At 37.7% G+C, this 142,883-nt stretch overlaps 1 protein-coding gene across 1 annotated transcript; it reads right to left on the reverse strand.

Moving 5' to 3' along the window:
* Window positions 1-8,196: 8,196 nt before the first annotated feature.
* Window positions 8,197-117,341, reverse strand: BICC1 (BicC family RNA binding protein 1; the record flags this gene model as incomplete). Its single annotated transcript, XM_080621588.1, has 21 exons — window positions 117,125-117,341; window positions 80,865-80,911; window positions 63,417-63,486; window positions 34,072-34,151; window positions 32,734-32,892; window positions 31,748-31,801; window positions 30,689-30,883; window positions 29,446-29,697; window positions 26,010-26,141; window positions 24,771-24,954; window positions 22,613-22,771; window positions 22,026-22,222; window positions 21,600-21,741; window positions 20,383-20,539; window positions 18,820-18,985; window positions 17,358-17,397; window positions 16,463-16,617; window positions 14,404-14,560; window positions 11,719-11,879; window positions 9,760-9,859; window positions 8,197-8,327 (listed from the first exon to the last, which is right to left on the reverse strand). The coding sequence occupies exons 1-21, from the start codon at window positions 117,324-117,326 to the stop codon at window positions 8,197-8,199; spliced, it is 2,940 nt and encodes a 979-aa protein (XP_080477714.1). The 5' UTR covers window positions 117,327-117,341.
* Between the last annotated feature and the right edge of the window lie 25,542 nt (window positions 117,342-142,883).

Below are 142,883 nucleotides of genomic sequence, written 5' to 3' on the forward strand. Positions count from 1 at the left end.
GAGGAAGGAAGTACTGCTCTACCATGGATTACTTTTCTGTGCTTAAACACAAAACAATTGCAAAAGGAAAAGCTGACCTGGTAAAGAATTAAAGGTCAAGCAGGAAAGCTTTCAAGACCTCTTTCATATTTCTGCACACCTCCCATGTTGAATAGCATATGAAAAACACACCAGAATGTTTATCAGAAAACTATTTGCCTTCAGGAACCATAAAAAACTTGATTTGTCTCCTGCCAAATTTTGTGCACTTGGAAAATCTCAATTTGATAAAAAAAAATTAAAAATGATGTTAAGATGAAACACTAACTGTTATCTGGTATTGGGAAAGGGGGTGGAAAGGACAGAATCTCAGTGATTCTTTGTCATAACTTTCTGGGGTTTTATGTACGCACACAAATTCTGAGATGTCTGTAAAATTCCACTTAAACCCAAAATAGACCAAGGATACAAAGCCTCTCCAAAATTCAGTTCCTAATACAACCTTGAAAATACAATGCATTTTCATGTATTGACGTATCTGATTTAATGCCTGTTTTATCATAAACGGTATAATCACAAAACCTATACACTTGAAAGGGATTTGACAAACAAAACCAGAAGTAAAACATCTTGAAGCTTAGAAATTCATCACATAATGATTAAACAGGGAGAGGACTTGAAAATACCGAGTTTCAAAGTTTTCAGCAGACCAACACGTCCGTTCAGCCCACAGATTCTCTCATAGCTCCTGATATGAGAGTTAGAATATATTTACACAGCAAGAAGATGCACTAGGAATGAGATCATAAGCAATTCTGGTTTTGGGTTTTCATTATCTTGTCTCTGCAGCAGCTCCAGGGCAGAGAATAACCACATATTAATATGCAACTGAAGGCCACAGATCATTGGCCTCCAGAGAAGTATCACAGACAGATGGGAAGTAAGGAGTTCTGTTGTACTCCAATAACTAATGTTGAAAAGAAAGTGGGTGGACATTAAAGAGTCTGTCTATGAATAATTATATATTTATTACTGGTTACAGGAAGTGCCCTGGAGTCACTTTGTATAATAATTTTAACTGTAATAAGAACACCATGAAAAAGGACAGATGCATCCTTACAGATGCTCCTTTATATATACACACACATCATACACATGAATGTACATATTTAAAAAAAAACCAAAGTAAATAAATTATTCCTTTTCTTGTTCTTCATAAACAACTGCCCATGTGAAAAAATTATGCCCTCATCTAAACCAGCCTTGTAATCACAATGTACTCTTTATGTTGTGCTTAAAAATTTCATTCCTCAGTGGCCAAGGATGATCATTAGCATCTGTACGTTCACTGCCATAGTTTTTAAGTCCAACACAAAAAGCAAAGTCTGCCTGTAAATATAAAATGCTTCAAAACTTCCCAACAGTACTTGTTTGAAACTTCTCACCAGAAAAGAGCAGAAACTCAAGCCAAGTATGGGAAAGCCAAGATCTAGGAGAGGTGCGCAGACACCACCAGCAGCCAAGAAAAGCAGCTGTGCCAGAAGTGTCATTTCCAGTCTTCAGTCATGACTTTGAAATCCTTATTAAAAAAAAAAAAAAAGAATCTTCAAAGCTCTCATCCACACTTATGGTTCTGGATACTCTCCACATTGACTCCTGAAAAAAGAAGTGAACATTGTGCCTGTGCAAGCAAAAAGCTCATGAAACTGCATGTAGAATTTGAAAGTTAGCCCTTTCTAGCATTTGGAGTCCAAAAGTATAATGGAAGGAAAGCACTGAGTCAACTGTGGAGCATCTGCAACCACTTTCAGGGAAGATGGAAGATAAACCAGTGCTGGAGGCATGCTCAGGAGAAGCCCTTCTACATGACAGATACATTCAGCATTCCAATTTGCTGGCTATTGACACCACTTGGTGCAAGGAGAAACACTGCCGGGACAGCAATTTTAACACAACAATAATCTCTCTTGGCCGGTAGGGATTAACTAGTTAGCTAGTTGTCTACCATCAAGTTTCCAAGCAAAATTCAAACGTAGCAATTTCTCCTCGCTTACCGTGTTAGCTTTGTACTGATTTCTAGATGCTGGATTACACCAAAAACATGTTACAGTACTAAAAGAACCAGTATTTTTATTACTGAATTGTCGTTGCTAAGCATCCAGTGCTGCACTCATGCTGTTTCAGAGTAAGGATCTTGCTGGTACCATGCAATAGCATCTTCACACTTTCATGATTTGGCATGAAAGTAGAGGCTTACTCTTGAGATTCGGCTTCATGGTGGAAAGACTCCTGCTAGAGGAAGAGGCTGTGAATATTTTGTTATATCTTTTAAAAGATACTTTTTTTTTTTTTTTTTTTTTTTTTTTGCTTTAAAATGAATTAATTCTTGGGTTCCGTTCTCCTTTTCTACAAGTACATTCACATGGACCATACAGCAAGTTTTACTGTCTACTAAAGGTCTCTTATGTTATCCTTAACCCCCAAATCTTAGATCTTTTCCACTTCTCTTCTACATGGTTGATATACACAGTATGAGATTGCATTTTCCATGCGTGGTTTTAATTTTGGGAACCATAAAACTTAGTGCCATGTGCATTTTAGGCCTCTTCAAATCTTCTGTATTTCACAGATGACAAACTGTGATTTTTATAACAGCAAAAGAGTGTAACAACATCCACATCAATTCATGGTCCTAGGGTTATTAGTGGCAACATTATTTCTTAAAATATTCATCACTCATTGTTATAGAAGTGACAAATTTTTTCTTCATTATATAATCCGTTCTTTTTTCTCATATTATGTTTTGCTTTTTCCATCTGTTAGTTACTATGAAGTTGCAACACGGTTTTGGCACAAACTAGTTAATTCCCATTGCAATGTATTTATCTTCATATTTTCATCAAACATCTGGAATCATTCTGCATTTCTCAGTAGAGCAAATATTGCCCAAATCTTACTCCTTAGAAGAATGGAGAAACTTGACACTAGATGATGCTTTGACTAGTGCACAAGATTCTGTATCTTCATAACTATCCTCATTTTCCAACATAATTTATATTTACTCTGACTCAATTCCATGCCAGAAGAATTTCATAGAATACTTCTCGTAATTACAGCTGAAAATATTCTAAAGACTACTAGGAATAACAAAACAATACCCTGTCAATATACATCTATATAATTCCAAGAATTTCAGAAAAAGTTTTCTGGACTATTCAAAAAAACAAACAAACTTGAGAATTTGTGACTTTTTTTCCTTCGAGGTTGAAAACTTGCTTTTTGATGAGAAGTTATGAGTTGTTTCTGCTTTTCCTTATCACTCATTTGCTGTTAAACCTTATTAGACTAAGTTAACATTTGAGTCTGTTCCTTAGTATGCTTTATTCAAAGTGATGGGAAAAAATCCTCTTAATTAACCATCAGCTCTTCTTAACAGCAGTGTCAGTATTCAAAAATGGCAAAAATGACTGTTCTACAGCTTTATTTTGATTTATAAAATTTGTTTTGTTGATTCATGACATCATGTAACACATTAAAACTGGTTACTCTATAAAAAGCCCCTTCCGTGTAACACAGGAAACAAAGATAAAACACAAATTTTCTTTAATACAATGAAATCATCATCTGCAAAAAAGGGCATTTTATGCTTTTCAGGTTACAATATATTCCTTGCTCACAACTACCCCGACTCAAAATAAGAGCTCATTTATCTTTTAACCATTTGAAGCATTCTGTAAACATTCTCCCTAGCTGCCTGCATGTCCCTACAGATCTCCACTTTCAAAAAAGCTGCCAAACACCAACAATGCATACTGCAAAATTTTCTAGTTTATTTGTTTTTCTGTCTTCTCAAGTCCTCCCAAATGCAGCAACTCCAAACAAAAGCCAGACTTCTCTTTTACTCAGATGTGTGACACAAAGCAAGCTGGTTCTTCAAGGATAAAGGGTAACTCCAGCAGTGTCCAGACTTGTCTGGAATCAAATACTTCTTAGCTTACCTCACAGTACAAGTACAGATTTCTGAACATCGTTGCCTACAACACCTTTCCTGACAAGCAACAGTACTCATATACCTTTTGTAACCACGGTTTCCACAGGTTTGGAAAAATAAGTCTCCTCCACCAAGCATTTGATTGGTGTGGGGTCAAACAGTAAGGACAAATGTCTCACTTCTAACCTTTACACAGCTGGAAGAATCCATCTGTTTTGGGTATTGACAACACTTCTTCATAGACACCTTCCTCTTCAGACTGGAAATCACCAGTTTTGTTCTTCTGACTGGTAGCAGAGAGAGGTGATGAGTATCTGAATGGTGAAACATCTTTGCCCAGAGAGCAAGCCCATTCATGCTGTGCCATGCTAGCTGCTCAGAACACTGCTCGCTCCACAAGGAGAGTGGCTATCTAGCTCTGACACTCCATCACCGTTGCTCCTCTTTTCCACACCATCTTTTTCACTCTGCTGACTGAAGACACAAGGTGGAAGCAGCAGTCTCAAAACAGGCCACAAAGGAAAGTATCTTTTTTCAGACCTCTCTAGTTCACTCACTATTGCTCAGCCACCAGAAACACTATGCAGTTTGCAAGTCTACCTGCCTGTGCAATTTCCACTTATTTTATGCCAACGCCTTGTAAGTTGGTACTCAGCACCACACCCTTCAATTGCCCTCAACAGAAGAGTATGGTGATTTGTTCCCTTCCTAGACTTGTTCCTGCATCTGTAGTTCTCAGTAGGTATTCTGAAAAATAACACAGATTTTTAAAAGGTCCGTAAGCCACGAATACTGTAATTTAAAGTGGAGACCTGTGTGTATAACATAGTTAACAAAGACACATGGAATAATGAAATGCCTGAATTCACTGAATGAGGTAGTAAGTAATATTAAACTTGATCACTGCATGTCAAGGAAACAGATATGACTAAAGTAACATAATGTACATATTACCTCAGTGTGAAAGCCTTGTATCCCACTAAATTCTGACTGGTCACATGGCCAGCATCCCAAATAAAGAATCCCTGTTGGTGTTTTTTCTCACTTCCACACTGGCAGTGATAGGATAATGACAATCATGACAGAACACATAACTGTTCTGCTAACTAGAACAAAATATATAGTAATTAAAATGGGAAGACCAAAGAACGAATAATACTCATGTAAGCCAAACCATTAAAACCTGCTATGAATTGAACCTGAGATACTTTAGGCTCCTTTCATGCTAATTTTTCAGATGCATCTCAAAAAAGCATTCTTATTTAAAAACCAAACACACTGTATGTGATATATGAAGAACAGTAAAACACACAGAGCTTTAGCACGTGAAAGAAACATGTTGCAGTTATGTCAAATACTGCTTTTTATATTTTATTAACAAAGCAAGCATCCCTGGAACTGGGTCTATATAAAAAGTATTTCATTGACCAATCAGAATACAAGGGAGTTATATAAATTTATTTTATGCAACATCAATTAGTTTTGAAAATTCCCAATTTTAATGTTTTAATTTCGTCTTTTATTAAAAAAAAAAAAAATCACTAAAAGGACACAACCCACAAAAATACAATCTGTATCTGCTCTATATTTACAGATAACTGGTCACTATTAAGGCACAGATTTAAAACTAACATTTTTATGTAGCAAGTCAAATATTTGTGCATAATATAACACTAACAATACGGTACACTGTACTGTCATGTTCCCTTTGTGGAATCAAAATAAGTGAGAAATTTTATTCTTCCAGTGTGCTCTTCTCTTTTGTGAAGCCCTATTGAAAAATAATGTTGTTAATGGGAAATTCTTCACGTTGGTGTAGATGATATAAGCACTGCTCAGCAAAAGACCACATCAACTTAATACTGTAATAAAATCATTTTCTGAGTATAGTACTGTCTGGATACATAGTATGTACTTATAAAAGACTAAAAAAAAAAAATAAATCTAAGAGTGCAAAGGGGTTTTGATGCTTTTAAGTTTAGGCAAAATAATCAAGAAGGGGTTGCAGAAAATTCTCTACAAAGTGTTGCTGAATATTTATTTCATTATTATGAAATTATTAAAAATATTTTATAAAAATAACATGACAATATAATTCAATTTGCAAACACTGGTCTTGCAAATGCAAACATTTAAATGACAGCTTATCTGTAAGCACATAAGTAGGCCATCTGAATGGAACTACCTACATGCTTAGGAATAAGCACAAGTGTAAATAGTTTTAGAATCAGAAGTTGTGGCTTCCACGAGGGTTTCCATGAAGTTGCTCTTACCCGTGTAACACACATACACACAAATATTTCAGAGATATGTGGATACTGACTTTTGGCATTTGAGCAGAGTAACTTTGCTGTGAACAACTGTGTGCACAGAAGATGCAGCTTTATCCATTCAGATCTGTAGTACAACTTTAGAGGAAGCTAACTGCTACTTGCTCTACAGGGAAAGTCACCCAGTTATATACCATTAAGTAGATATGGCTGAAGTGAGTACTGAGCAGTTATTTTTTGCTAATCACAACAAGACTTTACATTATTGCTTGATCATCTATGCCCTCAAGTAATAGTTCCTTTAAATTCCCTTTCTGTGTGCAAATTTCTCTAGACATCATTTTGTATTCTCACCTTACAAGAAAGAATAATCCATGGAAAGTGTCAAAATTAGTTCTCACACCATTTTTGTGTAAAATCCAACTACTGTAATTGTTACTCTAATGCCTTCTGTTAAGAGCACTTGACAGTGGTTTATGTCCATCTCAAAAGGCTTGTACACTGAACATAAATAATACATTACAGTAGAGGTAATTCACAATATTTGTCATGGGAATGCTTTTCAACAAATTAATGCTTGGAAACTTCATATTGCATTGCAGAAAGAGGCACTTTATGAATTCCTTCATTATATCAGAATCCTTCATAAATTCATAACAAGACACTTGTAAAGACAGAGGAATAATATTGCCAAATTATTTGGACTTTCACAGTATAAGAATGCAATACTTAGCTCTAGCCACTTATAATATGGACTCTTTCTGTTGAACATAACTTGTTTCAGAAATAGTTCATCTCTAGGGTTTCAAACACTTCTGCAGCTGACAATTACAAATCTAGATTGAACAAAACAGATGCTATTACACCTATTTTATGTAGGTCACTTAATTGCTGCATGCATAGTCATGTAAGTAATATGTGTCATTTATTAAATGGCAACAGTGCTGTCTTGTCAAATTAGATTAGTTGTCCATTTAATCAAACTGACAGCCCAGAGCTCTAGTTTGATGAATGCCTTTCATTCTCTACCATAAATCTGCAGTAGATCAGTTTAATCTGTTATGTACTGTAGATGTATAGAATCTAAAAATAAAAGTCTGATATAAATAAGCGTCCTTTAGTGGCAGGGTACTAAAAATAGCCCTTTTCTTTGAGACAACCATTAAAAACAGTTTTTAGCATAACAGGTAGCAGTTAAATATGATGACTACAAAGGGTTAATATTGCAAAGTCCATTTTGGTCTTTCATTGCATCTCTTACAGTGAGTATTATTGCAAGCAGCATTACACTGCTTCGTAACAGCATAATAGGACTGGTCCGCTACCAAGTGGTTTGATTTTGGAACGATCTCTTCAGATAACTACTGGGAGACAGAGAGGGAGGGGAAACGTCTGCAGAAGAACCAGTTTCTAGTACCATTATAGTGAGATGTGACTTAATGTAGGAACACCTGAAAGAAATTTGATTAGTGCCAATATAAAAATTGGTATGGAAATGAAAGAAATAGATTTCCACAGGACAAGAAATCAGAACATGTAAAGTGCAGAAAGACCTCAATAATTATTTTAAGCAGTACCAGAAAAATCCATCTTGATAAAACCAAAATCTATGCTCTCTGGCATCCCAGCTCTTCATTCTTCCTTCATTCAACAAGGTAAAAATTCAGTGCATACATTATAGTTATAGGTAATAAAACACTAAACAAAGAACCCTATATTATTATTATTGCAAATTCTGTCCAATCTACATGAGTAACAAGCAACCCACATTTGGTGTTTGAAAGACAACAGACAAAATGTGTTTTCTCTGTTCTTTTGGCACAGAATTGTGCAGACAAAATGCTTTGGTCCTTGACACCCAAACTCCCAAAGTGCAGAGGTGGTGTGCAGTGAAGGCTGTCCACAGGATTGCCATGTCCGTCTTTACGGCTGACTTTCTGAGCCACAACTTAACTGCTACCAGCGACCACTGACACTAGCAATGTCCGAATGATACTGACGTGGCAGTCTTCCACTAGCTCCACCTTCCAGGAACGAGGCACGTATATTTGATGGGTCAAAGAGCTTTCTTCGGTTTTTATTCAGTTCTATAAAGGTCACATACACACAAAAAGCTCTCATCAGAAGTGAATTTTAATATTTTGACCTAAGCCAAACCCAAAACTTCTGTTTAAACAAGATATTTCAGACAGAACAGTATGAACTGAAGATGTCTGAAGTCCTCGTTCAATTTAATGAGTTCAACAGCATAGCAAGAATGCCAGCTTGAGACTCACAGAAGCTGCTTGGGATGCAACCTCTATTTGGTGCAATTTTCATTTGGCACTGATAAAGTGTGGAATAGATAATATTTTGCAATATTGCTTTAGATCAAATTGATCTGACTAAAACACTTTCAAAAGGTTCTGTTATAGTACTCAAGGCTGCAATCCTCCTGAAGAGGCACACATTATGGCTGCAGCACAACCATGTGATGTAAACTGAGGTGACAGAAAAGCTTTTTGGCATCTTGTTTATTTCACAGAGCACAATTCTTTATTTTAACAACACTAGAAAAATGTTTTAATAAGGACTGCTAGAAAAAAAAACAGATGCTCACCTCTCACTCAGACATGCACTCTAAGCTTGTATTAGCAATTGTTCATCCAAAACGTTTTACCTTTCCCCACTTTTCTATTTTTGTAAACAAGCTCCATGATAGATATAAATCACTGAAAGATTACATAGATTTTCATGATTGCTATTGAACTACATACTTTGTATTTTAAGCTCTTTATGCCACTATTTTAAACTTATTAAAAGTCTTCACTAACAGCATCAGCAGGAGACGCAATTGGGAGAAAAATGATCTAGTGTTACAATGAAGTATCTGTGGAAAATTCTTCCTCTGCTACAGATTCACTGCCTAGACAATGACGGAGCACTTCTACGTAATATGAATCTCAATCCTATCTATTATAACTGGGAAAAAGGTCTAGTTATGCATTGCTTAAATTTGAAAAACCAAGCAAAAAAATCAACCCCCCCAAAAAAACCTAAAACCAAAACCAAAGACACCACCCAATCAGGCAGTTTTTCCCAGTAAGATGATTACTCTGGTAATCAATAAAGCTTAAAAATGCCAGTCCTGACTGGTATCAAGTGCCACTGAGATTCTGCAGAGCCTGTAATCCCAGAGCTTCTGTGACCCCTAGTTTTGGGACATAAAATAAAGTTCACAATCTGCTGTGAAACAAAATTTCTATCAAGGTCTAACTTTACGAGGGGACATAGGACTATGCAACTGAAATATTTCTGAAATCTTATCATTCTTACTGAAAGTTTATTATTGGTAATGTGAAAGCTCTACGTAACCTGGTTTTAAGCACCTTCTGATGAGGGTCAAGCCAAAATTACCTCTGCGCACTAGACTCTTATTTTTCAGTCTTTTCAAAATCCTGTGCCAGCTATAAACACACAACTCAAGTGAAAAGAATACAAGCAATGCTTAAAATCAATGAAAGATAACATGTTATTTACCAGAGATTGCAAGCAGCATTTTTCTTCTGGCACCAAAAGTGGTAATTCCCAACTCTTTCAAATCTTGGTCAGTAAGAGTAAGGAATGTCTGCAGATCAATCTACAGTAAAAAGAAATATGTAAATGATGCAAAACAAGTCTCTCCCCAAAAGTAGTAAGCCATAAATGTGGTTCAGAATACTTTGGTTTTTTTCCTATTGCATTTTACAGTTACTTTGCCAACCTTTTCTTTGCATGTAAACTGCAATCATTGCTTTCTAGTGGCTTCTTCATATAGTTACTCAATTTGCTACTCCACACTTCTGGCAGATAAGAAGAAACTAAAAAGTGAGCATTTTAAGAAAAGCACTGAAGATCAATTAATGTTTTTCCTCTGTGACTTGAGATTTCAAGTGTTTACAATTGCTACAATGTACCTGGGAACAGCCAGGTATATGTGTCTGTAGATATGGTAGATGCTTCAGGCTACAGTAGGTTAGCAGAGGATGATTGCTCAACTACTGATGACACAGTTGAATTACAGCACCAAGCATTCCAAAGTGCATGCAACCATGTCTGTTTAGGGTTTTTTTTCCTCCCAATACAATTCAGAAACATAATAGAAAATTCAGTCTGGCCAAACTACTTGACTCATCTCACACGTAATCAGCAACTCTTGTGGTGAGAGAAACCAAACCAAAAACCCACCTATCAAACAAAAGCCATCATGTGTTAGAAACCAACAGACATCTCACCTTTTTACAACAGTGGCTAAGATGACAGGAAAGGATTAATGACTGGACAATATGGGTATTATGGAACATGCAAGGGTGTAAGAAGATAAACCTGATGAATCATACACAGAATTGAGACATGGCTGGATTTGTTCAGATTGAAAATTGACCCCACAGCACTTAAGCAGCATGATTAGAGACAGGAAATGCTAACAGGAAACTGCCCTTATGCTGAGACAGCAGCAATACACTTGAGTGTACTCAGGACAGTTCTGTGAGGGCGTATACGTAAGTGACTTAGTGTGCAGGAGAAGGTACAAGCTTGCTTCATGTCTATCCCTGAAATAGCGTAGTACACACTTGAATGTGCCCCAGTGTGCAGACTTTTTGTCTCATGGAAGCAAATCTGAAGCTAAATATTGACACACCAAAGCAACTGGAGCAATATGAATAGAAGATCGTCTTGGAGTTTGCATTTCATGAACATGTTCATTGTTCTCAATGACATGTCAATCTGTGCAAAAACCCACTTTGTGCGGTCTGTTAGGAAAAAACATACAGGTGAAAACATGAGACCAGCAACTGGTGCAGACCCCACTGCTGATAAAGGTGCAAAAAGCAGACATATGGGTCCGGAACACAGGAATATGCCAAATCTAACTATGGTCCTCCCCCTGTACCACGTGAGATACTGACATAACCCACACGGACCTCTGCTTTGCTCCTTAGTAGACCCCATTCTAGCAGTGTGACACATACACTTCCCATGTACAACAGCGCTTTCAGAACGAGCTCAGGGACTCTACACATCTAAGCCTGCAAGTCTTGTGGCTGGGCTTTCTGTACTTTTGTGACACAGTTGAATTTGTCACTGGCATAAATTATCTGCAGATAATCAATTTGACTCTAGCTATATAGTATTCTGCAGATACGAAATACTATCACTTGGACTAAACTGAAATTAGTTGGCGCAGAAGAGGAAATCACACAGGTGACTGACCATATATCTAAGTTGGGAGTGGAAGTCAACTGTGGAAGTCAAAGTCAGTCAACTGGCACACAGGGAAAGTTTATAGTATTCATGTCCAGGCTGGCTGTCTGGAAATTGAAAGATGTATGATACAGCTTTGAAAGAACAGCTCATGAAAATCCTGTCACAAAGCAGACTTCTTAGTGTCTTTGGTCAAGAGAATACTGCCGGAAAACATGCTACAAACACAAAGGTGTCTTTTGAATGAACACTAACCTCTTGCTGTTGGAATACGTCTGTGTATTTGCCCAAGCCAAGTTTGCTGAACAGCTCAGGCAGATCAGATCCCTTGAACAAACTGTTCAGGTTACAGCCATTGCTTCCTGTCAGTGAGGAAATGCAGTCCATGTAATTACTGCTACTGAGATAGTGTTCAGCTGAAAGAGAAGAAGTGCACTTTTTAGACAAATCACAGAAGTGCACAATTTTCTGTCATACCAATATTGTATTCAGTTAGAACTTTAAATGGACAAAACATTTAAATGCTTATTATTCAGAAACAAAAAGCTTCTCAGTGGTCTGAGAGAACAAACAGCATAAAGCAAAGTTTTTGTTTTCTATGAAAAGATAATCAGGTAAGTCTTTTAAGAAATAAAATCACATTATTAAAATGTCACATGGATACAAGTCAGGAACCCATACAGGGGAAAGAACTGCAAGAGATACTGTTGCTTTTTCTTCTTTCAAGGCCTCTCTTCTTTTCTGGTAAATATTTTGGAAAACATCATTGCACACAAATGTAACCAGCCCTTTTTGGTCTGGATGAAGAGAAAACCATGCCGGCGCAATTCCTGGTAAAGGAACTACATAGCAGCTACATGATTTGGCTAGCATTTTAGAATAGTACAGACAAAAATAATAAATGTAATAGTTTTATAAAAGACTAAAACTAGAAATGGGATCACCATACAATCTTAAATTGCATGTCTAAAAGGTACATCTTGAAAAAAAAAAAAGTTCCTTCAAAAACCCCAAGACACCTGGTTTAGCAGTGCAATCCCTTTCCTAGGTGTGTACATACTGATGGTACACAAAAACACAGTTCTTAATTATTTTTCCTCATGCTGTAAGAAAAGGATAGCTGCCAGGGAGCGTATCAGGCATTTGTGCAAATGAAGCTGCTGTGACTGCTCCCTCTGTCATTACAGACACAAGAAAGAACAACAGTGGATACATAAGAGGCTTGCAGGAGGCAGAGGATACTTTCTCAGGTGAGTAAAATTAAGACCGCTCCAGAGACTTCTGCTATGGCTTTCACTATCAACCACCAACAGGATGCGAAAACAACCACTTTTTCACAACTGGTTATGCTACATTTCTTATTTTCTGGGCACAAACTGGATAGAAGCATTTGGGATAAGATTTACAGAGTTTGGAGAATTTCTATCTACCTTAGTTCCATTTTGGAAAAAGTTTTAAAATACAGTTAGCCATTCACTGTTGAAAACGTGAACATTAAGTTTGACAAATGAAGCAACAACTAAAATGATTTTTTTAGACTTTAAACAGCAGTGTTTCATTTTTTCTGCTATCACGTTAAGATAATAACAAAAGAGGCTGAACAGAAATTCAGGGCAGATGATACAAGGTCATGTATTGAAAATCGAATATTAAGAACTACTTACTGGTGCACTCAGGAAGCTTTATTTTAAAACAAAGACATTCAACATTACTATGCAACTGTGGCAATGAAGACTTACATTTTAGTACCCTGGCACCTATACATTAAAGGTAAATACATTTGTACAAGAAACTCACAGCTATTTCTTTTGTCCCTCCTCCATGCATTTCATACTCTGGGAAAGCTACAGCTGCTATAGAACAGCTTCCCCTACAGCCAATGTATTCACTTTTCTGATTTTCTTCTAATGCATATGTAATTACATTTTTAATCCTTATTTATTTTGATTAACCTAGAGCTTCTATTTTTTGTCCAATTAATCTGGAAGCCCCAGTGGCTCAGTTTCAAAGAAACTTTTTATCTCTTTTGTTCTATGGTATGCAGAATATGGTACGCAGCCATTCACAGCTGAACTAACATGTAATTATTCCTGATTTTAAAAAGCAAATATATTAACCATGAATATTTTCTCTAATTGAAGCTATCTTTTCTTTGGATGTCCACCTTATACTATCTGTGTACTTTGCAGCTAATCTCACCTTTAGGTTTAATTCACATTTGTAAGAAAAGTAATACAAAAAAAAAAAGTAAAAACAGCCATAGTCATTATTTCCCCATAGTGCACTCAGTATAGCCCAATATTCTCTACCTCCATTTCTCTCTTTCAGAAAGGTATATATTAAGTTGTTTAAAAAAAAAAAGTTTCAAAAAAGTCAACTGAAGTAAAATTTTAATTTTTAATTTTCAATTATTTAAAAAGTAATTATAAAATTTATAGCATATGTCCACAGAAACCAGTGTTTAAAATCATGTGCTAGGCCATGCCAAACATATAGATAGTCTTTTTTTATCACCATAAAGAGAATTATGCTTTAAAATTCAGTGTCAGCACAGATTACGACTTCACCAGTGAGCAGCAAATAGCCCAACAAAGACCTGGCTGTTGTATTGGTAGCAGAACAGAACAATGATAGTCTAGAAATAAGCTTTTATATAGGTTTGTTTTCAGTAAACTCTGAAAATTCCTTTCCAAGACAGCACAGAGCTTTCAACAAGCATGTCTTAACATTTAAAGGATTTCCTTATAAGTTTTCCTTTTGGATCATTATTTGTATATCATGTTATACAATCCTGCATATGCTTTCACTTTTCAATTTGTAAAAGTAGTTTACTTCATAGTTGTTGGTAATTTAAATCCCTAGTGATGCCAAGAAACATTCAAATAAATATTCATTGATATCAATATGATTTTTTTTTAAATAAGATGTTAAGAAATTAACCTGATTTATTTTGTTTTCGCTTGGGGCTGCCAATTGAAGAGACAAATTCATTATGAGCTGTGGGTCCAAGCCCATTACGGTCTCTCCAGTTATCAGATTCACTGCCATTTCCCAGGTGCTCCCGACTGTTGGACCGAGAGAGAGACATTGATGAACCCTGCAATTCACAAAAAGAGAATTTGGACAGTAAACAAAAGTTTCATTGTGACTCAGATGTTTTCTTTGAAGCAGCTTAGTTAAAAAACCCCAGCCTTTAATGCTAGCAAACATTCTTTTGGCAGTTGATCAATAGCCAAATAATCACAAACTGGACACAAAACCAGCAGGTGTGCTTAAAACATTTGCAGTTTACAGATTTTGAGCAGAAGTTATTTAAAGAACATGCTTCAAAATAATTTGCTCAGTGTTTCCAAGTTTGTTTCCAAAACATTCCATCCTATCAAATTCCCACACGAATTCTAGACAAAGCAGTCTACCAACTACACCCCTTCAGAGGGAAGAGAACATAACAGAATATCTATCTGAAGACAACTGGATAAAGTACACAATACTTGACAACACTGCTGTACACAGTACAACAACAATAATTCCACACTGGTTTGTGAATTCAGGTTATTTTTTTTTCTAAACACATTTTAATATAAAGTACTAATAATCAGTTCTGAGTGTTCCAAAATAAGGGAATGGTATTCCCTGACAGCAGCAGTTAACTATGGAATTGGGTGGGAATGTACCCGAAAGGAGATTAACATTATTGATACCACACACTTACATGAATAAAAGTTGTGTAACCAAATGAGCAAGTTATTATTATTATTATTATACACTTGCATCAGATTCCAATTAAAAAAAAAAGCACAACTTAGGAGGCAGCAAACTTCTCTGCTATTCAGGAAAATTGACACCACTGAAGTAAGAAGGCAAAAGCTCCTTATCATTGCCAAAACCTGACGATGTGAGCTATATTTTTTACAACTCAACAAATGAAGAAAAGCAGGAATTGACTACCAATCTTACAGAAGAATATCACAGTCTGGGGGAAATCCCCACCCCAAGTCAGTCTGTATAGAAAAGCATGTAAAAAAAAAACCCAGAAAACCCCACAACGATTCACTGATTTTTGTGGTAGCCTTTTCTTTCCTCCTAGTTACTCCTGAAACCTCATTATGTGTATTTAAATAATTTGCATATATTATGTGTATTCAAACCTATTACATATAGTTGAATGACACAAAATTTCAGATGTCAAGTGAGGAACACCAAGGCATATTGTTAATATGGTTGAATATTTCTTTTGCATTAAAAGTTATATACATCCTAGAGAAGAGTTGTATGAAGTCCCATTCCTGAAGAAACATACTATTTACATTTTATGTAAGTAGGACAGAAGAAAAAGGTGTCTCTATGGAACCTGGGAAAGATTGCGGCAAGTAAAAGCACCATAAAGCAATTCAGAGCACCTCTGAAAAAGAAAGTAACAAATTCCCTGCAAGATTCCTATGGTGGGACTCTAGAGAGACTTGCTGGAGCTGTGGCTGCCCTCTCCCTATGAAATTTTTCTGGGCCCAGTGAATAGTGCAAATAGAGAAAACTCTCCCACTTCTACAGCTTTATCAACAGAAGATACGATGAGCTACACCCATTTCTTATTCTAACATTCTGCTCCATCATGCGGTGGTTCACATTATATAGTTTATCTATATATACGCAATGTTTTAATTAAGTTACAAAATTTCTACCACTTGTCTACAATGATTGAGACATTTGGTCCTATATGTTGTTTTAAGATTCTTTAAACAAATATATTATCAGGAGCAGACTCCTGATAAAGCTAGTGTAAGACTTAAAAAGCAGACATAATTGTGTGTTGAGCTGAATGTGTTCAATATGCCTTAATATTTACATAACAAACATTTTTCACCTACAAAATATTTAGGACCCAAAGAAGAAAGCTAAAAATCCTATCTGCAAGACCTATTTTTAGAAAAGTTAAATGTCTCTCAAGAGGAACAACTGGATCATTCATATGAAGTAAATTATGAAGTATAGTTTTTTATACCTCATACGTAGTTGTCATAGATGGCTTGTAAGATACATGATTCGCTCTTCTTAGTTCCTTGATAGTTTCTGCAGGCATAGATTTAGAGAACCCCAAACCACTCCACGTATTTGTTGGAGTCCTCACTTCCGTTACAACTGGCTTCTTCAACATAGCTAAAAAAAATAGGGACAAATTAGTAAATGTTAACCTTAATAAAGGTACTGAGATGATCATCCCAGAGTCATGTATGTAAATGGACTTCAATCCACCAAAGAGTAAATCCTAAAAACTTCCACCTGCTACACAGCCTGAATCCTATCCTTAAGGCAATTTACTCTATGAGAGGATAGTTAAACCCCATAGGGCTGCAAGGAAGCCAAATGAATTTATCTGTTTCAAAAAGGGGAGTTTCCAGTTTTATTTTGGACCAAAGCTGTGGTTAAGTCGCTTACCAATTTTGTAACTTAATTTATCCCTGACATAAGGAGCAACTTTGGCAATGTGACAAACATCTGAAAATTTAATTTGCATCCAAATAAAATCAAGTATTACAGCTATGAGGTTTCCGAAAAAAAAAAAAAAAAAAAAAGAAAAAAAACCCACAACACACCAAAAAAATTAAACAAAAAAACCCCACCACCCACACAAAGAAACCCCAACAAAAGCAAAAAAAATCCAACCCCAACATAGATCATTTCCATAGGGATACACTTGCACAGAGAACATTCCATCCACAAGTTGTTTTTACTGTATTTTATACTATGTTAGTATTAAGAAACTTTTGAAACGTGAAAACTACATAATACAAACGTAAGCTTTAGATTTGCTTAATAATCTATTGCAAAACTGAAGCTACATAAAATTCTTGCAGCCATGTACTAAACTTTTCAGAAGTCACTGTTTATCCACATACCTTTGGTTGCTAGTAGCTTCTTCTGTTCATAGTCAAATGCCTAGAAAGTAAACATGCAGAAGATAACACAATTGCCATTCTGAATAAATGTCATTCCAGTACTCAGCTCTTGTAAAAACAAAGGTTTTGAAAGTGGCCAATGAATATATCTAGGAGAAATCTGAAGTACTACACACTAATTTGACAGTAGTCCAGTAGAGCCTTAGTAAAAGTGTTCACTCGACAATAGATAACAAACTATCTAATATCCATCTGAGTGAGGCTGCAGCAATATTTACAAACTTTTTAGGCAGAATTTTGCTTTGATTTTTTTTTTTACTAAGACATTTTCCAAGCGTATTTCCCCTTCCTTGATCATCTGTTCTTAGCATTTAAACATTCCTCAAAAGTATGTAATATATACTATCTTAAACAGCAAATCTAGTCACCAGTTATGTTTAATAATCTTTCAAGTCTAGTTCCCCATGCAGTCATCTTCTGAAAGAAAAAGAATTTCAGTTTTGAGAGAATTAAAATCCCTTATTATTTGCACTACCTATAAAAATAAAAAGATTTGAAGTTTAATTATCCCTGGTTAAAAAACTTACACTTCTTTAAATGACAGACTAACAAAGCCTAAACAAACACAACACTACAAAAAGCAGTATTTAGCCTGAAGCGTAGCCTAAATTTAATTCAGTACTTGAAACAACTAGATGAATAACTAAGGAAAAAGGCTGCAAAACACTAACCTTAATCTTGGTTCCACTACTCCACGCAGTCTAGTTAGCCCACACACTGATAGATCTATATTGAAAACTACTCTGATCCTACTGCTTGCAAACAAATGGGTCTCCCTAGGGGACATATGCAATAACATGGACTCAGTCTATAGGAGGCTGTAGTTAGAGTAGGACCAGTACAAGAAAAAAAAAAAAGAATATATAGAACCATAGAATAGTTAGGGTTGGAAAGGATCCTAGTCACCTAGTTTCAACTCCCCTGCCACAGGCAGGGACACAAATATGTAGAAATCCATATATGTAAAGCAAAACCAATGTAGTTACTCAAGTAATCCCCCCCGTATATGAACCTGAAGCTATTGGAAAAAAATTGTTGACACTGTTTATGAAAAGTTAAAAAAAGTCTTCTGTAGATCTAATTTGCTGTTCTCAAAACAATGATATAAGTGTTTTTTTTTTTTTTTGCATATAAATTATGCTTGTGTTGACTGATATAGGTATCCAATTTATTCTGTACTTTTATTTTTCTTATTCAACACAAACATATAAAGGCTTTTTTGTCTTCTTCAAGACTTTTAGTCTTTTCAGTTGGAAGTGTTAAAAACTTTACTGGGAAATGCTGTTACTGAAACGGTAATGCCAAGTCAGTCTACTAGTCAGTCACCTTTGCATTCTGTGGTAATTTCACTTTGCATTTATCAAGTTTTGCTCTAGATTTGGCTTTATTCAGGGAAGCGTACCTGCATGTTTACATATGATGGCTGTGGAGCTAGGCGTGCTCTTTCAGAGTTCTGCTGGGCAGCTGCTGCTCGCTCTGCTGCCCGTTCACTTCCCGGAGCCTTTTTATCAGCCATGGGACTTTCAGAAGCACTTAACTCTGCATCTGACAGCAGCCTCTCTGCAGTACTGGGGGAGCAAAGTCAGTGTTAACTCCAGCTTTCTTTCTCATGAAGCAGTGAACATTCAATGCCATTTTGAAAATCAGGCGCTATCCTGAGAAGTTTGGCAGCAAATTTCAAGAAATGCCAGTACACAAACATCTCAGTGTTTTTAGCAGTATTTCCAAAGCGTCAGCTTTACCTGTTTTTCCGCCAATGAAACAAAGCATGTATTGCTGCTTCCTATATTACCAAGTATAAGGCATATAGATTTAGATTTGGGCTGTCTGGTATGTGGAATCACCACAAGCAATCCCTACAGAGTGACTTCATACTGTTTAGCTTTGCTCAGGCCAGCAGTTCATCAGTTCTAACCAGACTGATAGTAGCAGGATAAAGAGAAATGCATAATGGGGACTAAAAGTTAACATGGGTTCTTAAAGGCTTTTAAAGCTTCAATAATTGCAGTGTTACATGCCAAAGTACATCTTAATGTAATCTTTTCTTTCAAAATAAGAAAAAAAAAAAAATCAGCCACATTTTATGCGTACTGTACAACTACAGTATAAGCTCTTAGTTCAAAGCAAAGTGATCATGTTTTGATGATGCACAGTAACCCAGAAAAATGCTCTAAGGAAACTTTGAGCACTACAGCCTCAACAAAAAGAGCAAGACATACAAACAACTGACTGACATATAAACAACTGAGTCTGGTTAGCAGGAATCCTTGGATTTCTAAACAATGAGAGCAGAGTTAATGAGAGAGATATCACAGTTTTAACAGTGTAAATGAGGTAAGAGAAAATATGCATCTCAAATGAGTGACAATAAACAGTTCCCAAAAGGAATAATGAAAACACTGCTTAAAGTAGATCAGAGAAAACATTGCATTGAGCTCAAAACCTGTGTTGCCAAGACATATTATGACTCAAAAGAGCCTTTCCCAATGCTGGCTCATTAAAAAAAAGTCCAAAACAAACAAGCAAAAATCATTGAGACAAGTTTTTGAGAACATTCTGTTATGTCCTGAATATCATTTTTCTAAGAAGAAAACAGCCTCAGGTACACATATAAGGGAAAAGGCTGTCAGTCAGGAATTGTTCTTAAAGCAATCAATAAGAAGAGTGCAAATATGTATCCTTTAGAAATAGGTAATGAAAGTGCATCTGAAAAAACATCTCTACTCTTTCATGGAAGAGGAAAGGCATTTATTTTTTTTAAATCGAAGAAAAATACACAAAAAGCATTCAAAATTTGCAATTATCAGACAAACTGGAGGAAGCATATTGATGCCTAATATGATTAAGAATCAAGCCCAATTTAAATCAGTTCTTTATCTTATGTCTGAACCAGCCCTTCTACCTACAAAACAGTGTTGAGTATATTTCCATGGCAAAAGGTCTCTTATTTGTACATTTAACTTACTGTAAGTGAGAGTTTTTGGTGCCTTGCAGTAATTCAACTGTTTGTCTCTTAGCACAGGCCTGTTTGGAAGAGCTCATCATCTGCTTCAGATCACTGGTATTTGCTGAATGAGATGGACTTCTTGGCATGCCCACTTCTACAAAAGCATCATTGCAACCTACAAGACCAATAAAGAGAACAGTTAAACAAAAACCTAGTGAACTTGCTGAAAGAATGACAACTAAAGAACAAAACGTGCTCTTTCTCCTTATAGAATTATTGTGGTCATTTGGCATAACAACTTGGTCAAGGTTAAGTCATTAGAAATGTAAGTTCAAATGCATAAAAAATGTGTTAGTGTTCATAAACATAGCAGACACACTAAGTATTTTCCTTTTCTGAAGACTGACAATCAGAAGTGACTAAGTATTTTGAACAAGTTTGATTTTATATCTAGTTTTAATAAACTGTGCCACGTGCTCAGATAACTTTTGATGGAATAAAAGCTCCCCAATTAATATTCAAATATCTATTCAGTATGTTTTTAAAAAATATTTGTCACCTTAATTGGGAAATATGCTTTTTATTCAAATCAGCATTTCAAATGACCACAATCCTTAATAAAAGAGCTTCTCCTTGTTGAACAGAATTTGAAGGCAACAAGACCTTTGATCAGGTTTGAAGGGGACCCTCGCTTTCCCTCCCTCCAAGAATGACAGAGACAATTTGTTAGTTCCTTTAGCTTCTAAAATGCAACATAACTTAAATGCTGTTATAAAACATGCAAATACATTCCATCTGCCAACATCATCCAAGTTTGATCTACACAATTTTTTGCACAACCTTTTCAAAGGCATTCTTTACTTTCATTAAAAAAAAAATAAAAAATAGTTACAACATTGTTTGAATCAGTAAAGACTGTTTTAAACAATGAAGTTAAGCTGCTGTAAAACATATTAAAGTTCTCTCTCTGCTTTTAGGGAATTACAAAAAAAAAAAAAAACAACCCAACAAACAAATGCTACAGGTGCAGTTACATTTATTTAAGGTGTTTATATTAACAGTACAGCTAAGCTACTACAACTTCTGTTTACTTCTTTGACAACAAATCTGGTAGATCCAGTGATATTTTCCTACAACATGGCTGCAAAACGAATGTACAAGCAATATATTTACATTTGTTTCATGAACTCTACACAGACTCCACAAACATAAAGAATAAAATGTCAAAATCTTACCTTCTGCACTATTTGACTTGGACGCTACTTGTTCTGAGGCACCATGAGTACTTTTTTGTCTTACTGGATCACTGTGGTTTGTGCTCAACACATTCTCTCCTAGCGATGTGGCAGACAGTGCAGCATACTTGATATTTGAGGTCTGAAATGATTGTCAAAAATTACTAATGTGATTATTTTGCTTAAGAAAATATTGAAAGAATTTCCCTTTTCTATCTGAGCAGGAAAAGAAGAAATTCATTCCCAACAGAGGAGAACAATATGTTTGAATGTCCAATTTGTCCATCTTTAAGTCCTATTTTGACAACATAACTGTTTATTTCTAAACTTAGCAGGTTTAAGAATCTGCTAATATAGCTGGTTTTCTCTGAGATTTTTTTAGTAGAGTACTAACAAATCTGGTTCTCCAGAGATAATACCACTTACCTTCACATGACCATTTAAAGAAGGTGAGCCTTTTTTACTCTCTGATTGCATGCCATTAACATGGACTTCAACAGGAGTCAAGCCTGGCGGTGGAGATGGAGTATTTTGACTATAATTAGGTACTCCAGACAACAGAATACTTGTTAAGGTTGCTTGGGCAGTGGATGGTATCATTAGGTGTGGAACAGCAGAAAAACCTGTAACAAAATTTGATCATGTACTGATTAAGTTTCTCATTTAACTTTCTCAGGCATTATAGTACTTTATATAAAATCTCTATCTTTATGTAGCCTTGATACAACACTAAAGTTTCCATTAGAACTGCTGAAACCATAGTGCTTTATCTAACCATTACTTTGTAGGGTTAACAGTTTTCTATATTATATAAGATGAAAGCATTGCATGTGACAGCATGTTGTAAGTTTATATTAAGTTATAACTTAAATATAAATATTTATTCATCTGTTTTAAGATAAATTTTGGAATTATTATTGTTCTAAAGAATGAACGATACCAAACTTTTCAATTGTCATTCTAATGACTTAGTGTTGACCAGTTCCTTTAATTCACATTTAACATCTACTAACCTGTGGTACTTGTGTTAGCAAGAGATGTTGCCCATAATGTTGGACTAGGTGTGCCTGAACTTGGACTTTGCAAGGGACTCACAGAGCTATTAAGGGCATTCAACAGGGAGTTCGGAGCAGTTGATGTGTTGACTGACAGGGCTGTTGGACCTAGAAGTCCTGCAAAAAATTGTGCAAATCAAAGTTTAGCTGAAACTTAAAGAACATATTTCACAAAAGTACCAATTAAAACCAAACAAAACCCCACTAAATTGCACCAGCATGTATTTTACAAACAAATTTTAACATTAAACCTGCTGTTAACTTGGTGCACAAAGCACATTAAGAATGCTTATTCTTAAACTAGGAATTACATATCCAAGGAGAACTGGAACATCTTTTATGTCCTTCTACTGTACTCTAAATATTGTCATAACAGAGCCTGCACCAGCTGCTTCTCAGCTTCACCATCTTTTTGTATCCCCTCAATTACTTCTCTCAATTTATTTCAGAAGAAGCATCAGAGAAAAGAAAGCAACTGCACTACAGAACCTTACTTTTATTTCAGACAACGATCTTTTTCTCAGAAGCTGTCCTGAGTTCAGCAGTAGCAGTCATTTTTTCTCCTTCTTAGTAGCTGGTGCAGTGCTGTGTTTTTGACTTTCAGCCTGGGAGCAGAGCTGATAACATTGATGTTTGGTCTGACCAAGGACTTTGTGAGTCTCATGCTCTGCCAGGGAGGAGGAGAAGCTGGGAGGAAGCAGAGACAGGGCACCTGACCCAAACTAGCCAAAGAGATATTCCATACCACAGCACGTCATGCCCAGGATTGTAACTGGAGAGTTACCCAGAAGGGCAGGCACACTGCTGGGTGGGGGCAAGGTACCGGTCGGTGAGGTGTTGTATTCTCTTCCCTTATTATTTCCTTTATCATTATTATTGGTGGTAGCAGTAGTGATTTGTATTATACTTTAGTTATTAAACTGTTCTTATCTCAACCCCTGGGCGTTGCATTCTTTCGATTCTCCTTCCCATCCCTCCAGGAGCGGAGGCAAGAAAGGGTGAGGGGAAGTAGACTGTGCGGTTCTAATTTACAGCCTGGGCTTAAACCATGACAAAAGCTCATACAAATGAAACAGTACTTCCATACTAAGGACTATTAAATTCCTTTTTGCATCTTCAAAATTACTGCAAATCATCCCTCAAATGCATTGCTTATTCCCAAAGCACTTCCTCAAACCAGCTCTTCATGTGGGAGCATTCATAAGGCAGTTCAGCACCCATACTTTGAAGAGGTTAAGAAAACAACTCCAAAGTGCAGGCATGACAAGAACATTCACAAAAGCAGCATTAAAAACCACAGTCAAATGGCACAAACACTTGCTCCGTTTGACTCCCAAGAAAGCATGTGACATGGAATTACACAGCACTCCTGGATGGCAGGTCATAAAGGAGCACAGTGGTTACATGAGAATTCTGAGTTACATGGAGAACCAGTGTCAAGATTTGTGACTGAGCTCTTCTGGGACTGCTTGGTTCTCTATACATTTTTGGCAATAGGGTACTTCCAGAGCTTGAAATTGAAAGTCTAATTCCAAGTCTGGACTATACATTTCTTCTATAAAATTACATTAAGATAGAAAGCTTACACATTTCTGTCCTAAATTTCATACTGGTAAGTAAGGTCTATACTACTGGCATGCGCATGTCGCAGTTACAGCAAGATACTGCCAGAACTGAAATGTCCACTAGCCATGTTAACTTTCATAGTACTGTTGACAGGCTTAAGTACCTACCCAAATTCAGGACAGTCTGAGACATCACAATGTTAATGAAGACATATATTTAATTTGAAAATGATGCTTCCCAAAGTTGTAAAAGCAAAATCCTACTCCACCTGTACTTTCCTCTCCCCCTCACTTTTAGCTGAGCTCTTCACAAGCTTTTATAGGATTTTCCAGAGATGAGTCACACACCTGATGACAAAAGTCTTGGAGGAAGTTTTACAGCAACAAGCCCTTGAAAGACCAGATGCTTTTGGAATTCTCCAATACTTTAACACAATTCCTTATGCAAAACACACATCTGGTCCTTTTTTCTAGTACAACCGAACTGAGTTTCAAACAAGATTAAAAAAAAATAAACAGATATATATATAGAGAGAGACTATAATGCATACCAAGCCCAGTGAGTCCTAGTCCTGCTGAGGACAAGATATCCAAGCCAGGACAAGACAGACCAACAGGGCATGAGACAGAGGGATTTGATGCTATGGTGACTCCACTACTTTCAAGTCCCAGGAGACATTTCCGTGCCTCGTACATATTTAAGGCATTTCGTTCAACACTTTTTACAATCACAGACTGTAGGGAAAGAAAAAAAAAATCAAAAACAACAAAACAACAAAAAATTAAAACCAATGAGTAACAACTATATGACATGGATCTGCAACACAAAACTCTCCTTCATACTCCCTTCATAGCTATTGGTAATATGAGACAGCATGAGATAATGTCCATTAGCTGGCTTTGATAGTTGGTTTAAGGATTTTGTATGCACCTTACTGAGAATGATGAAAGACCTTTCTGTGTAAGAAAAGTAATTACTGCACCTTGGTGCTATCTGATATACTAAATTGTAAATGCACCAAGATCTAGAGAAGTGAATCATCATTTAAAATCTTATCTTCTCTTTTATCTGAAGTCTATACCTCAAAGTGGGCAAAAAGCTGTTCATATTAAATTCAGCTACGAAATTCATAGCTATCAGAAAAAACGCTCGCAAAATTAAATTAGAAAAACCATTATTTCCTTCTTATACGTTCTCTACACAATGTTTCTTTGTATCGATTTCATATATCCTTACACACAGAAGCTTACTTATTGACAGAATGGAATACTCATTTAGTATTTTGAACTTTGTCTGTTACAGCATTACATAAAACCATTACATGGTTCTTTTCAACATCTTGCATAGAACAGAGTCAGGCTTCTCAGTCACATTATTTAGGGTTTTTCTTCTGTTTTGGGTTTTTCGGGGCTTTGTTTTTTTGTGTGTTTAATTCTGACTGCTAAAGAACAGTGCAGTTACATGGCAAGCTGCAATTTAAGACTAATTTCTTTACAAAGAAATCAAAAGTAGTTCTAATCAGATACAGTTTATACCCTCATGATTTCTTTCTTTTATCAGTATATTCTATATAACAGCTAATATCTGTATTGTCAGATATATAATGAAAGTCAAATTGCCATTAAGGAGAGCTGTTGTAGCATTTAAACTGACCTTTCAAGCAGAAAATATATACCTTTTCCAAATTTATGATCCATTAAAGTAGGGAGGAGGATCACACGTGTCAAACTCACCAGCTCTGAAAAGTTGACATGAAAGCCTAAAAAGAATATATTAGCTTTTCACCAACCTTGCTTGGTTGCTTTGGCTTTGGCTTAATGCTTATGAAGACGTCTAACTGCTCCATTAGCTGTGTTATAAACTGTGGCTCTACTTCAATTTCTTCCTTCATATCAAACATGAGCACAAGTGGAAGGCAACCCTGAAAAGGTACCCAAAAAAAAAAAAAAAAAATCATAAAACTTGTAATCTGCCCATTTCCCATGAAAATGCTAGCAGTAAGGTGAAACAGGTTATAACACAATACATCATAATACTGTAAGTTCTGAAAAAATATCAAAGATGAAATTTTAAGTACAGCCATTTCCTTGTATGCAAGAACACAGGTGTATATTTCTACCCTAGGATTCTGAACACATGGTTTGACGGTATAAGGGCAAAATGATTTGTTGAACATTTGACATTCCAATCAGTCTATATGCACTCTGCATTAGCTATTTATACAGACTCAGAGAGTCCACACGGTTCAAATTCAGAAACCACTATTGTCTATTAAATCTGAACAAAACAGTGTCAGGAATTGACGCAGGACTCTCATATACTCCAATGGCTCACTTTAAACTATGGCTGAGATAAGGAAACACACTTATGAGAAAATGTCTCTGTAAGTCACCATTGCTCAAGTCTTCTACCTTTCTCTTCCCCAGTCCTAGATCAGCTAGATAAGTATTTTCCAGTGATATGGATGACATCTCTGAAATGCTTGAAATATTGAAACTAAAAGTAATACAAAAGAGTCCCTAAAAAAAAGCCCCAACCCAAGAAAAAACTAAAACTCAATGGTCACAGGATATCAAGAAATTAGTAAGTTGCTACTTCTAGTAAAACAACAAAAATAGAGGGTACAGTCAGCGAATAATAAATCCTACTTTTTGTGATTTTAGATTCACAATGAAGTAAACAGTATTGTACGTATTATGGGAAAAAAAACCACAGTAAGATACATTCATGAAAGTGGTCTTGTTTAATCAGTTGCCTGCTTTTGCTTAAGAATAAAAAGCAACAAATGGAAGTATTTATTCTTCAGATCACTAGTTCACTATTATTTTATATTTAAATAGGACTTCTCAACAGTACCACCTCCAGCTACACAGAACTTCCCAAATTTAAATATAATTTTAAATTAAGGAAAATCAGAGCAAGGCACCTCCACAGAATCATAGAATGGTTTGGTTTGGAAGGGACCTGAAAGATCATCTGGTTCCAAACCCCTGATATGGCAGGGACACTAGACCAGGTTGCCCAAAGCCTCATCCAACCTGGCCTTAGATATAGAACAAGAACATTAGATATAGAACAAGAACATTTTCAACATGACTCCAAACCCCTATTGCTTAAATAAGTATTTAATTTTAAATCACTATGTAGTCTTTCTTTCTTTTACAACTTGCTCTCATCACTGCTACGAGTATCGCCTTAATCACAACATTGAATATACTCCTGCAAGCAATATTCTGATGATTAGAAGCAGAGACTTGCAATGATGATCAGCCATAAGGGCTATTCACAGTTCATACATCATAGAATTCATACCTTACTCAGGGAAATTAGTTACTGGTTAATATTAAAAGTTTCCATTTAGACATACTGCTAAGCAACTTTTGAAGACAGCACTAAAACATCACTTGTCCTACTGTAAGGTATCTATGCACTGCATTGTATTCTCTGTTAACATTGTAAACTCTGGCTCAGATTTAGCCTTTTATGAGAATTACAATCACAACAATTTAGAAGTTCAGAAAAAACATTATTTCTTTCCTTGGTATGGATGTTCAGATGCTTCTAGATGGCTATTTCTAAGAGCTTTGCAGAGATGAAATCACCATTTTTAAAACCCCTCTCCAGTTTCATAGAACACTTGTGTTACCTAGCTGTGAAACAGCATCAGCTATTATTCTGACTGCATCAGAATAGTTGGCAGAAAGCAATAACAATGGTGACCATGGCAAGAAGGGCAGTATATAGAGTCCCACCTTGCAGTAAATCACTCCAGAACACAAAAAAAATCTCATTCCCCTGAACAATGCCCAAGAATTAAAAAGTGAAATTAACTTAAAAACCAGCTGACAATGCCTGCAGCATGTAGGTATTGGCATGAGTGGCATATCTTTTCTTTATCTGAAGCTGAAAAATACTGCTTTTTTACTAAGTTGGAAATTTAAAGTAAGTTCTTATCAGTCACTTCTTCCCTCAGGTTTTCAAATTTTTATGATTTAAAAATATATATTCCCTCTTTGCAAAATTTGCTTTTAATACTTGTTTTACAAACAAAGCTGGAAACAGCTTCAAGACATGTAAAGTCTGTAAGTTGAAACAGACAGTCTCCTGGTCAATATAGTTTCTTAAAGGTGATACAGTGGATGTGATACTAAGTGGATGTGGGATACTAAGTTGTACTGATGTGTTTGGGATTAAATCAAGCTTCAACATTAAAAAAACCCAGCCCTTGTATAATTCTAAGCTTCTAGAGTAAAGGTGTACTTAGATGTTCATATGATAGCTTGTTTGCATTTCCTTCTACTTCATGACCCTCCAGAAAAATGCTATTTAAACCTCACCAAGGAAATGCATAGAGTAAGGACCTCTCTTACCATTTTCAGACAATAGTATTCGAGAAAATAATAATAATGAATATAACTGTATAAACACTATGCCTTTGTTTTCCAGTCTAAGCACGGCACAGCGCAATGTAAGAGATACGGACTTCTGGATTTTAAGGGTATTGTGGTTTATCCTGATACCAGCTTTGAATTAGATTTGAGTCCAATCCGCTCATGTGTTATTTGTAAATATCCATATATATAAAAATCCATGTACAAACATTAGTACTACAACAATGCCTAAAGACTCCTGTGAAGCCTAATGACCAATAGAAGAAAAATCTGTACTAATAACATTTATCACCAGAGCTATTTTTATAACAGGTCTTGTAATACTGAGACTATGGTACTAGTAAGAATTTAAGACTACAGAATGAGTAATTATTTACTATGATTCCCCAGTTTCCTTGAAAACTCACCTACATAAGAACTAAGAAATTCCTGCTACTTCCTCCCAAAAGAAACCTACTTATCTGACAAACATGGAAAGGCATATTGGCAAAGCAAAGTAAACAACCCACTACCCAACAACAAAACCCTCTAAAAATCTGCCTTTCACTCAGAGACATATTGTTATTGTAGATGTGAATTACTTATGTTGTATTTATTTTACCAAAGTCACTTTCAAGTCATGACACCAGAGATTAGAAATATTTTAGCTAGCTAAAAATATTCACAAGTCACTAACAAAAATAGAGCACTCTGCTGAATCAGCTTTTTGCAATGTGAGTAGTGATGCTTCCTCTCTAAGCATCTAACTTACATTTGACCCATAAATAAGTGCAGAATGAGCACATTTGCTATAATGTGGCATTTTTTCAAGCAAGTTTCACTGAAAGCATTTACCATAAGATATTGCCTAGCAAGACACACAGATTCAATTGTGCCCTGGAGGTAGACAGTAGATTTCTTCTGTGGGTTACTAGGGTCAGGGAAGTGGATCTGAGCACCAGTCCTCTGCATGATATGTTTGATGTTACTGCCATTTCGACCCATCATAAAGAGATGATGCTGTGCTGCAATGTCAAGTTGTGTGCTCACAGGGATCGCAGAGGCCAGACTCCCAGCTAGGTGTTCTAAAAGCATGGCTGTTCCTTCCTGTGGAAGGGGAAATGCAAGAAAGTGGTGAAACAACGGTTACAGGCATACAAACCAACATTACAGAATGTTTCCACATTTCTCCTACATTCCACATTCAAGACAAATAAAACTATTTTGTTTAAAAATCTAATTGATTTGGTAAAGGTAACAGATGGACTAAACTCTACCTGCTATTCCTATTTCGTGACCAAATGCAGCATTTAATTACTACTGTAAGCAATAAGACAATGTCAAATGGTTTGACCCCAATAGACCTTCTGTGCCCACATACTGCAATAAGAAAGGAGACTGAGATTTGGGTAGATATACTTGCAAAATGTGTCTTTTAATTTTTGTCCAAGATGTTCTTACTGGCTTGAGATACACCCATCCAAGACTGTATCAATCTGTTACACTGCCAGTTCTTAACAAAGAAAATACCTTATTTTATTAAGGTAAATAGGCTCATGGCAGTTCCTTTCCTCAACTGTCAAATTTGTATCTCCCAATCCTGGTTTCACAAGACAAGTTTTATTGAATGTTAGGGCAATTTTCAAGGTTATATACGTGAGTGCACATTGAGAAGATCAAAGCATGAGGAATTCATGGTGTGGGTGGGCTTGTTTTGTGGTAGTTTATTTTTGTTGCCATTTTTGTTTGGTTTTTTATTTTTTTTTTATTAAAAGATGGGTAAGATCCAGATCTTTTGAGTCAATTTTGTACAACCTGAACAGGTGTGCAGGAGATGAAAAACAGACTGAAGGCTTAGCACAAATAATGCTAAATCCTAAACTTAAAACTATTTTCTATGCATTTTTAGATGCATAAATAACCTACAGCAGTTATTTAAAAAACCCAAAAAACCCAAACCCCAAACCCTCAGGCTTCCAAAGTGACCATACAATAACATGTACTGATGAGGCAGGATATAACATCAATATAGTTTCTAAGTATCTAAACTATGGAGCTGTTTATGACATGCAGAAACCTACTTAAGACGACACATTACCTTCACAGCACTAGTGTTGTTCTGTGACCCTCTGACAATGACGGTAGCACCATACATTCGAGAGCGTTGTTTAAAGGAAACTGAAATATTATACGTCTGACATATATGCTGAATTGTGGGAGAATTAGGATCTGGGATTGGTTGGAGAATTCCAGCAATAGGCAATTCAAACATGAGTACCAATGGAAGAAGCTCCTACAACAACGATGAGCAAACATTGAAAACCAGGTCATACTCACTAAAACTACAACAATTTTATTACTGAATTATAATGTATCAGTAAGTGATGATTACTCTGACATAACACATCTTCTGTTCAGGGTTCATTGATAAAAATATTATCATGTATTGAGTTGGAAAAAGGCACCAATTCTTACAGGGAAAAGAGTTTTTTGGCTTGTACAGGCTGTTCTCCTGCACAGGTTGGCTTCTTGTGTTCCCCTTCGCCCATCCTGAAGTCAACCACAAAGCTACATAAACATCACATTGGCTTTAATACCTGTCAAGACCAGGGTTTTGCAAGTGACATACCTGACTACAACAACTGCAAGTTTTAATGATTAGCTTTATAATTATCCATGGCAGAATACACATACATGTCAAAACTAGAAGATAAAGATAAAAAAAGTGCTACAAGTAGAAAATGGAACTAAATTCTACCAAATTATTTACACAAATTATACATAAAAATAGTTAAATTTAAAAGACAGTAACTGCCTTTTTCAAGTCATAAATCCACACAGAATGCCTGAGTGTCTACAGGCCATCTGTGGAGGCTAAATTAAAATGCAATTTTAAACACTGTGTGGGATGCTTTATTATATCTTGTTTATACTGTAGACTTCATGTTCAAGGTCCACCTTGGGCTAGTTACGTTTGGCCAGTATGCAAATCACTGCTTTTATAATGCCCTTTACATATTACTCATACAGATACTTGCATGTTACCCTATTACTGCTGTCATAAGACAGAGCCACAAAACCATAGGTTTCTCAAAACTATATTTTTTTCCCCTTTCAGGTGTTTTCAAGGAAACACTATACAGAAATAGACTATTACCCGAATTCTAACTCTTGCGGACTCCACTCCAGCTGGCTGTCCTGCAATAGACACCTGGAAGAGCAAGAATATAGAAATATAGCATCACATTTTCAAATGAGGCACTGGAAATGTTATTCAGGTATCTGTGTTCTCTTAAAAAATAAAAATAAGATTAAAAAAAACCAGCACTTATTTTACATCCAGTGACGTCTTAAGTGTTCTCTAAACAGTAGCTGAAAACCAAAATCAGTTTAAAAAGTAATCAATTAATATTATAGCATATTAGGTTACATAGGCTTAAATAACTAGAAAAAAAATACAGCAAACAAAACAGTAGTTTGGATCAAATCAAGAATTACTACTGTGTATACATGTGCTCAGTGCTAATATTCAACAACAGTAGGTTTTCTTGAATGTTTTGAAATTGCTGCCTTTTGCTCAGCACACACTCAGATGCACAAGAGGAAATTCCAAATACAGTGATGAAAGATTTGAATATTCCAGTAGTATCAGCATTACAAAAAAATGTAAAATCCTGGTGCAATGGCTTATTCTAAGAAAGTTGAACTCTTATAATAGGGCATCCAATTTTGCTGGCTATCCGCCAAGATCAGTTTTTCAACTAAGTTACATCATAAAGCAAAAGCACCAAAATAATCAATATTCTAAATAAGTCAGGTGTTGAACAGGCAAAACATTTGCAAAACCAGTGATTTTCATACCACTTCTCTACCATTTGCACTAAGTTGTTGACTTCCATATGCTCAACATAAAGTTAATTTCAAAAAATTAAAATGATTCATGAGCCTTCACAAATTGTTTCCATCTGTTTTCAAAGATTTGCTCACTTTGGAAGTCCCGTGCTTTCCACAGAGTGTAAACACCAAAAATCTATTTCCCTGCCAAAAAGCCCAAATTGACGAAAGCAGTAGTACTTAGAGATTTTTTTTTTTATACTTTCAGAAATTACAGTAAAAATGAGTTAAATAGTAAACAATACTTACTTGGTTGCTTTTCTCTGCTTGATTATTCCTATTTGAGTCTGGAAAATGGATATGGCATCCTGTTTCCTCCATCACCTTTTTAATATTATTGCCACCTTTACCTATCACATGAGAATGTTCTGTATGCGAAACATCCATCTTCAAGGTTACCCGATTGCTCTGGAAATCAAGTACCCATGATTAGATTTGTTCGCAGCAGAACCTGAGTATTTTAGAGTAATGTAACTTCAAGGATGACATTCAAAATTGTATTTCCAAGGTATTTTTTGCTATGGCTTAGCTTCTACTCAAGTAAGATATTCTTAATATAGATCTTAGTCAGATGCTAAACCATTCACATTTTCTTTCCAGTGAGAAAATAACAAAAATATATACCCCAAAATATATCTTCAAAAAAAATGTCTAAGGCTTTTAAAACATATACTCGCTTTTATCAACTGAGGTTTACATGTCCTTTGGCAATCCGTTCTAATTTTTTTTAATTCTATGTTCTTTCAATTGCAGTCACACACCTGCATCTGATCTATCACAGGATCATATGATGCAGACTGGCAAATCAAAGCCATAGGACCTAAAATAACAGGGTTTTCTCCTTTAACAAACATACCAGATTTTACTGGTACATCAGTTTTTAAAATACACAAACACTGCCAACAGCTGTTATTAGAAACCGTGTTGTTAACAGTCCATAAAAACGTTGTTAACAGCTGTTAAAAAAAAAAAAAAAAAATGGTGCTTATCACTGAAGAGTTCCTTTTGGCAATCTGTTCAGAGAAACAAAAAGTTGGCATACAACTATGCAGAAGCCATACACACTGCCCCAAAAGTCTTGCTATTTGATGAAAATCTGATGAACATATGAAACCCCTGAACAAAATCTAAATATTTTAGAAATTCTGGTCCTAATGTTTCAGAGGATAAAAATGCAGTAACAGTTAGAACTGCATAAATGCGCCTGAAATTGAACTTCAAACAGAAATGAAATTTTAGGTTTGCTGAAGTCGCTGCATTATCTACTGTTCGCAATGAAACTGTATTTCAGATTCTGAAGTAAAAATCCCAATCCAATGATGAAACTGTGCATGCTTTTAGTCATATGGCTGGAAATATTATTTCTATATAGCTCAGACCTGGAAAAAATGCATTAAGCAAGTATTCTGTTGCAGCATGTTTAAATATGTGTGTATACATCAAATATCAACATCCAGGAAGAACATACTGGAGACTTAGTTTCATAACATCCATAAGTAACTTCTGTTTAAATGAGCCCATTTAAAGAGGTCAATGTCATTACAAAATGGGAGGATACGGTGTCATTCTAAAGAAGTTCTTTCTTACTTTTGTGTCCAAGACAGACATGATTTTCTCTTTTGCTTCTTTAACATTTTCCTTTTTTCCAGAGACTTTAATATGAGGATCTATAAAAGACAGACAGACATGTAGGGAAAATAAAGAAAAATATCTAAAAATCTTCCTAATTGCTTAAATAACTTTGAATGCATTATTTATAGCTCAGTGATAAACTCATCTGGTAATCCTAATCGTGGGGCTGAAGGGAGGGAGCAATACATTTGGTGCTGAATCCCAAAGATTGGCGGCACAGTTTATCAAACATGATAACCAACTTAAAATAAAAAGAAATCAAATGCTAAATGTACATCACAGTATTATAAATGCTCTCTGCAATGAAATTATGTACCTAAGCCATCATGTCTTTCAAACAAATATTAACAGAAGACAACTGAAAGCTTTTTGATGGCCTCACTCAAGATTAACAAGAACAATTTCTACGAAAAAAATGCAAACTCAAATCCACCCTCATCATCATTTCATTATATTTAGCCTCTGGAACTTTGCAATTTTAACCTCGCAACAAAGGTGGCTCCACTAGAAGTCTTCTGACTGAAGTTACTAAATCAAATTTAAATGACACTTTAATAAATGAAATTTCTGAACTGTCAAGTTCATAAATTAAGATTTGCTACTAAGCTATATACCAGGAGGAACACCGGCTGATAGCAGTTTTTGCACAGCCAGATCCAAAATATTGATTCTACAACATATTTCAGTTTACATTGTAATTTTCAGACCACTGTCCTTAAACAGTACGTGGTAGTGTGCTGAGCTATCAGGTACAGTTCTGCATCCTGGAACATAGCCCTGGTTGGATAGTACAGAACTGACTCTGGAATTAGATTAAGCATCAGTTACTCAAAAAGTGTGAAAATTACACATGAGATAGTTTAGCAGCACCATCTGGTGTCCAGAAGCATAAAGCACCACAATACAAAATTACTGTCAAAACATTAGATATAGATTCAATTAAAGCCAGCAAAAAAGTATTTGAGTATTAGAATCAAGGGTATGATTTTGCAGGTAATGCCAATTTCTTTCTCCAGTTCTTGAGTCCTCTGCCCTTTTTCATTGTAACAGTGCTTCTGCTCCTGTGGTGGGATAAACAGCTCTCAAAAACCTCCATAAAATTCTAAAACCTATTCTAGCTAATGAATTCATTTAATTCATTATGCTAGGCAGATACATACATGTCAGGGTATGTGAAAATAAATATACTCTCAATAGCTGCAACGCAATGTATCTGCCTTTCCCATCATCTCAATGATTGAAAAATCACTTAACTACTAAAGAAATGCCAAAAAAGACAGCTTTAGATTGCAAGCCTGTTGTACTCAATTGAAAATTGAAACTGTTTAAGCCATGTCTGAATATTCTTTTTGTTCCAACAAGAAAAAAAAAAAAATCTCTAGTCTTTACCACTGGGAAGTTCTGAGCACATTAGGCTGAAGATACAGAAACACTGAAGGAACACAGGATTCTCTGCCAAGTTTCATAAAAGTCAAGAAAAGTGCAGCATTTTGAGTTCTGAGAAACATATATTTCATTTTAAAAAACTGAACAACTGTAGTTGCAAAAGCATGGTATGCACACTGAATCTACAGAAGCTCCAAAAATCTGCTGCTTCAGCCTTTACACAATGTAGCAAAGTAAAAAAAAAAAAAAAAAAAAGCCCAAAATCAACAACAACAACAACAAAAACCCAATCCCAAACCAAAATAGTCTTAAGGGCAATTATTTGCTTTTTTAAGTTGACAGTGAGCCATGTGGTTCTAATACGTTTAAGCTGTGAATTATATTTGAAGTGGATGTCACAGGCAGAAATTCCCAGAAGCAGATTCTAGCACACTATGTATGCCCCAAGCTCTTTTTTGAAGCAACCAGGAAAACCACCACTTTGGGGTTGATTTTTCACATATTTGTGAACATTATATTTTAATACACGTTTGGTTACAAGTATGAAAAATATCTGAAACCAAACCTGTCATCTTCTTAGTACCAAAGATGATAATTACCATTCCATAATACTATTTGTTTAGCCATGGATGAAAAGACTTTTTAGAATATTTATTTTGTCTATTTCTCATCTCAGTAGGATTTGTTTTTTGCTGACACTGACAGCTTCAGCAAAAAACCCTCTGCATTTCTACATTTAACCTTTCTTTGTTCTTTTTGGAGGAAAAAAGCTCAAAACAAAAGTAAAGCAGCAGCTACTAAGTAAAAAAGAATCCACTGATGCCAGTGACAATTCTGAAATATACTACAAAATCTTTCAAAATTGGTCTAAAGTACCCTCTCCTTACTTGATAACTTCTCAATGACACAGTGGTTGGTACTGGATATGAGGCAACTCATTTTTAAGTTAAGCACTCTTCTTTTGAGACTTGCTCACTCTTCAAGGAAACAAAATTTAGATATGACATCTGCTCAAACTTCTGCATGAGAAGAGTTACTTGCAGCTAACAGATTTTGAACTCTTTGAACTGGCTTTGCAGGAGTTGAAAGTGCATTGAAATTATGTAGGGTCTGCAGGAAAACCAACAATACCTAAATAACACTAAAACACTGAAAAAAAATAGATCACTTTAGGAATTTGTTAAAAATATATAGAGGCAATTAGATTGTGTAACCTGATTTTCTGTACATTACAGACCTTTAAATTTCTTAAATATACCTCTCTGTGGAATCAATTACTTTGCTTGCATAGTTTCCTCTAGAAAGCATGGAAAAGCAGAGAACTGTCTGCTCTAATGGTTCCTCCATTTCAGCCTCACAGATATGTGCCTGCTTTCTGACACTTAGGATCGCTGGCTCTTGTTCTACCTTTTTTTCCCTCCCTGAGATTAAATAACTCTTAGTTTCAACAGTGTCTTCCAGTGAAGGTCTGGTAAGATACACTTATCAAATCACCTATCACTATATAAACTCTCTTTTTGATCACAACTCCAAACACTCTCTCATTGGACCAATCATTAAGAAAAATGAGCTAGAGAAGCTGCCTGTTTTGGGGGTTTTTTGGTTGGGTTTTTGTTTGTTTGTTTTTTGTTGGGTTTTTTTTTTGTGTTGTTGTTGTTGTTGTTGTTTTTTCTTTGTTTGTTTTTTTTTGTTTTCCCTGGCTTAGTTATTTTCAAAGTACAGGACTTTCTGTTTTTAAAACACTATGCCACAAGCACATTTACCAGGAGATAAAAGGCAAGTTTCTCCCAAGCTTCTTGCAAGCCCAATGCAGATCAGGCTGCATTTGACCTCAAACAACTGTCTGTTAAATACAGAAAATCTATTACTAATGGAATCAGCATTTACCTTCAGTTTCAGCTTTCTGGTTATAATCCAAAGTATTTTGTGGAAAAGTCCGAAACTGGGCACTATCTGAAACCTTTTTTGAATTCCTATCTGAATTTTTGAATTCCTATCTGAAACTTGTTTTTAGAATTCCTACCCAAGTAGGGATGAAACAAACATGTAAGGTCTTTGAGCATCAATACATGGGAGTAATGAAAAGAGTTGACTTAGCTGTTGCCACCAATAAGGAGCCAAATACATTCAAAATTATTCCAGACAATTTATTACTTCTTGGAACCACAAACTTAGGGTGTTCAGTACTTGCATATGACAAGTGATCTATGTTTGCTCTTGTATTTAGATTAGATGCGGCTGAACATAAAACTTCTCCCTGCCACCTATTTTACTGGTGGAACTATTTTTTCCATGGATTAACAGCTATACTTTTTTTTTTTTTTTATTTAGAAACAAGAAATATCACCTTGCCTTAGTATTAAGAAAAAAATATTTGTTGGACAAAGCTCTACATATATTTGAAGCACCCATAGACTGCAACTGTTGCAATGCATTCTCAGTGAAGTCCAAAACAAGATAAATGGCACTATTAAAAGTATGACAAGGATTGTCAGACTTAAAGGTATAGCAGGTGTAATATGTATGTATAGTACTGTCAGTACAGATAAGCATAAAGTCACCCTCCAAGTCAGTATCTGAACAGACCACAGCACCTGCACATAGCCTTAACTGGCATGAGACCACCCATTGAACAAGATCAACCAGTTCCCACAGAAATGGCTCTTGCTGCAACTCAGGCCATAACAATGCCAGTTTTGTCCAGGTGACAACTGTATCTGATCATCAAGATGTTGTGCCATACTTCATCTCTAAGGAACACTGGGTTTGGTATCTATTTTTACTGACGGTTGGGGAGAAAATCCCATTTCCCTGCCCACCCTTTCTCCTCTCCCCCTCCCCTTTATTTTTAAGGTTTTGAATACAGCTGGAAATATACTGTAAATAAAACTAGAGCTACAGCAAAGCACAGATGCCTACCATGAATGAAGAAATAAGACACCAAAGCTTTAGAAACTATGTATAAACACAGAACAAAGGCTTCAGAAGAGGTCTGAGTGTTAAAAGCATATAAGGCTCTAGTGCTTTAAACAGAAGTGTAGTATCAGAAACTGGAAAATATTTTGATTCATAAGAAACAACATAATTAGTGTCTTGCAAAATATAAAAACCATGCCATTGCACAGTAACCTATCTTTTAATGACATTGATGGGAAGTATCGTTTTCCCTAAGAATGGAACAGATAAAACTAATTTTAACAGATCTCACCCCCTTCTCAAGAATGAGGGAATATTTACATAAAATAGAAAACTCAAGTTACACAACAGAAACTGATGGAAATTTTTCTCAACAGTCTTCATTTGGCAGACTCCTGCCTTCAAGTCATCTTTTATTGCTCATATCCTCAAATTCCTCACTCTGCACTTTGGCAGAGTTTTCACCTCCTCTGTCTTTGTCCACAGCTATACAAGCAAGCCTCCAACTTTTTTGCTACTATTGTGTGCAAAATTTCAGTAAAAAAAACCCAAAACTCCTCCAAGCAAAGATATGTTTGTGCCAGTGCAAATGCATCTACACTGATTTTTTGCCAGGCAAAAAGTATTTAAAATAATTAAACCATTTAACTGTGTAGGCCTCTCCTGCAATTCAGACATCACATTTAACATCTGGGCAAGCTCTTCAGACCACAGCTATGCATCTAGCTTGTTTACAGGATGAACAGGCTTTACTTAAGTTACAGAAATAACAATATCCTAAAAATAGCTAGACAACTGGGCAACACTAGAGCAGATGACAGTCATTCTTAATAAGAAGCTGATTAGGATCTGAATAGCCCATGAGTATTACTGAACTTGCACAGCTCAAATTAAAATAAAGACACAAACAGGCCTAACATTTTTAAGGACAAACTACGAAAATACCCCAAAATTACTAGCAAAACCACACTAAACTTTACGAGAAGTTAAAAAAAAAAAAAAAAAAAAAAAAAAAAAGAGAAAGTCAAAAGAACACACTAAGTTCTAAAATTAAAATGTGAGTTCATCATTCATCCTACCACAAGATGAAACATAGGTCTATAAAACAAGTGAGTTAATCAAAAAGGTCAAGGACTTCTTATTAATATGGAAAAATGGATAACTGAATTGAATCAATTTAATATTTTAAAATAAATTAGGAAATACTACATGTACAGCTGTTAGAGTGGATACTCATTGACCAAACTAGATTCATGATAGCCAAGACAGTCTTGAAACAGACTCAATTCATTCCCATGGAGAAGAAATATTAAAGCTAAAAGCATGCAACGAATGCTCATGATTAAAGGAATATGCAAAGTAACTCAACTGAATAAAAAAGGAGATTTGTCACTCGGACACTTCTTGCTGTTGGCTTATCAGTTTAAAGGACTTCTCACCTTCTGTCCAATGCAGCTCAGTGTACTTCCTTCACCTCCTGGTATCCAAACCACAAGAAAAAAAAGCTACTTGTGTACTAAAGCAGAATGCTGTGGGCCATTTACTACTGCTGACTCCTTGTGTATCCTCAGACATATTCAGCAACATAGGTGGTGGTTTTGGTATGTGGGGTTTTTTTGTTGTTGTTGTTTTGTCATTTAAATTAGACTGCAGCATCATCATCTCTGAATGAGATTTCAGCTAGTTAACATAGGCATGATCAAAAGCCTACTCAAAGCATCACAAAACTCAACATGGGCTGCAAGCAATTAAAGGTGTCCTCAGAGGAGACATATCCTGAGGCTCTGGGCATTCTAGGGGATTTGTTTGTTGTGGACAAACGGCTGATTACAAAACATCCTTGAGAAGAGCTAGAATCACTGCCTATATCTGCACACATATTTGAAAGACTGTCTTCTCAGAACTTTAGCTCAACTTTCCACTTCACTAGCATCTAACTTCAAACCATTTCTAGAAGAATTTCTGTTCTATTCAGAATATGACAAGGAGGGCTGAGAAAGAGTAGATATTTGTTGCACTGCTTCTGCCACAGCACCAGGGAAAGCAGTTTACACGTAACCCTTTGCTCTTTTTAGATTTTTGCTGCTGTTACATAGTCATCTGAGGAGCAGTAAATATAGGATCACAAAGGTTTGGGCTGGAAATGACCTTAAAGACCATCTAGTTCCAAACCCTGTGCCATGGGCAGGGACATCTCCCACTAGACTAGCTTGATCCAAGCCCCATCCGACCTGGCCTTGAACACTGCTAGGGATGGAGCCACAGTTTCTCTGGGCAACCTGTACTAGTGCCTCACCATCCTCATAGTGAAGAGCTTCCCAATGTCTAACCTAAATCTCCCCTCTTTCAGTTTAAAGCTATTCCTGTTTGTCCTGCCACTACATGCCCTTGAAAAAAGTCCCATTCCAGCTTTATTGTGGGCCCCCTTTAGGCACTGAAAGCTGCTCTAAGGCCTTCCTGGAGCCTTGACCCCTCCAGGCTGAATAAGCCCAACTCTCTCAGTCTGTCTTCTTAGCAGAGGTGCTCCAGCCCCCTGATCATCTTCATGGTCCTCCTCTGGACTCACTCCAACAGGTCCACATAACTCTTGTGTTGGGGGTCCCAAAGCTGTGTGCAGTACTTGAGGTCTCACGGGAGTAGAGGGGCAGAATCACTTCCCTTGACCTGTTGGTCACACTTCTTTCAATGCAACCCAGTGTACTGTCGGCTTTCTGAGCTGCAAGTGCATACTGCCAGGTCATGTTGAGCTTCTCATCAACCACCACACTCAAGCCCTTCTCGTCAGGACTGCTCTCACCCCTTCTCTGCCCAGCCTGTAGCTGCGCTTGGGATTGCCCTAATCCATGTGAAGGAAGTGGCACTTGACCTTGAATGTCATTAATGTCACATCATTTTTTCCCATTGCATCGACCCCACCACACAGGTTGGTGTCATCACCAAACTTCTTGAGGGTGCACTCAATCCCACTGTCCATGTCGCTGACACATCAAAGCATTGCTTTTCAATTCTGCACTGTAGCAACTGCAGGACAGTGAAGCCTACAATCTCCTCTTTACTTCTTTGCACCATTTATAAAAATGTATGTGTATACATATATACAGACACACACACAGATATTCTTAAAACAGAGACTGGGTAGAACACCAACCTTACACACACAAAACTGAAGAAATGCTGTTCAACATCTGATAGAGCAAAAAATCTTGTTTCTCAAAGATCTGAGTATAGTTCAAAAGAAAACTAAAAACTGTAACAGGCTACTTGTAGTAAAATGGCTATTTAAAGTGGAATATCTGTTTCATGTAGCCTCACAAATGAAAAGAAATAAGATGACGTGTACTTGTACATCAAATCATAGCTGAATCCCACATTTGGGTCTCTCAGTAGCCTTGAAACATGCCAGCAGAGCAGTGAAAATTAATGTTCAGAATGCCCAGAATTAAGTGAAAATTAGCCAGAAGCATCAGATAAGCTTTAGAAAAATAGATTACCTGTACAACTTACTAGCTTTGGAGAAATAAGCTATTGATGACTGCATTTTGGACCCAGTGACAGAGGAAATGAAGTTGAAAAGACTTCTTAAGTCATAAGCAAAGAGGTAAGGTGAGGAAGAAGTAACAGAACATATGCAACTTAAACAGGAAAAATAACCAGATTTGAAAGGAGAAGGGGAAGGCCAAGGTGGAGAAGAAGAAAACCTGAAAAGAAGAAACAAGAATTAATTAATTGTAGTCAGAGACTCCATTTTAGTTACAAAATTTCAGTTTCTTACCACCATAATCAACTTAAATTCCTAATTTCAGTTTTTCTAAAAAAGGTCATTAGGGACATTATATAAGTGCATTCAGACACTAAAAGACATGTAATGCTGCAATTCTGCTACTTCTTGGGCAGTTGTTCTTCAGCCTTCAGCCTAAGCAACCACCCAACGCAAGGCAATCTCTCAGCAGGACTCAAAGTCTGTTATGTCTTATTTGTTCAGCATGGAACCAATGAATTCACAGTTCATTACTTAAATGTCTGTTACCATTGTACCTCAAAGCACAAACACAGAACCACAATGTCTAGGAAAGAAAGTAAGAAATAAAGTGAAGAAAAAAGCTATAGTCTTGTAAGATCAACTCAGTAGAAGACTTAAAACAACCCACAACATTCCTATAAATAATAATACCATCTTCACCACACACAGAGTCATATTCAAGATTACAGTTTTGATGCATAAGCCTCAAGGTAATTTTAGTTTCATACACATTTGTAAAAAAATCACTGCGGCTGTGTTTTGCTAAATAAGAAACATCACAACACCCGACTCATGAGCCTAAATGAGAGAAGGTTCATGTCTCAGGCTGAACCTTCTTTGCAAATTCTCCCACATCCAAAACCAACTTACTTCACACCTTCACGTTTCCCGATTACTGCTGCACATTTTAATCTGATTGCTCTAACTGACTGCATTCCAATATGTGAGCTGATTTTTATACAGCTATGGGAAAGTATTCATTCTGTAGTTGGAACAGGAGGATGCAGCTAGTCTCTAGCAAAGACTACTGTACTAGGTACACCTGAGTGAACAGGGCGAAACTGTCCTCTTGAGAACTGGTATGAAATGAAATGTTCTCAGAAAGATAGAAATAACTGGTTTCTGATAGGACATCACACCTGGTGACTAAAGCCAAAGACAGCTAGATTTGGTAATTTTGGTTATGATTACAAGTACCTCTATTACATTCTCTGCTTTAGTATCACATTTTTACAGAGCGAAATGGATTATTATGTTTTCAGAGATTCTTATTTGAACTGTATTCTTGATGAACATGGTGAATGTGGTTATTTGGTGGGTATTTTTTTAAAGAGAAAAACTGAAAGTCCAATAATAGAAAAAGCATTTGTTTTCTTGAGAGCTAACCATGTAGCAACAGTACATGAAGTACATAAAAATTATTCTTATTTAAAATTATAGCAAGGCATAGTCAGATCACGCATTGTGAGTCTATCTGCCTTTCAGAGAGCACTTTCAAGCTTCCCACCCCAACCCAAATACAGGAGATACAAACACACAACATTAAGCATATAATCAGATGCAAAGTAAAGATCTTGAGTGCAATGAACACAGGGAAAAGATGCAACATCCCACAGAGAACCAGACCATCCCAGAGAAGAGATCTCCATCAGCAAACAGCCTCTGCAAGAACAGATTACAGGCAGGTCTCAAGGAGCTAATATTGGAGGCAGAGCAACAAGTAGCTCAAAAGCTGAAACAGGAGGTTAGTGAGCCAAGGCAAAACACAGACTGGTGCCTGCTGAGGTCAGAAGCCCAGCAGCAGCAATAGTTGCCACCGGAAAACATAAATGGTTTTGGGCAAATATTGAAAACATCGAGCATAAAAAGCCCCATTAGGTGGTTTACTATTTGCATTATAGTGAACTATTGCTAAAGACTGAGTGTAGAGCTCTTAACAGAACACACATTAACTTTTACTACTTAATTTTTCTTAAGTACTTACTTTTTCTTACTTCTAATAAAAATAAGATCTGAGTATTTAGAAAATTCATCAGCTTATTGTTCATAAAACCTAGTGCATGACATCTGCATCAGCTACTCTGTGTAGTGCTGGTACACAGAGCATGCAAACAAAAGACTCATAAGGGCACAATACAGGGGTTTTCTTATACTAGTGACAATCCAGTAAAACTTTAGTCTGATGGTCCATAGTCTAACACTAAGTTAATGGCTTATTAGTTTCTTACGAAAGAGAACTCAAGTGGAAGCAAATCACATTCACTGCCTGTTTTGTCTTTCCATGTACCTCATACAAACAACGTTGCCTACAATAGGTAGAAACTAAGGAAGAAAAACATCTAAATCTTTTTTGAGGCTATTAGAAGGCAGCCATTTTCTGATACAGAAAGTTAGATCATTGTCACATACACAACATTTCTACATCTTGGGCTTGAAATATCAATACATATTTTAATGTTATGATAAATAAGCATATGAAATTTGACTCTAAAATTGTTATGATTATTATAAACCAGTTTCTGCCATTCACTGAACAAAACTATTTCTTTTCATACTTTGTAAGAGCAAAAGTGCATGGTTGGTTGTTTTGGGTTTTTTTTTAAGCCAGCATGGCAATGTTATAGCTTTTTCCATGCATCACTGCTGTGCAAGCTGTAGTCTCCAGGACGCTAATAGGCAAATAAAAGAAGTGATATTTCACCTTCCTTCTAAGTCCATGTGTGACGCACCTAATAAAGAAAAGAATTACTCACCTAGTGGTAATTATTTACGATGATTAAAAACTTCAAGATGCTTTTATGCAGCATCTTGGTTTTTATGTGAATTTTTGATGTGAATACTGAATTACACATTTTAATAAACATTGCTTGGCTGTTAGCATATGGCACTGTAGCACTTGTATATTTTACATTGAAAGTTTATTCTTAATCACAGTTATTAAATGATTTTCTCCAGAGTGACAGGTACTTTGCAGCTTACCTGGGAAATGAACTTCCTCTCCTGAAGGCCAGTAACCTACTTAAAGCTTCCGCTTTTCTTTTTAGGGAGGGGTTCATAGCAAGTGAACAAAACACTGCCCATACTGCTCCTCTGCAGGGAAACTGATTTGTGATATGCTTAAAAAAATACCTGATAGATGTCAAGTATTGGCTTTTAAAGAAAAAAAAAAAACAAACAACAAAACAAAAGTCATCCTTGAGCTGTTTCCAGATTAATTTTCTCTACATCAATTCTTTCCATCTGTCTCTCTCCAGTACTAGACCAACAGCAAAACTTACCTCTGGAAAATTAATTGCCTCTTAAACATCTGTGCGATGCAAATTTCAGCACTCATCCTGATAAAACATTTTTTTGTATGCCCCAAACTTGAGTTTAAACAGAAGGATGGGAGTCTGAGTGGAACACTACATCAGTCTCCAGTTTACATGTAAATACAATATGGGGGACATTGCAAGGTGTCTACTAATAGATAAAAGCTTCTAAAAATCCAAAGGCAATACATCAGCTAATTCCAATTTTCACTGAAAAAATTTGTACTCACAAGTAATTTAAATTACAATGATAAAAGTTTATTTTATTACATTCCAGGGCCCAAAATGTCAGTTTTTACTACAGTTACTGCCAAGCACGCTAACTGGATGTTGAGCCCCTTTCTAATTCCCTTCATATTACAGCTGCTTTTGTATTTTGGCTCTTCACTATCTGCCTGAGTATAAGTAAATCACTGTTCTTTACAGAAAGCATGGCAAGCCCTAATCAAAAACACAAAAGCTCCAACCTTTGTTCCTACTCTTCTTACGGGAATGAACAGTTTCACTCTTATGTAAATTTAGAGTACCATGCTCATCTGCTGGCTTCCTTTGCTACCTACAATTTGTTTCCTAAAATCATTCACAAATGTGACCACAGATATATTGTACCTTTCTCTGAGCCAATATAAATGAATGATTTTACATTTTTGTGTAGGGCTGGCATTCATTGCTCTAGGCCCACACACACACACAAAGCACAGAAGACTCTACAAACTAACTGCAAACAAGAGAAAAGGCTCAAGCAAATGTTACTTCCTTTAAAAGCCTTCTCAGTTGTCACCTACACTGCACACAAAAAGGAAAGAATTGATCTGCCTGGTTTCTGAAATGGTAGCAGTCTGGAGGCTTGTACAAATAATTCCAGTAAATGAAGCATTTGCTGCTAGCTGCTGACACACAGGATGCTGTGGATTTGTGCGTGTCTAGCTGCTCAGATCGAAGAGAATTAACATGAACCCCTGTGGCCAAGTTTCGATTGGCCTGGGACAGTCTTTTCTGTTCATTTACTTATTGCAAAACAGGGAGGAGTCATCTATGCTTGAGTCAGCTCCTCCAGAAACAAAAGAAATAAACGAACTTGTGATCTAAAGACAACAGTTCTTCAATTTTTAAAGTACACTATTACAAGTTTGGGGACTTTTTCTTCAGAGTATGAGAAACAGTATGCACTGACAGTTGCTCATTTACAGCGAAAAGATCACTAAAATCAGATGTAGCACATAATACAACAACTGCAATACATACTGTAATTTATCTGGCTTTCCAAACAGTAAACACAATGTCAGCAAGATACTTGCTTTAAATCTTTAAGTCAATTATGTATTGGTTGCCTTAGCGACATGGTACAGAAGATATTTACCATTTACAAATTGTGTTAAGATAAGCAATAGTTAAAATATTGCAACAGGTAGTCTCTAGGTTAATTATGAAGTTTAGCAGTGAGTACCTAAGGTGAATATGTGGGGAACTATTAAAACAACAAAGATTCTTTTCCTTGACATATTCACAAGTCAAACATCATAAACAAAGAACACAGTTCTTCCTGCTTTATCTCTCAACCTGAGGAGAGCAGCAACTCACAAAGAGAGACTGGATATTTCAGACTGCTAGATATGCAAATGTCAGCAATCTCGCCAAAGCATACCAAAACTGGACTAGAACACAGTGAAGTATGGAAAACTTGGGCCTTAGAAAGAATGGTGGCAGTGGCATTTGCTCTGAGAGGCTGAGAAACCAAAAGGAAGTCATCTTTATTTCAAGTTCTATATTCAGTTTAAACTAAAAGAAAAATCCCTGTGTTAAGTTTTTCTGTGGACAAACAAGATAGGACAGCTGTAAATTATCCCTATAGTTTAGCTGTCTAAATATTTGTGAGTGAAGATACATTTTCCATTAAGTAAAAATAGATAATTCAATACTAAATTTATACCATATAAAAAAAAGTTCCTTCAAACTCAGATTTTACTCTGACAAATTTCAGCCAAAATTAAACAAATAATTATGCTAATGCTTGCTTTTGTTTACTGCTACTGCGAGGTGTGAGAGTCACTCCAAAAATTACCTCCAAACACAAGATTTACAAAACAAAGACACCACTTGAGGGAAACTAAAATATATAACTTTGCACTGCCTGCATGCTACCATGCCAGCTTAACTCCTGAATGCCTATGCTGGGAGTAAGATTATGTCAATGCCTTAATTAGTGGCTTTACCTTACATACCTCACTGTCTAGATAACTGTTAGCCTGTCCATGCCAAGAAAAAAAAAAAAACAAACAACCAGAAAAAGAAAAAGCTGTCATTAAGGTTAAAGGATAAAGCCAGTGGCAACTGAAGAAGGTCAGCAAGCGAGGAGAATAAGTTCATTTTAATACAGGAAGCGGAAGTCTGTATTATTTTCAGAACAATACTCTTCAGGGGCACAAGCACAAACCCTCTGTCTCCCAAAAGACCCAATTTACCCATCCATGGTGAAGCATGGACGTACAGAGCTGTCATATGCCCCTCTATAACCACTCACTGGCCTACTCTAAATATTTGCTCTGTACCTGATGGGCTTTTCTTCATCTACTAACACAATGAAGGGCCAGGGGAGGTGTGGCTGAGCTGCTGCACATAATCTTGATTCAAAAGACAAAAAAAACCTGGGGCCCTTGCCATCCGGGAGAAAAACTGGCTGGGACAGCACAATATTCACCAGTCGGCTTTAAATACCTAAGCACTGCTAATGACAAAATACTGGTTGTGAAATACCATCACTATGCACGGTTGAGGCTGTGCAGGAATTAAACAGAAAGAAAAGCCAAAGACTTCTACTTCTCACCCATTCAGGAATGCCCCCTCCTACCCCCAGCATCAATCCCTGCCCTACCTTTGTGCTCACATCCTTTCCCTACCAGCCAACAAGGACAGAACAGTACCCAGCACCACCTGCAGATACAGATTTAGGAACATAAATTTAGGCACTCAAATATAATCTACCAGATGTTCATTTTCAGCTGCTGCTGAAGTCGGCTATGACTGTGGTTTAAGTTTTACTTATGAAAAATAATTAAAAAAAAAAAAGAGGAAGCAAAAAAAAAAAAAGGCAAAAAGATGTCCCATTGTATATTCTGTATATTGGGGGGATGGGGAGAAAGTTAATTTTCAAGAGTCTCTTACTTATAAAATGTTTCCTTTGTGCTGATATGCTATTTATGCTGCTATTTTTTAATATAAATACCCCCTCACACTGTGGAACAAACCTCATCTTTACTTACAGAACCTAACAGTCTGCTCCCCTCCTTGCACACTGTCATGTCTTTTACATGGATTTATTCTTGCACCATTCTTCAACATGAAATTTTCTTTAAATTCTTCCCAATTCTTGCTATGAAATATCTCCTTTTCCTTTCCCCAGATTTTCTCAAGATTGTCCAAACTCTGAAGATCAGCACAGGTGAAACCTCAGCAGTACTAGGTTGCACAAAATAAGGACTCATTTACAAACCATGAGCCTCAATATAGATCCCAGTTTGCTTTATTCTGGGGCACAGCATCACACTACTGCACCTATCTAATCTGTCATGCACAAGGACATTTAAACCTCTTCAGTGCTGTGCACCTGATCTTTCTCCCCCAAGAAGACTGTGTTACCATTCATGAGTTGGTACTAATTTTGCATTGTTTCTCTATTTTGTTTTGAGTGTAAATTCTGTTCTGCCAGCTTGCTGCCACTTGCAAATTATATAAATACATACTATCCCATCAATTAATGCTCAATGAAAACACTGTCCAGTCTGGAGCACTGTATCAGACTAAAAGAAGGAAAGATGCTACATTTCAATCATTTTAAAGATGGGAAGCCACACGACCTCCTTAGGTTTCAGGCAAATTGCCTGAAAGCAGTAGAGAAAACAACGAACACTGCACCCAAATAGTCATGTTTTCCCCCTTTCCTCCCCCAGAAAGTATATGCTCATTCTGAAAGTTTAGGTTTTCTTTGAAGTGACAAAATGTGTATCTATAAGAAAGTCTATTCATATTTTTCACTCTCTCCAGGCAGAAAAGCTAACAAGCTTAACATCCCACTGCACTCCATTACAATAGAAAGAGGAGATGAGAAATATACACAGGAACGTATTTTGCACATGTATAGCTTAGTATAAGCCTGCAAATTTATTGCTAAAGGTCTTGGTATGAACTTTTTGGCATTGCAATATTTCAAGCAAGTTCCACAGAACAGCTTGCATTTTCTTCAAATCCAGTATTTTCTCAGCTTACTTTCTTGACTACCACTCTCCTCTGACATTGTGAAACCAAGCAGTTTACATTATTTGACATTGCACTGGACACAAATCTAATTAGCTGGATGACAGCTGCACTCAAATGTAATCCTCTTTATTGCCATTTTGGTTTACTTGCACACATACTAATTGTTTTGTGATTTTTAGTAGAAAGTGCCAATATCCTCAACTCCCATGGACTACAAATGTTTTGTGTTCTCAGTACTTTAAATCATACATATGTTTTGATGCAAGACAAGACATCTGTTAAATGTTTAACAAATTGAAATTGCAGTCATCTAAACTTCATCTTTATGGAAGTAGCACAAAGACATTAGAGATGAGAATGGTGACATGTTAGATAACTAATCACTGCGCAAGGACAGTAATGAAAGTCTGCATCAATACAATGGTGTAGACCAGCTTTTCCCCCATGATATTCACAAGTAGGAACCTCAATTGTGTCTAATCTCATTTCCAAGACGAGGGTAAATACTGGAAATCTAGACACTTATGAACACTGGTCTGTAATCCTCCTCTCCACTTTTTGACATACACATTTTCACACAGTATTTACGACCAGATCTTCCTCTTTCCACCTTCCATCTGTTTTTCCATTATCTTTATACCATCTTTGTCACTTGCTCTTTATTATTCTACTCTTTCAAAAGCCTAATTTCTTTAAGACTCCCACCCTAATGACATGTGAATGACATGGCTGAATGACATCTACCTCTTCTCAACTGCCTTCATTCTCTTCATCAGTCGCTTTCACTTCCTTTCTGTGTGTCTCACTTCATTCCACTTCATTCCCAATTTGTCCTTTCCCACAGCTTTCCTCCCATTAACAAGAGATCATTTGCCTTCCTCTTTCACAGAAGTTAATACAGGGAGTATATGTTGCCAACAGTCCTCAGTGATTAGGCTTGGTTCATGAACATTGGCCAGATGGAGTAGTCTCACTAGTTAGACTACACAAATTCAGCAGCTTCAATTGCAGCTACACAGCCAAAACAACAGCCTACCACCAGATTTCCTGACAAGCATTTACCAGAAAATAACAATTATTCTGTAACTGCTAAAATGGGGGAAGGAAAAAAAAAATAAATGAAAATAACCAGATGACTATTTATGCCCTAAATTTTGTTCTCTTTAGATCTGACTTGGTTTGCAGGAAATGTTAGTCTTGCCAAATAATCAAGGAATAAAATAACTAGCACAGTTTATACAAAGTTAAGTTTGTACAGATGAAAAGCTTGAAATTCTGAAAACCATATTATATTTTTCAGATATTCTCTCCTACAGCTACTCCAGAAGAATCATATGATTCAAATTATAGTTTCCAGAGGAAGTCATTAAAGAGACTTTCTATCAATGATGGTTTTGTATGTTTGCACTTGGCCTTTGGCACAGACTCAGTCTATATTTAGAATGCACAGTACAGAAAATGTTTGAAACCAAAGCAATTTAAAACCAAAAAACCAATCAGAATTCCATTTATAATACAAAGATTTGCAGAGACTGGATGATTCTCACTTACATTGTAATTCTAGACAGTTTATAGGAGTTCCACAGGTTTTGAAGAGGGGAATGCAGTAACCAGCCCTACCTACAAGTGCTACTGTCTGCAATAAAACCTGGAACATCAGGTGGGACGCTGGCTTTCTTTAAGGAAGACTGGTTTTTAGATGGCAGTTACAGAAATACCATAATAAGAAAACTGAAAGACTAATATTTTTCAGCTACAGAATATCACACGTTAGCTGTTATCCTTCTGAGTATAAAAATGCAGTGCTCTCCCCAGTAACACTCGTGGGTATATGTTGTTTCGGTTTGTGTGTAGGGTTTTTTTTTGCCACCCCCCTTTATTTTTTCTTTTAACCTGTGACAAGATCCTTAAGTGGATTTCTGATATGCATGCTGGTTTCTCCATGCTTTTGAAGGCTGTTTCGGAGTTCTGGTCTCTGCCACTCAAGCCATTTTTGTTTCAAATCAAACAAAAATGTAATCACATTTACTAACCTAACACATCATTACCATTTACTAATACTTACTGCATAACTGATGTGTTTAAATTAGCATTCTCAACTAGGCTTACAACAATGTTTTCATATTAGTATCAACCATTTGTGTACAATAATGTATTAGGTTGGCATCTAGAACTTCTCAACATCCCTTGAAGCCTTCTGAACTATTATGATTTAAATACACAGAAGCAGGAGTCAGTTATACTTCAGAAAGATGAAACATGACACTTTCCCTTTCTCAATAGTTCTCCAACCAAACCCAGGAAAAAAGCACACGCTGAAAAACAAAGCTAAAATATACTGTGGGCTTCAAACGACATTTAGCACCAGAAGTTCATCTTCTCTCATGAAAAATACTGAACAGTACAAATAAACCCTTCGCAGAAGTATTAAAGTAGTGATAGCTAACAGGCGGATAACATGTAGTACTACAAGCAGATGACTGCAGCCTCCCCAAGAGCTACATTTGAAGACCTGACAGACCAAAATACTTAGCTGATTGACGGGAATTATCTGACCAACATTTTCTGTATTCTTATGATTGCCATTGATGATGCAAGGCTATTCATGCATTTTTGTAACCTTGTTTCTTTTGAAAATGCCTATTGATTTACATCAGATCAAGATCAAGTCAGATAAACAAATTTTAAGCAATTCAGAGGACACAAGTCATTCCAGACTTATTAGAGAAAGGCATAAAATAATTGAGCAAGTACTTCTCTTATAAGGAATTTCCAAAATGAAGGAATTCTGCATTTCAGATTAGGTAGCTATCCAGTTTTATTTCACCTAAATTACATGATTCACCCCTCTCCTGCCACCCCCCCAAAAAAACTAAAAAAAAAAAAAAAAAAAAATGCTACTTAAGATGTCCCATTGATCAAGTTATTTCAAGCGTACCTACGGGGAAATGCAAAAGGTATTACTTTCACTGTAGAAAGGTCAAGCACAAAAAAAAGTTTAACGCAATTCTAATGAACAAGAAAAAAATTTGCAATTTCCCAGACCATGTGGCAGATCTGATGGAAGTTTTGTTTTATGAAGCAACTGCAGATAGAAGAAATTATCTTCCATCCCCCTCAGGTCTTCTTAGCAGTTTCAAGAAACATTACAGAGCAACCTTTTTCATCTGCTCTGACTACTACTACTGAATATGGAGAAACACTGTTGTGAAATTCAGGTGCTTCTAAAACATGAGCATACTTTAAACAACTACTTATCTGCACAGTTACCAGCTGAACAACTGCATAATGGCATGAATCTTTTTTCTTTTTAGTGAGGTCAAATAAAAGCTGCAAAGGAATTTTGCTCCACGCATAGAGAACTGACACAGAATACTCAAACCAATGGTTCTGTTGTCATAGGCACCAACAAGGAAAATGCATTTAAATGCCAAGATTTTTAAGAAAACCTTTACTGAACTGGTATTGTCAGACCTACAACTTTACCTTAGGAACCAAAATTAAATCGCGTTAAGAAAAATTCTGCCTACAAAAGAGCACAGGGCTCAATAAACCAGTAGTCCTGAATGCCCTCTCTGTCAGTGGGTTTGACATGAGGGCATGCCAGGCTGCAGGGCTAGGCTGCCTAGCAGGTAGCTATGGAGGCAGAGGGACAGACCTTAAACATGCAGTAAGGCAGGAGAGATAAGACCAAAACTGCACTGTTTAGCAGCTGTGAAAACAGTTGTCTCCCCTGATTTCATCTTTTTTGCATAAGTAGTTACCAGCATTCCCTTTACAAGTACTTGGAAAATGCATAACTAGGTGCACTTTTATCATTATTCATAACATACAGAATAAGGCTGTCCTAGGGATTCATCGATCAAAAAACTATTGTGTCTACTACTATTATATAAAGTGTCTCAAACTGATGCACTAGAATCCTGTTTCCACTTATGGTTGGGAAAGATTTGTGGAGTAACTTCAAAAGCTCATCTTACAGTACCTTTTTCTTGACCCCCAACTAACCAGATGGAGAGCTTCTCTTCTGAGGAAACAGGTGCCTACAGCAGTCATCAAAGCATCAGCTCCACCCATCTTACCAGATCCATTATTGAGAGGACTGTTTTCATTGCCCTGTAAAGGTGGCAATTCACATGGATAAGGGGAGGCACCCAAAGCACTGCAAGAGCCTAAACCAATCCTCAGATCAGCAGCAGTAGCACTACTGCTGGCAGAGTTCCTTCTGGTATGCAGTATGTTAAATTCTTTGTAAGAAGCAGCAGTACAGTGGGCAGTTGAACCTGTATCTCTATTCAACTGCACCAAAATTAATGCTGAGACAACAGAATTACAACTTGATCATGAACCAAAGTTACCTTCGTTACCTTAAGCACATCTACGCATTTCAAGTGGCTTAGGCACTTTCTTTTCTGCGCCACTTTACATCCTAGTTAAAGATGATAGAACAGGCTGTGATTGCTCACAAGTGTACATGACTCCATATGTTTTCAGTTCCTATCAAGAGTTACACTACAGCCTTGCAGGGCACTTAGTACAAATTTCAAAAGCACCCTAGTGGCATAGAAGCTGAATTTTGTCATAAAGCTCCTTGTACCACTGCAGGTATCCAAGGGCCTCATAATCCTTTGGGTTTTTTTAATTGAATCTTAAGGCTTTAAGGTAATTGACTACTCATAGTAATCAATTTAGGATAGGAAAATTAGTTGATTATATCCCATGTTCACTCTCTTCCACTCCATTTGGTTGGGTTTGCGGGGTGTTTTTGGTTTTGTGTTGTTTTCTTTTTACTCAATGCATTATTGCATTTATAGAAACACAAGCTTTTAGCTTTTTACAGCAATCTGCAGTAAACAGTATTCTTATTAAGCTTAAAGAGTGATAAGGTACCTACACAGATATGTACTGGCAAGCATACAAGCAATTTCAGCACATTAAGTACTATTTTCCTTAATTCATCACATTTTTATGCGGTTCTAATGGTTACATATAGTTATGAATGAAGGGATTGTCATTTTAAAACTGAATGAAATTATAAGCAGACTTCTAGAATATACGCATATGAAGACTTTCAACACACAATTTACCTGGGTGTATTCTTTAGAAAAGTAGCAAGATTCTTTCTATATTAAAAAATTAAGATCAAATCAAGTGTAATTAAAAAATTTAGCCTTTGTAAGCAAGCATTGTCATGAAACCTAAACCATCTCTCAAATACATAACCTTTAATTTATTAAAAAAAAAATAATCCAAAACCAAGAAAACCCCCACACCCAAAAAAATCCCACACACCCAAAACACCCCAACCCCTCCCAAAAAATCCAAACCTCTCTCCCCCTCAAAAAAACCCCATGCACTGAAGATGACTTCCAGAGGTCCTTTCCAACCTCAGCTAGTCTATGACCCAGTAGCTCAAGTTTGTATACAGATATAAATTCCCCTTCACCCTCCCCTAATATTTAAGTCTCTACTTGCCAAACTGAGCGTATAGAATAAATACCAATTTGAAACATTTCTATGGCTAGGTTGTATCCATTATCTGTCTAAACCTATAGTCTCTCTAAGAAAAATCCTAACCTCAGAATCTATATTCACAGAAAAGAGTTGCTTATTTGGAATCACAGAATCATAGAATAGTTAGGGTTGGAAAGGACCTTAAGATCATATAGTTCCAACCTTCCTGCCATGGGCAGGAACACCTCACACTAAACCATGCTTCCTAAGGCTCTGTCCAACCTGGCCTTGAACACTGCCAGGGACGGAGCACTCACAACCTCCCTGGGCAACCCATTCCAGTGCCTCACCACCCTCTCAGTAAAGAATTTCTTCCTTATATCCAATCTAAACTTCCCCTGTTTAAGTTTGAACCCATTACCCCTTGTCCTGTCACTACAGTCCCTAATGAAGAGTCCCTCCTCAGCATCCTTATAGGCCCCCTTCATATACTGGAAGGTCTCCCACACAGCCTTCTCTTCTCCAGGCTGAACAGCCCCAACTTTCTCAGCCTGTCTTCATATGGGAGGTGCTCCAGTCCCCTGATCATCCTCGTGACCCTCCTCTGGGCTTGCTCCAACAGTTCCATGTCCTTCTTATGCTGAGGACACCAGAACTGCACACAATACTCCAAGTGAGGTCTCCCGAGAGCAGAGTAGAGGGGCAGGATCACCTCCTTCAACCTGCTGGTCAAGCTCCTCTTGATGCAGCCCAGGATCCGGTTGGCTTTCTGGACTGTGAGCGCACACTGCTGGTGCTGGCTCATGTTCATTTTCTCATTGACCAACACCCCCAAGTCCTTCTCTGCAGGGCTGCTCTGAATCTCTTCTCTGCCCAACCTGTAGCTGTACCTGGGATTGCTCCGACCCAGGCGTAGGACCTTGCACTTGGCATGGTTAACTTCCTCCATTATATATAAAAATATACGTATACCTTCATATATACCTTTATTTTAACTTTCCAGACTCTACTGATCTTCTCCGTGAATAATTCAGCAATCTAAATATTAAAAAAGCTAATAGTATACTCCCTGACTACGTTGTGCAAACAGCAGAAAGCTTTCTACACAGCCAGGTTCAGCTGACATGATCAACTCAACTTTCATGGAGTATCAGAACAGTTTGGGGTTTTTTTTTTCCCCGATCATTTTTTGAGATGCTAGTTGTATAGACAGAGATGATTAAAAAGAAACAAAACAAAACAAAAAACAAAACACTAAAACCAAACAAAAACCAATTCCTCCTTACCATTTACATTTAGAAACACTTTTAGAAAGCATCTTATGATATCATACAGAATGCAGACAACACTGAAAGCAACATACAGGGACAGAATTTATTATAAAACAGCTCTTTCTGTTTAAATAATTTAATCATAAATTTGATTAAATTTAAATAAAATTTAAATTTCATTGCTGTTTAAATGAAAATCCAGGTTTTCATAGCCCTGGATTGGGGTTTGTATTGTGGGAAGGTTGTGGGGTTTCTTTTTGTTTTGGTGGTTGGCTTCTATGTTTCTTGGGACAGGTTTTGGGGTTTTTTATATCCAAAGAAGCCAAGCAAACAAGAAACATACCTTCTCACCCACAGCCAAAATAAGAAGGTGACCTCCAAGCTTCACAAAGTGTCCTGGTTTTGGCTAATTAATAGATGCTGTGTTGGCCAACAATTGCCAGTTTTCCACATACAGCCAGTTTTAAATTACTTTTTAATAACATTAAAAGCAGGCATAATATATATGCATTGTGAACAAGGAAAACAAACTAATCTCTCTTCAGTACAGAAGAATAAAGTCATTTAAGGAAAACACAGAATTAAAAAGCTGTATTCTGGCTGCAACTATATTGAGTAGGGTACTGTGTACATATAAAGCCTGAGAAAAGTGAAACACTGAAGACTTCATACTATAGCAATCCTAACAGTCTTGTCCTACACATACACACACATGTATATAGCATAGCATTACATATCTAAACTACAAGGTCTTCAGTCTTGGAGATGCCAAACTCCTGGAAACACTCTACAGCTTTCAACTCAAGGAGTTACATGACAAAGGAGTAAAACCAAGCTATTAGGTAATTTTCAGTTACTTTTTTGACTTGTTTGCTTGCTTGTTTGGCTAAACTCAGACTTGGCCACTTTTTTGGGGAAAATTTCAGATTATACAACTGCACTTTGCAGACATTTCAGCTCCTGAAGTACACCAAGCCACCTGGTATTTAGAAGAAGATTAAATACGCAGCTTAGAGTTTAGTAGTATATACTGAAATCCTTTTAGTATGCCAGCAATCCCAGCAATAATTGAAAGCAGAGAAATCTATTCATTTCCTTAAACTTTCCATTTATTACAAAATATCAAAGTAATGAGGCTCTCCTTAAGTGAGGGTTCAAGACCATTTTATTCCACATAGACACTTTTCATTGCAGGACCTGTAGACACACTGGAAGAGTTTATGATACTGTTTTAAAGCTCACATAACTCCTACAGAATGCTGCTGCACGGAAGTATTAATTCTCCTATTTTCACTGACATTTTATTATAAATCATTGGGTTTGAACATAACCGTTGACAATGTCCCACTTGTATTCATTAATACATTGAAACAAACAAAATGAAGTGTTATCCATAGTTTTTTTTGCCATGAAATTTTTACTTGGGTAAAGCAGTCTCTTCTTTGTACAAGTGTGGGATTCTGCTCAATTCCAAGACTGAAAGCAATATTGCATAACAGCCAGGGATGCATTCATGTTTTAAGAAATGATGTAATCTCTCCATGGAACACATGTTTAAATTTTGAATTTCTGCACATGGGACAAAAACTGACAAGTACATCGCTGAGTTGCTCTTAAGTTAACCGGTTCATGTATGATATCTCACTGAGATTTAGCATTGAAATAAATTTTCATTCTTTTTTAAATGTTTGGTTGACAAACTGAATTAGGAACATTAAGTATTTCTAAAAAGAAAAGAATTCTCTGAAAGTCATAAACTCAGATTGAAGATTTATCAGAAAACCTCTGACAAAAGAATAAATAGCCTAGCAATTGTATTCGCACACATTCAAAGTCTGTGCTTTGACACCACATCTTCTCTCCCTCCCTTCTTCCTCTCAAAATGTAAACTTCATCTTTTATTACAATGCTGGGAAACAATTTGAAGTTGACTTAAAGGTATGAAGAAACATACAGAGACTACATTTTTAGCTTACTCTTGATATTTACAGCAGTAACGCATGCAAATTTGGCCTTAAGTTCACCACATAGTGACACTTCTGTTTTAACAAAAAAGACCCTAGTTTTTATTGTAATGCCTCCCAGAACATGCAAAGCTCTTCCCTTGCGTTTAACCAACATTTATATAAATATTTCACTAATTTGATTGAAATACCTCATAAATTTGCTTCAATTATGGCATTACAGTTCCTAACTTTATTTTTTATAGTCTCAGCAGCTTAAGATGCAAAGAAGGAAATACTGAACTCTGCTTGCAAGATGGCTTGCAAAAGACAAACTTTAAGGAAAAAGCGTGAAACCAAAATGCCAAGCAATGAATGCCAGAAGTGCCCATTGCTATTTATTGCTGCCTTCCTTCTAAAGCCTTCAATGCCATTATGTTTTCTCCCATCCTGTCATTCTCCTTAGATATGAATTTGACATGCTATGTACTTGACTTGCCTTTGAAAGGTGCTAATGAAAAATAACATGTCAATTATTTTAATAGCAAACTAGATTTAAAGGTTACTGAAGCTTGAGGTTTTAAACAGAAGATGAAAGAATAAAATCGGGTGAGAAAAAAAATACGCAAACAGAACATGGACTAGATTTTTTTTTTTCTTAACCACCTTAAAATTCACCAGCAACCAGAGGAGGGGAAAAAAAAAAAAAAAAAAAAAAAAAAAAAAAAAAGAAAAAAACCAACCCAACAAATCCCAGAACCAGCAACTGAAAGTACAGGTAAGTGAAATAAGAGCAGCCTAGGAAAGACAGATGAGAAACAAGTGGGTAACTTCAACAGATAACATGTGTCATAGATCAAAAAGAGCTGGGGACTGTAATCTGGGGAAAGCAGAAGTAACATGAAAATATGGGAAAAAGCACCTAGAAATAAGAGCAACAGAAGTGCAGTAAAAGCAGAGGGTTTTTTGGTTTTTTTATTCCTATGCTGCTTATTACTCAAATGTTATTTCAAGGTTGTCTGCATTCTGAGCACATACATATTCCCCAACCTCTTTATGATTGTTGAAATACAAAGACACACCTGTATTGAAGGAGGGGACAGAAGGTGTTAAAGAAGAAAAAAGAATAAGGAATATAGGCAAAATAAACTCACATATATCCATTTTCTAAGCTTCCTAAAGAGCAGCTTTGATTACCCTCAAGAAGCACTGCTGCAAATAACATGATATTCGCCTGCTCCCAATGCATTAAATGCTATATATTCATACAACCATATGGTGAAGCAGACTGAGGATACAGTTTGGGTTAAAACAGGGTTAAAACAGCTAGCAAATGCACAAAAATCCCCTCTTCAATAGTAAAAATTACCTATGATTAATTTTAAGCCACCCTGGCTCCCTATGCAACAATATAAGCAGCAGTAATAGTGCAGAAGAAGGGGCTGCACAACAGTAGAGCAGGATAGGTCAGTATTTTGGGAAAGGAGTGGAGAAAAAAAAACAACATTAGCTTATGTCTGCTTTGAAAGTGTTTGTGGAACTGTAGCATCTGACCATTTAGGATTTGGCAATCTAATCTAAACTTTTATACTGCTGAATATACCTTTTAAGGACAATTAACAGCATTCCTAAGGAACAGTAATTGTAACAGAATGAAAGAGTATGTCGAGAGCAAAAGGGGAATGCTTAGAGAAGTTAGTGTCTCTGAGTTTGATCATTAATTCACTAGACCACAGATCTGAGATCTCCAGAAATGAGGTTTTATTATGCCCTGAACTCTTCAGCACCCATGCAAACAGGGCAGACCAATTGTTTCATTATGGCTGGACAGGAATCAGTCATTACAGAAGTGCTTTAAATTGTTTCACTTCTCTCTCTGAAACCTTAATGTTACGGGATTTCTTTGTTAACCTGAACAAATGGCTTGCTTGAAGATGCTACTGGAAGATTTATATTTGTTCGTGCGTTTTCTAAACACGTCTTTCAAAATACTTTAACCCTCATCACCCCTCATTGCTAGAGCAAGACTGCAGCATCTGGTGTTCATTAAAGCCAGGAAATTCCTGGTTTGCTCTTTATGAAACTGTTGAGAGTTGATAATTGATTTTTTAATTCTAGCCTTTGCAAAGAGGTGTTTTATAAATTTCATATTTAACAAACTTTAGTTAGCAATTTCTTTTAAATTCTGCGTATGCTAAATCCAGACATCAGTCTTCCGCAAATCAAAAAACTTCAGAAAGTATTTATCAAATCTGAGTTGATGAATTACCATGATGACACTTCATATGTAGTATTTCACAGTCATCAATTTAAAAGTTGTAATCTATGTAACTTGCAAAAAAAAATCCTAATTTAGCAACTTAAAGAAGGCCTACCAGAAAGCTGGAAAAGTACTTTCTCCAAGGCTATGCAGTGAAAGGGTAAGGGGGAACTGAAAGAGGGTAGATTTAGGATGGACAAGGCTTTGAGCAACCTGGTCTAGTGGAAGGTATCCCTGCCCATAGCAGGGGGGTTAGAACTAAGATCTTTAAGGTCTCTTCCAACCCAAACCATTCTATGATTCTGTGAACTTGCGGGTCACTTACTCTTAGTGCTTTAGCTTCACAGTAAGTTTTTTTCTTCCCCACACCAACCCCTCCCAAAATAAGAAAATCCTAGGTCTTGAACAGAATTTAAGGTTCAGAAGGGTCTGAAGATTATTATGCACACCTTGTTTGTAAATTTCAATACCTATGAGTTAGAATTAGAAACAAAATACTAAATCGATAAAGTCAGAGTAGGTATCAAAGATCTTAAAACCAATTTTTAAGCAGTAAGAACACTACATTAGGCCCTAGATATTTGATACAGACTGAACACCATGGCAGAAACACTACAGCTAGAGATGTCTTCCTATTTATTTTTTACCTCTCATGTTTTGGGAGGAGAGCCGTGAATGACCAGAGGCCACAACATACATCCACAGAAAGTAAAGCTACTGAAACTGGCAAATCATACTGGAAAGATATGACAAATCTGGTATCACATGATTACAATAGGGTACGGTGTATTGCTGGGGCATAAGACTGTCCATCTGTAACTGTTTCTCTCTCACTGAATGACTGCTTATCAGGCACTCTGCTCTCAGCCAACAGGATGGGGAAAGATAGCATGTTCTGAGTTCAAGTCCCCCGACAGCTAGCCAATTATTTGTTGCAGACTCTCCTCTTAATCACAATAGGTCATTAAGTGAAACTAGAGTATGTTAAACACTTAAGAGTTTTTTGCCTATATAAACATCTGCTGTAGCTGCAAATGGGAAGCTAGTGAAATGCAAACAATTGATACCGCATGTAAACAGAATTTATAAGCTACACTTTATTTCTCAAGAAATAGGAACCTCAAAGTTAAGGGGTTCTTTGTACACATATTGTAATTTACTATCTATCTTAGGTGTATATATACACAACTTCCTAGAGCAAAGCTAGCCAGACAGTAAAAGGCTTAATTCTAGATGCACTCTGCAGTCCACAGGCATTTCAAACATTTTCTTAAAAGTATAGTATATTGCTAAAACGCCTAGTTTGCAGCCAATCATTATTTAAAGTTTCCTTTGGCATAAACAGTTTCCAAGATAATAATTCCCACTGCAGATGCACTTAGCATGCCCAGCTGTATTGTGTTCTCTCCCCTCAATTATTAGTTTTATTATCAGCTCATAATTTTCAGCTGATTTCCCCTAGTACTCAAATTCATTCCATATACTGATAAAGCTTCACCACAAATCTAACATTATATTCTTTTTGAAATCACTAATAAAGAGGTTAAATTAATCTACACATAAAGATGCATCCTTAAGTACCAATCCAGAATAGGAGCCAGCCACCCTTAGCCCTCTGTTCATGGCCTTTCATCCATGCTTCTCATCTTCAGAATTTGGCTCATTTAGATTTGACCTAAATGTAGGTACTGATTTATTTTTTCTCTTATCCCCTCAAAAGAAAACAACAGCTCCTACCTCAATTTCCTGAAGAGCTTGAGATGTATACCAATTCACAGCACTTCAGGCAGAAAGCATGTAGAACACTACAGGTAGAGCACAGGTCTGCAGAGAGACCTTGTCACTCCCATATCACTATAAACGTTAATTCCACGTATGAATATACACATACAACACTTACGTATTTTTCCAGTCTGAACTCCTTACCCACTTCTCCCCTCTCAAGTGAGATTTTTTTTCCATGCAAGTGTGGAAAAAAATTAATCAGTTTGTATTTCAATACCACATAGAGAAGTACCTCAAAGACTGAACGTCACTTTACACCATAAAAAATGTTATTAATCCTGCACCTTTCTAAAGAGATTATTTCTCTTCCCATGAGACCTTCTTCATTTACAAAGGTTGTTTGCACACATCTTCACCTATGCATTCTATGTGTAATGTACAGAGAAATTATTAAATTCCACTTTCTTGGTTTTTAATGTGTATTAGCCTGAACAGAAATACATGCAATGTTAAAAATCCCTCCCAGTTTAATTTTTCCTGCAGAAGAGAAATTAAGTATTAGTTTAATTCAGTCACAGTTATGATTCTTTAAGAACTAGATTCTTTAATGGAACTAGAAGGCTTATTTCAAAAGAGATGTTCCAGACTGTATACTTGGTTAACATTAATAGACTGTACTTCCAAAGAAGCATAAATTTAAAAATCCCCCATAATACTGGCCATTCCTAAGAAATAGGTCTACTTACATTTCTTAAAGGAACATGATGAGTATGTATTGTTCTAACTGGGCTTGAACAACACCTATCTTTGTACTCTCTATATAGTACTTTGCACTATATATATATAAAACCCCATAGAACTAACCTACAGTGTTACCAGGAAGACTAACTTCTAAAAGCTGCACAATTGTTCAGATTAGATGTAGCATTATACAGAAGAAAGCACACATGCTAAAAGACAGAAAGTAGAATAGTATCGATAATAAAGTACTTGTAAAAGTACAAGCTACTTACAGTGGGTTTGTAAGTCAAATACCTACATAAAACTGAGAAAACTTTAAGAAGAAATTCTTTTACAAACAATAGACTTAAATGAAAATATTTCACGTGCCCAGTATTTCCAAGGTGACTCTAAAGAGAATTGTTTATTCTCTGGTTTTATTAAAACAAATGTCACCCCATTTAAAAAAAAACAAACCCGCAAAAAACAAACAAAAAAGCCTACAAAAACAAACCCAAACCCCAACAAAAACCAAAATACCTTTCTTTGATTTTGCTCCAATCTTCAATTTTGATGGCCAAGCAATCTGTGTATTTGTTTCTTCCATAATCTGTTAAAAAGAACACATGAATAATTACATTTTTGTTGTTTTTCTATGAAGTCAACAGGTCATTTTTGGAAAAGATTACATTTACCATTTTAAAATGTTGACTGTTATTACTTAAAAATAGCACAAGTCATTAACTACTTTTGTATCTAAATTGGAGAGACATCAATTTGACAGGTGAACCACTCGGTCAATAAAGAACTGGCTGGATGGCCACACGCAAAGAGTTGTAGTCAATGGCTCAATGTCCAGCTGGAGAGCAGTAATAAGTGGTGTCCCTCAGGGATCGGTCTTGGGATCGGTCTTGTTCAACATCTTTGTCGGTGACATGGGCAGGGGGATTGAGTGCGCCCTCAGCAAGTTTGCCGATGACACCAAGCTGTGTGGTTCAGCTGATATGCTGGAGGGAAGGGATGCCATCCAGAGGGACCTTGACACACTTGGTGCCAACCTGATGAAGTTTAACCATGCCAAGTGCAAGATCCTACACCTGGGTCGGAGCAATCCCAGGCACAGCTACAGGTTGGGCAGAGAAGAGATTCAGAGCAGCCCTGCAGAGAAGGACTTGGGGGTGTTGGTGGACAAGAAAATGAACATGAGCCAGCACCAGCAGTGTGCGCTCACAGTCCAGAAAGCCAACCATATCCTGGGCTGCATCAAAAGGAGCTTGACCAGCAGGTCGAAGGAGGTGATCCTGCCCCTCTCCTCTGCTCTCGGGAGACCTCACTTGGAGTATTGTGTGCAGTTCTGGTGTCCTCAACATAAAAAGGACATGGAACTGTTGGAGCAAGCCCAGAGGAGGGCCACGAGGATGATCAGGGGAGTGGAGCACCTCCCATATGAAGACAGGCTGAGAAAGTTGGGGCTGTTCAGCCTGGAGAAGAGAAGGCTGCATGGAGACCTTCCAGTATCTGAAGGGGGCCTACAAGGATGCTGGGGATGGACTCTTCATCAGGGACTGTAGTGATAAGACAAGGGGTAACGGGTTCAAACTTAAACAGGGGAAGTTTAGATTGGATATGAGGAAGAAGTTCTTTACTGTAAGGGTGGTGAGGCACTGGAATTGTTTGCCCAGGGAGGTTGTGAATGCTCCATCCTTGGCGGTGTTCAAGGCCAGGTTGGATGAGGCGTTGGGTGACATGATTTAGTGTGAGGCATCCCTGCCCATGGCAGGGGGGTTGGAACTAGATGATCTTAAGGTCCTTTCCAACCCTAACTATTCTATGATTCTACTTTTTTGTTTTCTTGAGAAGAATTCTTGTCTGGTGGTAGGTTCTGACTATTCAAAACAAATCCAAAGAGCAAACCAAGATGCTTAACAGTTTCCACAAAGTTCAAGTGACTGCTGCTAGCTATGGCATGCTCTAGGTGCACCTCAGAGAGCATTTCAAAGCTTTACAACTCAAAAATTTCCTTTTTTATCTTAAAATGATTTTTAAGTAAAGCCTACTTAATTTAAATCAAGCCCTTTTAAGTCTCCATAAGCCAAGACACACAGGTTTGCCTGCATGGGTTGTTGTTTTTGTTCTTTGCCTCACATTTACCTGAAAGCAACTTTTCACTGTAAGCATATCCAGACTGATTAAGCAGTTCAGAGTGGAGATTTGACAGCATTTATTACAGCACAGCGTGCAACCTATCTGTAAATCTCAGAGTACCTAACAGGGAAGAAAATGAATGGACCTGAAGAAAAAATAGGTACCTGAAGAAAAAATGAGGACCTGAAGAAATGACTAAGATTTACCCATATTAGCTCATGACAAAATGGCTATAGGATGCAAACAAAATGCATCTAAATGGTTTTAGGATACCGAGAGAATTCATCTATTAAAAATCATGCTGGGCTGCAACAGACAAGGCATTTCTTGACAGAAACGTTAATTCTAGAAGGCTCTGATGAATTTTCTCCTGGAACCAACAGTCCAGTTCCATTCATACACAGACAAGATTTTGTACAGCAGAGCAAAAGGGTCCTCACACCTCTGAAAATTTCAGTAGCTCACTATAAATGAGATTAAGAGTGATCAGTTTGAGTATCTCAATTAGAAAGTGTCCTAGAATCACAGAACAAGTTTGAAAGAAAAGGACTTTTAGAAGTCATTCAAGTCCAACCTCATGCTCACAGGAGGATCAAGTGTAAAGTTAGGTCAGGTGGCCCTGGCCCTGGGCCTTACCCACTGAGCTTTCATTACCTCTAAAGAAGGAGATTCCACAGCACCACTGCACACTTCTTCCAGTGTGCGGCTACCTTCACTGAGAAATTATTTTCTCATATTTTGAGGTTGCCTTTGCTCAACTTTTGCCTGCTACCTGTTCATTTTTAGGAGGAGCCTGACTCAACCTATCTTCTAACCACCTGTATGGCATCTGAAGACTGCTATTGGATGACTTTTACCTCAGCCTCTCCATGCTGAACAGGCTCTACTCTCAGCTTCTTTTTGTACATCAATTACTTCAGGCCCTTGATCAACCTGGTGATCATCCACCGGAGTCACTCTCACTTGTCAGGATCTTTCCTGGGCTGAGTGGGACACAACCGGACAAAAGTACTCCATACGCAGCCTCACAATAAGAGAGCAGACAGGAGCAGCCGTGTCCCTTGATCTGCTGGGTCATACTATTTTAGATAGTGAATCTACATAAAAATACATAGGCAAGTACTAACTATTAAGGAGATTATTTAATACATATAACAAAACAAGTAAACAAGTGGTAACTGTAAACTTAACCTTTAAGCTAGGAGAAAAAACAAGCAAAAATAACAAACCAAACACAAGCAAACCAAACAACCTACCCTTAAATCAAACTAACTGAAAGAATATTTATCATAGAATCATAGAATAGTTTTTGTCTGCTGTAAGGAGGAAAAAGGTAGGAAAAGAGGAGGAGAGATGGTAAATCAGGGTATGGCTCCTCCTGTAAAGGACTATTTCTTCAATTTCCTCAGAAGGACTAAACAACATAAAAATTGTGTTTTTCTGATTGCTGATACAAGTGAGAATTACCATACAAAAGCCAAGACACTACCCAAAAAGGTCACCTCAACAGAACTGGGAAGGGGGTTAAGCCAAGCAGTACATTTTAATGCCCCTAATCATCTGCAAACATAAACAATAAAAAATATTTTAATATAATTAGCAAAGCCACTTCAAGGAAGAAAATGAATGCATTAAGAACACAGTTACAATAGTTACAGTACCAGTAAGTTTCCCATAATAGTACAATTCAGATCTAAGGCAGACTTCTCTAACTTCTTCCTCTTCTTAATTCTTATCCTCTGTAGCCAAATCCCTAAGACATCACAACACCTGCCAGATTAGTACACCACGTGGAAAAACTTAAAGTGTCAGCCAGGCTTCATGATACTATATTTCTGGTTTCAGCAACTATTGGATAATAAGTTACAGCTGAAATAAGACATTTCCAGAAGGTTGAAATTCTATCAGCAACATATACATACTTTCACAATTTTCCAATCCAGATGTGAAGAAAAAAAAAATCTGTTTAAAAGAATTCACGTGTGTCTGATAGAGGTCTTTGGGCCAAGATTAGTTGCACAACAGGCGATGAAATACACAGAAAATAGGAAGGCATTAGCCAAAAGAAGAGAGATGCTAAAACAAAGAAAGGTGCAGGACTGAGATTAATATCCAGTATGAAAGGAAATACAAGACAAGAGACAGAAGAGGAGTGAACAAATATCATTCAAGACAAGCATTACATCCCATCAGTCTTTTACTTCTCAATACTGAAGACTTCTGTCTTAAAGACATTAAGTCTTCCACATTTCTCATGCTAAACCCAATCAAAATTTCCGAGATCCACACATTTTGGGGACATATGATAAAAATACATATGAGGATCTTCAAAGGATAAGTAGTCTAAACTGCCAGCCACTGAAATTTGGTCACCTAATACTCTTAAGCTCTTTTGAGAGTCACATTTATGATTAGAGAAAAAAACTCAACTCAGTTTTGTCGCTACAAAGAAAAGTTTATCTCCTGTCTTAGATAGTCAGGAAGAAAAAAAAGTCTGGACGCATTTACATGAAATGAATTTATTGAAATACAAAAATGCTAACGGTATGTGCTGGGGGTTGGACTAGATGATCTCCAGAAGTCTCTTCCAACCCTACCAATTCCATCATTCTGTGAACTCCAGGCAGTAAACTTTAGGATAAATTCCAAGCTGATTGCAATAACCATCTTTTTCACAATTTTGAAAACCACATATTGTATAGGAAAATAATAAAATAGTTTTTTTGCTACAGCACCTTTTTCTCCACCAATGAAAATAATTTATCTTGCCTGTAAAACAATTTGAGAATTTTAACAGCCCAAAAAGGTTTCAAGGGGAAGTAAATTCTGGGTTTATTTTTGAGAAATCAGGGTTTTTGTAAGAACCCTTAAGAAGAGTTTCAACTATGTTGTTTATTTTTTAAGCTATTTATTTATGTATTTATTGTAACAGCAGGAGTGTCACAAAGCTGTAGAAAACAAGAATTTTTTACTGTAGCTGTTAAACTCGAAGGAAAAGGTTATGTTGAAAACTGCATGACAAACTCTGCATAGAGTAGATCACTGCTGCACCAACTTTTAGTTCTGTATTACCATTCTAACCCAGGCAGTTTTAAGTGCCAGGATTTTTTTTTTTTTTTTTCCCCAAACAGATTTGGAATCATTCCATAAAAACCTCAACTGCATGTTGCAATTGAATAATTTCATTAGTGAAAACTTAGTGTTATGCCACATACCCTGAAAACAGAAGTGCTGCTCTCAAATGCACAAAATGGAAAACAGAACTCACTTTATAACTAATACAGATATAATACACATTTAATTGCATTAATACTTCAGTTATAAAACATTTTCAGTAAATTCATATGACTGAATCATATCATGATCTCTGTGCAAGCACCTCTGCTTAGGCTTCCCTTCTTTTCATATAGAGTGATGGGGTTTATACTAATCAGTACTCGCCTTGAGGGATCAACTGACCAAAAGTAGCAGGCATATTTGGCAGCAAGACTTAATCCCATAGTAAATCATCTAATGCTTCTTCTCAAAATGAGGGAAACCCTAAGAAATGAGCTATTTACATGTTCAATTCCTCCTTTTTTCCCCAAGAGAAACTGTAGTGTTCATGCAGCCAAAACATGTAAGCTATTCTCAGTGGAGAACATAGAGAAGGTGACACAAGATACTGGAAGATATCAAAAAAACAAATAAAACTGTGCTCTGACCCCCAAAAAACTGGCTCAAGTTGCAAATCACTGGGCCTTCCAGAAGAAAACACAAACAAAAAACATCTAGCAGCTGGAAGAAAAGCTTTTGGCTTCCTTGTATTCCAGCTTGAAAATAAATTATAGTTCAAGCACTTTAGGGAGTTTTAATATTAAGACAGTAAGGTATTATTTTTACATACATAGTAATTTTTGTTTAGATGATTTTTGGATGGAAATTGGAATGCCTTGAATGCAAAAAAACAACCAATAAAAATTCCCTAAAAGCCCATGAGCATTTCAGAATTCAAAGGAAGTATTTTACATGCAGTAGGTAAAAAAAGAGCAACATACCAAACAGACCTTTCTGCATTTAAAACAAGCACTTTAAAATAGTATTACTTTTAGTTAATGTTACCTATTTCTGATCTTTCCACCTCTGGAACTCATGCATCTTGGCCATTTCTGCCTCAGTTCTTACTCAGAGTTAAAAGAATAATGGGAGAGGAACCTGCATCTACCAGTATGTTCCTAGAATTAATTTTCACTTCAGCTCAACAAGAAGCTCATTCCAACTGAATAACAAAACAACTGTCAGAAAAAGCCAATTTTTTATTTGAGCAGTGGAAACCCCCTTTCTTTCAGTGTGGAGAATTAGCTTCCTCAGTTTAACCTTAATACAACAAAGCACACATATACCACTTCAATATGTAGAGTACCAAGAAAATAAGTATAGATATTAAAAAAAATTGTTAACACATTGAAATTTTTTTAGATGCTTATCTTAATCTATAGGTAAGATTATTAATTTTTTAGATTACACAACAGTAAGTTTCTGTAGGTACCCTGAATTTTTCATGCTACTAAAACCCCTAGAAAATAATGAAATTGTATACCCACTAGTGGTTATTATTTATCTGTCCATATCCTATTTTGAACAGCTAAGGTTTTGTCTTCAAAGAGATTTCCTAGGCTTTCATCTGTGCAGGTTAAAAAAATAACTAAACAGAAACACCCAGCCTTAGCTCAACATCAACAATGTGACTAGACACTTAAACATTTGCAGTACTGCAATGGTACCTTATTTTCAGCTATCAAACAATGTAAATCCTCAGAAAGCACCTAACTCCTTTGCCAACTCTGGAATATTTTAGAGACTATGCTCCATTTCTTGCATGAGGACTGTAAATCCTGTCATGATCCTGGTGACAAACACTGAGAAATGAACATTGTGCATGAAGTGTTTTAGCAGACCAGCTGGGTAAATTACACACATGAAAATTAAGGTGAATAACTACAGATAATCATATCTATGAAAATAAAAATCATTACTATCTCTAAGGCAGCATAAGAGAGGTGGATGAGAAGCAGGGGAGGCAACCAAGCAGTGCTTCTTCTAACTTAATTTAACAGTCTAAAACTGATCCAGTTTGCCCTGAGATACTGGGGGCAGTTAAGGAGGTTAAGCGACAAAGCAAAAGAGGACACTAAAGGGAAAAATTATATCCTTACAGATTTTTATTTTTTTTTTTTAACTCAGAAGCTGCCCATGTTTGCAGACCAAAACCAAACTTTGTCATTTTCAACCCTATGTTTACACATCTCAGATTATTTCTTAGAATAACCTTCCAGCAAGACAAAGAGATATAACCAAATAAGATGAATTTTTTCCAAGCAGTATCAAGTTTAAAATTCAAAAAGTTTGATGCAATGCTAATGTAACAAGCCAAGGGAAAAAGCAAATGGGGAAAGAGGGAAAAGTACCGTGAATGAGACAAATACCACACTGAAGTAAGAGACAAAATATAGATGGCTGAGTTACATCAGTAGCACTCCCTTCCCCCAGAAAACCATTGCAACGATGAAGCTCCCCATCGAGCAGATATTGGGGATGGAATAAGATAGACACTGTTCATTCATATTTTGTAAGCATACCTTGGAGCTTAGGGGCACAAACCTAGGGCACATCTAGAGAGCTATTTTCAACAACATGACCATCTGGAACTTCCAAACCAATTGCATCTGCATGTTCCAGATGGCTCCTAATCTCCATTTTAACATAGCATCACTGAATATCCCTTTCTTCACTGACATGAGGACTATAAAGGGTCTGGAGCCAGAAACAACCCCCAACATGTATTACTAAAAAACAAGTGTTCCCCAGTGTAACTGCATATAGTTAAAAAAAAATGCTGCAGAGGAGAATTTCCCATATAGGATGAAGACATGGAAGGAGAGGAAGGATTAGTGAAAGTATTATTGATATAAAGGTCACGATAATAGAAATTCTACAAGTAGATGTTCATAAATCTTGTTTTGAAGTTGAATCTACATCAGATTAATGAAAACCCAGCAATTCTTTCTTAATCACCATAGCTTGTTATGTTTATGGAGAATAACTCATTTCCAAGAAATACTTCATACACTGCTTGCTGCTGAAGGAAAGGTGACTGACTGATTTTGTTACATCACTGTATCTATCCCCATTTTCAACAGGACTATTTTCTATCCAAATCCTCAAGAAAATTTGTTCCATCAGTTTTACAGATGACAAAGACAAAAGATGTGCAAGACAGCAGAGAAAACGGAAAGTGAGACTACCAATAGTAAATAGCTTTTCAAAATGTGACTAATATATTTTTCCATAAACATGGAGTATTAATGGGAAGATAGTCTCACTATCATAAAAACTAACACTCTTTTGCAGGTCCAAAACAGTAAAGAAGCATTTGCTGTTGTGGGGGCAGAGAGGAAGCCAAGCATTATGTCAATATCCTGCTACGCTCTGCAAGCAGAAAGATTCCTGCCATCACTCACCCTGATTTCTCCCATCACAAATAACTCCTTAACCCTACCGCATATCTTTTTGCTTTCTACAGGTTCGTTTTAACTGCTTAATTATTCACAGGAGCACACTGTTCAGAGGATAAAATAGAAAATATTTAAGCAGTGAGGTTAAATCACAATGCTGGTTGAATAACCTTCAAGATGACATAACTGCAAAAGCTTTTATGTACGGTTTTGAATAATGAAGTGAGCTCAAAAAACAAAGGCTGTAAAACATCAGGTATTTTTTTAAAGCATCTAGATCACTCCAAAGCCAGTTTTCTCACAAAAAGGAGACAAAAACATGATAGAACTTAAAATTATATCATCCATCATTCTCCTACAGATTTTTAAGCATTTGTTTTTCCAAATATTACCTAAATTATTCTTCAGAATACAAAATTCAGTAGGCAATTGCAATTGCCATTAGAAACATCAGAATGATCTGATCACATGTATCTTACTATAAGATCACCATCATTGTCATCTTCTGCCTGTTTCCTTTAACACCTAGGACCATCTTAAATAATTAGTAAAGTTATTTAATATTGAACTGACATGTAATACTATCTTAATCTGTAAAATGGCACATTGGTAGACACAAATCCTCATTTTAAGACAGATACAGATCCTCACCCACCATCATTTACAAACACACAGAAGCTGCACTTCATAACAACACTTTCTGCTAGAATGTCTGGTTTTCATAAATCAAGTGCTCTAACTGCTTTAACTCAATAAAGTAGCCCTCAATAAACTCAAACACAACAAGAAGTGAAAACGCAACTGAACTAATATTTATAAATCAAACTGAATATGAAAAGCACAAATTTGTATTCTGAACACAGCTTTAAGAGCCATAATGAAAACTGGAGCTGTGCATAAAATATTTGGCAGTTTGGAGTTCCAGTTGAACATCAATTTTGTTCTAAATTTGACAACAAAAACATTTTTCTAAGAAGAGGCACAGACAAAATCTCAACATAAAGACAGTCACAGTTTTCATGCAAAATCTGCTTGTAATTAACAAGGCAAGAGTACCGGGGCAAAAGGACATTATCCAATTATCTAACTCTCACAACAAGAGTCAAAATTCAGTACTGCAGATTTCATTCGCTATAAAACCTTCACATCCAAATGAGCATTTTGTGTTAGAAAATGAAAACATTACATGTACAATCTAATTCAGTATTAACCAAATGGGGACATGTGACAAGCTTAAAACCAGAGCTCAGAATGCCTTGTAAAACAAAAACAGTTTCTGAATATTCCACCATTCTCTGAATATTTTGTTTCACAAAGGGCTCATTTTGTATCTTCTGCATTCAGAGTGATTGATTAGTGTGACTCCCTCAGTCTGTATGAACCCCAAGACAACAACAACAACAAAATTATATGTAAGCAGAAGACCTGAGCTGGAAAGTCACAGTAGACAAAATTCTACATGGGCAAATACTTATTTCTTCTCCTAATGCAGAAGTGGTGAAGAAGCAGTATCCAAGAGGATGACTAATCCCCAAACATGAGCTTTGGCAGCAAGAACAGAGCAATGGGTGTAGCTAGAACCAGAATAAGTATTATATCTAATGGTTTGCTGTTTTTTGTGAATTGGGGAAGAAGAGAAAGCAGGAGAAGAACAGGGATGGAAAGGAAGATGAAGACACAAAAAGGAATTGTGTAAAGTTACCCAGGAATTAACAGCATGAATTCAGCCTCTAGAACTGGCGGGACCACAGTAAGCACTTGAGACGCCAAAGCTGAACACATCAATGGTACAGTGCCAAGGACTATTGGGTTTGGTGTGAAAATACAGCACTTGTAAGAAGGTAAAAGAAAGGAGATGACAAAAATGTAGCCCAAAGCTCAGTGCAAATACGTAGCTCTTTCACAAGTCTGGCCTACATTTTGGGTATACTAATGTATTCCTTTCCCAAGCCCTGTTGTTTCCTCTCCTCTCAGGTTTCCTCCCCCCTCAGGTGGTCTACATATATAATTCAGAACTAGAATTTACTGTTTATAATACAACTAGTACTCTTAGAAGACAGAATAGTGTGTGTGACTCCACAGTATTAATGCAACCTTTCTGCAGGTAATGGCAAGGTGCTATTTCTGAGCAGCAGCAGCAACAGCAAGTGGCCCTGAGGCACCCACACATTCCAGACTAAAACACCATTTAGAATTTGCAGTTTGTACTCCCTGAGTGGCAGAAAAAACATCTTCTGTGCAGAGTGGTGGCACAGAGAGAACTGTAACACAAACTTATTAAACAGTTTTCTGTGTAAGTAAGCTTAGAAGGCAAAAGAACGTATGCATGTACGCACACATACTGCATCTTTTTTCAGCCTTCACTTTACCTGAAACGAACTGGAAAAGATCATTTTTAAAACAAGTGTCTTAAGCAAGCAAGTATTTCAGTATTGTTGCTGTGTCCAAAAACTGCACTAAGTGAAAAATAGCATTTATATAACTGCACTTTATTTATACATACAGCAAATACAGTTAAGTGAGAACTATCAAATGCCCTTAGCTATGGAGAAACATTGAAGTCCTCCTTTTACTTGACTTGTATGTTTCCTTCACCCTCAATGGAAATATTAATTGAAAGGTCACAGATAATACTCTCATTTTAGAAAAATGACTGAAAGGATATTAAAAGGTGTGAAGGTATTATCTAAGCAGGCAAGAAAATAAGCTATGGATCTGTGTGTGCAGAATTAATTAATTCCACACAAGAGGAACTTAAAGAAAAAAAATTACTTAACAATGAGGCCCCCACAGCACATCATTAGAAACACCAGTATGCAGAAAACTTCTCTCTAAACTAGAAGCAACAAGTGTCCACCCTACAAATCAGGAACCCACTGTATTGTTAATTTTTACCCTTCTCATACTTATCTCCACTTTCTTCATTTGCCTTTTTTTTTTTACTCCAGAGGTAAAGGAAAGAGTACAAGCATTTCTAAGCACAAAACCCAAACAAAACCAAACCTCACAACCACTCTTCTATTTTGAGAAGATTGAGCTTCCAGAATGAAAAGGTTTAAGCATCTCAATACACACCATGGTGACAAATTGCTCCTTCTCCATTGCTCTACAAATGCAAGATATCTTGCACAAAATGTTAAGTATAACAAGAAGCTGGTATAAAAATGGAACTTCACCACCTTAAACTCCCATTCATTTGGAACTTGGACCAACCTCTAAGCAGTGATGCAGAGTCACTCAGAATAATTCTAGTGATCAAAATTCCCACTGTTTCTGGCCAAACGAATCATTCATAAGCAACTCATCAAGGACAGTGGCCATTTTAATCTACCTTCAGTGTGAAGAAGAAAGAAGCTACAAGAATTAGGTCCATCAGAGAACATTTTCATGTTACAGAAATAACAAACTCTCAAGATTGTCCTGATTTTATTTATATAACAATAGAGAAGAAAATAAAGATGAAATTAAAAGAGAAAACACAACAGCTTTGTAATTACTCCATTCCCTTAACACAATGATTCCTATACTAGGAGTGACAAATACACTTTTCCACAAGAATGAAGCCTTCCCACCACTTAGCTCTGCCTGAACTAAGCAAAAAGTTAAGTAAGCATTCTTGATTTACCTTTTTAGAGAAATCAATCCAACCTAAACAGTCTCTTTCCTTCCATTGGGTGTGGTTTTGCCAAAAGGGAGACAAACCTTCCAATCTAAGATTTCCTGCAAATGTTGAGTGCCACTGACATTCTTTCAACTCCCTAATCCATACCATCCTCTCCGAGCAGTAGCTTCCTCTTCCCAGAAAGCTAGATGAGAGGAAGCTAAATTTAAATTAGAGGTGCATGCCAAAATTCCCATCACAGCCTAGCACAGCCAGGTATTTCAAACTCTGGAAATGTATGGCCTTCATATATATCCTTGTCATACGCTATAATCCAAACTCTACCTCAAGAGGTTATAGTAATGTTAATGTAGATACTGATTTCTACCTGGAAAAAGTAGAAGGTGTGTAACCGGTTTCTGCAGTTCAAAACTGCTCCTGTGATTGAAATAGAGACAAACCCCACAATAACATATAATAACAATGAACTCACTATGTGTCACTAGCAAGATAAATAGCAGTGGAAGAAACTGATAGCTGAGCGATTGCCATCAGAAATGGCAATATAGCCTTAGGGAAACAATAATTGTAAATAGGCAGTTTGAGAGAAGTCATGGATGAAGACATGTAGAAAGTACTTCAGAAGTTACTGCTGAACATGGATAATAATTAACCTGAGACATCTTAGTCCCCAGTCAATGATTAATATGTTTTATGCTTGAAAATGCCCTAAGCCATTCACATTTAAAGCTCTAGCTGCATGTTTCATGTTCAGAGATTAGAAAGAAAAACTGACAAACTTTCAGCTTGACCTACTGAAGACAGAAATATGTTACATTTATTTGTATCACTATGTATTAGCTACATGGACAAAAACAGTCACCTGTACATAAACACTGTATCAATATATTCACATGCAGGATTTTGCAAAAGTTAGAAGGTTTTCCGCGGATCAACTTAAACCTTTTTAAAAGCTATAAGTGGAAACAGGATGTTGCAAAACAAATTCTCTCACTGTCTTAGATAAGCAAAAAGGGCTTAAGGAAGCTTCCTTGCTGCCTTTCGTGACTGAGCCTCCCAAACAACGATAATGCACATCCATTTATAATTACTGCATACAAAGGAGCAATTTAACAGAAAGCTGATTAAAGATGCAATTAGATATACCTATTTTTTTTTCTCCAAATAACTGCAATTTGTGTTTTGTTTCAGGATTTTTATTTATTTTTAACCCTCTTAATACTAGTGTTTCTAATATATATATACTGGAAACACAATTCATTTTAAAGGACAGTTCCACCAAATATTGCTTCCAAAATGGAAGATACCTCACTATCTTTTAAGTCACTATTCATTTAGTAAAACACAAAGCTACTGATGAAGCATGTTATATGTAGCAACAGGAAGAAGAAATTAAGAAAACCTTAGTCTTCCTTCACATTTTTAAGCTCCTAATATTTAACAGAACAGATTTTGGTACACATATACAACATTGGCCCAGTTGCATCTTCATACTTCCAAGCATGATTACATTTGCTTCAGGGAATAACAAAGTTTGCAGTCAAGAGAAGCATGGGCATTTAAAGATCCATTTTGAGTAAATCCAGTGATACCTTAGAAAACCTTAGGTATCTGCAACTATGCAAATGGATATAGTCATACAAACACCATTTCCCTTTAAGTAATAAAAAACATAAAAAAGAAAAAAACAAAAAAAATCCACCCAACCAACCAACCAAAAAAAAAAAAAAAACCAACAACCCAAAAACCACAACACCACAAAACAAACAAAACCCCCATAAAACCTACATCTCAAATATTCAGAAACAATAAACCCCCACAGGTTACAGCTGGCTGGTAGTACACTGTGCTTTTCAATCAGATTCTGAAAATGTACTCTTGAAAGCCAGGAAAGAGCAGCCAACGCGCCCTTCAGAAATACTTCAAAACACCCATGGCTAACACACACACTGAATTATGCTGAAGTGAGTTTACATTTGACCTAGAGTCAAGGACTTGGGCAGAGCATCACACGTGCACTGTTTCCAATCACTACTCTCTGCACATGCAATACTACATTAGTGCAAGAACTCCACCCAACTTCTTCTAATCCCACAACCTTCAACTAGCACCCACTACATTGTTGGCAGTCCCATGACAGGGCTAGACGCTTGCCCTGAAAAATTTCAGAATGAAAGGTTGTCAGTCTAAGACTTCCAAGTGTTCAAAAGTTAAAGCCTTCATGACACAAGAACTAAAAGCAAACAGAAATGATGCATTAAATTACCCTGTCTACACAGCCAACACTCATCTGTTAAGGATTATGAGCTCTTCAGGGCAGAAGCCCACCACCTTCTTACATTTTATGTAGGAGTGCCATGCATATCTATAGGGCTACATAAATTACATGTTCCTTGGAACAATGTCCTGGCTTTGTCTGGGAAGGGCCTTGCTTGCCTATGAGGCGTGAACCAGATGTTATGGAACTCAAAGGAAAAATTCCACCATCAACTGAAAATGGACGCTGGCTCAAGAAGTAGTAATAGCTTCACATTATGTATTACTCTCATGGAATGAATTAGGACAATAATATATAAAGTAAGGTCCACAAAGATCTTTTACATAAAGAGCATACAACACATCAGCAAACCAATCCGTTTTTATTTAAGGATTACCTGTTACTGAGCTACAGATTGGAGAGCTCTAGACAGAAACCTATCATATTATTTACTTATTTCTTGCTAAATAATTAGCAGCTCCAAGGGGACTTGAAAAATCCATATTAGACTGTGTTAGGTTTTCCCCACTTTGAAGCCATACAAAAGTTAGAAATATTAGAAGAAAGTCTTTAGGTTTTGTTTGGGTGGATTTTTTTTTTTTTTTGACATGTTATGCTACCAAAAATGATTTTTCTACTTTTCACTTCAATTCAAGAGTAGAGGAAGGGGTACTTCTCTCAATTTTCCCTGCCATGACAGGGCAGAAATATTAGCTTAATTTGCCATTTGCAGCTAAGTGGGGCTTATTCTGTAACTCCACCAGCAAGTACAGAACATGTGCTTGTTTCTGCTAAAACACTCAGTGAAATAATGCATTTTGACATTTAAATTGTTATTATTAAATTTCAAAATGTAAAAGTTGATACTAGCAGTTCCCATCCCCTGAGAGTATGCTTCATTATGAAAATTCAAATACTGCTTGCTCACATGTTAGAAGACTAGTAAAAGACTATTTAGCACTAAACCCTTGTATTAAACTTTCCCTTCTTCAAAAGCATGACAGATTCATTAGAGCATACTGTATGTATCTTCACAATCTAGGCTGAGCTCCTGATTTTGAGCCCAAAACAGAGAACATATGAGCAATTTTTCTTCCTCCTGAGGGCGAGCTAATACAAAACTGAGTGCTGTTCCCCACTGACCAGCCACCAAGTAAAACTCAGAAGTCACTTAACAGAGCCATCTGTAAGAAGTCGGCATTGTCTCACGCCCTCCAGTAGCAGCCTCCTCTCTCCTCCCTCTCAGTCTGCGTGTCTTGACATACAGAACCACCTTGCTGAATCTTTGCCTTGTTACTTCTGTCATTTCAAGCATTCACTTGGAAACTTCTTTCACCTCACACACCCCTTTCCACATAGTACCTTCATCACACTGAGAGTAAAGTTTGGCAAAAAATACTAAACATGGCATTATTTATGCAAATTACCCACTCAGTCCTTGATGTGCTTCTGAAATGATGCACTTCCCCTCCACATTCCACTCAACGGACTGCAAATAATACCCTGAAGTCTCATTTTCAAAACTATTTAAAAAAATGCATTTACTATAGCTTCAAATTCATATTAAGTTTCTGAAAGTATCTGGCCACCTCAGTTTGCAATGTGTTTCTAATGCTACAAATCACTTCTTTCCTTACTAGACAACCTGAAACACATGAAAAGGGTGTTCATTCTACTTCCAGAAATTCTGCCTTACTCATTTCACATGAGAAAGGAAAAAGCTTAACTCTGATTAAAGGAAATTGCACAGACAGAGACGATGAGTAAGCTATGAGCAACTGTCCAAAGATTTTTTTGAACAAGAAAACTCTCAAAGAAGATAGTTTCCATCTGGTTTTATTAGCTGTAGCGTTGTGCGTATGTACTCAAACTTCTGCAATCTAAACTATTGAGTTGATGAGACTGTACAAAAAATGTCAAAATTAATCAGCTTTAACCTATCGCAGCATCAACCCTGTGCCCCTACACTAATTATGCACATGTACAACAATATATTAATGCTAAAATAGCCACTATATCTATTACCTATATGGAGATAAGTAGTTTGCTCTTATTCATGTACTTGAAATTTAGCACATTTTACTTTACCTCTAGAATCAAAATTGTTTGCTATTACACTAGTAAGTACATAGTTGTCAGGTGCATCATACCTACAGTAAATAATCAAGTATTCAAATACACAAGTATTTAAGTCAGTCTCACACAGAGGAAACGTTTTACCCACAGCTTCAAGAACTATAAGCAAATTTATACAAATGTGAGAAAACGTTGTAAAACAAATGATGCATAGAATGAAGTATACACTACTATGGCTTAGCATTGTTTCAGCAAGTAAAAAACTCAATGCATTTTCATAAAATCTTAATAAAGAATTATTAACACATTCTCCGTGCACACTAATGTTAGACAGTGGAACACAAGCATGTTCAGAAAAACAACTTCATGTCAGCTAAGAGCAACATCATCTGAAGACTTTACATTATACATTACAAATATATATAATAAACATAAATAAACAATAAAAAATATATAAAATAAGTTAAAAAATAGACATTTCAGCAAAATACATACTCCTCCCCACCAGCCTTCATCAAAGCAGGACAAAGTATTCTTTCACATCTAAAGAGAGACCTTTCTTGAAGTACCACTTACAAATATGAAGAAAACATGGAAAATAAAGCAAAAAACTTATTTAATGCTCAACCAATCAAAAAGGAGTTTCAAGGCACTTTAGTATACAGCACAAACATTCATGACTTCTCTACAGGCAAGACAGACAAAGCAGCTCATTTTTATTAGCATACTGTATGCAGATCTTCATTCATATAACTTGTGAATAGTATTTTACACACTATCCTTGGAGAAGATGAAAAAAACACCCCACAACAGGACAGCCAATGTTGCTTTGTAAAACTAATTTCGAAGTTATTGCTCTTGACCATGCTTCTTTGTAGCTTAGCTGCTGCAGGACTATTTTTTCCAGTCCTTCCATGCCTCTTTCTAATCACAAACCTTATTGAATCACTCTGTGGATTGTGCATTTCTCTCTTAAAAGGCCTCTGCATTTCTCAACCAAATATTGTGATACTGTTGAAAGCACAAATAAGTTTCATGCCAGTTTTTCAGTAACAGGATGTAGCATTTATACATATCATAAAAACCTCAAGACCATCTCCTTTTTTGGATGAACCCCCGCTATTAAGAAAAATAAACTTTCATAACAGACATTTTGACATTTCAGTTAAAGAAGAATTAAGTTATTGTGCATACATGACATCAGCATACATCAGAGAACATTTCTCATCCCATTCCATGCACACCTGATGGTTAGTAGACACATTAAATGACAAAAACATTTTGGAATTCGATCCATACAGTGAAAACTGCACATTAAGTTGCTGATGAATGAGCAATGGGTGTAAGTTTCTTCTCTAGTCAACCGATGTTATAGAATTAAATATCTTTCTTACCTTCTGAAAAAAGTCTTCCCCACTTTTCCCTTTGCCTTCTGCAGCAGCTGTAAAACAAAAGTGCAATCTGGTTACAAGACATAAAGGAGGAAATTTACAGGTTTACATAGAGAAGTTTTCAATGAGTACATGCTAATGTGAAATTATAACTCAGTAATTTTTTTCTCATACAGTAAATATTAGTCAAACACTAAGACTCAGAACCTTTCGCAAGTCACTTGCTCAGGATGGAATCCAAGCAGCTGCTCATATTTGCAACCTACAGCTATAATATATTGATACATATTTTACTTACAGAGTAAACACAGACATTTAAGTCCAACGATATATTCACACTGCATACTTTACTGTGTAATACCACCAACAGAAGCATAAAATAAAGCTAGGAGGGCACAAGTTTTGCTATATCAAGGTTAAAAATTAGAACCAAAACAAGAATAAGCATTACAGTAAGCCAGAATCACATTAAAAATCTTTTTTCCTCTATTCTGCTAGTTTTTATATTGATGAGAAATACAGAGCTACTGCTATTTGGTTTTCTGAGACTGAGCAAATGCCACAAAAATTTAAACAGTTATTACTGCATTTAAGTATTCCTCTCATTTGTTATCCAGTGAAATTTTGCAACATGTACTTTAGACCAGCCAATATTTATGAACGACTACACTCAAAGCAGCTGTAAAACCAAAGGTATCCCTACATAGTTCCACTAGAAATGGTGCCATTGTACAAACCACAGACATAAGCACATTTGAACACTTGAGAGTGACATTCAAGAGAGGTGACTCAAAGCTAAAAGCAGCACTGAACATGGCTACTGGTAGGGCTTGCAACTGTGGGCAAAGAAACACTTGTTAAACAGGAGAAAATTAAGATTTTCACCCTCTTAGGCTAGGAAATCAAAGGCCAAAAAGTAAAATCTTGATTTTGTAAAAACAGACCTACATACCAAATGTACATATTTATCCAGCACGCAAAAATGCTCCCTTTATTGTAGGGCTGTACTGATCATACTGGAACATTTGAATTTACATAAAAGGTAATGCTAACAAAAGGAAGAGTGAGTAACAACTAAGCACATGTGGCTGTAAAGGGAGTACAGAGCCTTCAGAGTACTTTTCAAGAACAGTGCTAAGACCATCACAATGGCAGAACAAAACATCATTGCAGAACATAGCCTAGAAGCAATCTTATAAATCCGTGACTTCAAGAATAAGAATTTGACTATCTCACACATGTATTTAAAACCATAATTTTAAACTTAGTTAACGTAAATGGCAGCACTTAAAATCATAGATTTTAGTAAGACATAGTGTGTATAGCTTACATTGTAGCTTATCTACATAGCAACCTGAGACCTAGCAATCAATTCCACACACAGTAGCTCAAGCTGACGAAGAAGAGGAAAATTTCCTTTTCCCTAGAGAAAGGGATGCCTCCAAACAGAACTCCAAGTCCTAAATGAAATTTCCTGAATGGTACTGGATCTCTGAAGAAACTCATTGTCGTTGTGATTTCTCTGTATTTGTCATGTACAAACCAAATTCTTAGCTTACCCCATCACCTTGTCTTCAAAACTGTTTCAGGTACTTAGCTCTCCCCACTCTTTCAATTACACAAGCAAATCCAAACTTAATGTTAACTCAGATAACTCAATCTAAGAACAAATGCAACAGAGCAGGTACAGACCAGAGGCACAAGACAACTTTTTCCACTGCAGAGGAAGGACTGCACTGCATTTGAAACAGGCTTCTCAAAATATCAACAACATTTAAATACCATTGAAAACCTGTACACCAAGAATTTTATTTCATACAGTTCAGAAGTTTGTTACTTAACTCAACTGTAGTCAGACCAGAGGCAGTGAATGAAGCCTGTCAAGCAGTCATCTTGCTGTAGAGCAACTCCAGAGTCAACAATTCCACAAGTCTGAGAAGAAAACAAAGCCCTCCTCACCTTCAAAACCTGCAAGTGCTTTTAAGAGAAGAATGAACTGGTGCACTTTCGCCAGAACAAAATTTTCTGGAAGCAGAGGAAGCAATTGGGGAAGATTTCAGTTTTTCAGATTTACAAGCTACTGATACCACAGAAATACACAACTTTTTTTGAAAAACACAACTTCCTTTTGACAGCAGCCGCTTCATAGATGGATGTTGTTTCACAAATTTTCCGTTAACTCAGAAATTGCTATGAAACACTTCTGGGAATCAAGGAGTACCACCATGCTTTTCAAGTGAAACACAGGACCAAGGTGCTTTTAATCAGAAAGCAGAGGAGACAAACTGGGGATGAGAACATAACAGATGTGAGGCTGAAGTTACAGTTTTGAGAATAGACAGATTTTGTTCCAGCTACAGCTACTATTTCTAAACTGAATACAAACAAGAGATGGCTTAGATAATAACAGTGATGCTCTGCAAGGCATTTAAACAGAATGCTGACAAAGCAAATTCCAAGCTTTTAATTGTAGGTTTATTTTTAATCTGAATCATTCTGGTGAACTGATTTACAGCTTGGCCCCAACAACAACTGTATGGTACAACAGATGGACTCCAACAAGCACAGACAAAGTAAGAAAGAAGAGGGAATGAGAACATCCTAAACTGACTTTACAGAGAAAACGAAACAAAAACAAACACACACAAAAATAAAAACACAACCAAATAACAAAATAACAGAAAGAACACTGAAGCTGGAGCAAATGGCGCTTTGAAACATCTTGAGTTAATAATCAATGGTTTTAGTTGTTACACCATACTACAAAGACATTGTCTTTCACTACAGACTTTTGGCACATAAGATGTTTTACAACAACCTAATTGACAGGTCTGGTGGTATCTATGAAAACGCAGGGAAGACTGTATGACATTTTTTGAAAGAAACACTGAAGGTTTTCACATAACTAAAACCATACTGTGACATATTAGTATTTTGCCATTTCACTTTCATGATGCAGCACTATTTATTCCATGAAGAGATATGCCTCCAATAATTTTTCATATAAAATAGTTTTTGTATATAAGGTGATGTAGTCATTACCATCCCTACTATGCACTTAAAAATAAAAAAAAAATAAAAAATAATAATAATAAAAGAAAGGGCTTAAAGTATTGAGTCACACTCAGGTTGGGATCTTACACTATAAAAAAAAAAAAAAAGCCTAAAAATTTGAAGACAAACTATACGAAGCAGTACATTATGCTTCCTTTTAGGTTAGCTATTCTTCTCTTTTATTCTACTTGCTTCCTAAAATTCACTTTCTTATTCCTAGGAGGAGAAATTAAAGTTAAGAAAAATTAAATTTCATCAGTAGTGTATGAATTTTGGGATGCTAACCACAATTACATACATTTTAGTATAAGTACCTATATTTAATATATAGGTATATATATAATTTCACACCAATGTGTGAAAAGCATTTACTATTCATATTTAATTAATTATCTTGAAGCTTTTCTTCCTCTCCAAAGCAGGGAAAGATAGTTCTAGCACCTCCGGAAACATTAAGTGTAGCCAAACACAAGGGGAAACTTCTCCATTTCTTTCATTATTGAAAGGCTAAACAGTTTTTTGTTTAAACAAGACAAAACCAGTGTGATTGAGTGCGCTCTCACCAAGTTTGCCGATGACACCAAGCTGTGTGGTTCAGCTGATATGCTGGAGGGAAGGGATGCCATCCAGAGGGACCTCGACACACTTGTGAGGTGGGCTGATACCAACCTGATGAAGTTTAACCATGCCAAGTGCAAGGTCCTACACCTGGGTCGGAGCAATCCCAGGCACGGCTACAGGTTGGGCAGAGAAGAGATTCAGAGCAGCCCTGCAGAGAAGGGCTTGGGGGTGTTGGTCAATGAGAAAATGAACATGAGCCGGCTTCAGTGTCTGCTCGCAGCCCAGAAAGCCAACTGCATCCTGGGCTGCATCAAGAGGAGCGTGACCAGCAGGTCGAAGGAGGTGATCCTGCCCCTCTACTCTGCTCTTGTGAGACCTCACTTGCAGTATTGTGTGCAGTTCTGATGTCCTCAACATAAAGAGGACCTGGAACTGTTGGAACAAGTCCAGAGGAGGGCCATAAGGATGATCAGGGGAGTGGAGCACCTCCCGTATGGAGACAGGCTGAGAAAGTTGGGGCTGTTCAGCCTGGAGAAGAGAAGGCTGCGTGGAGACCTCATAGCAGCCTTCCAGTACCTGAAGGGGGCCTACAAGGATGCTGAGGAGGGACTCTTCATTAGGGACTGTAGTGATAAGACAAGGGGTAACAGGTTCAAACTTAAACAGGGGAAGTTTAGATTGGATATAAGGAAGAAATTCTTTACTGTAAGGGTGATGAGGCACTGGAATGGGTTGCCCAGGGAGGTTGTGAATGCTCCATCCCTGGCAGTGTTCAAGGCCAGGTTGGACAGAGCCTTGGGTGGCATGGTTTAGTGTGAGGTGTTCCTGCCCATGGCAGGAGGGTTGGAACTAGATGATCTCAAGGTCCTTTCCAACCCTAACTAATCTATGATTCTATGATCTTCTGTACAGAAATGAGCAAGAGAAGCATTTTGGAGTTATGAAATCTTTGTAGCTATGTAACTTTTCTAAACAACTCTACAGAGTATTAACCCTGATTCTCAAACCAAACTCATCTTTGAAATACCATGTTGAAAAGCTCTCAAAATTTAGATCTGATATATATGGCAGATTATTTTACTAATTTTATGGGTATCACTTAAAATATCAAATGAAGCTCCTTTCAAAAAGCAGTAAATTTCCAGGTTCTTCAACATCCAAGAGAACAAGTCTTTTGTGGGAGACTGAGGAGGCTAGCAGTGTTGTTCCTGTGATTCATGGAAGGCACTATGTAGCCCACTCATCACTAAATTTGAAATAAGCTTTTATATTTTAATAAAATGTTGCATTTTCTGACTTTAAATGAAATTAATGAGTTCAAAATACTATATCAGTAACAAACAACATTAAAAAGTGACACTAACACCTATCACTTAAATTACCATCACTAATGCTAATCTAGGAAATATTACATCAACAAGTACAGTTCAGTTATTTAATGGCTTGCTAAATTCCACTTCAAATAATAATTTATAAATACTTTCAGATCTTTCTTCCTACAGATGCAGGTCACTAGAGCCCCACTATCCTCAGTTGCTGTGAGAATGTTTTTAAAAAGACAAGTCCAAGTAGTTACTTGTGGAAGACAAGACAGATTTTAGTTGTATAAGAAAGCTTTCAGCCACCAAAAAGCCTTTGCTGCTCATTTCCACCTTGCGCTGCTTTTCTTTGTCTGACAGTACAACTTTCTGTACAGCAACAGTGGGGACCAGGTCTAGCTTTATTTGATATAATAAGTAGCACTTACTGGAATAGCCCCCCCAGACTTAACTGGGAAAGGCAGAAGGAACACTTTTTCTTTTGGTGCTTACTGGCAGCTCTGGCACATGCCAGCTGAAGGTGTTCAGGCAATGACAGCCTTAAGAAGCAGTAACAGACAAAATCAGCTTTAAGTCTTCTCCAGTACCACAGGCTCCTTTGCCAGCAGGACCAGGCATCAGATAAGACCCAAGAAGAGCCATTAACTTTCTAACAGCTCTTTCTACACAAAAAGAGGTACCAAGTCAATGAAAGAACTCCTTGAACAAAACTAAATGTGTACAATGACAACTGAACAGTGTGTCTACTGAGAAACAGGAAAGCATAAGTGGTGTGACAGGATTTCAAGATGAGTTCTGACAAACCATGCCTGGTTACCCACCTGAGGAGACCAGTCCACTCTTCTACCAATGGTCCCTGTTCCCAAATCAGATTTGAGAGAAGCCACAAACCAAAAGGTAATTAATACGGTGTACTGACTTCTTACAAATTGATTCATTTCTGCCAGCCTCTGCTACTCAGGAAATAGTTTTCTTAGAAACAGTATTTATTTTATGACATTAAATAATCACTTAACTGACCTTCACAAAAACTAGGATTGGTTTTACAAAACTGGTAAAAGTTTCAGAAATACAGACGAAAGACTACGTAAATGTGCATAATAAGCATTTTATATTTTAAGCTGAACTCTGTTTATTGTAATTTCTTCCATACCATGAAATATTTTGTATTAGATTTTTGCTTTTCAAGATATATTGGATTGCCAAAGTTCCATCCAATACAAATATAAACCAGTTGAAACAGGTGTTAACTATTACGGTACCCATGAAGTACACCACTTGTCTAGTTAATCACCAAATCATAAGAAGCCCAATTGTAGTTTCTTCTCAGTTCACATGGAAAAACAAATTTGAACTTCTACTTCAAATATTATTTTAATTATGAAAAAATCCTGTTACAATACAGGCCATATTTTACAGGAACTGAACCCAAGATACACTGATCAAGTCCTGTTTAAATGAAATATTCTAACTTTGTGTTCATTTCACACATTAGCTTTGTGTCTCATTTTCTAAACTCTTGAAATTATTACAAAACACAATATAATATATGTTTGTGGTTTTGCCCTTACATCTATTACTGTCGAAACTTCTTCCTCTATCTGCATTGAAAGACTACACTTGTAAGAGAACAAAAAGCATGTTCGGCTCTTCAGGTTTCAGCATCAAAATGCTCTAACGAAGTGATAACAAGGTATTATTTTAATTTTAACAGGATTTCAAGAAATGCTAGAATAATATAGCTGAATTATTCAACTATCCTTTACCTTTTCTATCAATTGAATGAGAAAACTCATTCACATCAAGATTTTCCTTGTCTTAGACTTAATTTTTTTTCTCCTGAAACTGACATAGAAACATGCTAGCTATGTAGCATGGTATTTATTTATTCTTATTTGTTAAAATAAATGGATAGTTATTCATACTGAAAGCCTGAGCTATTTCTCAGAAGTTAAGCAGTTATCCTACACAAAAACAAACAAACAAAAAAAAAACCCAAACAAAAAAACCAAACACAACTTCATTCATTGAACCAGAAACCACCTGACAAAAAGATTATGTTTTCCTGTGCACAAAGTGAGACACTAACCCATACATACTCTGAAAGCTTGCTTATATCAAGCCAAGATAAAGAATTCCTCCCCAGTGGCCACAGATCCAAGCCAAATTGCTGAAAATATGCTTTTAGGAACAAGAAGATAGAGCATACATTGTTAAAGAAAAAAAACTGATCTTAAATTGAATTTGTTGAAATCCAGACAAAACAATTTTCCTTTTTTCTTGTAATTACCAAGGTAGTCTCACAGTTTTCTGCTTAGAAACTAGGAAGTCAGATAGAGAGGCAACTCAGCTAAAATAAAAGGGTCTGGCAAGACAAGTAACAAGAAACCTGCATAATAATCTTGATTACTGCTTTTTAATAAGGCTACATATTCTTTTAAATTGATTATACTAAATTTCATAAAGTAACCTCAGTATTTTAGGTTCTCAAGTGGCTTTATAAATATGGTCAAGGTTTCCAGATCCAATGAATGAAAACCAGGCATTTAAACTTTTTTTTAATTCATATATACAGCAAGCTTTAGGTTTTGAGGATGCTTATCATAGACAGGCCAGAGTAAAGCCAAAAAGTCAACAGGAAACATTTGAAGTGGGGGGTGGGCAAAAGAAGACAATCCCCAAAATACTCAAGAAAGTACTGACACCAAGAAGAGCAAAAAATATACTTGACCAAATAACATGACCACAAATTCGTCAAGTCAGAACCTACATGATAGCTGGAATATTATGCAAATTACTGTCTATATATATTCTGCGATAAAAGGACCCTTGGACTGGAAGTGAGAACAAGAGTCACCATTTATTAGATCTGGTAAAAAAAAAAAAAAAAAAAACCCACAATAAAACAATGCAGAAAAAAGCCATGATACAAACCTAAAATGTTTATATGGGAGCACTCTTCCTCTGGTAGAACAGCCAAAGAACAATTGGATGAATTTTAGCATGATCAGTAAATGATAAAAAAGAGACTATTAAATATTTGACATTTTTGGGTGGGTTCCACTACCTCCTTCTGCTAGTAGGAGCTTGATACATAAACTGCTAAGCTACCCATAAAGAGGCCAGATGTGCTATAACTTCTGACAGACATAATTAATTCTGGGAAAAAGGCAGACTGTGTAGAGGTTACTTTTACCCTGCTGCTGAAATACAATGTCTATGAGCCCCCTGAAGTCCAGTGCCTATGGTCTCTTTTCAGACTACTTGCTAACTGGTTGAGCTTTCTCGGATCAAGATCAACATCATCTGAACACACATGTAAACACAGACAGGTAAGATGTCCATATTCTTCATACTCTCTTTATCCTTCATTTCCTGAAATATAATATTGTGAAGACTATATATGTATATTCACTGATTAGAATATTTCTTTTTGATAACCTGTTTTCCCCTGCATACTATATTAAAATTAAGATCATTGGTAAATAACTAATACCATCCTGCAACTAAAATTCATAAAATTTTATCATCGTAAGTGATGAATGGATGAAAGAACGAACAAAACAGCGAACAAGTAAAATCTTAAAATAAACTATGCTTACTCCAACTACCTCTGCATACATTGCCAAGAAAGAATGCAAGGAAAAACAACATGTACACTCTAAAGAAAAAAAAAGACATTGTTTCTAAACATTCCTAGAGATTTGCTTCTAGTTTCCATGAGGACTCCATGCAGTTGGTGGCTAAGAGTATCATGGGGTGGGGGGATAAGTACACTGAAGGTTACTTACCTTGTCAATCCTCCCATCAATATTTTAGAGTTGCAAAACCATAGAAGTCTATCTAGAACCAGTAATTTAATCTGTAACTTTTAGATAAATAACAGGTTTTTCTGATTTTGCAAAACTAATTTATCCTAGGGAAAAAGCTGTCTGCCAAATGTCTGCATAGAGAAAGTCTATTTATTTATTTTTAAAGCCAAGTCACAGCTTGAAAGCAGGCTGTGAAGTTGGGGTTGTTTTGGGAGCCCCTTTTTCCTTGTTGGAAATCTCTCCTTTGAAAGGCACACATGGGTCTAGCTTATCTACACAACCACAGAACACTTCCTTATGTGACTGGAGCACAGTCAAGTTCGTAGCGCAAGACTTAGGATTTTAATGAAGGTAATGAAGTGAAGGCTTTACTTTCTGCCAGCTACTCTTCAGAACAACACGAGGAAAGCTGCCTCGCTGCCAGCACATTACCTGATTGAAACTACTCTATTAGCTGAACAAAACTTGCCCCTTTGTAGGTTGATAAGGATTGCTATTGGTATAACTGCAATCATAGATCAGGAAGAGATCAAAATGCAAAAAAGATTACTGGCAGTCTATCCCAACACTGCACAAGTCGATTCTTCTACTCTGCTTTAGGATACCAGGTAAAATATCCCTGGAAGTCTCCTACATCATCTTTCAGATGTTGTATTCAAGGACTTCTGCCATTTCCAGCTGAAGACATGCCAGCTGATGCTTCTAAATGAAGTTTTCAGCTTCCTCTTCCTTAATCCAAATTTCTACAACTTCTTCAGTTTGATGTGAGCATTTCTAATGCCCGTTTTCAACTTTACTTCTCACTGTCAAAATGTAGCTTGAAACCAAAGCCTCTCTTCCTTTAGAATACCCAGTGCTCAACCATAACTTGATAAATCAAAGAGTTAAGAGTCTCTTTGGAAGTCACTCTATCCTATACTTCAAAAAAAAAAAAAAAAACCACACAAAAGAAACCACTGAAACAAACCTTTCTGAATTCTTTATTGTAATGATGATTAAATCAACAGCCCTGCCAATTCTCAAAGAATTCAAGACAGAACATCTCAACTAGAAGGCTGCGGGTCATAGAAGATAACACATTTTCTTAAACAAGAGGAGCCATCACATTACTATAAGTATTTATAGATTAAAAATTTAAACTTATAACTTCAATTATTTCTTGTTTTATCATAAGAACTTAAATAGCTCTGTTAGAGTTCCAGATATACTATACAAAGGTAGAGAAAATAGCTGATGTGGCCAGGCTGAGGTTTTGCTTTGTGAAGGAGTTTCTTTTCAAGAACAGAGATGTAAATTTTGATATTTTTTTCACCAAGAGATTACCAGATTACTGTCATCAGATTTAACTATGAGCAGTATTTTTCTTTCATTTCAATCAACAGATGAAGGCAGCTTTCCAGCATCTAAATATTGTAGTAGCTGAGTTTAACCACCTATTTCTATTTTCTTGTAAGACAGAAAAAACTTACATCCATGCTACCGATAATCACTTTTTAGAAAGTGAAACTATCAAATACTGTCAATCATAATGAGAAATTTATTAAGATCCTGAGTCATTAGCATGAGTGAAACCTGATAAAAATGTTAAGTACATCCATGCACTGTAGCTCACCCCACTATTTCCCCCATCCAGTTTTGAGAAAAATATTTTTTGAGAATATACTGGACACAGTACTAAAGGAAAGAGAATTGATTCTGATGCTCATAAAACATTTTTGTTACCTGAATGTAAAATTAGGGTATCTGTTACCTCAGTCGTCTTACACTTCTTGGCCCAGCTGCCCTCTAGAAAGATGCAAAATGGAATCTCATCCCAAGAAGAGTCTTGGGAGAGGTGACAAGGAGGGAAAAGCTAAAGTGGTTAAACTTTTATTCCAGGAGTTGTTTCCCTTCCTTCAAATGGGCCTTTCTGCATTTCAATTTTTCAGGAAACTTGGGAACTTGTAGTCAAAAGAATAGGCCAGCCAAAAGTAATTTTCACATTGTATTAATTTGTTCCATGTCTTTCGTAGGCACAAAATTGACAGAAGCAGTCAACAGCAAACCATGAAATCAGTAGGAGTGCTCTCCCACATGAAACACAGTCTAGATAATATCAATTCTCTTTACCTACGATCCAAAGAGAGGTAGCTTTGGAGAAGACAGCTGGAGAAGGCTGCTGTGGTAGCTGTAGGAAAATATCACCAATATGCCATATGACCTATTGCTGTTATAAAGTACTTTTCAGTACAGCAATGAAAACCTATTTATGCCAGCAACAGACTTTTCCATTACTTTACACTTACTTCCTAACACAAAGAGATCAAAATGTGGTAGGGTTAAGCCATTCCAGCCATGCTTTCATCCTGCCTGCCTCAGTTGACTCCCTTATTGATATTAGTGTATGAGCCAACATGTACTTAAATCTCACTGAATTTCAATTTGCTGCTGTTCACCTAGGAAGATATTTAGCAACAGGAGCCACCATAAACACTCCTGCAGGGACAGAGCAGCTGACTGAGTCCCCCCCATGCTGTAACACATCTGGAAATGAGTCAAAACATTCATGTAAGGGTAAGAAAAGAGGTGTAAAGCCTGGCATTTTCCTAAAAATCTCTGTAGTGGGGCTGCCTTCTTCAGTCACTGAATGCTGTGAAGGTTCAAAAGAAAACCTTTGACTGCCTCAGGAGACAGAATCTCTCTTGCTGCCAGTGCCCAACAGATCCTACTCTGCCCCCTAGCCAAAGCATCTACTTATAACAGAACTTGGTGTTTATAGGGGGAAAGAAAATCCCCCAGAAGTGCTCCAGGGGCTGACAGAGAATAACTGCCAAACACAAATGCTCTGCTCTCAGGAGATTGATTGCTGGGGATATTCTTTCTATTTGCTTGGCATTCAACTTTCTCTCAATGCACAACCACGTTTCTTGTCAGGTATGCACACAGATACTGTATGATTCATTACATGCAAAGGAAGAATGTAGCAAGGCTGTAAAAAAATTAGAAACAAAAGCCCTACAGATTTGGATAAAAACATACACAATATTTTTTTGATGGCCCTGCTTGTTATGAGTCATTCACAGATGTGGAGTTACAGGAGAGAAGCCAAAATTAAGTCAAAGACAAAGCTTTACACAGGAAACCAGTTTAAGTCTGTTGCAATGCAGGTTACATACTGAGCTACAAGGAAAAGAAAAAAAAAAAAGTAGGCCTTTTCAAACAGTAATGAGAAACTGCGTTTCTGGAACCATTATGAACAAGGTTCTGCAAATACATACAGACAGGGACAAAAAAAACCTTTATTTGCAATTCAGAGGTCTCTTCCTTTTCTGAAAACCAACCAATCCCACACACTCCAGCTTCCTGGATGCAATTGGAATATTTGGAGAACAAAACACAAACAGCTCCCCTTTCCTGTCCAAAAAACACTTTCTTTTCATTTCTGTCTATTGGAATAAAAAAAGGAAAAAAAAAAAAAAAAACCAGCCCCAGAGATTTTTTAAAAGGGGACATGCTATAAATGCTTTCCTAGGCATCTGAGCTCCTGTTCCTGCACATCTACACAGCTGGTAACATCTCATATCAAAACAAGTACACTCACAAATCCACACCATCCAGGCTGCTTAGCATATTTTTTTCCCTTAATCTGAGCATTCTGAACTTCTGCCTTTTTCTATTTTGTGTTAATCAGTTTGAAAAAACTGACAGATCACCTCAGATGTAAATTCTCTCCCAGATACCATTCGCAGAGCCTTTTAGCCTTTTTGCTTCACATCTTCAGTTTCCTCACGAAGTACTCAGGTAAATGTTCAATACCTACTGTACTACATGTAACTGTCTTAATGAAAATAGGCTCTTACTTATAAAATATATATATATAATAAGTCTATTAAAAAAAAATCTACTTTTTGCAGAAGCATAAAATGCCTTTACCAATATTTCAAGTATTAATCAAATCCCATTCAGTTTTATTTTTAGTATATTCTAATTCTAGGTACATGACTACAAAGAAACTGAAGAAGATGGCTGTTAATTTTCAACTGATTTCCAGTTCAGGGTAAGATTGCATGCAATTCTTCTAGATTAAATTTATAACATGTTACACTACTCACACTACTTCTAAAGCAGTGACCAACTGTTGCTTTGAGTATTTGGTAGAACTAGTTCAGAACCTTTTTGTATCTTTCTCCTGAACAGAAAAACAGAAGTCCAAGTTTACATGCAGGAAAACGTAAACCCACTGAAGATAGTTCATGAAAAGTATAACCGGTCTCTAAACTAGTCTAAAGTAGCAAAGGACAAAAAAGTTTAAAAAAGGAAAGCATAACATACAAACAGATTAAAATAAGTACATGCATAAGCACTGGGGAAAGCCATTAAAGTGTTTAGTTAATTGAAAAAATGGAAAAATAATAAATCTGAAGATCACATTGTAACCTGTCACCCAGCTTACAGCAATGCATTGTCTGCTTCAGTTCACACTGTTCACAGCTTAAAAGACAGAAAAAAATTGTCCCGGTTTAGCTTATTCTTAGATATCACATTAATCTAGATAACATTTGACTAAAACAAGTTCATCTGTTCCATTCAGGAATAAATACAACTAGTTCCATGCACTGCAAAATATAAAGCAAACATCATTGATGTGGAAGTTAAAAACTAGTTGCGTAAAGAAGAGGGAGTACGATGGAGGTCCCTAAAAGGTGGAGGTAGAGGAAATGAGAAACTTACCCATACATCAAGTTTAGAGCTACGTATCACAACAACAAGATGTGCACTACTTTGTCACCCATTTTCCCATACATTTGCTAGAATTCAAATTACGTATCAGCACAAAAACACAGCAATGTAAGTTCTTTTGCCAAACTAAAATTTACTCACAAACAAAGATCTTTCTGCTTTTAAGAAACTAAGGAAATGAAGTCATTGTTTAGGTAAGGAGATCAAAGCACAACAGATGTCTAGACCATGTGTAAAGGTGAAAAACTTTTATTTTCACAGCTGGTTTTATGTCCACATTTTCAAAAATCTACACGATATTTTTCTTATGATCAGTTCACATATTAAGAGACACAACTGTTATATACAGCTGCTAAAGCATTGATTCCATTTATGCATATGCATATAAATAAAAACATACAAGCATACACAGAGAATGAACAATGTCATGTTGTTTAATTAGGATTTCTAGATACAGTTTACAGTAAGATAGAAGCCTGCACTGGTTTACATTGCAGTGGTAGAATTTAGCTAGGATACATAACAGCTGTTAAGCATAATTTATTAGCTTTATTTTAGCATTGTGGATTGTTTAGCTTAAGACAAGCAGAAGCATTCTGATTTTAGAGGGTTAGACAAGCAAACAATTACATTAGTTTACTCTCTTCATTTAAACTACTCCATTTGGAAAATTCTACCTGCTTCTTCAATGAGGCAATGCTGCAGATAAACAGTACTGGACTGAGACACAGTAGACACCATATACCCAGAAAAACATTGCTCTAAATTGGTATCAGAAGAAAACCTTCACCTGGACACAAAGATACAGCTCCACACTGCTGGTAGAGTATCCTCTTTACTGCCAACATGTTTTCCAAAGCAAGTCTTCTATAAAATGTTTTCAGAGTGGTTTGCAGAGAGTAAACTGCCTTCAGTTTACTAATTACTATTTCAGAAAACCTAAATATTATTGCCACACTAACTGTAAGGGTGGCATATAAAAGCAGAATTTCAAGTTATGCAAACAAGCAGCAAAGTAACATACTCATCTTTTAGTTGAAAACTGCTTAGTTTAATGCTAGGTGTATATCTACTAGCTTCTCCAGACTGCCTTGGAACCAAGTACCTCCCAAGAATACATGATAGTTCAAGAATTATGAAGTTGAGCTCATGCTGTGTATTACAGACAGTCAAAGCAAAGAGCCTATAAGTTAGTCACCCGAAAGTTAAAATACAAAACAAAACCTTATTTGGCAGAATATAGAACGATATATATTCAAACAGCTCAATACTATTGAGACTTGTCTCACAGAAAGATCCTAAAGCTCTTCTTGAAGTTAAACGCAGACATGCTGGAAGAATGTATCACCCAGACTACATATAGATGGTGGAAAGCTGATGAGAAGTTTTAAACCCATTATTCTCCTTAAATCACAGATCTAGGCTGTCAGCCATCTTAACATAGGGACTGCTCACAAATTTCAGCTGATCTCGAGAGTACAAAAATAAGTCAAGGATGCAAAACTTGAAGTACTTGAGCAAATAAAAATATATGAACATGCTACAGGAATAAAAATTATCACAAGCTTCGTAGCTCAACCGTGAAACCTCACCATGTATTTTTGGGCCACACTTTCATATAGGCAAATGCATTCAAATCAAGTTTTCTTGTTTTACAAATCATTTATTGTGGCTGCATGGGAGATGTATAGAAATACAAAGCTCATCCGAACCCTCTGAAGAGATGAGTCTTTAGAAAACCAAATCTACTAACCATTAGGACTCCTTGTGATTTCCACCTCCTAAATGAAGGCAAGATCCTGTCACAGGATAGCTGAAATGCTCCCGAGCCTGTAAAGTCCTGGCAACACCTTTGAACTGCCACACTTGCAAGATGTGGAAAAAAAATATTAATAAAAAAAATAATCTTCATTTGCACTTTTCAGTATTTAGGAAGAAATCCTGCAGAGGACTGAAGTCTCTACTAGGTCTGAGGAGTCAAAGTGAATATTGCAAAACTGCTATAGGTATCAGACTAACTCTAAATAAACATGGCTTATAAGTATGTGTAACAAGATGCAAAAGCCAGCCTTTGTGGACTGGTGAACCTTTTATTTGACCTTTATTACAGAAAGTGAGGCTTTTAAGAAACAGTCAGGAAGCAGAGAGTTGTTTTGAAGTTATGTTGCCTACACAAACAGGCCTAAAATATGTTACTCAAATCATAAGACTCCTCTCCTTTTTGCACATAAGCAAATCATTACTTACAGTGCATGAGCTCAAAAACTAGCATCTATCCCCCTGCTAGCTAATTTGTACTTTTATGGACACAAAGCTATTTCTAAAACTGTTGTTTACAAGAATTAAATATAAGCCTGAGAAATTCTACAAAACTCACTCCATTTACACAACCTTGTGATACACTGCAGGAAATTCTTAAGCTAAATTAATGACCGCAAGTAAACAAAAAAGCATTGTTTTGTGGTTAGACAACTGTAATTCTAAGTTATGCAACTGATTTATCTAGTAACCTTGAGTGTTTCTGAAATTACAAGTTCCTCCTTTCTACTTTTAAGACTCAAGGAGGTCCTGCTTAGAAGAAAAGATACAACACCAAAACCCCTTAAGTTTATGCAAAATAAACTGAAAAGAAACTTGTAACCTTAAAGGACATAAAACGTCAAGTGTGGGGAAGCAAAAAATTAAAAGAAAGAATGTGTGATTTCTGCCAAAATCTAGAAAAACAAATGATAGAGTAAGGAACTAATATTTGGCCTACTTCTGCCTCCAGTTCCTGTGTGGGAGATTTAGCTCGAAAGAAAATAAGTGTATTTTTGCAAACAAAACTAGGATTAAGTATCAAGATGTTAGTGCAGCTGACTTAATGCAATGCTGTTTTCAGGAATACATTCTTACCATTTCTGCTCAGTAGTATTCAACCCAGTTCCTTTCAGTAAGACCTCATATTTTTTTTCTTCTGTGTTATGTCAGTTATCAACTCCTTTTCAGTATTTAGAGTAATTAAATAACTTGCACATACGAGAAAAGTTAATCAAAACAATCTATAGTACAAAGTTTGAATATATCATAATACACATTCAGAAGTGACACCTAAGGTGACTTAGTATTTCAGACTCTCGTTTTTCAGTACGGGCTGGTCAGCACAAGGCACATTTCACAGTTATGAAATGAGAAAGGATGTTAAACATCACACCAAGCATTTAGCATATCCCAGCATGGCATTTACCAGCATAAAATGTGCCTTTAAAGTCTATATTTACATTTACTTTTGTATGCATATTCAGTATTAAAGCAGAAAGGTTAGTGTCAAGTGCTGTTGTAAGTGCCACTTTTCTCAAGTGGCATATCCTAATCCTCTAAAAAAATACTCAAAGACAGTGCAATTATGTGCAATACACCACATAACTGATAAGGCTTATAGCTCTTTCAAATTTGAGTAGATTTTAAGTAAGAGGGTGGCAAATACAAACCCCTTAATTCTTTATCACTAAACACAGAATGACATTACCACCTATCAGTATAAAGCCCTGTGTACTAAACATTGCATAACATCTGTCAATACGTTGTATTTGCAAAACATTTCAGTTTTAATAAATATTGTCCATGTGTTTCATGCCTGCATAAAGCTTTTGCCAAAACATTCGCTTTCTTAGTGACATGGAAATACCACTAATCTGGAAAGAATGTCAATGAACCCATAAGAAAATCAAGTTTCCTTTAAAACCTTATTTGTCCTACTACCTGCAATTTGTGTTCTTTGGAGTAGTCATAATTAACTGAAATAATTAATACACATACTTCAAGATCCAACTGTTGAAGCTGAGCTGACAAAGTACAAAAGCTTTTTTTTTTTTTTTTTTTTTAAGATATGTTTTATAATCAAGGAGCATAATGGCACTCTGAGGACTTGACAGCAAAAAAAAATACTTTACTAGTATTTCCTGCGTAACAAATACTAATAAAGTATTATCCAAGAACATGTAAATATTAGATTGCTATTGCAGCAGATGTTAGACCACTGACTACAGGAAAGCATGCTTTTATTTAACAGGTGCAGAAGTACTGACAAACTCATTTTGAAATAGGTCAAGAAATAACTAAACCATTAACATCAAGTAAGCCTGGCAAAAGGAAACATTATCCAAAAAGCCTTTAAAAAAGTAGCACAGCAATCAGCCATAACTAGGGAACACCAAAAGAGATTTGCTTCCTAACTAAGAATGATAAAGGTATGTAGTATGAGAAAAAGGACTCCTTTATTTATGGAGCCATGTTTCCTCTTGATAAGTACCTAATCGCATTTGATTTGTACAATGTAAAACACAAGTGAGTATATACATAGAAATTATTTTCAATTCAATTATACAAATTACTTTTAATTCACAATAATCCTATCTGTAGTTGGTATGTGGGAAAACAAGAACACAGTATGAATGAGTAATTTCTAATTCAGTAACCGTTTTGTTTCAAACAGGCAAGGGTCTTTCCAAGGACTTCCCTAAGGAAATACAGTCCACTTGAGAGAGGGGGGAAAGTAACTCAAAGTCAGCATTCCCAGACATCATATACATGATTTTTCAACACCAAGTTGTAATGCATACAGGGAAGTATCACAGTCGGAAAAATCTGAAATTTTTAAGGTCCTCTATTACTTCCTCCAGGCTTCTTGAAGCACTCACAAAAGAAGTCTCACATCTTTGATGCGAAAAGGAGCATGGCCAGCTCCAGGTCAAAGGAGATGATTCTCCTCCTCTCCTCTTATGAGACCCCAAACCTGGAGTACTGCATCCACCTCTGGAGCCCCCAACACAAGAAGGACATGGACCTGTCAGAGCAAGTGCAGAGGAGGGCCACAGAGATGATCAGAGGGCTGGAGCACCTCCCCTGTGAGGACAGAGTTGTGCTTTTCCAGCCTGGAGAGAAGGCTCGAGTAGAGCAGCCTTCCAATACCTTAAGGGGGCCTATCGTAATCTGGAGAGGGACTTTCTACAAGGGCATGTAGTGATAGGACAAGGTATAATGGCTTTAAATTAAAGGAGGTAGATTTAGACTATGTATAAGGAAGAAATCCTTTACTATGAGGACAGTGAAGCAATGAAATAGGTCGCCCAGAGAAGTTATGGCTGCCCCATTCCTGAAAGCGTTCAAGGGCAGGTTGCACATGGCTTTTAGCAACCTGGTCTAATGAGAGGTGTCCCTGCCTGTGGCAGGGGGGTTGGAACTAAGTGATCTTTAAAGTCCCTTCCAACCAAATAATCCTATGATTCTATGTTGGGTGAGATTTACACTTCCGGCAAGTTCTGCCATTTAACTTTACTCCCTAATGTGTCTTCCTCTTTATAAATTAATTTAAAAGAAAGCAAACAAACAAAAAAACACACCAAAAAAAAAACCCTAAATTAACCACCTTCTTAAGTTATGTGTTCTTCTCAAATCATTGAGCTCTTCACCTCTATTCCAGACTTCTTATTCACACACAGCTACTCAGAGACAGAGAAAACTCAGAGGACAGAGAAAGCCAGGTCTGTATTCTCAGAGGTTTCTAAGAACTACACAAAGCTTAGAACAATGCTGAATAATGACACTAAGTCATGGGGAAGATGGGACGGGACACACAAAAACAAAAACAGGGGTGTGCCACTACCTGAAGAAGGGAAATTTAAGGACAACTATCCTATAGTTTCGTTGGGGTTTTGCCTTGGTTTTGGAGGGGTTTTTTTTGTTTGTTTTTGTTGTTTGTTTTTTTTTTTAACTAAGACAGGAAGGAGAACACAGATCATGGAGCCCTCACATCAGAAAATGGCAACTACTAAGGAACAGAAAAATCAAACAAGCAATTGCAGTCTTTGCTCTTCACCGTCCAAAGCAAGGATGCAGACAGCTCTATGGTAAAAAAAAAAAAAAAAAAAAAAAAAAAAAAAAAAAAATTGTCCACAAAAGATTCCTAACATTCCTCTTCCATTACAATAATATAGACCTTAGGATGTTCCACAACGTGAACTGCAGCTTCATGCACTGTAAAACAGCTAACTGGAAAAGTACATTCCTCAAGCAGTTAAAATGGATTAGCTTTAAAACTAAGCAGAAAGGGAAAGTGAGGACTTGCTGGTCCAGTTCCTCAACTGAATGTTCGAAAGTTGATGTTTCGTGATTCTTTAAGCAAAGTAAACAGTATCTCAAGGCTGCAGAATGTTTAACTTGAAGAGGAAGGTTAACAAGACTGTAGGTTATACTAGTGCAACTTTCTTGCAAATGTACCCCAGTAGAAACTTCACTTCCAGAAATGAGGTTTTTGCATAAGAACTACTTCTTGAAATCTTAAAGAAGCCCTCGTTCAGTAATCTTACATCAAAAGCACCAATAAAGGATAATTGACATGTGACTGCAGAGAACTCTAACAGCAGAGCAGATGCTCAGCTCTGCTGTCACATTGCAGACAAAGAAAATGAGCATTTTAAATTAAGAAAAATTATCCCTAAAGTGGAAGAGTGCCCACTTAAGAGTAAAAAGCACACAACTACATTATGCCTGCTCCAGAAAAATGGGACACACAGCCCTATCCACACATGGTAAGTATCAAGAGTATCAAGCAGATACTTTTTCTACTATTGGCATTTTTAACTAGGTCTTCCTGGATTTGCAATTAATTCATAGGAATTCACAGGAATTATCCCAGTTTCTTAGTTAGACTCCATGCCCACAAACGTACTGAAATGCAAACCCAATATTCAGAATACAGTCTCCTAATACTGAAATTCAGGTATTCTAACAAAAACATTAGAAACAATATGCACATTTATTTGACCACATACTAAACTCAACACCATCAGTACTACTTATTCTTGAGATCACAATATTACAGAAGTGTAGCCATCAACTGCATGCAATAGCGCAAGTATGACACATTAGACACAGCTCCAATCTTCATACATTCCCATTACCTGAGAAAAATAATTTTCTAGAACCTGTTCTTCAGACAAACATCACAGTACTGTGTTTTCTACTGTGTAAGCAATTATTTTTCACTTAATTTGCGCTTTTACACTTTTTTCTTCATGCTGTTTTTACCAGTACTACTTCAACTATTTCAGCTGTCCCTTTAAACCAGTATGATTTTTTTTTGGAAAATTACTAAAAAAAAAAAAAAAAAAAAAAAAAAAAATGAGGCAGTACATATAATTAGGAGTAATTAAGTTGTATGGGGACTAGTAGATTGTTCTGCAAGGACAAGTCAAGTTTATAAATTATTATTTTGCCATAGACACAGCAAAGCTCCCAAAGCTGTCCTGACATAGAAGAAACAACACTGCAAGAACCAAAAAAAATAGAAGTCAAAGAAGCTCGCAAAATTCTGAATGTCCATGTTTAATAATAATAAGGCAGAATTAATAGAGGTGAACTTTTGGATGGTCTACTTCATTTCTAGAGTTCATAAGTAATTATTAAGACTGCCAAAAAGACACTATTTCCTGTTTGCATTTTTTTCCTTTTATTTTGATTCTGGTTGAATTCAGGGTTCTGTTACAGCTCAGCTGGCTTAAACAACAAAATACTTTTCAGTTCTGGAAGTTGCTAGCCTGAAATCATGAGACAATTTGGCTACTGTGAACCCACAACTTTGAGAAAGCCAAATTGCAGAAACAGATAGAGAACTTCTAACTTGCTGAAAGATAATTATCAAATTTAAGGTGTCAGAAGAAACATTTTGTTTTAGAAAACAAATTGGCTTCTATTGCCTAAGCTGTCACAGTGAAACCTTTACCAGCTCTAACTGTGCCTCCATGAGCCCACTTGGGCAGATTAGAGAGGTTTCTCCAGAAGGTAAAACTATTCTTACATTGCTGGAGAAATAGCATCAGGGAGCTAGCTCAAGCACCAGTCCTTAACTGGTGTGGATGCTCAGTCAACTGCCAGTCTCTACTTTGCAGTAATTGACTAGCTCCTGCCAGAAAGTCACAAACCAGCCTGTATTTGAGCAAGAGAAGCTGGTCACATCCTGGTTTGAACTGTAGTCCTTATGGGGCAGTAACTGCCATTACCAAAAGAAAGTACAAGACTTATTAGAGCACATTAAACAACTGAATTAAAAATTTATGTAACTTGGTTAAAAAGGTGTCCTCCTCCTAAAACAGCCTCTTCATTTATTCTGTCCTCAAAAACATTGGAATACTATTCTTTTAAATTCAGTAAAGCTAACTCCTTTGCAGGATATAAAATTACTGATACATTGTTAAGAATGTTATTCCTTCAATTATTATAATGATGTAAGAAAGGATAGATTACAACATAATGCTAAATACTAAGGACTTTAAAGTGTGTCAGAATAAGAAGCTCTAAGTCTACCACTGCCATCACACTAGCAGGTAAAATTGATCTACCTTAAAAATACCTATATTGTCTAAATTATTTTCAACAATTTATGAGATATTAAGAAGATCAGTAAACAGCATAATACTGATATCTTACAACTCAATACTTACCTGTACTCAAAGCTATAATTTTAAAATCTCTACCATTATCTAGATTACAAATATTTTATGGTTGTTGCTCTTCTCTTTAGAGTAGAATGGTGCACATCTAGCAGCTCTACATCATGGGCCTCCAGCTTAAGTCTTTAACATGGAAGTCAATATGCACTGAGACATCTGAATCTGCTTTACTGCTGCAAATAGGAAATGCATTAATCCCAACTGCCTTGCCACTGCCTCCATTCCAGTAAAGCAGATCTGATCAATTGGAGTAACTCTTAGGACATACACACTAGATCCCCCTACTCAACACACGACATGGGAAGAAGGCAAGCCTGGGTAGCTAAGTAGGAAAGTATTTACACTGAAGTCTACACTAAAATGAGTTCACCAAAGCTCTACTCCCTTTGAAATGCCAGGTTAGGAGAGGAGGAAAGAAAGTTTAATGTGTATTCAACCCCTGTGTGTTCCCAGCTTCTCATGCCTGCCCTTCCTCTACTCTCGCTCATACTAGGCAGCAACAGCCCCAAGTCTGTACCAGCTGCAAAAATGCCAAATATGCTCCAACTGATCTGTATTCATCACACAACTAGAAGGAGGCAGAACAGAGCTGGTGAGTGGTTTCTCCTCCTCTTCTCTCATAAAACAGTACAAGCAGAAAGAGAGCGGAAGAGCAGCTGAATAGAAGTGCCAAGAGCAGCTCTTCTCAGAACAGCATGTCTGGCTGCCGTGCAACATATGGGGAAGATCTTCCCTGTGCGTGTCCAAAGCTACTGAACTTTTATAATCCTTAGTCACATCTCCATTTGCCTCTTGGGTCCCAAGATTTCCCACTTTAAAAGTATTTCTTATCTGTCTGAAAAACTTGGCCTTCACACATTTCTACTAAAACTCTGGCCTGGCTAACCTGCACGGGCAGCGATGTAAATCTTTCCTTTAGCTCAGCCACTTGCTTCTCCCACACCTTACTCAGCCCAGTAGTAGACCCAAGCCACTGCTCCACTTAGATGATTAATATGCCTTTAACTTGGGCAATGCAGAAAAGAAGGTAGCAGGGAAGAGACACACCAAAACCATCCTAAGCCAGCAGGGAGCTGCAGCACAAAGCTGACAGAAAGTAACCTTTTAACACACATTTAAACCAGTCTCAAACTTTGCTGGCTATTCAAGCCACAATGGAAGGCAGTGCCAACACAAGCTCTGCAGTGATAAAGGAGACCCACCCAATTAAAAGATTCTTGTAAATATGCATTTGATATCCCATACGGGTGGGGGAAAAAAAAAAAAAAAAGGTATATTTGATATTTTAAATTTCACTTGGTTTGAATTCTATTCTTAAAACGCTACAATACTCAGATATACATATAAGAACTGAAAATATGCTGCCAACTAGATATATACCAAGTAAAAACAAAACCATAAACACACCAAAAACAAACAAAAAAACCAAACACAAAAGTCAGACATAATTGATCTGCAATCTAAGTTTGCACCTTTCAGGTGGTAAGTCACCTAAAGCTATACTTGACATCCAGCAGAACACTCTTCTCACATTCACTTCTCCCAAACATTTACAAGAACACAGAATACAAAGTTCTGCAAATCTTTAAATATGAAAAAAAAAAAAAAAAAAACCAAAAATACCAAACAACTTTACAATAACCCAACCTTATTTTTTTCATGGCTTAAACAATTCTCATGTTTCAAACACTGGAATGACTTTTTTTATTTTTGCCAAATCTCTGATGTCACTGCCAATCCAAAGATGTCACTGAAGACCACTTAAAATAAAAAACCTGACTGCTGCTAAGCAACCCAGAAAACATCCTTACATGTTCAATTGTTTAGCGCATTAAAGAATTCCACACATATTGACAATCCATGTATTCTGGACTCTCATGACAGTAGTGTCTTCCACACAGAGACAGGAAAGAAAATTCTGCAGGGTACATACGCATTTCAAAAAGGAATTGCTTATAAAGGACTAAAGATTTGATCAAATTTATTCACTGTTTCTGCACATGGAATAGATTAGAAACAGATTCTCTCTTATCCGCTATTTTACACACACTCCAGAAGTAAAACTACTAAGGAAAAACAGCACTTATGTTTGTTTTATTAAAAAAAAAAAAAAAACCCAACCAAAAACATACCAAGATTATTTTCTACTATATAAATCAGTATTTAAAAAAATGTATTCCATATCCAGACTCTTTAAATCAATGCTATTTTAACTGCTCTAACTGCATATAAACAAAGGCCATTTAATGTAATTTAATATTTCACCATTCTATAGCACTTCTCACCCATGGATGCACTTACAAATTTGGAAAGAGTAAGACCAAGTCTTATAAGCTCTGAAGCAGATCATGATTAAACAAAGTATTTCCATATGACGGTAAAGACGATATGCATATGTATCCTTCATTTGAGTTACGTACAAATATCCATTGTTTAAGCGTATATATTACGGAGAAAGATCATTTTTAACACAGATGTTTTTTCATCAGCAATTAACCTTTCACTCATCATGGCTTTTAGTAGTGCAGTGTAATATTCTGCTCAGGAGCTACCTTACGTCATAGCTTCTGGTTTAATTATACTTCAAAAAAACAAATCACAGATTATTTCCTTCAGCAGCTCAATTATCTTACCATAAAGGTCATGGTGAGTATCTTCATAAGACTTCAATCTGCTCAAGTTCTCTTTAACATAGAAATGCTTCACCACATCACTTAATTGACCTAATATTTATTTTGGAATCACAGGTTTGATTTTTTATATTCTCAAGATGCTTGGTCTTCAATTACCAATCACATATACTCAACTGCCATTAACTTACTGCAAGCATAGTCTGAACAGAACACAGCCAATAAAAATAGATAAAATCAAAGCCCTCTATTCACACAAAGTAATTGGCAATAAGCAAAAAAGCAAATTTAAAGGTTAGTGTAAACTGCTAATTCAGAGTGGTAACACAGATTCCTAAAACCAGTCTTTTCTTGAATGGAAAAAATTATCTTCACCTGTGATTAGAACCCAGAAATATTTTATAAACAGAAAAGGAAATTGTGAAAATACTTTTAAAACTTTTGAATATCTAGTAACCTCACTATGAAACTCTGGAATATCAATACAATTTAAAATTTTAAAACTTTACATAGCAAGATACTAATAGCATACAGGTAGATCATAAAACAGACTGATTATGTATGCACCTATTAGGAAAAAAACCCACATACATATCATACGTTCAAAAGGACTGAAATGCAACTTTCTCTTAAAATAAGATAAATCACTAGTGTCACCAATTTCTACCTCCAATTACCCATAAACATTGTTTCTCTCAGGCCAGATTTACTTCACTTACTGCATATTTTCAAATGTGTTATTCTATAAACCATTTAGCTGAACTTAATTATAAAAATGTTGCAAATTTTCCTCACAAGTAAATATAATTCCTTTCCAAGAACGAATTTTAATCAGATGAAGCCATGATCTGACCTGTTTTACAAGGAGCAGAATAGCATTTTTGTTCTGTTCTGCTTGTTATCTTACTGCTAGTACAGGCAATGAATCTGGCTTTTACAGATACTTTGTACCAAGTAATCAGGAAATAAATACAGCCTGATCTTTTTTTTTTATATATACCCATATTAAAATTATATACCTATTTCATTTGAATGATCTGGATTGACATTTCATTTTTTTCTTTCCTTGGCATTCATTTTTATTTATATTTTTTGCTTTCAAAAGCTTTAATATTATAGCATCTAGAGCAGAAACATCCTGTGGCACTGTAACTCTTACAAATAAACATTATCTTTGCAAGTTAAAGAGCTTTAGAGAAGGACTGAAAGACCTAAAAAAATTACCATCCCACAGCTTCTTAAATAAAATGCTGAGCAGGCCCACAGAAAAATAAATAAATAAATAAATAAACCAGAAAAACTTTGCTGTGGGACAGGGGCAAAAATTACCTATAAAAGCCACAGGATTACAAAGACATTTTTCAGTATCTAGATACTGCAAGCCTCACAATAACCATATAAGCATAAAGATTGCTGCTTATTTTAAATCAAAAACGATTCTTAGAGACCGAGCATATCACATAGTTTTAACAGAAAACATAACCAAGATTTTGCCAAGCCTCCCAGTCCTGGCTTGCGCAGAGGATCAGCAAATGGAAAGTGACTCATGCTTCGCTTGCATCTACACATGTTCCCAACAAGCAAAAAACCAAAAGAGAAATGGGAAGTCACTATTTTAATTAATATTTGAGAGCAAGCTTCTCTAGACAAGCTTATCAACTCTTCTACATAAGGAACCCTTACACACCATATGAGTACTGCAACTGGATAGGAACAGGGAATTTGAGACCACATTGTCGATGGCACCATGCTGATCAGCTTCCTACCTCTAGAAAAAGGCTCAAGAGACAAGACTGAGGAAAGAAAAACAATTTAATTGAAGTCTTAAGGCAGATCAAGGGAGGATAATGCTCCTAGTCCAGTAACATTTCTACAAGGCTGCATCTGTACCTCTCTAGAGATAGTGAGACAGCTAAAGTATTTAACTAGATACACACGTATCACTTATCAGGTGCTAACTATGTCTTCAAAATATCTCCAGCTGACCACAGATTTTATGTGCTCTGTCAAGCCACCTCCTCAAGCCACCACAGTGTGCTCCAACAGTTCTCAGCCTCTAATATAATGAGTAAAAATCTGAACTTTAAAGATCTAGGCGATATCAACCTGGGCAACTGTAAAAAAAACAAAACAAAAAAACAAAACAAAAACCCTAAGCATTAAAAATACCAGCTTTACTCCACAACATTCATAAAACAGTTCATCTCAAGATGCCAAACTCAAAAGGCACAGCTGCTGGCAGTTGGCCATTTGGGAGGTAGTCAGAATGACTGGAGATCTCATGCCTTTTAAATGCAACATCTATTACTGCCTGTCTTTCTCACAAAAAGTGACAGATTTACAAGCATTTTTTAAAAGCCCATCACCCTTGAAAGAAAAGAAATCTAGGGAACAAGTTATCTCCTGTTTGTTCTCATTCATATGTGCACAGAAGAGACTACTAGAAAGGGGACATTGAGCAACAAGTTCTTCTGTGGTTTACACAATAAAAACCAAATGATAGAGATATCAGGACTGTGCTCCAATCTAAGCTGCATTAGGAAGTCCTGTTTTCTCAACTTGCTGACAACACTCCACCAAGTAAGTACGTAAAGCTCATCAGAACATAGTGTAAGCCATAACACAGAGTCCACCAACTACAGCACCTGCACCAGCAAGGCCACTGCAATCTACAGCCAGCTCCCACCACTTGGCTGTTGAATCTCCTGATAGTTTATGCAGCTCCTGTAAGTGAACCCTGATGCCTCAGTTTAAGCTCAAGCAGCTGGGCAGCACACAAACTAATTAAGAGATAAATTATAACCTTGTCTGATGATCATTTTAAAAGCTGTTTGAAGGTAGCAAAGCAGCAGTGCTCAATGCATTGGCACAGAAGAGTCCAGCTTCATCTGCTTACATACCTTGACACACATGAGCAAAATTAATAAGGTCTTCCCTGTGCCTTCTCAAGATTACAACTAAACAGTCCTAGATGTTTCAGCCTCTCCTGTGTCAGATGCTGCTGCCCCTCAACACCTTTTTGATCATTGCTAGACTCGTTCCAGTATGCCCATGTCTCTCCTGTACTGGGGAACCCAGGCCTGAGAACAGCACTCCTGATGTGTTTCACCAGAGCTGAGTATCACACAAGGATGACCACCCTCAATCTGCTGGCAACACTTTCTCATGCAGCCCAGAATGCTGTTGGGCTTCTTTGTCACAACACCACACTGTGGGTTTGCTCATTATCGTTGACCATCAGGACCTCCAGGTCTTATTCAGAGATGTTGCTCTCCAGCCTGCCAGGCCCAAACCTGTGATGGTATCTAGAGAAATTCCTTCCCTTGGGCAGAACTTCATGTTTCCTTTGTTGAACTTAATGACTTCCCTGTTGGCCTGGTTTTCCAGTCTATCAAAGTCCCTCTGAATGGCTGCCCTCCATCTTCACATCCCTGCCCAGATTTTCCTTGTTTGCAAGTACAGCAGACAACCTCCTGCTGTCATCTTCTTGATGACCTATATTTGAAACTTGTCATGAATGCACCCCAGAAGCCTCATACATTGCTCGTGCTCTGCTGTGCTGTTCCTCCAGCAGAGAGCAGGGTGGATAAAGTCCTCCATGTGGACTGACGCTTGTGAACATGAGGCTTCTTCCAGTTGGGTGAAGGCCTCATCTCCTACTTCTTCCTAATCTGATGGTTTGTAGCAGACACCTGTACCACCCAGATAGGTCTACTCAGTAATTCTGACCCATACAACCTCAACTGGCTCATTGTCTGCCCCAAGGCAGAGCTCCATGCAACCCACTGCTCTCCCACATGAAAGTGCAAAACATCCTCCTCAGCATCCCAGCCTATTCATGCTAAAGAGCCTGTCTGTATACAGTCACTGAAGGACTCCAGTCCCAAGAGCTATCCCTCCACAACTCTCCAACCTCAGTGAGATCATAACCCTGCAACTACATGCAGACCTCCAGTTCCACCTGCCTGATATCCACCTGCATTAGGTGCTTCAGGGAGGTATCCACTCATGGATTTCCCAGAAAGAGGTATGAGAGCCTCTCCTATAACTGTCCTACAGATATACGCTTATTATGTGCCTTCCAGGTTTCTATGCCTCGGTTTCTATTACACTAGAGCTACACAGCCAGAACAATGACTAGGACAGACCACTGTTGCTATCTGCTTATCAACCGCTCTGTGAAATTTGGCTTGCAGCAGAAAAATTAAACATAGTTATGCTACTAGCAAGTGACTTACCAATTCAGACACCTAGTGTTATGTCTGTTCTCTTTCTTTACAACCCCCTATCCACCACATGCATCTTTTCCTGGAGAGGACTCGTCCCTTCACGACAGTCTCTGATAACAAGGGTTAATGAGTTCAAACATAAACAGGGAATATTTGGTTGGATATAAGGAAGAAATTCTTTATTGTGAGGGTGATGAGGCAGAGGAACAGGTTACCCAAAGAAGTTATGAATGCTTCATCCCTGGCAATGTTCAACGCCAGGTTTGACAAGGCCTTGAACTACAGAAATAACAACAGAAAGTATACAGCCCTATGCTTTCTGAGGATTAGAGTTACTCCAATAGGTCCACATATTCAGTGACCTGGCAGGCAGTTGCCATCACTCATGAGTATTCTCTCACAACAATGAGCCTTTAACAGGAAATAATTATCTTTTTTTTTTAATCATGTATTCCTGTTCCAGCAAAGAGGGTATCACTGTAGACATCTTTTACATAAATCAGCTATAAAAGTCACCAAAACACGAAGAGCTACATTGCCCAATGCAATGCAGTCATACTGATTACTGACCTGAACCACAGACAAGAAAGCCTAGTCATAAACAGAAACAGATACTGAACAAAAGTTGCAGACACATGCAAGGAATATTTTTAGTTGCTTAAGTCAAAATTAGTTTAAAAACTACCGCTGATTAACAGGTAGCATGTTAAAGAAGAAATCCTTAAATTGAGTTCTCATTCCTTCAGCCACAAAAAGTACATAAAACTAACAAGCTATCTGAACTCCAACTCGTATGTAGTCATATTAGTTTTTCTGCTGTAAGTTTACAAAAGTCACCACTGAGGCTTCACTGTAAGGGATATTACTGTAAAAAAAAAAAAAAAAAGAAAGAAAAAAGTTGAAAAAAAGCTATTAGTTCTTCAACACAGAGGTCTGAAATTAAAGAAAACTAGCATGTTTCATTGTTTGACAGGCATAAAGCCAAGAGACTGAAATAAGTACTCAAAATACGGCATATTTTCCAATGGAGGTAAAGATTACAATATAACCAACAGGAATGTGCAAGCCAGCAATACTTAACTTAGCAGTTCATGCCAAACCATGATAGCCCGTTGTACTACTTAAAAACCATTGAAACTTGAGAAAGTGATATTATTACAATTGTTAATAATGGAATGCAAGAATATTTTTAAACTACAAGTCACACAAATTCATTTCATATATTTATTTTTGTAGAAATAGACTATTCAGCACTTTAGGGATTTGAAACTCTAACAAAGAAATTGAACGTTATTTTCTTTTTGCTACATGCAAGTTAAACACCAAATGTAAATGCTATTAGAAAGATTCCAGTTTCCCCACAACTATGCCCTTGTCCAGGTTATGCTGATAAACTGCAATGAACAAAAATAAAAACATAAAACCAAAAACACCCACAGAAATCTCACAATTTAGTAGAAAACAAAAATTTATTGTCTAGGAAAAGAAACCGTGCTCGGGGCCCAATAAACTATAGACTTTGAAAAGATATTTCAGTGAGAAACTGATCAAGAGACATACTTCATACATCTTAAAGCTCCAACAGGGACACAGGAACTTTAAACAGGAGTAAAAATCAACAGCACACCAGGTATTTTGAACTTCATTTGCAAGAAAGGTACACTAATTATTTGAGGGATCACAGTACATTTAGTTTTATTATATGGATTCCTGCCACCATCACATACCAAAAAAAAAAAAAAACAAACCAGAACAGAAATAGTAATTCCTGGTTAGTCATTTAAACATAAAAATGTAAGATAAATTTATCACAGAGCCTGCTATCCCCACACCAAAACCAACACAGTCGGGACCACTTTAAGTTACAATTGCCTGCTAAGCAGCTAACTCAAAATCTATTAACTCATGTCTTCAGGGTCTAGCCTCTAATAAAACTATTGTTTGTAGCAAAATCTCAGCAGAGGCCCAGGTTTCCTAGAATATCCCCATCTTCTTTAGTACATTCAAATACAAGTGTTCTTCTCCCCATCTACCCCAGATTTGCTTGTCACACTTATCAAGTTATTATTCTCTGTGGTTGAAACAAACTAATAGAGAAGTCTAAGAAAAGATTTTAAAGTACACTTCCCCATAGTTATGCATTAAGTGGGGAAAATATACTTGTTTAAATACAGCAAGTTTCACCTGATGGATCAACAAACAAACTAAACTGGTTATCATCCAAACATCAGAAGTAGACATTGCATAAGTACAGTCTTAGGATTGGGCAACAACCTCAAGGGTGAGCATTAGGCAAAGGAATTAACAATTGATTTTCAGTAAATTTAGAGTAAATAAGTGTCACCTAGCCTAAATTGTGCAAAAAGTTATCTAAGTATTTATGTCACTTCCCTCTAAGAAAAGTAAGACTTCTTTTGGTGAAAAATTACTGGTTGAGCATTTCTTTAACTCCCCTTGACAGGCAAAGAGCACCAAAACTGCAGAAGCAGGACAGGGGAGCACTCACCCAGCACCGCAATAGCAGGAGGAAGAGCGACGCAAAGGTACCCAAATGAACTGTTTATACTGACTGTTCATACTAAATTTGATTTGCAGTACTTTTACCCTCACTACTTGAAAAATAATAAGTGATGCTTCATTACTTCTAGAAACCAAGTCTACGTTCCATAGATAAAGATTCACATGAGACCTATAATTCTAACCTCCTTCAGTCAACATAGGAAAGCACTTAATGAGTACTAAACCAGCCCAGGACAGTGCTATTTTCCAAGAGTCACACTCTCTATCAACACAACCTGCTCTGTAAGATGAGCTGAACAGCAGAGTGCTTGTGGGTGCCAAGTACTCTTCAGTTTCCTGAGCATGTGGGGCTGTGCTTTTCTTCATGTGTTAATCAACAATCAAATAACTGCTGAATTATCTCATGAGGGGGAAAACAAAACAAAACCAAATCCAACACACCACCCATAAAGTTTCAGATCCCACAATTAAAATTACCTCAAAGAGTCCTCAAACTGAAAGACGATGCATAAAACAAAACAACCAAAAAAAAAAAAAAAAAACCCACAAAAATCCACACACACACACACACAAAAAAAAAAAGAGCCACAAAGCAGAATAGAGAAAAGCACAAAATTTAACAGGCACGCTGCTATTTTTTTAGACGAAAGATCCACGTATAATATGGCACACGCAGCTCTGCTAGAGTTAGGCTCATTTAAAAGAAGCGTGGGTTTGGATTTCTACCAAAGTAGCTCTATGTGATAGTGCATTATAAAGTCACGAAGTATTTAAGCACGTGCTGTACATACATCCCATCAAAACCCCCAACGTCTGTTAGGGAACATAAAATAGAAAAAGTTATTTGAAATGCAAGCCTAGCTTAACACTTTGTAGCAAAGACTAAAACACTCCATGGAAAAAGAAAAAGATGTTGCTTTTTTTTTTTATTGTTGGTTGGCTTGTTTGTTTGTTGGGGTTTTTTGTTTTGGGGTTTTTGTCTGGTGTTTTGGGGTGGGGTGGTTTGGGGTTTTTTGGGGGCTTTTTCATTGTTGTTGTGGGGGGTTTTTTTGTTCGGTTTTTTTTTTTTTGGTTTTGTGTTGTGGGGGTTGTTTTGGTTTGGATCTTTCATTTTTTTGTAAGAAAAACTGTCCAGAAAACATAATCTACGTTTAGTACTGTGCATTTTTGTAATAATACTCAGCTGCCATGGTAACAGGCACTCAAATATGCATTAAGTAAATAATTCCACAGTATTAAGTCACATAAGCATTCATAAGAATTTAGTGCAGAGCAGCTATAATCAATACAGGTACTATGAAATATCACCTGAAAAGAATATGCTCCCTGGGGAGGAGGAAAAAAAAGTTAAAAAAAAAAAAAAATCATTCTAAAGAGATCTGTTCACAAAAACACCTGATGAAGACATGCAGCATAAGGCTGCTTACATGCCACACAGTCAAGGGTTTTACCACAGCTTTTGCATTTTCTCATATTCCAAGCACAAAAAGCAAAGCTCTCAGAGAAGCTCCCTCTACCTTTCATTTGACATATTTCTCTTAAGGCTATCCAGAACCAAGCTTTGAAACACCAAAAAATACTACACCAATTATTTCAGACTTGGGGGGGGGGGGGGGGGAATGTAGCAGAAGCACTCTCAAAGCTATCATGATTTTTTAACATCTCATTTCAGATTTGGTTTCTGCTTCAGATACAACTCGTAGCAAACTAGTCACATCGACTTTCTTGACAGCAAGCTACCCAGTGTCTTGCTACAGCACTGACTCCAGTTGTGGGCTCTGTATTTAACAGTAAGGTACCCCAGTCCACCCATGAGCTATGCACTCTGATATGCCCAGGTGAGCCTTGCTGAAGTCAGTACTGTACCTCAAAAAACTATCCACAAAACATAAACAGAAGATGAAAAACAACCATGGCAGAAACACATATAAAACTCAACAATACAATTACAGAACTGAGCTTCTGTACAAGAACATGAAGAACTGAGCTCCTTCATGTTCTTTCTACCCCAATGCATCACTAGTACAGTAAACAACAGATGTTGACTAGCAAAAAAAAAAAAAAAATTAAAAAAAAAAAAAATAAGGCATCCCCAAGCAAGAATAAGAAACCTGTCAGGAAATGTTCTCAAACAGATGCTGTCTCAAACTTGGCTTTTAAGACAACTGATGTTGTCTTAAAGATGACGGGTTCCCACTTTCTCATAATATAAGAAAGCTACGGTGAACACTAGAAGAGATCCTAAGTTTTAAATAATTTAAAAAGTAAAATTCACAAGAGTAAACATTCTCTCTAGCAGCTGGTAAAAGCTAAAGAAGAGCTTTCAAGTATCTGTTATGAATAAGAAGCTGTATTTACACCAGCTCAAAAAAGGCAAAAAAAAAAAAAAAAATCTAGTAACTTTTTGGAATCAAAAATCTGGTTGTCACTACTTAGACTACAGAGATCTTTCTTTTCATGGGCAATTTTTGCATATCTTCAGAACTCACAGTGAAGGATCTGGTATTAGAAATCATAGGAAATATGACCCTATGAAGTGAGGGTGAAAAGAGGGAACACAGAAAATGATAAAAATAAAACTGACTTTAGCTTGTTATCAGCAGTACAATTTACTCCAAATTTCAGAGTACTGGTTACAGATCTGGCTTCACAACACTCTTTGTGACACCCTGGCATTGCTGCTCAGTGCTTGAGGTACTCTCCTACAACAACAACAACAACAACAACAACAAAGTAAATAAAACCTACCTTGTGGGAAGCCAAAAGATGAGACAAATACTTGTAAAGTACGGAGAGGAAACTGAATGAAAGCAGTAATGTTTAACAAATGGCTCACAGTTTTCTGACAGAAAGGACTATTATGTTTGCCTTGTGTTTCCTAATAAGTAGTTTTTCATTACCAATAAGTCAGAAAGTTCATGTTTTCCACACAAAATCTCTTACTACCAAGTCCAACACATTTGGATAACTATCTAATGCAAAGACTCTGCAAACCATGGCCTGAAGCATGTGTATTCTAGACCGGACATATAGCAACCTCTCATCAAAAAGCAGGCAGCATTCAGCATTCATTTGCATTTACTCACTGTACTCTATCAATCATATACTTTTAACTTCTCTCATGAGGGTAAGAAAGAAAAACTAAAAGGAGAGAATAAAAAAAAAAAATCTCATATTTTGACACTTGCTACTACTGGATGACACTACCCTATACAGTATTTGGATTCTGCTTAGGAGCTTTCTGTTTACTCTTGCATGCTTACCAGCTCAGGCAATAGAAGTAAGGACTATGTGTGGGATTAGATAATGCAAATTTATATTGCTACTGCAGGAAAATGTTAAGGCCACTTTAAATCCTCTTGGAGTGCTTTAACTTTTGACTCTTTTTCCTACCACTTCATACACAGAAGTGCTTTTTCTTTTCAATACCCATGTGGGTTTGGTTTTAAGACACTTTTGATGAGCCCATCTTACAAATAGTTGCTGCTGCTTATGAGGCCTCTGTTTCTCTGAATTCCTTTCTCTTTACTGCATTACACAATGAGATTTTTCTACTAGCACTAAAGTATTAACTCATTAAAGATTAACTCACCCCCAGGAGAGAGAATCTCAATTAAAAGAATTCCAGTCATTGCAGTCACCAAGTCAAACCGCAGCTCTTCAGTGACCAGCCCAACTCACTGGCTCCTGTTCCTCCACCAGCTTCCACAGCCTCCCATCACCAGAGGCAGGTGTTCTGACAAGGGATGCTTAGGCAGCAAGCACCTACGGTTTCCACTAAGTGAATGAAATGCATTCCATGTGACGTGCCACAGGAACAACAATGAAATATTTGCAAAGGATTTGCTTTGAAAATGTACATAAATACTTGAGTTGCCTTGTTAAGTGTAACACTAAATGTTTACAGAACAGTAGTCCCAAAAGCAAGAGCACCTTCTCAAAACCACCATCCTTCCTTGTTAATCCAAACATGCCCTGAAATTCGACCTGAAATTCACCTCTGTTCTCATGGGCTCTTCAGATCAGACAGCAGGTGACACCCCAGGGAACTGCCTCACTCAGCAACACCCTCAACTGGTTTAAATGTGTCTATGTGCTCTTTAGCAACAAAACCAGCAATTGCTACTCCCACGCTATTTTGTCAAAAGCTGCCTACGTAACTTCCACCGATGGATAATTAAAAACATACTGGTACAAAATGTGTAGCCTCAAGGAAAGAAAAAATAACAAAACAAAAAGAAAGCAGAGCCAAAGGCTGAACAAGTCCTAAGGCAGCGGCTGCGCTGTCAGCTTTCCCGCAGCGGTTCTGCTCCTCTGGCCGGGAAGCCCGGCTCCACAAGCTCCCTTCCCGCTACGCGGCGGCCTCGGCTGTTCCTCGAAAGCCAAGAGCCTGAACCACCGTGCCTAAGCGGGATATTAGATTTGTAAAGAGGGATTTTCAAAACACCTTCAAAGCCGCAGCCTCACAGCACACCGGCTGCCAGCGGGGAACGAGTCCCGCCGGGGCTGGGCACCGGCACCACCCGCAAAGCCGGGACCGCCCCAGCCCTAAGCGACATCCTACGACCCGGGGGTGGCCCCCGTCGCCCGGCTCGCGAAGCTCGGCTCTGGTCTGAAGAGAGGGAAACAAGGAGCCTCCTCCTTCCCCGCGCCTCTCAAAGTCCCGGCCCGAGAGGCCACGACAGCGTCCGGCAGCTCGGGACCGGCCCGCAGGGCTCCCGCCGACCCATGGCCGCGTCCAGCGCCCGGCCGATCACCGGCCACATCCCCTTTGCGGCACCGGAGGCTTCATCCGGCTGACAGGGGGACCCGCGGCCCTGCGACGAAGGAGAAGACAGGGAATGGTGGGCTGGGGATGCGGCTCCCTCCCCTCCCGGGCCGCCACCGCCCCGCGCCCCCCGGGACCGCCGTCGCCTCTCCCCGCCCTCACCTTGGAGCATGGCCTCCAGTTTCTTCCTGTCCACCCGGAATCGCTCCTCGCCCCACTCAGGGCTGTGCAGGGGCCGTGGCGGTCCAGCCGAGTCCTCCTCGGAGCCGGGCATGGGAGAGTCTGTGCTGCGTTCGCTGTTGGAGCCTGGGTCGGAGAGCGGCTGCTGCAGGTACCCGCTCAGCGGGTCGCACTGAGCCGCCATGGCGCTGCCGGGCGGGCCCCGCCGCCGCTCCGAGCCCCACTCGGCTGCCTCCCCGCGGGACGCTATCTGCCCCCAAAGCCGCCCCCCCGGCTCATCCCAGCCGCCGCCTGCCAGAGTCCCGGCCCCGGCGCCGCCGCCTGCGCCCGCCTCTGCCTCCGGCTCCCAGCCGAGTGTGCGCGTCCCGGGGCAGGCGGCGGCGTCCGCGGCTCGGCGGCGCCCCCAGCCCGCCCGCAGCCCGCACAACATCTCCACCTCCATTGGGCCGCCACCGGCCCGCCGGGGAGGGGCTGGGGATATCCCCGGCCGCGACCCGGGAGGAGGGGGCAGCGGCGCTCCGCGGCGGGCGGAGGGAGGGGGTGGGGAGGTGCCGCCCCCAGAGGCACCGCCTCCGCCTTCGGGCCGGCTGGCAGGGGGGTTCCTCTCAGCAAGGCCCCAGCCCATCACTGAGCTCGGGGCAGGCCCCGCTGTAAGGTGAGCTGTGCCGGAGCGGGGCGGGGGCCGCGGGGCTGCCTCGGCCCCCTAGCCATCCGTCTTCCGCCGCCTGAGTGAGGGTCGGCAGCGATCGTGCGCCGTGGCGGCCCTAGAAAACGGCCCCAAAGTAACATTCGTGACCAAAAACGATCTCTTCGAAACGTGCCTGTCTGCGCGGCAGGAACGAGCAAGACAAGGTTTCGCCCGTGTGTCCTGGAAATGCTGCTCTCTTGGAGTGACTGAGGCATTTCTTCATTGCAATGGGGGCCCTGGCTTTCAGCTCAGCTCCGTACGGAGCCTCAGAACGGCGAAGTGCTGTGTGCTGTGCAGTACTGCACGAAACCGGGTTAAGCATCCCTCGCCTTCCGGGCATAATTGTGTTAATCTGCACCCAGTATCCCAGTGCTAGGTTTTGCAACTGCCCAGTTTATACCACTTATGCAAACAAACACTTTGCGCACAAAAGCACACGCTAGTGTAGAGGAATTATTGGCTTGAGCAGTCATGCTTGTTCAGTTGCAGCAGTGCTGTTTCTCTGTTCCTGCAGTCGGACACATCACTCGGGAGGTCATCACTGCCCAAAGTTTGGCTGCCTGACTCAGGTCAGTGAGGGTAGGCACGCACACCCTTCTCTTCTTAGGTCTCAGTCAACTTGTTTCTCCTGAATGTGAAAAATCCTTTCTGACCAAAAAGTTTTGCTGCAAATCACACATTCCAACAAAAGCTTTTTGTTTCAATTGAAGTTTCCCGGTGAAAAAGAGGTCTACTACAAGATGCTCCAGCAACAATGTGTCTGGAGTCCTACAAGGTATCCACCCTGCGAGCATCACACCACACCTGCAGTACTGCAGATTCCTGTCATTTGTCTTCTCTAGTACTGAAGCAACTACATACTTATGATGGCCAAACCAGGTTGCTGTATGCACACTGGAAAGCAATACAGAAATTACAGCTGACTTAGGTGATGGTGAACTTACCTCATAGCTAACATCAGTTTGAAGGACTGTGTTAAAAGTCATCGGGAGCTGTGCTGAAACGTCAAGTGGATGGAAATAGATGGAAGCTGAGCTGTGTCCAGTTGCAATATGCAGTCTTTTATACAGAGGCACAGATTTTGGCTTACAGTTTACCTAAGTGCACTGAATGCCATGACAGTGTGAATTCTACAACACCCATGATTCCTTTTCTACTGAACATTATGTGCATGGAGAGAGGCAGTCTTAGTGGAAATGTCTACTATTCAATTATAGTATTTCATTCTCTTGGTGATCTCACAGGCTCTGCGGATGCTAGACAGTGGCTTGCAGGCAACCTACAAATCACAGGATCCTCTGATACTTCTTATGACCATGGGAAATAAAATGGCTAAGGTCAAAATCAATAGAATAAAATATGAATATAGGTAATGAAAAAAAATGCAATTTCAATTTATCTCAGTTTGCTTGTAGCAAACATGCTTGTAGCATGATAATACTTCAGGTGTGCAGGGAAGTCTGAGGAAAGACTGCTGGTCTTCTTCCCTACAGCTGCTATCAAGCACCATTTGTTTTGGGGTTTGTTGGTTTTTTTTTTTTTTTTACAGATGGGAAAGTGCAAATTGTCCATATCAAAACAACCTGAAATTCAGCAAAGTCTGCTGCCTCACCCCCGATGAGCACCAGCTGGAGTTGTCTATCTTCTACATGCCAGGACCATGAGTGAGTTACAGAGTCCAAATGTTATGAGTGTTGTCAGCACCAATTACAGTCCACAGCAGCTACAGGTGCTTAGCACTGCTGAGGAAAACAATTATTTGGGTGTTTTCCACTCATAAACTAGTGAGATTTACAGTCAGAGATTCTCAGTGTAGGAGGTCTCTTTCCTTGGATTTTATCAGTTCCTGCAGTATAGCCACAAAAACACTCTCTCCAGTGGTTTTTGGTTGGTTTGTTGTTTTTTTTTTTTTTTTTCAGTAGTCATGCGAACAACATAATAAAGCAAAGATCTTTTGAAAAATAATGATGTACACAGTCTAGTTTTTATTCACTGAAAATAGCCCTTTCATGGTGTCATTCTAGACTAAAAATAAGAAGTAAGCTCTTTGTTTTCCTATTGAAATACATATAAATGGTCAAAAAAAACCCCAACCATTTTAGTAATTAGGAGTTAGTAGTATATATTCAGTAGAGTATCACTTCTGTTGCATAAATGGCATTGTATTTCTGCAGTATATTGCACTGGAAGAATAAAATGTCTGTTACACAGAAAACTTGAACTAAGTAGAAAACCACGTTTTTAATGGCTAAAATAATATTAAATGTGGATACTAGTGGAGAAACTGGGTGGAAGTTGGCAGATAAAATATCAAGTGGCTAGAAGGAGCATCAGCTGAAGTTGACTTTGGCATATAGAATTTATGTTGGCCATTTTTCTGTGGCCAGTAACTTGATCAAAGAAAAAAATAACAGGATCTTTCCCATTGTGGCATACCATGTCTATTTTGCTACATTTTCTCCCTCTTTTTTCATCCTGTTCTCTTTTCCTCACCTCACACACACAGAATATCTGCAAATCTGAGAAAAAGCATACCTGAATATAAAAGTGTTTTATTCTCACACTCAGCCTATATGTAAAGTCTATGGTATAATATTCATGGTGGTGAAACAAATCCTATGAATTTTAAGGAGATTTATTAATTGGTTGATCTACTGTAATAAGCCACATTTCTTTGGGACTGCATAAAACCCCTAAATTCAGAGTAGTATAGGAGCTCTCCTGTGAAGAATATGGGTCTGCCCTTGGGCCTGCAGACAAGAAGTGACAGCACTTGGAGAGCATCATTAGATGGTTTCGAGTCTGCCTGAGGGCTGCTGCTGAAATGTTAAAGTGATGGCTGGCTTTCTCTGCACTGCATGAGCACAAGATGTAGAAGTTACCTATAAATGGAAGAGTGACACAAGGTAACTTATTGTTAATACAGCATGATCTGTATTCCAGAGCTTGCATTTATTTTTTATTCTTGGTCTCAAATTTACCTACTTCACAACACTATTATGATCAAAGTGCTTTTATCTGTATTTTTCTGATGTGGGAGCCATGTGCAGAAAGATCAGCTTGGAAGCCTACAAAGTGACGTTGGGGAAAGAGAAGGAGGCACATGGAATCTTTACCAATCTGTGATATCTAGAAATGCTTTTCTGGGGAGAGTAATGAATTTGGTTTTAGTTGCTTGGGAGAGGTTTATTACTGGTGAAAATTAATGTTGGAGATGTTTTGAAAGGCTTTATTGCAGTCATTTATTTTGCAGAGGTAAGAGCCTGTAATATTTTCTTTCATGAAGTTGTGCCATATTCCCCAAGTAGGTCCCATTAGCTCCAGTTTCTCAGAATGGTATAATGTGGCCTTCTGTGTACTACTAAAGTACTGTGCCCTTAAGGCCCACCAGCAAATAAATGAAAGGTTCTCCACAGCTGTTATAAAAACTTTTCCACCCCTAGAAATTCGCAAGATAAATTCTTTTTCTAACCATAAGAGCAGACAGATTCTGAAACATCTTTTTAGCTATACTGAATCATGGAACCATAAAAAAGGATGGAAAGAGATCTCAAAAAGGTCATCTAGTTCATCTCTTAACTATGCTGAGTTCATTCCTGACAGATATTTGTTTATCCACTCCTTTACAATTTCTAAAGATGAGGTCTCCATGACCTTTCCAGGAAATTCCTGTGCTTCAGTTACCATCAAGAAGTGCTTTTTCCCCTTAATAAGTAACTTGAATTATTCTTGCTGTAACTTAAAGTCATTAGTTCTTGTCCTGTAAACCATGGGCACAGTGAATGGATTATTTCTTCTTTGTATCAAACTTTGATGCTTGTGAATTTTTATCAAGCATTGATCAATCCTTAAGTGTTCTTGTCGTTAAGCTAGTCACTCCTAAGTCTTTCAGGTCATTCTCAGAGGTCATGTTTCTTGCTGTTCTCCAACAAACTCTTTCCACAATAGTCTACATCCTCCTTAAAATACAAAGAACAAAACTGGAGAGTACCCCAGCTGAGGTCTTACCAGTGCTGAACAGAACTGCATGATCTTATCAGGCATCTCACAGTCTGTACTCCCGCTTATTCCTTTCACCATGACCTTACTGGTTTGTATTGAAGTACTATAATCCCTATGTCCTTTTCTGGAAAACAAAGAAAGAAATAAACAAACAAAAAACCCCAACCAAATAACAAAAAAGAAAAAAAACCTACCAAGAAAAGCCCTGACAAAAACAAAACCAATAAAACCCAAAACCAAAACAACCAACCAACCAAATAGACTAAATAAAAACAAACCACAAATAAATGTGGGATTGAGTGCGCCCTCAGCAAGTTTGCCAATGACACCAAGCTGTGTGGTTCGGTTGATATGCTGGAGGGAAGGCATGCCATCCAGAGGTACCTCGACACACTTGTGAGGTGGGCTGATGCCAACCTGATGAAGTTTAACCATGCCAAGTGCAAGGTCCTACACCTGGGTCGGAGCAATCCCAGGCACAGCTACAGGTTGGGCAGAGAAGAGATTCAGAGCAGCCCTGCAGAGAAGGACTTGGGGGTGTTGGTCGATGAGAAAATGAACATGAGCCGGCTTCAGTGTGCGCTCGCAGCCCAGAAAGCCAACTGTATCCTGAGCTGCATCGAGGAGCGTGACCAGCAGGTCAAAGGAGGTGATCCTGCCCCTCTACTCTGCTCTTGTGAGACCTCACTTGGAGTATTGTGTACAGTTCTGGTGTCCTCAAGATAAAAAGGACATGGAACTGTTGGAACAAGTCCAGAGGAGGGCCATGAGGATGATCAGGGGAGTGGAGCACCTCCCGTATGAAGATAGGCTGAGAAAGTTGGGGCTGTTCAGCCTGGAGAAGAGAAGGCTGCATGGAGACCTCATAGCAGCCTTCCAGTATCTGAAGGGGGCCTACAAGGATGCTGGGGATGGACTCTGCATTAGGGACTGTAGTGACAGGACAAGGGGTAACAGGTTCAAACTTAAACAGGGGAAGTTTAGATTGGATCTAAGGAAGAAATTCTTTACTGAGAGGGTGGTGAGGCACTGGAATGGGTTGCCCAAAGAAGCTGTGAATGTTCCATCCTTGGCGGTGTTCAAGGCCAGGTTGGACAGAGCCTTGGGTGGCATGGTTTAGTGTGAGGTGTCCCTGCCCATGGCAGGGGGGTTGGAACTAGATGATCTCAAGGTCCTTTCCAACCCTAACTATTCTATGATTCTATGATTCTATGATTCTAAATGAAACAGAAAACAAACCCCAACTACTGTCTAACTAATTATTCTTTGTTGTATATTTTTGGTGTTAATTACTCTTGCTCAGCATGGTCTGATGGTCTTGTCCATATTGAATTTAATCCGTGTTTTCTTAAAGACTGTGCTCCTTACTTTTTAGCATCTATTTGCACTAATGGTGCACTCCTGCAGTTTAATTTATGCCTCTAAGAAGCATACTTTCAGTTTCCTCATCCAGATCATCAGTGAGACACAGGACAGATATGGGCCCAGAATAGAATATCACAGTCATATGTCACATCCTTCTATTCTGACAGTGAAACAACCATAACAATCCTGTGTGGCGATGCTTATTCACCTATTTTAATGTCATCAGCTGACAATTTTTGCTATACTTTATGGAAATGTTACAGGAAATAGCATCTAAAATCTGCCCAAGTCCTGAAGTATGGCCTCTGCTGCTACTCCTCTATCTGCAGACATTCCTGGTCTATTATAGTAGCATATTAGTCTGATAGGATTTCATCTTGCCAGATCTATACTGATTGTGTACAGATCTCCTTTTTAAGTTACCTGCTAGAGTGAGTCACCTGTTCCAACTTGCGTGACACTTTTTTCCCCCAGAATATTTCTGGGAGCTGAAGTTAAATGACTATGCTAAAATTTCTTGGTTCCTTTTCTGCCTTCTTTTAGGGACCACCAGTATAGTTGACCTTTTTTAGTTTTCTGGTACCTTACCCATCACCAAAGAATTTTAAAGAAACCCATTAATGGTTGTGAGAATGAGAAGGGGAATTAATATAGCCTTGGTGAACCTGACAGAAAACCATAGGATCTAGACTGATCACACACAAGGTGTTAACATTTGGTAACATTCAATGCACTATATAACCTTATATATACGCTGTAATTTATTAGAGCCATTCAGTTTTAAACATCTTAATCTCTGGAAGACTTTTCAACAGATGGACTTTGTGAACCTTGTCTTTGCTGAAATGTTTAGGAGAATTAGAAACAAATGCACAAGACTCAGAAACTCAGGAATTTTCACTCTTGGAAATTGCACTGGTAATTTCTGGCAAGAGCGCAACCTGTCTCTTTTGGCTATCAGAAGCAAAGTAATAAATTCACATTCTAAATCTAATTAGAAAACAGCTATAAAGAGAGATTTATATATTACCAATTAGAAAAAAACCCATATTGATATTGTCTAACTTGTAAGAGTAATTAATAAATAATAGCATGAATTAGAGTGGGAGATGGCATTATAAGGAACATTATAAGGAACTAGAAAGACTGAGAACATGAATACTGCACTGGCAATCTCCTTGTCTTGTCAGGTAAAATCCCGCATTGCTGTCAAAGGAACTGCATTACGTATCTGTAAATTAGTAAAAGTTGTTTTGTAATGTTTTCCATAAATTAGAGTCAAAATACTAAATCCTAAATTTGATAACCAAGTTGTTTCCTTACTTAAGAGCAAGAGAGACTCCCTCTTCTTTAGAAGTCGCTGGAAAAAGGTCCTCTTGGGATAAGAACAATTATTCCTGTTCTGAAACTCCCCTCTTGCCACTGTAATCTTCATAGGTGTTTTTTAGGTATTTCACATTCTTTCTATTTCATTAAAAAAAAAAAAATTAAATAAGGTGGCAGGCAGGAAAAAACGTCTATTGAAGAGGGAGAGGATACCTTTAATAATTTCTGACTTTATCCCTGAGGGGAGTTAATCCTTCACGTGAAGTCAAATATATATTTAAGAAGTTTTCTTCTATATTATTAAATTACTACAAATAAGATTAAAGAAAGGTTAAAGTGTTTTCTGGAGTCAAGTTCCAAATAGATCAACTGTCTTTATTAATATTATTCTGGTAATTTTTGTTTTGCTAGTATTTGTACATGTGGTGTACATTCTTGGCACTCTGCATAGCAAAAATACCACATTCAACAATGATGCATTTTTAAAATCTATTCTTTCATCTGCATTGGCAAATAAGACTTACTAAGTTATTGTAGCAATCACTTGTCTAAGAAAAATTCTCCTTTACACTGCACAGGTGACCCTCGGTTACTCGTGGCTTTTGTATTGTGCAAAAATGCATCTCCACTTCGAAAGTAAAACCTAATAGCCACTGAGATCAGCCTTTGGTTGTCTGTCAGAAATCAAGTAGAAAAATGGGATTGAAGGTTGTTTTTTTTTTGTTTTATCATAGAAGACCAATACTTTGCCTTCATTACTATCAAATTGCTTGCACTTTGTGAGTCACTATTCTGAAGAAAAAAAAAAAACAACAACCAAAAACCACCAACAAAACACCAACATAGATTTAGTGATTAAAACATGCTTGTTTTTATTCCACACAAGTACTCATCTGGCAGTCCTCTGTAACCACACTCTTGCATTGTCAAGACTCTGAGTCCACTAGTAGGCTTAAATTTCCCTGACCAGCCTCATCTGATGCACCTCCTAAACTCACCAACCAGAAGCCTAGGAGCAATATTTAAGCCTGGCCTCGATCAGTTGTTCTTGGTTTAACCTGTGATGAAGTTCAGGTTTTTGTCTTGTCTCTTATCTGACTTGAATATTGGGCTGGGGCTGTGGGTAGGTGATTTGCTGTTCTTGCATGGACTCCCTGCATGGGTCTTGATGACTCATAACTGACTGGTATCTGAGACTGTTTATCAGACTTGTTATCAGCACCTTTTTCTTCCTTATCTGTTGAGGTAGTGTGGAATTGCATCTGGGCTGGTAAGGCACTGTTGTCCCATATTCCTGGCTTGTATCCTGCCTTGTGGAGTAGCCCTGCTGTTGCCGTTCCCTAGTAGGAACTTTCTCTTGTCATAGACTGTCTCTTTCCAGCTTTTTTTTTTTTTTTTTTTGTTTTTTTAAGGAGCCCAACTCTGGGTGGTCAAGTGTCAATGCTGCAAACTTGAATTGCTTAATTGTGACTGAAATGTTAGAGGTGTTGCTAGTGATGCTACACAGAGGTTTAGATCAGGCTTTGCAGCAGTACAGAGCGATACGGGCATGGTACCAGAAAAAAGAAAAAGGAACAGGCTGCCCAGGGGGGTTGTGGAGTCTCCTTCTCTGGAGACATTCAACCCGCCTGGACACATTCCTGTGTAACCTTATCTAGGTGTTCCTGCTCTGGCAGGGGGATTGGACTAGATGATCTTTTGAGGTCCCTTCCAATCTCTAGCATACTGTGATACTGTGACCTTAGGAGATGTAGTCTCAACTTTAGGCAACTGTTTCTCCAGTTCCCTTTGCTCTGCATAGTTACTTATTCTGCTAGTGTCAAGTACTACTGTTTCAGAATTTCCAATGATTTACTGCCAAAGTAACACTGATGTCTACTTCATGTGGGTATAAGTAGTTTAATGAGATACAGGAAGGAAAAATTCACATTAAAAATAGGGGTGATTAACTTTCCTTTTGAAAATTGAAGAACTTGAATTTGTCTAATTTGTTTTATCAAGAGTAGTTTGACTTGGGCGGACATGATATTTATTTGGATCATAGAACTGTAGGTGAAAATGAGATGTCTCAAAAGCATCTTCTTTTACTTTTTGTTCAATTGCATTTCCCTCCTAATACTTCCAGTAGCTTTGATGTTTTCGGTTTTGCGTGATTCCTGAAGAACTTTTTGCTCAGTTATCAAAGACAAAATAAACATACAACCTCTGGTAAAGAAAACGACACAAAAAGTCCATGAGCTTTTAATACAGAACTAGCTCTGAAAGCAAGAAACTTCTTGTCCCTATGAGAAGGCATGCAAATTTTCAGCAGGAGGCAAGAAGAGTGCCTCATCATAAGCTCAAGGAAGCTGAGAGTTGAAAATAATTTTTCTTTTGAATGATTTTTTTTCAGCACTGCACTACAGAAATTTAGTTTTGTTGTAGTCATTCAAAACCGGCAGAATTTTTAGGAGACTATATTCCTTAATGCTCTCTTTCCTATTTGTATAGGTATTACCTTAAATTCAGCATAATACCTCTCTGAATGTTAAATATAGCTATGTGTAAACCAGTACCAAGCTGTAAAAATTACATTGCAAGGATGCATGAGAGCCATCCTTTGTTTTCTTTCAGATCTCATACTTTATTAGTTGCCGTGCAATTTGTTTATTTAAATACTTAATTTAGGAGTGACAGAAAAAAAGATTTCTTCTCTTTTGGGGTGTTTGGTCTACCAACGGTAAAGAGCTATTTTGTGATTAAATTTTTTTGTAGAACTAGCTTGTTTCAATACACATATTAAACATGGACCACAACTGGGAAGAGAGTAGCTTTAGTTTTAACAATGTGTTTCAGTCTAAAGCCAATGCAGATATGATCTAAATAGGGGAGAAAAGAGGAGCAGCAGCAGTCCAGCTTTGCAGCTCCTGTGATATTAGACATGTTCACCATTCCCATTGGTGCTAGTATGAAAGTTACCCGAGGACAGAGATATTTTCAGCAGTTATCCTTTTTTCTCTTCCTTATCTGTGTAACACTTCGGTGAAAGACACACTTCGTGTGGAACACCATTTGGTACTTTATACTTTTGTGGAAGCTTTTAAAGTCCTCTATCAATACGAACCATTTCAGTAATGGTTAACAGTCTTGAGCCCAAGTGGTCCAAAGAAATAGAAAGGAAAGAGACGAATAAAAAAAAAAAAAAAAGTCAAACATGTATTGGTATTCTTGTGCCTTTTTTAATGTGTTTTCCTTTATCCAAGGCTTAGAGGATACATAGAGGACTACCTGAGCTATCAAAATCATCAGAGGACTTTCCATAGGCATGAAAATTTCTTTCAATTTATTCATTCAGCCTAAATTGGGGTATGAAAGAATGGAACGGTACAGACATGTTTCTAAACAAGCTAGTCATCTGCTTTATCAGAATGATAATAAAACATAGGGCTCAGACCCTCCACAACTATAAACTTGTGTGGCTTCCAAGAAGCCATGCTGTCAGCTGAGCTTGGATGATTTGCATCAGGTGAAAATCTAATTATTTCAACAACTATAGCTTAGATAAACCCAATGTAATAAAGAAATGGTTCTTAGCACACAGTGGAATTAAAGCTAGAAGTGGAAGAGGAGCACTGGCAGTTCCTACTATCCTAAGCACTACAGCCAAACCAGGAAAGACTTAAGGAAATGACTCATAGTACTCAGAAGAAATAAAAACATCATAGTGATGGCAAGAAAAGCTAGGTTAATGTAACCGAACTGTTGAAGTCAAGTTTACTAGCCCACAGAGGCAGAGACAGGAAGCACTGAAATGACTGAATTACATTCCTAAAACAAGTCTGTAATAGTGTTTTATCAGGTTAGTGACTGTAAATGGCCAAGAACTTCAGTGGACGTGAAACAATACATTTTGCTTTTGGACATTATTACACGGACATGTTAGAGTAAATGAATTTGCACATGTAGCAGATAAAGATTTGATCCAGAGATCTTAGTGCAACAAATACTCTTTGGAAATACCATGAAGCATGTTCTTTAGTTTGCCTAATAAATACCTGACTCTCAATTTGCTAATATGCTACCTTTTAAAATGTTACTTTTTTAAATAATTGTGTGATTTGCCCAGAAAACTTCAAAAGTATGTATTGCTCTTAACAACAAAAAAGGTACTTCTTAACACAATCATTAGCAAGACTGATTTTGTAGGAATGATTGCTATCTTCCTCCATGAATGGGCTACAAATAGTAAGGCCAAACCTGGGCTTCCACTATAATTACTAAGATTGTATGCTGTCATAGAATTCATCCGAAAAGGGATTAAACCATAGCTTAGTATTTATTTCCAAACAATTGATTTAACAGTATTTTTCTAGAACAATTGATGTTGTCCACAGCACAATCTCTACTACTACTGTGGCTGCAGATCACAGGGTTGCATGATTGATAGCCAGTCTTCCTTCTTTTTTGAAAAAGCAGTCAGCTAATGGCAGAATGGAGGTAGTGGACACAGGTTAGCACACAAAGTCCTGAATAGATTTTATTTAGAATGTGAACACCTTGAGGTTGGTCAGATATTGGAACAGTTACATAGGGAGAGTGTGTTATTTCCATTATTGGAGACACCAGAACTTGACTGGACAAGGCTGTGAGCAGCCTGATCTAATTGGCCCTGCTTTGACTGTTGGGCTGGGTTTGATGACCTTCACCTTAATTCAGTCTGTGGTTCTATTTTCTTATATGAAATATGCTAAGGGTTTTTTTCTGTATTTACATTTCAAACCATTGTATGTTCTTAGTCCAGAAACTTTGTCTAGACCACAAGTTTCTAGTTTACTTATAAGGATGATATGTGGAACTTTGTTGAAGGCTTATACTGCTGTTAATATGCACTATATCTGCTAGTTGAAGCCATGACATATTCATGAGAAATCTGGCCATATTTTGTCATTAGTGTTCAAAAAACTCACGTACTAATGCTTTGTTCTAGTATCATTGATTATCTTTCCAGTCTCTACTTTTTTTTTCTGGTTTTGGATTTGTGCTGCACTCTTGTATTTCTTTTATATATCCCCTTTGGGAAAGAGAGCACCTCTGCTTTGATAACAGGAGCTGTGACTTTTCTTTTGTTCTGCATAATGCTTTGATTCCTGTGGATGGGGGGTGTGGGGACAGAGTTAGGTTTGGCATGAAAGCACTGTTTATTGTCTAATGGAGGCAGCTTTTAGTCTCTTCCCTGGAGCTTCATGTTACGATCAGCTGGTATCAGGTAAATACTCATCTATTGTATGGTAAACCACACTGATATTGTTTTTCTGCTGAGGAATTTTCTGGGAGCAGGCAGAGAAAGAATGCCAAACTGGAGGCTACTGGAATTATTGTCTTTCTGCATTTAGTTGGTCTAGGTGAGTACGTTAAAAAAAGTTTCTCAGAAAACCAATGGAATTAGCAGTCATTTTAGATTCATTTACAGTAGGAATGAAGCCTAACACCTTTTTGTGCCTCCAGAAACACTTGTTTGGTTTTTTTCTACTTGCTGTCTTCTTGCATGAGGTTTAGTCTGTCTCCAAAGCTGTAAAAAATACCAGAATTAAAGTAAATTTGCTTTTCAAACATTGCTTGGAGTAGTGACTGGCTAGGATTACCAGACACAAGTCATCATGGACCAAACAGGAGGTATAAAGTACAAGAGACTTTGCAAATGTATTTCTACATGTGCAAGCCTGCCTATATTCTGAGTGAACGCTATAGTGTTTGAACTGATGCGGTCACCAGAGTAGTTTCAGATATGCAGGCATGTCTTCTACAGCAACCTGAGGGGCACTGAAAGGCTTGGATGGCTTTAAGGTATGTGGCTTGCTGCACTCTGTCAAACCTACTAAAGTATGTAGCAATATTTTACTTCCCTGGATGTGTATTGCACTTCTATATGCAGTTATAATCTGGAGTTATGCATGGATGAAATGTGAAATAATCAAACAGTCTTCCATTCCTCTTTTTGTCCTAGTATGTACATGTTTAAATTAAATGAATCACTAACTTGAGTTGGTTAACCCTAGGGGAAGGCCTTTTAATTATTAACTGAAGTAGTTGTGGGAGTTTTTCATGTTTTGCTCTAAGAATGTTTTGCATTTTATACTAAAATGGGCTGAGTGTGTGTTATCTGACTCTGTCAGGATATATAAAATAAATCTTCTGATATCCAGTACAAAATTACTAGCTGAGACCACTCAATCAAATTAATCTTAATAGGTGCAGCAGTGATTCCAAGTAACCAGAGCAGTGCCCTTCATACTGCCATCACACACAAGAAAGAGCTGGTGGAGTTAGTGAAAAGTGGTACAATTTCAGAGTGATGTAAGAAAGCAGAGAGATGGGGTTTCTCATTTATGGGACGTAATATTGCAATACTAGGTCTTCTGAACAAATGCTGCATGCTGAATGAAGCTCACTTAACTAACCTGTACCCTTCCTGAACTCATTTCATGTAACAAAATGAATAGTAGTAGAGTGGCAAAGGGCATGTTGGTCTGTCTTGAGGTGAGAGCAGATGAAACATGCATAATCATTTATATATATCACAGTATCACAGTATGTTAGAGATTGGAAGGGACCTCAAAAGATCATCTAGTCCAATCCCCCCGCCGGAGCAGGAACACCTAGATAAGGTTACACAGGAATGTGTCCAGGCAGGTTTTGAATGTCTCCAGAGAAGGAGACTCCACAACCCCCCTGGGCAGCCTGTTCCAGTGTTCTGTCACCCTCACTGAGAAGAAGTTTCTTCTTAAGTTTAAGTGGAACCTCTTGTGTTCCAGTTTGTACCCATTACCCCTTGTCCTATCATTGTTTGCCACTGAGAAGAGCCTGGCTCCATCCTCGTGACACTCCCCCTTTATATATTTATATACACTAATGAGGTCACCCCTCAGTTTCCTCTTCTCCAAACTATAGAGACCCAGCTCCCTCAGCCTTTCCTCATAAGGGAGATGCTCCACTCCCTTAATCATCTTAGTTGCCCTGTGCTGGACTCTCTCCAGCAGGTCCCTGTCCTTCTTGAACTGAGGGGCCCAGAACTGGACACAATATTCCAGATGCGGTCTCACCAGGGCAGAGTAGAGGGGAAGGAGGACCTCTCTCGACCTACTGACCACCCCCCTTCTAATACACCCCAGGATGCCATTGGCCTTCTTGGCCACAAGGGCACAGTGTTGGCTCATGGTCATCCTGCCATCCACTAGGACCCCCAGGTCCCTCTCCCCTACACTACTCTCTAACAGGTCGTTCCCCAACCTATACTGGAACCTGGGGTTGTTCCTGCCCAGACGCAGGACTCTACACTTTCCCTTGTTATATTTCATCAAGTTTCTCCCTGCCCAACTCTCCAGCCTGTCCAGGTCCCGCTGGATGGCAGCACAGCCTTCTGGCATGTCAGCCACTCCTCCCAGCTTAGTGTCATCAGCAAACTTGCTGACAGTACACTCAATTCCCTCATCTAAATCATTGATGAATATATTAAATAATACTGGTCCCAGTACTGACCCTTGAGGCACTCCACTAGATACAGGCCTCCAACTGGACTCCGCCCCATAGACTACAACTCTCTGGCTTCTGTCCTTCAGCCAGTTCGCAGTCCACCTCACTACCTGATCATCCAGACCACACTTCCTCAATTTAGCTGTGAGGATGCTGTGGGAGACTGTGTCAAATGCTTTGCTGAAGTCAAGGTAGACCACATCCACCGCTCCGCCATCATCCATCCACCGTGTTATTTCCTCATAAAAGGCTATGAGGTTGGTCAAGCATGACTTCCCCTTGGTAAAGCCATGTTGACTGCCCCTCATAACCCTCTTATCCTTGACATGCCTTAAGATGGCACCAAGGATAAGGTGTTCCCTCACTTTCCCAGGGATGGAGGTGAGGCTGACCGGTCTATAGTTACCCGGGTCCTCCTTCTTGCCCTTTTTGAAGACTGGAGTGACATTTGCTTTCCTCCAGTCCTCAGGCACCTCTCCCGTTTCCCAAGACTTGGTAAAGATGATGGAGAGTGGTCCAGCAATGACTTCCGCCAGTTCCCTCAGCACCCGCGGGTGCATCCCATCTGGACCCATGGATTTATGGATGTCCAGATTGCTCAACTGGTCTCTAACCCATTCCTCATCGACTAAGGCAAACTGCTCCATTGACCTGGCTTCATCTGAGGTCTCAGGAGTACAGGGCTCTTCAGGACTGCCTCTGGCAGAGTAGACAGAGACAAAGAAGGCATTCAATAACTCTGCCATCTCTGTATCTTCTGTCACCAGGGCACCCACCCCATTCACCAGTGGGCCTACCTTGCCTCTGGTGTTAGTTTTATCTGCCATGTATTTGGAAAAGCTCTTTCTGCTGTCCTTGACCCCTCTCGCCAGATTTAATTCTAAGGAGGCCTTAGCCATCCTAGCTGCCTTCCTACATCCTCTAGCAGCAGCCTTATATTCCTCCCAAGTGGCCAGCCCCTCCTTCCATGACCTGTAAACTCTGCTCTTCCACTTGAGCATACCCAGCAGTTCCTTATTCAGCCACACAGGTCTCCTGGCCCTCTTCCTTGACTTCCTACGTGTCGGGATGCTCTGCTCTTGAGCTCGGAATAAGCAATTCTTGAATGCCAACCAACTATCTTGGGCCCCTTTACCTTCAAGCAGCCTTGCCCATGGGATTTCCCCTAGCAATTGCTTGAAAAGGCCAAAGTTTGCCCTGCTAAAGTCCAGGGTTGCAATTCTACTTGCTATTGTACTGGCCCTACCACACAAGATCCTGAATTCCACCATCTCGTGGTCGCTGCAACCAAGGCAGCCCTCAACCTTTACTGCTTCTACCAGACCCTCCTTGTTAGTGAGGATGAGATCCAGCAGCGCTCCTCTCCTGGTTGGCTCATCCACCATTTGCATGAGGAAGTTATCATCCATACACTGGAGGAACCTCCTGGACTGTGGCTGGGTTGCTGAGTAGTCCTTCCAGCAAATATCAGGGAAGTTAAAATCCCCCACGACGACCACGGCCTGTGACTGTGAGGCCGCTCTCAGCTGCCTGTAGAAGGCCTCGTCAACTTCCTCACCCTGATCTGGTGGCCTGTAACAGACACCCACAACAGTATCGCCCCTGCCAGCCTGCCCCTTAATTCTCACCCACAGACTCTCAACTCGCTCGTCCCCTGTTCCTGGACAGAACTCAGTACATTGCAGCTGCTCTCGCACATAAAGAGCAACCCCACCACCCCTCCTGGCTGGCCTGTCTTTCCTGGAAAGGACATAGCCCTCCATGAGTATATTCCAGTCATGTGAGCTGTCCCACCATGTCTCTGTATAGACACAGTCCAGAGATACAGCACGGCAGACATAATCCACTGGTAGATATACAGTTCCTGCAGGGACTGCAAATGTTGATGTAGAGAAACAACTTCTTGAATCCCTTTTGAGAGTACAGTAGTCAAGAGACTCACCTGTAATATCTTGTCCCTCAGGAAGGAGAGTGAGAAGGATTTAGATCTGTGGGGTAGGCACTCTGTGGTACCACAGTATCAATGTTTGGCTAATACTGTAAGAAATGTGGACATAACTATTCTGAAATAGCTAAAGCTGATTGATTGCACATACATTTCTTGGCACTGAGGTAGCTAGATAATTCTAGACAATATGTAAGATTATAAAGAAAAGCCATCATTCACCGTGGTGCTTAATTCTGGCTTTATGCGTACAAAGAACTTCACAAAAATCAACAGGCTTATATATGTGATTGAATTCATGTGTCTGCTCAAGTGTGTTGCTGGAATGGAGTCACATACTTTCAGCTGCAGCATGTGAAGCACTGTGCTTCGGGGAGAAAGTACAATCCCCAACAAAATATAATGGAAAGGAGGAGGTAAAAATATGCATTTGGTTGTTGCCATATGTCTGAGAGAACCCAAGTTTGACAAGTGAATCATATTGTGCAGTGGAGGCTAGTGTTTTGGCAGGTGGATTGTTGCTGACTTAAAGTAGATATTTTGATTCACAGCACAGTCTTCTGAACACCTTCCCCATGTTTTAGTAGGAAAAAAGGTCTATATAAGGACACTTTGGAAAACCTATTGACTACTAACATTTATTGTGGTGAGGGAGCATTGACAGTTAGATACCATTAAGATACTGGTGAAAATTCATCTTTTTGCATCATGAAACTGATAAAACAATAGCTAATCATTGAAAAACCTCAATGTGCTCACACCAGGTTAAGTTTCACAAGCAACATTCCTGTGTCTTACAAATGAACTGCCATGGCACTGTAATTCCTGAGCTATGAGAAAATGTTTTCTTTGGTTTACAGGTGGGTTAATATTGGAAATTCCTATGAACAGTGCCAAATATTATTTGTCTGATAAGGAATAACAGTTTAGTTTTTATCTTTTGGGAGAAATGCATCAGTCATCTGCACTCGGATAGCATGGAGGTAGAAAATTTCAGAATGGTCTTTTGTTTGGGGTTGGTTTTTTTTAATCTTCCTGCTTTAGTTAGATAACTTTAGGCAGGTGCAGAATGCCATTTTTCACCTCTTTGTTTTCTTCCTCATGACACATTAATTAGACTAAGGTTATGTTTGTAAAGATCTGCCTTTTTTTTTACTCCAATAGTTCAGGTACTACTCTTAAAGTCAATACAATAAATGAGCAGTTAGTTAAATCAGCGATTATCAGTCTCATGAAAGTAAGTACTGAGACATTAGGAGACAACTGCATTTTTAGACTCTTAAAAAAGATTTTGCATGTGCAGTTATTTTAATGCTTAGTCTGTTCTTAAAATTTGGGGTCATTTTCCATGATTTTTGATTACTTTGGTTGGAACAGACCCTTCATGTGCCCTTCATGATCAACAGTGCCCTTCACGATCAACTTGTCTGGCTGGAAATCTTGAGGAAGATGAGGTTCTCCAGCTTTGTGGGACTTTTTCCTCTCGCTTCACCAGTGGCATGAATTCTTTCAGGCCTTTTCTTCAGCAAGTGGCCCACGAGGTATGTTTCTTCTTGCAGCCCTTAGTCCAGCTGTACTCCCACTAGAGCAAAGCCAAAGGTCTGTACTGTAGTAAGAGAATTCTGCTCTGGTAGGGATTGCACAACTTGACCCAAGGGGACCTATGTCTGAGAAGTGACTGCAGGGCTGTGACTGATCAAAAGGCAAGGAAGGGTTTTAGTAATTGGCTTGCCTGTGGATAATTGTCATTTATTATGTTTTGCTACCACCCATGCCTTAAACCTTAGAACAGTTGCAGTAGTTAGAAGCTAAATACAAAGGACCTATGCAGTGGCTTTCAACATGCTGAATTCAAATAGAAATGCAGCATGAAGTGATCTGCGGGCCTGCATCTTTCTTGCAAGATGAATGTGTGATTAAAACAAGAATTAAACCAGAAAAATACTTAGTGAAGAATATAATGTCATTGACCTGGATCAACACAGTGACATAGTACAGTGCGGATAGTCCTTACCAGTTTATATAGCTCTTTAGATGATGCAATAAATGTTACTGCGTAAATATGAAATATCGTTTAGTTTACAAATGTGTTCCTCATGTTTTTTCCTTAGTGGTTCTATGAATTCTGGTGCATTGTTGTGAATATATCATCTTTCTTCCATCTTCCTGTCAAGCAGAATGCCTAGAGATTCTTCAGTCAGGCATGGTATGAAAACACATTGTGTCTGCAGAGGCTGGGTCTAAGCACTCCTGTGAGTAAGAACTTGGGACCAGACCCAGTTGCTTAGTCAGATATATCAGAAATGTGCATAATGTACCAGTGTTCTGACTGTTAATTGTAGCCTCATGTTCAGCCAGCACTACAAGGATGATGTATTAAAAAGCAGTCTGCAAATAATAATTTTGAAGAAGAAAATTATTTGGTATGTTTTTTTCTTATGTAAGAAATACGTATATTTTTCCACTCTTCTGACAAATGAAATAAGCTGTTTCAGGACTTTTTTTGTAATGCTGGAAAGTAAATGTACCTCTAATAGTTTATGATGGCTTGAAATCAGCGTTGGTAGAATGCCTAAAAATTCCTGCTTCCTGTTGAAAGCACATTCAGCACACTGGGACACATTTGTCTGGATGTGATATGCAGAAGGTCTACTTTTTTTATTTACACTAAATTTTCAGCGATTCCTGTTATTTCAAACCACATACACCCACGCAGCTATGGTTACATGGAATCTGTCTCAACGGGAATATATCGGGAGTAATTGTGTTGGTATGCCATCTTTTGTTGATAATTGGAAACTCTTGGATCTGACACAAGAAGTTAACAAATCCCCTGTACTTAGCCATATGTTTTAGAAGTTCTTGCAACAGTGATTTTCAGGTCATTTGACTGGCTGGAATTCGAGAAGAAACATATGGCTACTGCTTAGGTCCTGCCTTAGAGTTCTTAAGAGTATTGTTTCATAAACAGAAAAGAGTTCATTAGTGGGCAAATTATTCATAGATGTAACTGGAATTGTACCAGATATGCACAGGGACTCTTGAAAGTGTCTTTTTTAATACCCTACATTTGGAATTGTCTGAGCAGAGATATATTTCTCTTCTCAGTAAGACAAATAAAACACTACAAAGCTGTTCATCTTAGTTAAATCAAACTGCATGGCAAGCTCATGCTGAACACTTCTTGTGCGATTAAGAATAGAAAAAACTTGCTAATAAACAAATCGTGGATTTAGCTGCAACATGCATTCTGATGAACTGAGTAAAGCTATCACTTATAGTCAAATAATTGAAGTGCTCATATGCATAGCAAAGATGACTGTTTTTTTTAATTTAGTGGCTACATCTGCTTTAAGACTATTCCAGTTAAAGTGGTGCTTCATATTAATGTTAAAATATTCTCTGGTGCCACCTAATGGTAAAATTATTCAGTTACCCATTGTTTATTCTTGCTTTAAAGTATCCACCACATTTTCTATTGCATGTAGGTCTGCCAGGATCAGAGCTGTGGTTGAATATACATATCACAAAAAATATCTCCTGACCCAAATTGCTTCCAGTCAAAACATTACTGTTAAAGGAAAAAGCACAGTAAACCCTATACTACTTCCTTTAACTGTTTTAACTGAACTGGTTTTTAGAAGGTTTGGATGCGAGCCTTAACCAAACCAACTCGAATTTGAATCAAAGCTTCACCTTGAAAATAACCCACAATTTTGTAAAAGACCAAATAAAAACCACAATATGCTGTTCACCCTTATTTTATTGGGAACCAAAAGATAGGGATCAAAATTCAGATAGGGATCCTGTGTTTGTGTCTAGATTTTTTTACTGTGTTCTTGCCACAATGTTGCAATTCCCTGGTCCTACATGGTTTCCAGGAAGCAGAAAGATGCCTCTTTGAATGAGGGAAATACAGTATGGATGTGTGGCAACAATGCCACTCACTTGCACTATCTTCATAGACTTTAAGTGTTTCAGAGCACAGTTGGTAGCTCTACAATGAATGCACTCCACAGGGCAGTCAGAGTGCTGGAGGGTGTACAAAGGGACCCCCTGTAGTAGGTGAGGGTCAGTACAAAGTGAAAGACCTGCAAGCCAAAACAGATCCAGAAACTCTACAAAGCTTGCTGAGACACTCTTGATGTCATGCTGTGAAAATTTACTTACTTTTCTTAGGGAGTGGGTGGGGAACTATTCTATTGGGGGGGGGGGGGGGGGGGCATAAATTCCTGTACTAGACAAAGTGTATTTGAATATTTTCCTAAAGTCTGTAGAAAAAGATGTAATTCTTTATTCTTATAAGAAGCTAGAGGGAGGGACAGTAGCCAAAGGATGTTGCAAGATTCTACTTAAATAATTTCTCAATCCTCTGGAAAAGAATGTTCAGTATGTTTTGACTGATCAATTCTGCTATCACACATTTTCTGAATACCTGGTTAGGATGGAATTAATAGAGTTGAGGCAAATAAAGAGCAATACCCTAGACACACAGAACAGTTTTATCCAAATAGTTGAAATATTAGTGCCAATTTCTGAAACTCAAAAGACTATTAAATAATTTAATTGTCATTTACTCTAGTCAGAATTGACTGTGCCCAACACAACGTGAGCTGTGCTTTTCCACTCTAATGTCCTGTTTTGAACTATAAACTTACAGGGTTTTTTGGATGTTCTGAATCACCTTTCAATTCTATCTTTGAATCTTTTCTTCAAGAATAACTACCCTTGCAACAAAAACTATTTTGCATGAATAGGAGTTGTGATATCTTTTGTAGAGTAGCTACATTTCAAAGTGAAACCATCTGCCTTTTTGCTGTAGAATAGTTGTGTTTTGGCTAACAGTTGTCTTTGTAGCTAATTAAATTCCATTCTGGGAAAAAAATAAAGACCCACACCTTGCTTCTTTCTGTCAGGTATTCTAGAAAGTTGGGAATCAGTACCTATATATAAAGTGGATAAAGTAGTTATAAAAGTAGCATTTTTTCCTTTGCTTAAGCATGACTAGGGAGGAAAATATTATGGGCCAAATTGTTTGCAGATGTAACTGTTGTGGTTTCGTTGAGTTACGGACAGATTTTAAAAGACTTTGTCCCACTAGGAGATATTATGCACAAAGCACTTCTGATGGTCTAGCCAATTTGTGGGTTCTCAGTCTGAGCTGAGAAACTGGCACTATATGCTTAGGGGCATCTGGTTTTGAGGACTGTGCCACATTACAAAACCAGAGAGTTTGGCCCACTTGTGAAACTAACTGCCTGAAACAAACCTTTAATTTTTTTTATTATATTTTTTTTTAGGTCAACCGAGTAATAAAATTGTGTTTCCTTCTTCGAGTTGTCAATAAAGAAAGGAATCCTTTTCTGTGGGTGGATGGCTGGTGTCCTCAAAGGCACTAGTCACTGACAGTAATGCTTAATATTGGTTCTCTCTTTGGCTGGGATTCTTCTATATGAAAAAAAGGCCAAAGAATCCTCCAAGTTAAAAATTTCCACCATTTACAGTAAGCAACCTGAGGCCTCCTGATTGTCATTGTAAGCAAACTGTTCTTGCTTTCATGGTCCTTCATGAATCTGCAGCTGACAATCCACAGTCATGGGTACTGTCAACTTCAAATGCTTAAAAATCATTAAACTGGTCCCAGGTTATGAGATTGAGATACTGTTAAGCCAAGTAGATCATGCATACAAATACTTCCTGTATATCAAGAATGTGAAAAGGTGAAGGAAGGAATTAACTAAATACAATTATAGGGGTGCAGTGGATGAAGCATTAGGAGATGAGCCCTTGGTACCACTGCAGTGAACAGCAATAGGTCTGCTTGTCCCACACAATTAATTATATGACAAAGTTGTAAACATCCTGGAAACACAGTGAGAACAAGCAATGCTATGCATGTTGTCAGTAGCTTCATTAGCTCCTGAAATTATGGGAAACTCCGACCATCTACTTTTTTCAGTCTTCTTTACTTTTTTAATTTCTGAAACATCATCTGAGTTATGATCTATGGCAAGTTTTTCCAGTCCCTGCTTGTGATAATTTCTTCCAAGACAAGTTCAATGGGATTTGAAAGAATGGATTTATTTGTTAAGGAGTCTTATGTGTGGCTGGGTGAATGTGTGGAGACAGCTTTAATTCTGTTCCTTAGTAGTTCCTAAAGCACACATTGCTCAGGGATGACTTGATATCTGTCCAACTTCACATGGAATTATTTGAAGCATAGGTTTTATGAAAATGAAGACGAGTTCAGTAAGAGCCTTTACAGATTCTCACCTATCACCTTACAAATGTACTTAGTATATCATATTATCAGTTATGTGCATGCATAAGTATTGATTTAAAATAATTTTCCAAACAGATGGTGCTTACCTTCAACATCCCTGAGTCCTACTTACCTCATCAGTGAGGCCTAGGAAACCAGTCAACTTGCAGCTGTGCTCATGTAACTGAAAGATCCACTCAAATAGCCAACATTAAACTTCCTAGTTAATTGTGTGGCCTTACAAGAGCCAGATTATGTCTTAAGATCATAGTGGACATGTATCTAACCTGTTTAAAGCCATCACCAAGCTCTTCATGTCTCCACAGAAAAGTATGGGAGTGCACACAAGTACTTTCTGTCTTTAAATTTGATGTTTTTCTCAACCATGGCACCACCTCAGCTTTGCTGTATAGTGCCACTTGGTTGCCAGGCTGGTTTTGACTTATGCCAGAAGAAAGAAGAAAGCAGAAGAGCTATACTTTAACTATTTGATTCAAGGACCAGTTACGGTTTTGTGGGGTTTTTACGTAGCTAATCTGTCAAATGTGAAATCCTCATCTCACAGAACATTACCTTAATAGTGTGTTGTCTGTGGTTATTTTCAGAGGTCTCTAAAGGGGACTTTGAGATTATTTCCATACAGTCACGGTCTTGGTACGGACAACATGCTGCCTGCTGAGTTCTTCTATTTGTGTGAGTCACGAGCTACAGGAATACTAGGGCCTTAGTAGGTTTATATGCTGTCCAGAGACAGAAATGAATCAGTAGTGAAGCTCAACCTAGCACAATCTTCCTTCTGCTGGAAAGAGAATGAAAAAGTGATTAGTATCATAGTTATCACTGTGGTGCTGGTGCCTGGAAAATCCTACAGAAGGGTCAGGACTGATGTATCCCACTGGCTGCCTTTATTAGGGCTCCTGCAGAGCCCTGCTGAAAAATTAATGCCCTTCTTGTGAAATCTCTCTCCACGCAAAAAGGCTTCCTGAGTTGCAGGCAACTTATAAAAATGAGAGCTCAGTGCAAAATGTGGATCCAGGCTGGGCCTTTCCTTTCCTTAGAAGATTCTAACAGACTCAAATTTTACCTCATTACCTTCAGATTCTTCATGCTTCTGCTCCCACCCTAGCCTCTGAAGGTCTTCTTTCCCACTAGGTTCTACTTTTAGAGCAAATTACCATAGGAGTCTGAAAAAAAAACCCCCAACATTTCAAACTGAGGTCCCAGGTCACCTTCTCGAAACCCTACCTGTGTTGCTCATGACCAATACCTGCAAAAAGAAACAGCAAGCTGGTGCTTGCCTCTTCGGTCTATGCTGCTGCTAGCCAGTGGAAGGCTATCCTTGTTAAAACACTTTCATCAGCTTGAGGTAGAGGAGCAGGATTGGAGAGAAATTTCCTCAGAAGTACAGTTTTCAGGGATGGCTCTTAGTCCCTGTAAGCAAATCCTCAGTCTCTTACAGAGGGCTCAAGATCAGTGACCAAATTCCCTGAAGAACAAACCCCTGAGAAATGGGTTTATTTGTCCCTGTCCCAGAACACTGGTGAGACATCCAGCTCTGGTGCTGCTCAGGTGCTGCTGTCAGTGAGGCAGGGAAGTAATGTTCCAAAGAACCTCCCTCGTGGCAAGACCACTACAGGAGAAGATATGGAGTTGTCAGGAGGATGCCTGAGATCACAACTTGCTGGGCAGATTGTGTCTGAACTACCACTCCCCACTTAAACCTCATGAAATCTGTGACTGTCCTTGGCACCACTGTATTTCTCTGTTTTGCAGGAGTTTTGGCCCCATCAGTGATTGCAGTCTTGAAAATCTTGGAGGAAGTGGAAACACTGGTGTTAGAGTGCTTTCAGCAAGTGCCCATTTTCTTTTGTTCTTCGGCTGTCACTTTTAATTTTAAACAAGAGCAACCACATGAATTTGGAACACTTGAAAGACTAAAAGAAAATAAAATGTAAGCTCCTTGGATTTTTCTTGTATCTGTTCCTCCTTAATCTTATCAGCAAGATGCTTGGCTTTTTAAATTTGCTGAAATATTTACTCCTGATAAGCCTTATCAAATGAGCTCTTTCCACCTCTCATGCAGCCTGATGCTGCCCTCTTGCACTTGCGGGCCTGGTAGCAGCTTTATGTGCTGCCTGGGATGCTCAGCCAAACCTTGGCAGCACTGCCTGCTGGAGCGGCAGTGGCTTGTGCCAGCAGCGTTTGTTAGCCCAGTCCTCTGGGCTCACCCTTGAGTTGTACCATGTTGCTTTGCAGAAGAATGCAACGCAGGAGTGAGACATGCTTATTGTTTGCCTCTTCTAGAAAATGTAGCTGCTTTTTACAATGTTACTTCTTAACATTCCTTGAGAGACTTGCCCAGGAAATAGCTGCTGTTTTGCAAGAGAAACACATTCACCTGTCTGTGCTTTGTTACCCTTCTGATTTCTCAATCCAGCATGTGCCAAATAGGTAGCACAGAGCAGTCATGCATCTTTTGTTCACCTTCACCCCGAAAGATACAATAATCTATTTTGTTTTGCTTGGGTTTTTTATTTTGCTCAATGAGTGTTCATTTGCCAAGTCATCCATTTTTTTCTAAATGCCAGAGAGCTTCAGTTGTTTTAAGAGCACCTGAAAACCTTTGGCATTTTGGGGTCACTGG

This window comes from Psittacula echo, assembly GCF_963264785.1.
Source record: "Psittacula echo genome assembly, chromosome: 6".
Lineage (NCBI taxonomy): Eukaryota > Metazoa > Chordata > Aves > Psittaciformes > Psittacidae > Psittacula > Psittacula echo.